Raw genomic sequence first — 143,414 nt, forward strand, 5'->3', positions numbered from 1 at the left:
CAGGAATCTGATGGTCATATTTTACTTGATCATCAGAGGTTTGTGGGTTTGTTCCAGCAGCATTTGCCTTCGTCTTCTGGGGCTGTGCCGCGTAATGAAGCCTCAAATGATCAACCTTCGGTGCCTCTTCTTCCTGGAGTTCCGTCGAGTGGTGTGACTTCAAACAGTCAACCTCCAACGTCTCTTTTTCCTAGAGCTCCGCCGAGTACTGAGACACCACCTGAGCAATGAAGACTCATTCCCGTTTGTTTGCACATTTGTAAATTTTTTTTTTTTTTTTTTGTATGTAGAATGCAATTTTATGTAATCTTTCCAGAGAAATAAATAAAATAGATTTTATTTCTCTCAATGTAATTTTTTTTTTTAATTTTTTTTTATATATAGAAATAAATAAAATGAACTTTATTTCTCTCAATGCAATTATTATATATATAATTTTTATACATATTACATTATATATATATGCACACACCGCACCATCATGACCCCTTTTTTTTTTTATTATATTTTCTTTTTTTTACTTTCGGTGTTAGCCACAACCACTTTCTTTTGCATGCACCATTCTATATCTTTTCATTATTTTTTCTTTCATGGTGCTGGCACCACCTTTGCTTTTCCCCTTTTTTTTATTTTTTTATTTTTTTTATATTTTTTCTTTGCTTTCGGTGCCTGGTGCACCATGTCTCTTATTTTCCTTCTTTTTTTTTTTATATTGTAATTTTTTATATGCACACATACATACATACATACATATACATATATATATATATATAGGATGCGGGATAGGATGGAGAGAAGGCAGGGAGGAGCCTGGTGGATGAAGATGGTGGCTTTGTGGCTGTGGAGGATTGCGTGGGCGGCCATGGAAGAGCGAGGCCCTGTCGGTGCAGCTCCGTGAAGAACGCCTAGCCCTAACACTCGATGCCACGCTTGCCGTGCACATGATGTTCCCTCTCATGCCGCCATCCCGCGGACGTTGACCGCCATGAGCTTGTCGTAGTTGGAGAGGGAGGTGGACGGAAGAGAATGGGAGAGGACAAAGATGAGAGGAGAGACGGCGGAGCACGCCGTCAGAACGGATTTGAACTTCTGGTGGCGAAAAGTCAAAGCCGCCGTGGTCAACAACCTCTTTGTTCTTCTTCACTTTCTTTCCCTTCCAATCGGCGGAGTTCTGATCTTCTCCGGCACCGAGACTTGCTGCAAGGCGGAGGTGGCGCAACCCAGGCCTTTGAAGCTGGAGAGGAGGAGTGGAGGATACAGGCTGGCGTGGAGGAAGGTGGCGATTGGAGCAATTGATGAACGAGATCGGTGTTTCCTGCCTCAATTTTTTCAACACTGCCTAGTATAACCCGGCACAAAATAGCATATTTTTCGCCATTATCATCCCGTTCCGACTGCCCACAACTCAGGAAAGGCGCCGATAAATGCGAAAGGTGAAGACCGACGCTATGCGACTGCGTCCTAGAAACCTTGCTGGGTGCGCCGAACCCATGTGTCAAAATGCCTCTCACATCGCTGCCCGAGACGCCGCACCAGGCGTATACAACATTGGCCTAGCCCCGAGCCGCCTTGGTGATCTCAATCTGCTTCTGAAACACCTCCAATCGAGCCTTATCCAACGGCCCGTCACGAACGCACTGATGAACTGCCGTCACAGCAGCCGAGAGATCGACCTTCCTCATCCCCGCGAGAAACAAATCGCTGCACACTGTGTAAACCCTCTCAACTCCTCCCAGCAACCTCACATTCGGCCACTCCAAACTTCACGGCCTTATCGACGATGTCACTTCGTCCTCATCCGCCGGCTCTTCCTCCGTCCGTTTCTTGCCCAAAACCCGACCTGATACATTGACCCGTTGGTTGATTTGGACCTTCGGACTATCCGACCGGTCCACCAAATCCTCGCTGACAAACGCCTTAGGGAAGAAGGGCATGCCGTTCACGTCAATCCAAGCGATAGATCTCTGACTCCCAGCCCCCAAATCAATTTGCAACATTCGCACAAAGTCAAACAACACCGTTGACCCCTCCATGTCAACGCTGACCACCGCCTTGCGCTCTGCGAAACCTACACGCAGAAATTCGACGATCGGGTTCGGCAAGTCGTCCCAGAACTCGTTCTGGAAGAACATAACCCGTGTCGGGGCGGCGCTCCGCTTGAAATTGGAGGGGTAGTGCATCCGATTAGACGTCCGATTGCAGAAGTTCTTAGAGCTCGCTGAGGAAGACCGAGTGCAGAGAAAAGGGTTTTCTGCAAAACTTGGAGGGAGTCGACCCAGGTGGCGAGGTCAAATTCGCTGGGAGCAGAGGAAGGCGGGCGACATGGAAGAGCCGAAAGATGGGTAGCTAGCTTGGAGTCTAGTGAGGATGGGCCACAGGAGATGGGCCCAACGTTTGGTGGATTCGTTTGGCAGAGAGTGAGCTTTCTGTAAGTCACTGGAGTCGACGTCTCTGAGACGCCTGGGTACTCACCTTTCTTCAAGTGTCTCTTTCTGATGTCGGTAGTCGAGGATGAAGTTGAGCGACAGAGAGAGGATTCCTCTCCATAAACTTTGGCACATTCTTTAGGCCGCCATAGGTATGAGGCCCAAAATCTTGATGGGCTTCAGTTCTGACCTCAACGGGCTGCATGCCTTTTCAAACTTTCAACAGATAAAAAAAATGGATAAAATGTAAGGTCCTAGTGGTAAAGAAGGTTAGTGGAAGACATGGCAGCTTGGCTGGGACGAGGAGTTTATATATATATATATATATATATATATATTTTTTTTTTTTCTTTTCTTTTGAAGAAACTGTAATTTTTTTTTTTTTGTACAAAACATTTATTTCTTTATTTTGATGTGACTGAACTTGAAATTGAATATTCAAGCTGCCTACGTACCCTTCCAAAGAAAGAGATCAAGTCAAAACGTAGTTCAAATACATACATATTTTTTTGGTATTTTTTTTTGTGCCGTTCGCAGTTTTAACTCATGCAGGCAAGGAGTGTTGGTGTCGTTTGCAGTTTTAACTCGTGCAGACAAGGAGCATTTGGTGCCGTGTTGCAGTTTCAGCTCGTGCAGGCAATGAGCGTTTTGGTGTTGCCTTTTATGCTCGTGCAGGCAAGGAGCGTTTTGGTGTTGCCTTTTATGCTCGTGCAGACCAGGAGTGTTGATGTCGCCTTTTATGCTCATGCGGGTCAAGAGCGTTGATGTCGCCTTTTATGCTCGTGCGGGTCAGGAGCGTTGATGTTGCCTTTTATGCTCGTGCAGACCAGGAGCTTTGTGTCATGCAGTTTAGACTCGTGCGGGCAAGGAGCTTTGGTTCGTGCAGTTTAGGCTCGTGCGAACAAGGAGCATTGGTTCGTGCAGTTTAGGCTCGTGCGAACAAGGAGCATTGGTGTTGCCTTTTATGCTCGTGCAGACTAGGAGCTTTGTGCCATGCAGTTTAGACTCGTGCGGGTAAGGAGAATTTGTGAATTTTGTCAAGCAATCCGGGAGAGGCGTTCCTCACAATTTTCATAGCAATGAACTTTGACCGCGTGATTGAAGAAGTCTTCGGGCAAGAAGTCGCGCATCGTGATGGGGACGGACGATCTTTGTGTCGAAGTTTCATCATCTTCAACATGTTCACGTTGTTTTGAAGGTTGACAAGAGCTGCTTTGCCCCCTTTCCGATTGGCGGACTTGTGGAGGAGACGTATGCTTCTTGTGCAATTTCTTAGGAGTGACTTGAGTCCATCCTTCAATTTTGCTTGTCTTGGAGGATGCCCCCAGCGGTTGAGGTGAAAACTTTGAGTCGGAAGAGCCAGAAGTGAATGTGGTATAGTTTAACTTCACCACATCGTTAAGATCTAGCTCGATGATTCCTTTCTGAGCCAGTTTCATGATGAGATCTTTCAGCACGAAACATTTTTCTATCGGATGACTGATGAAGCGGTGGAATTTACAGTACCTTGGACTGTCAGTGCGATTCATCTCTTCTGGCCGTTTGCACTCAGGCAAACTAATCACCTTCTTTTCCAGCAAGTCTTCTAACATGGCAACCACATCAGAGTCGGGGAATGGATAAGTCCTCTCCTCAAGCTCCTTCAAAGTGCGTCTACGCATCTCTTGATCACGAAAAGCTTCGGTTTGAATCGCCTTGCCTCGTGTGGAGATTTTGACGGGAGCTGTGTTGACCGCCATCGCTTCCTTGGTGGGTTTCCATGCAGCCTTTTCCACCTTTGTCCCAAGAACTTTGTTGTCCTTGTAGTCGGCGATCGGTTCTTTCTTCCCATGATGGGCGATGCTCAACTCCATGTCATGAGCGCGAGTGGCCAATTCCTCGAAGGTCCGTGGTTTAATGCCTTGAAGGATGTATTGCAAACCCCATTGCATGCCTTGGATGCATATCTCGATTGAAGAGGTTTTCGAGAGTCTCTCTTTACAGTCGAGGCTTAGAGTGCGCCATCTGTTGATGTAGTCAATGACTGGCTCGTCCTTCCACTGCTTTGTGCTCGTTAGCTCTAGCATGCTCACAGTGCGGCGGGTGCTGTAGAAGCGGTTGAGGAATTCCCGCTCTAATTGCTCCCAGTTGTTGATGGACTTGGGCTCTAGGTCCGTGTACCACTCAAAGGCATTTCCTTTCAGCGAGCGCACAAACTGCTTGGCGAGGTAGTCTCCCTCCGTCCCCGCGTTGTTGCAAGTTTCGACGAAATGTGCAACGTGCTGCTTTGGGTTTCCCTTTCCATCAAATTGCATGAACTTTGGTGGTTGATAACCCCTCGGCATCCTTAAGGCATCGATCTTCTTTGAATACGGCTTTGAGTACAACCCGGAGGTATTTGAGCTCCCTTCGTACTGTGCCTTGATGGTGTTGGTGATCATCTCCTGCAGCTGCTGGATAGAAAGAGATCTCATGAGTGCCGCTGCTTGGTCTGGCTCCGGCTTCACATCGTTTTTCTCCACCCGAGGCTCATCTTCTTCGTCATCTCTTCTCTTTAGTGGATCATTCTCTGGGTTGGGGTTCTCGCCGTCCTGTGGCTCCAGTCGGCTGACGAGTGCAGCAATTTGCAAGTCTTTTTCTTCCACAATCTGTGTTAGCCTTGCAATCGCTTCATTCATTTGAGCCAATTGTTCTTCAATGGAGGTAACGCCGATAGTCATGACTTGTGCGACCAATAAACGTGACTTTCCTTTAGACATCCAGGATGCTGACGAAGAACGTCGTTGGCTGCTTTGGGACGTCATCTTGTGTGCCTCAGCATCATGCTTCGGTGCCCCCAGCGAGGTCAGGTTGATGACATACTCACACCTTAGATGCTCCCTTTGCTCTTTTAGCGGCACCAATTTTGAAGTGGCATGTTGAGGAGCGGTTGTGGCGCCAATGGATTGTTCGTTTGCGGCAGAAGTGCTTAGGATCCTTCCCCCCGTGGTTGCAAGAACGGCTTATCCCTTGCTTGATGCCATTGACTTTGAAGTGTGCTTGGATTCCTTGAACGGAGAAAGAGATGAGAGGTAGAGATTGTCCCACTAGGCGTGCCAATTTGTTAACACGGAAAATTCCTGAAACGAAAGAGACAAGAACGACGCGCACAAACAAATATTTGTATTTGATGATTTTGGGTTACAATCTCTCTCAAATTTGATCCTCTGATTCGATCTCCGTAAGGTGTGTATTTGTGGATGTGTGATTGATCCAAAGGGCCGTTGGGCTTGATCTAAGGATGAACGTTCTTCAAGGGCCGTGGACTTGATCTTGAAGATAGATTTGAGCGGATCTTCAAAGGGGCTTTTGGGCTTGATCTTTGAAGAACAGTGATGAACGGATCTCCAAGGGCTTTTGGGCTTAATCTTGAAGAACAGTGATGAACGGATCTTCAAGGGCTTTTGGGTTTGATCTTGAAGAACGGTTGGACGTGTGGATTTGATGTTGTTGATCCAAGGGGCCGTTGGGGCTTGATCTTGGATGAACGGATGATGAACGATGGTGCTTTCTTCAAGGGCCGTCGGGGCTTGATCTTGAATTGGTGGATGGTTGATCCAAGGGCCGTCGGGGCTTGATCTTGGAAGAACGATGAACGAAGAACACTTTCTTCAAGGGCCGTCGGGGCTTGATCTTGAATTGGTGGATGATTGTTGATCCAAAGGGCCGTTGGGGCTTGATCTTTGAAGAACGAAGAACGAGGAACGAAGAACGCTTTCTTGATTCTTCGGGAACCTGGATGCTTGAGAGCATCGGAGTTTCAGAGCTTCAGAGCTTCAAGAATTTTGCCTAACGATTTTGGTTCCTTCAAATGAATGAAATGGGCTTGTATTTATAGAATTTTCCAATGCCTAATTTTGAATATAATATCCCAGATGAAATAAGTCGTTTCTGCCAGGTGTTGACACGTGTCCTATTTGATGACTTTTCCAACTCATTTCAATTTTCGTTGAGTCACACGCTACGTGTAAAATTTATGTAATACATGAGCGTTGACACTTTGATTTATCGGTCAACATTTATTTACCGAAATTTCGATGTCTACAGATACCTTATTAGACTAAAACACTACTGGAGCAAATTGCTCTCAAAAAATAGCTACCGCATTTCCCTTTCAAGAAATGACGTTATGGAGGACACTTGATGCTCTCTCAATTCCCAGCTCAAAAGTTATCACTGTGTTGTCGGTGTATTTGGGAAGCTAAAATGTCGTTGCCACTTAAATTTACGCTCTAATTACAAAAGGCTATTTTAGTAATTCAGTAGTAATTGTCCCACTTTATTTTTATGTTCTGGTTCATTAACACGGTTATGAAAATAGAAAGGTTCTAAAAGACGATAGGCGCTAGTCGGGTGGCGGGTTAGGCCCTAGCATCTAGACGGCTAGGCGAGTGTCTAAGCGGACTAAGCGGATTTAAGTAAATCTATTATATTTCGTGTAAATAAGTGTCTGTTTATACTTAAAATATATATAATTTTATCATAAATTATAAAATAAAATGACATATATGTTATAAAGTACTAGAACATAATGAAAACATGATGAACAATCATATAATGTGTGTTCATTTAAATATTCAATAAGTCTCTTACAATTTATTGAAAAAAATAAAATGCAAAATGAAAGTTATATGTTTTTTGTCTAAGCGAGTCGCAACCTACGGTGCCTAGGAAGGTCTGGGCGGGCTTTACTAGTGCCTAGATGGTCTAGGCGGGCACCTCAGCAGATCTAGATACCCTTAATTTTCAAACACCTAGGCATTAATCGAGGTAGTGGCCAGCTGCCTAGTGCCTAAACAGGGCTTAAGCGGCGCGATTTTTAGAATAGTGGAAAATGGTGGAGAAAACAATTAAAGAAGCTGATGGCTCTTTTACTCACATTGGACTTAATCCCACTGACTCCTCTCGTCCATTTCAGTTCCCGCTTTTCAATTTTTTTTTATTTTTTCAAAATTACAATGACAATTAAAACTCCTTTTCATTTTTATAGAGTAAAAGACCGTGTATGACGTTTTAACGAGACCACATTTACACATTTAAATAATTTATGCTACATCAACTAATATCATATCTTCATATAAATAAAATCAATCAAAATGTAAAATTATTTAAGAAATATTTTGTTGATTCAATATCGATGTAAATGCAGTTACTTATATCTTCACTTAAATAAAAGCAATTAAACTGTAAAAATATTTATGAATATCACGTTGACTTGATATCGATGTAAATGCTACAATAAGTCACAATTTATAATGTACCCATTCAAGTTCTTACTCAACATGTCTAGAATTTCAACCCACAAGAAAATCTCTTTGTGCCAAAAATGAACCAAGTTTTTCTTTTTTCTCCGTTTTTCACTTGTTTGTTGTTTTCACATAAAAATTGAAAAATTAAAAGGAAAAGAAAAAGGGTTGTATTTGGATGTGATATGCATGTATATCAAAGCCAAGCCAGTGAAACCAGCGAAGCCAAGCCGTTGAGCCGAGTACCGGTTAGGGTTGGTGGAAGACCGGCATTAGCCAGTAATACCTAATGCGCAAATACTAGATATTCTCACCAAACCCCGGATTAATCTTGTCCCTGGATTTGAACTCATCAAACGGCTGATTCATTTCGCAACCCTTCGATGCTTGATGACCGACGAAAACCATATCGAAATGGAGGCGTCCGGTAAACCGGTGAGGTAAATTAAATAGTATAAATAGGGCATACAAGGCATTTGGGAAATTCGTAGTCGTTTAAGCTTCCTCCGCTTACTCTGCATAAGCGGTCTGTTTCGAAAAGCACTGCCTCCTCCTTGTTCCCTCCAACTTCCTCCACTTCCAGATCCGCGCTTCAGAGGTACCATTTTAGCGCTTTTCTCTTTTGGGTTTTCGTTTTCCTTGTCCTAGCTTTTTTTGCGGTTTGAATAAAATGCATGCAGATCTGGTGGTTTGCTGTGTTTTTTTTGGGGGGATTGTATGAGTTTTGCTTTGGAATTATGAAAGATCTGGGGGACTTAAGTTGGTGGTTATTTTTGTTAGCATTTTCTCTTGTATTTTGTGTTCGACAAGTTAAATTGAAGTGTTGGATTTTATTTCAGTAGGAATTTGCAGATCTGATAATCTATAGATTTATGGGATTTTCATTTTTCACTGTGGCTGTAAATTTATGTATTCTGAAGATTCTTGTAAGTAGAACCCTGGTTAATGGTGAATATTTTACTAAACCCCTCTTTATTCTTGAAGATGAGCTTGATGTGGTAGTTGAGCTCACAAAGTTATTCTGGTATCAATCTTTTTGAAGTGCAGATTATGTTGGCTTTATATCTGAATTGATGTGATGCTTTTGTGATATGTGTGTTCTAACTTTGTTCCCTGCGTATAAGCTCTTCTGGGAATATTTACTTTTATTAAAGTTAAAAGTATGGTTGATTTGATGCTGTAGTCGGATTTACGGCAATTGCGAGTTTAGTGATATGCGTGTTTTTAATCTTTATTCTTTTGTCTTGTTAAAGCTATGAGTTCTTTTCGTTGCATAAACTATTGGGTTGACATTGATATGGATTTGTCTTGGTACGCTGTTGTGATGTGTAGAGAATGGAGACTTTCCTATTCACATCTGAATCCGTGAACGAGGGTCACCCCGACAAGCTGTGCGACCAGATCTCTGATGCAGTGCTAGATGCCTGCCTTGCCCAGGACCCTGACAGCAAGGTTGCCTGTGAGACATGCACCAAAACCAACATGGTCATGGTGTTCGGAGAGATCACTACCAAGGCCAATGTTGACTATGAGAAGATCGTCCGTGACACTTGCCGCGCCATTGGATTTGTTTCTGATGATGTGGGCCTTGATGCCGATAACTGCAAGGTCCTGGTTAATATTGAGCAGCAGAGCCCTGATATTGCCCAGGGTGTCCATGGTCACTTTACCAAGCGACCTGAGGAGATTGGTGCTGGTGACCAGGGTCACATGTTTGGTTATGCCACTGATGAAACCCCTGAATTGATGCCCCTTAGCCATGTGCTTTCCACCAAGCTTGGTGCTCGTCTCACCGAGGTTAGGAAGAATGGTACCTGCCCTTGGTTGAGACCCGACGGTAAGACCCAAGTCACCGTGGAGTACTACAACGAAAACGGAGCTATGGTTCCAGTCCGTGTCCACACTGTTCTCATCTCCACCCAGCATGATGAGACTGTCACAAACGATGAGATTGCCGCTGACCTCAAGGAGCATGTCATTAAGCCCGTTGTCCCTGAGAAGTACCTTGACGAGAAGACAATCTTCCACCTTAACCCCTCAGGCCGCTTTGTCATTGGTGGTCCTCATGGTGATGCAGGTCTTACTGGACGCAAGATTATTATTGACACTTATGGTGGATGGGGAGCCCATGGTGGAGGTGCTTTCTCTGGAAAGGACCCAACCAAGGTCGACAGGAGTGGCGCCTACATTGTGAGGCAGGCTGCCAAGAGCATTGTAGCAAATGGGCTTGCTCGCAGGGCCATTGTGCAGGTGTCTTATGCCATCGGTGTGCCGGAGCCCTTGTCAGTTTTCGTTGACACATATGGAACTGGAAAGATCCCTGACAGGGAAATCCTTAAAATTGTGAAGGAGACCTTCGACTTCAGGCCTGGCATGATCACTATCAACCTGGACCTCAAGAGGGGTGGTGGCGGAAGGTTCTTGAAGACAGCTGCCTATGGACACTTTGGAAGGGACGATCCAGATTTCACCTGGGAGGTTGTGAAGCCCCTCAAATGGGAGAAGCCTCAATCTTGAGAGATGGATCAAATACCTCCCTGCTGCTTGAAGCTTTGCATTAATTGGCACTGGCTGAATAATTAGCGTGTTTTTAATTGCTGCTGCCCTTCAACTTAAAAAGCAAATTTCTAATAATTTCATACTTTTTAATGTCGTTTTTTTCTATTATTTTTTTTATTTTTCGATTTCAATTTTGTGTAATATGATATCTTCTTCTTCATCACCAGTGTCTCTATAAAAAGAAAGATAATTTTGTCGAAATTAATGGCACTGGAACTATGAAGCTAGAGTAGTAACTAGTTCTATCAAGCTTGTGATTGCTTGTAGATCATATAATATTAGGAAAATTAATAAAAATGGTTGAAAATTTTGAGTTTTAAAGATAAAGACAATAAAATGTAAAGTGAATAGTACTAGAATTGACTTTTTAATGTAAAAATGTGTTTTTTCGTTAAAATGAACAGTACTGAGAGTTTTTCATTAAAATTTTCTATAATATTTGGTGTTCTTGTAAAGTTATTATTTTGTTCTAATTCCCCAATGTACATGACATTTTATTATGCAATTCTGAACATCGTAATAGAAATCATTTATTATTTTTATCATCATCAAAATATCATATTTGGAAGAAAATCATTTAATTTGGAGATCTTTTAGCTATTCATACATAAAATCAATTGACGGTTCATCATGAGGATGCTACTCATAAAAGAAAATGATAATTGGTTTGACACGTATGAATAACTAAACAATTACCCAATTGAATAATTTTTTGTAAACATTATCTTTAGATAATAATAACAATAAAGAAAATGAATGGTTCTACTTATGATATTCGAATGTTAAAAATTCATTAATTGAAAGAGAAAATCTACTAATAGTGACAATAAAGAGAATGAATGTTTTCGATTATGATGTTCAAACTTTACAAATTCATTAATCGAAAGTGGGGAGCAAGTCGATTCTTCCATGAAGGATACACAAGCATTATCCTTTAGCTGAAGACATACAAATTAAAACGCAATTAGATCACAAGAGAAGGAATGTTCATGATCAGCTAACATTGACATGCCCCAACCTTAATTTTCCCCGAATATCAGGATAGACACGTGTTGGCCGACACCCAAGGGTGACGAAAGCCATTAATTGATACAATAGCTAATAATAAGAAATAAATAAGGGTTATGAATTTAAATACAATGAATTAAATATTTAGGAACGTGTTCAGAACATACAACTAACTAGAGCTCTAAAAGAATTAATATAAAATTGAATAAATAAGAAGATGTGGGTCCTACACCGAGAGGACTCGAATATGCCAATGCGAAAGCGTTGACGTCAGGATCGTATACCTTGATTCTAAATCTTGAAAGGGGGCGCAAAACAAGGGTGAGTGGACCAGGTTTATACACACACACACACACACACATAATACGAAAACAGTTATGAACATATTAACCCCCAGGTTTATATATGATGAAAACTATTAGCATAAATAAGTGATAGGTTTTCTAAAACTCTAGCATGCCATAAAACATCTCTACAGGTATAACGCGGAAAAAAAACATCATATAAATCATCGCGTGTATCATCTCGTAGATCGTCTCGTAAGCACGGTGTACTGCTAGTAAGATCACTGAATTAAATATATACTCACGGCCCTATGCCAGCACCGTGGTCTCTGCGCCCGTAGCCAAAGATTACCAACTCCCGGCCAATGCCTGCTCCGTGTCCCTCAGCCCGTAGCTAGGGATTATTTCTCCCGGCCTATCTGCCAACACCAGATCCTCACCCCAGACGACATAATGTCCACTAGGTACACACAAATAGTTACGCCTCTCATAAATAATCACTTCATAGTATAAAGTCATCCATCGTCTATACTATAAAGAGAGGTTTCTAAAACATGTTCTAGCATCCTATCGTCATCCATCAGATAATCTACCAGTTCATGGTTTTTATAGAAAATACGATATATCAAACTATAACTCAATATTGGCTAATAATTAATTCCTCACCAAAAACACGAGACGAAAAATTAACATATTTAATAAACATGCTTAACATAAAGTCAAATCATAAACTCGTAAGGCATGCTATTCATTTATGAAATTGAACTATAAAATCATGTAATTTTAGAAGGGATCCACTCACAGATACTCCTTAGCAGCAGAATTTTGCGGAAAAAGGATTAAGGAAATCCCCACTAGCAACTTCACCTAAGCACAAAAATGTACAATTTATCAAACTACCCAACTATAGAATTTCAAGAAATGGAAATGGGTCTTGGGTTTGGATCCGGATTAGGGTTTAAGTTTAGATTAAATAAGGTTAGAATATATTGGGTTTTGGGTTTTGGTCCTAAGGTTTTTTTAAAAAAAAAACAATTTAAATGAAAGAAACTAAAAAGGAAATGGGTATTGGGTGGTTTAAGGGAATGGGTTTTTAGAGTTTAGATCTTAAAGCCCAAAGGTTTAGGGTTTTGCTACATGGGCCGAAGGCCCTAGTTCTCCCAAAGGCTGAAGGCCTGTTCTGAAAGGGTTTAGGATTTCAAGGGGTCAATGGGCTCAGCCCAAACCCACACAAACACACGCACTGCACACACGGACAAACTCACATACACCACACACGAACGACCCAACACACACCACACACACGCACGGCCATAAAAAAATGTACATACGGAAAATACCTTAATTTACCATCTAAAGATTTTGCTAAAACTAATAGAATGGCCGTTGTCGCCGTTAATCCTAATGGTGACTGTCGTCTACCGCCGCTTGTCGGCATAGGAAATCACCAGAATCTGCAGAAAAGCCCAGAACGATGTAGAACTCGATTTCAGTCCAAACTTAACTCCAAAATTTATAGGAAACACCCCTAAAGAATTTAGAAACTCACCTGTAACGATTTTAGGTTGATTGGAGGTGGAATCCACCTTGGAATCTACGGATTTTCTTTGAAGGTGCTCACCGGATTTTGGGAAAGCAAACAGAGTGTATGCATAAGTTAGAACACAAAACCTTAACTCAGAACTTCACCATTTCCTCCCTAAACTAAAACAGAATAAAACCCAGAAGAAGAACAACCCCAGGTGGCTTCAATTTCACCAGAGTTCGTCGCTGGAGCTGGGAATGCATGCACATATTATAATAGGGGTTTAAAACTGTCGAATTTAAGCTTGAAACCGACCACAATTCATCACATCTTGTTACCTGGTTTCACAATAGAGCTTGAGGTTCTCGACTTCAATGGATAAGCACCTCACGGTGCTTCGATGATGCATGCCAGACCATGGTTGTATTCCTCGAATTCCATAGGTTCAAAATATAGGAGTTTAAGGTTCGATTTGTTGTAAGATAATGGAAAAATGAAGGCTAAAGCCCTTGGTGCTAAAGAGAGTGTGAGAGTGTTAGAGCGAGGGAGTGTCTGCAGAGAGTAAGGAAGCAGTTGCAGATGCTAGGGGAGAGAGCGAGAGAGACGTCCGAGAGGGAGGGTTTGGCAAGAGAGAAAAGAGAAAAGAGTTAGAGAGCTGGCACTTGGCAGTTTAGGATAAATGAGGAATCTAGATCACTGGCTAGGATTAAATGAGATAAGGGATTAAATTGATAGATTTAAATATGTTTTAGGGATGAAATAGAAATAAAATTAAAATGTGGGGGTGGGTGTAACAAACATCAACCTCAATTAATTTGTAGCAAATGCATTACAATTGAATCTTGGAAGAAATTAGAGTGAATTTGCTACAACTTGAATGAAGGGGGCTTCAAGTTAAAAGAGATGTTGAAAGTACGACTCCACAAATATGAGGAGGATGAGAAAAATGTTAACTTATAGTGGTTTTCTAAAAATTGGCCAAACCATTCAAACCGACGGAACCAAATCAATTTATGTAACTGAAAATTTGTATAGACAACATGGTGGATTATTAGGACCTTCCATTAATAGGACTGAAGTTGGCTTTGCCAACAATTAGAGAAATGGGGCACTCCAAAATGGTAAGTAACGCCATGTGCACTCATTCAATTAAACTTTTGATGGAACTACTTTTGTCAATTGATTTTAATAAAGATAACACCAATGTTGACATTTTAAAGAAAGATAACAACATGCAAAATGAGTGGTAAAAAAAAAACTTTGGTGCTTATTTATAAGAATAAGGGTGACATACTAAATAACATGAATTATAAAGGTATTAAGTTCATGAGTCAAACAATGAAGCTTAGGGAGAGAGTAATTGAGCACAGACTGAGGCATGAAACACGGGTCTCAGACAATCAATTCAGGTTCATGCTAGGGTGCTCGGCCATGGAAGCAACTATCTCTTACGAAATTGATGGAACAATATAGAGATATGAAAAATGATTTGCACATGATTTTTATATATTTAGAAAAAGTGTATAATAGGATCCCAAGAGAAATTATTTGAAGGATTTTAGAGAATAAAGGAATATGAGTATCATATATCCAAGCAATAAAGGATATGTATGATGGAGCAAAGACTGCATAAAGAAATTAGGAATGACAAAACGAAAGCTTTCCCATAACCGTAGGGTTCACCAAGGCTCAACTTTAAATCCTTACCTTTTTGCATTGGTAATTGATGAGTTAACGAGACGTATTTAAAATGATGTTCTATGGTGTATGTTTTCTGCAAACAATTTAGTGTTGATAGATGCAACTCGGTTAGGATATAGTAAATGCGAAGATTAACCATTCAAGTGAAGTGTTGAAATCTAAAGATTTTCGCCTAAGTATGACAAAGATAGAGTATATGGAGTGCAAGCTTAGTGGGAACGAGGGTTCAAATGAGATAGGGGTAGGGATTGAAGATCCGAAAGTACTAAAGAGCGAATGATTTTGCTACCTTGGATCTATATTGCAGAAGAACTGAGAATTTAATGGAGATCTCAACTATAGAATACAATATGAAGTATGAAGTAGAAGAGTGCATTGAGAGTGTTGTGCGGCTGTTATATGCCATTAAAGTTGAAAGGAAATTTTATAGGATGACAATAAGCCCATTTATGTTTTATGGTACGGAATGTTATGCGGTCAAGCATCAATACATGAAACAAATGAATGTAGAGAAGATGAGAATGTTTCTTTGGATGTGTAGGCACACGAGAACAAAAACAAGGATATCCAAAGTAAAATAGAAGTGACCGCAATTGAAGATAAAATAAGGGAAAATCAATTAAGATGGTTTAGACACATGAACCAATGACCTATGACGCTCTGGTTAGAAGATGCGATTATAAAATAGAGGCTTATGACAAAAAGGGTAGAGGAAGACCTAAAAAGACTTGGAAGACTCTAATAAAAAACATGGAATACTTAGAACTAACGAAAGACGTGACACAAAACCGAGCACAATGACGTTCTATGATTCATACAGTTGATATCACTTAGTGGGATAAGGTATTATTATTGTTAATATTATCGATAAACTAATAAATTGTTCATTTATAAATATAATAATAACCTCTTTCAAGTAATAATTTTTCTTAGTCTCACTTTATCTTATACTAACATATGCCTACACACTCTGTATATCTGAACATTTTTTATTTTTGTTTTTAAAATGGGGATGAGAGGGGGACAGAAAGTGGGGAAAGAGGTTTTTGTTTTTTGTTTTTTATTTTTTAATATTAGATATATGCTAAAGTCACATGTAGATGATGTTTAAATAATAAACAAAATTTGATTTTATGAAATTAAATTACTACTTATAATTTTTTTTAGAAGACTAAATAATCTTTTAACCCTCTTTTGATTAACAAATTTTTTATTTATTAATATGTGATTTAGATTCTTAAGCTTTTTCCTAGAAAATATATTCTATGTAAGTTATTTTTTCCAGGCAGAAAGAGGAGTAAATTAACCGTTAAGAAAATAAAAAAAATTAATATTTGAATTTGCAAAAGATATGTTCCAGTTCCGTTGAATGCATAAGACCGAAAATGTAGCATTTGAAGGCGCTCAAGAAACAATGCACGGCCCCAGCTGTGTAATAGAAAGGAGAGATTTTTCAGTGTGATTGGTATACAGGATGATACATCATGTGTTATTATATAAATGAGTGTGATGTATGTGTTAAAAAGTTAATAACTTGAAAAATAAAAATTTTCACTATTTCTATAAATGAATGTGGTGTACCACTCATATTCCGGTCACAATGAAAAATTTATTATCGTTACAAAAAGGTACCAATATGAGAAAGGGAACTTTAACGAAAAGCACCCGGTACTATTCACTTTAACGAAAAACCATATTTTTACACTAAAAAGTCAATCATGGTACTATTCACTTTACCCTTTATTTTGTCCTTATCATTAAAACTCAAAGTTTTCAAGCTCTTTTCATTAGTTTTCCTTATGAGAAATTACAACAAATGAATATTGTCCAAGATCAGCCATCAAGTATATTACAATTAAATCTTGGAAGTACTTACACAACTAATGAAAAGAGAAATGAAACTAAAACTATATAAGAATTTGCAATGATTTTTGTACTACATACAAGTTGAATGAATTTAAAAGACAAACCGACTCCACAAATGAGAGGATAAATTAAGTAGGAGAGAACAATGAGAAAAAACATAACATATATAGGTGAAAAACTAAACTAGCATAATATTCAAACCAACCTAATCGGTTTTGTTCGATTTCAAGCGCATTTTGTTTTACGTGAATAAAATAAAAATCCACATCAACTAACGTAATAACTTGATTTTATTTATTTAAATAGTCTCGCATGCATAACTTGTATACTTTAATAGCAACGTAATGAGAAAATCACAGACGTAATTACGAGATTTCCATATGTGCTTGCGAGGGGATTGAGGAGACTTGAAGAAAGAATCTATTCATTTCGTCTTTATTGCAATGACAATGATGTACTCTGCATTCACAAGCAAGGCCGATATAGCAATTTTTATTTGTGTCACATTTACCAGGGAGAGGTATGATTATTTGTGCTTCGGCTCCAAATTGCCCACCTACCATCAATATTTGCTTGATTATTAACTAGAAATTATCACATATACTAACATGTTTTGTATGAGGAGAAGTTGCAAAGTAGGAAAATTAACCGTTATCTTTAAAAGAGAGTGGAGGTTATCCTTTTATAGAGATAAAGTTGGAGGAACTTCGTTTTGTTAGCTAATGGATATCAATATGTTTAATACGATGTTTCCGCGTCGTGATTGATTTCCAAATTGGAAAAAAACTCTCATTGATTATTAGGATAGCCAATAAGTGGTTGCCACGTGTTGTGGCCCCAATATTTTTTCTTTAGGTTATGATACATTCCGGTTGACTTGGACTTGGTAATTCCGATTCCGATCATATATGGTACTTACAAACAAAATTACTTGTTGGCCTAAACTAAATTTCTTATATAATAATAAAAAACTCTATGAATAACACATTTTCAGACTATAATTATCTATCATATGATATGAGAAATGATATGTATATGTTATGTCAATTAATGAGTTTAGAACTCAAAAGAACAGACAACACAAAAGTATAAATAAATATAATTAGCTCATATATAAAATTGTAACATAAATTAAGTGTTTGAATAATTATTTAGAGTAATTTACGTACGTACCATTTAAGGGGAAGAAGAAGAATTCTTGAATCCATGTCATGTGAGTTGAATTGTTCCGTGCGGATGGAAGCGATCGAACTCCAAGGAAGGAAGGAAGGAAGAAGGAAGGAAGGGGTCAATGGCTCAATGGTCCCATTCACCGTAACCAGTCAAGTCTGGCCAACACCAGCACCAAATTAAAACAAGAAAAATACACTTTGTAAAATTCTAAATACAAAACAAAATATGAAATATCTACTCACCCCTTTAATCCCAAAATAAATAATAAAATATTACAAAGACTTCACCCTCCCTCCCTCTCCTTCCCTCTGTCTGTCGCTGTGTCCTACTTATCCTGCGCACCGTCTTCCCGGTTATCCTGCGCCGCGCTTCCTCCGCCGGATTTGGTGCTCTCAGATCTCTCTCTACACAGAGCCACCCACCACAAGAGACAAGACTAGTCCCTTCCCTTGTAATTAGTTTACAATAAAGAGCAAGCAGCACCGACTTGTCCTTTTCCCCTAATTTTTCCTTCTTTCAGGTACCATCTCTCTCTTTTTCCCATTCACTACTCTAATTCTCAGCTGCTGATACCGATCTATGTTGTTTTACACAAACAAACAAAGTTGGAATTTTGTTTTTGTTTTTGGCGGCGATTTGTTTGATCTCCGTGTTCAGTGGCTGAACTGAATTTGATTACTGGTTACCTAATACGTACTGAAACTTGTATATTCACATTTTATATGGGCTTAAATTTCAATCTCGTTTATTCAATTTAACTCTTAAAGGCGTTTTATTTTATATTTTTAATTTTTAATTTTGTTTTTGCTTTTGTTTTTGTGTGGGTAAAGAATCATGAGCTGCTTTGGCTGTTGCGAAGACGATGATATGCATAAAGCGACCGACCATGGAGGTCAATACATGATGAAAAATCCAGCGGGTATTAATCCAATCCACTCTCTTACATCTGCGGCTTTGTGTTTGTATATTTTACTTCATTTCTTCTTGTATCTGTTTGTTCCGTCGCCAATTTTATCAATTTCCAACCGAGTTGAATTTCAACTCCACAGGAAACGAGGGAAGCCATCATGCCTCAGGAGCTGCACCCAGAGGTGCTCAACCCGTAAGGGTCCAGCCTATCGAAGTTCCTACCATACCATTTGACGAACTAAAGGAGATTACAGAAGGCTTTGGGACCAGTGCTTTGATCGGAGAGGGTTCATATGGAAGAGTATACTATGGGGTTCTTAAAAGTGGGCAGCATGCAGCAATCAAGAAGTTGGATGCCAGTAAACAACCTGATGAGGAATTTCTGGCCCAGGTTTAGACAAGAGAACCCGTTATTTACTTTTGTTATTGCCATGTTATTGAAACAAGTTTAAATTCATTTCTAAATTGACGAATGACGGATACAGGTTTCTATGGTATCAAGGCTGAAACATGACCACTTTGTTCAACTGCTTGGTTACTGTGTTGATGGGGTTTCACGTGTTCTTGCCTACGAGTTTGCATCTAATGGATCCCTTCATGACATTCTACACGGTATGTAAGAGTAAGATAAAAGTGAAGCCTTAAAGATGGGATTGAGTTTATTGTTTCTAATCTAGCTGCGCAATCTTGGTCGATGCATTGTTTGTGCAAGGAAATCAACTATTTTGCTTTTTATTGTCTAATCTTATTTCTCTCAAAAGAAGTTTCTTTCATTGAGTGAGACTAGACTACTTGAGAGCTGTTGTCTTAGCTGTTTCTGGAAACTATAGTATTTGACCAGATAATTTTGCTAATACAGGAAGGAAAGGTGTTAAAGGGGCGCAACCTGGTCCAGTTTTATCGTGGGCACAACGTGTTAAAATTGCGGTGGGTGCTGCAAAAGGCCTTGAATATTTGCACGAAAAGGCTGATCCCCACATTATTCATCGCGACATCAAGTCTAGCAATGTACTCATATTTGATGATGATGTTGCTAAGATTGCAGACTTTGATTTGTCCAATCAAGCTCCAGATAATGCAGCACGTCTTCACTCCACTCGTGTGCTAGGAACTTTTGGCTATCATGCCCCTGAGTAAGCTTTTAATAGGTCCTTCAAAGAATGCTTTAGCAACGATGTAGCGCATTTGCTCTATTCTAAGCTAAAAATCAAACAGCCCCCTTCTTGATTGCTGAGAATCCTTTACATTACCTACCTAAGTGTTAAAGGCTAGGCAATAACCTACCTAATTTACTAATAGTGCTCCCTAAAAGTTTGGTATTAGGGTGCATGCAATGATCCCCAAAATTCATTAATTTTATTTGTGGTTTGCAGATATGCAATGACAGGACAGTTGAATGCCAAGAGTGATGTTTACAGTTTTGGTGTTGTCCTGCTTGAGCTTTTGACTGGACGAAAACCTGTTGATCATACATTACCACGGGGACAGCAGAGTCTAGTAACATGGGTACTATACCTGTGCTCTGTACACATAGCACGTGCCATCTGTTTTTGAAATTGTAGACATAAGAATATGTTCTTGTTCTTATATTGTAATTTTTTTTAAGTCAACCAAACTGATTTTTGAAGTATTTGGGTTGTCTTAGGCTACACCAAAGCTTAGTGAAGACAAAGTTAGGCAGTGTATTGATTCAAGACTTGGAGGAGAGTACCCACCAAAGGCGGTTGCAAAGGTAGTCACTATATCATTCCATGCATATATGCACACAAGCATACACCCACAAATATGCACTTCTGGTAATTCCTTGTTTCTGTTGGCACGAGGGTGGTGTTGCTGAACATGCATCTATTCCGTTTTTCCCCATACATTTGCATGTGGACAGTGATTTTGCTTACCAAAACATCTAAAACTTAATGCTATATTCTGTCTTGAATCTTGATTATAGATGGCTGCAGTTGCTGCCTTGTGCGTGCAATATGAGGCTGATTTCCGCCCAAACATGAGCATTGTTGTTAAAGCCCTCCAACCCCTGTTAAATGCTCGTCATGGACCTGCCGGTGAATCACCAAACTTGTGAATCTCTCAATCTCCCTCTGTCTCTCCCTTTGCCTCTGAAGGTGTGGCATGTGTGCATGTATAAGTAATTCAGCATGCAATTATTGTAACAAAAGGGGATAGAGTTCTGAGGGTGGTCTGGTGGTATATTGTTTGCACAATGTTCTATATGCTTCGTTTTCTTCTTCTTTTTTTCCTCTTTTTGAAAGAGATGTACTATATTGCTTCATTATTTGCGGTGTATTTGATTTGTTCATAATGCAAGGTGGTATTTCATGTTTTTAAGAGCATCTCCAAAATATGCGATAGAATAACCAAAACTTTATTTTAAAGTGTCTGCGGTGGTGGGTCGGATAGTTTGAGAGTCATGTTTGACTCATCCTCTGATCACTTGAAGATGACGCATGTTGCTAGCTTTGAGAGCGTGCTACAATACCATCTTCTACAAATATATTGTTGAGGCTTCGGTCTCTTCTTTACCTGTCAAGACTTCGGTCTCCTCTTTGGTGCTTGGGGTGCTGGAAGCGAAGCATGCAGAAAGATTGAAGAAGTTGCTAGGTTTCCTTGTATTTTGCGTTTTCTGTTATGGGCTCCAATTTCTGTTTTGGGCCACTTGTACATGTCTTTTGTAATGATGGCTTCCCTGCCTTCCTTAGGTCTTTTCTTGGTTGTGTGAGGGGTGACGTTTTGTTAGCATCAGATGCGGCGTCAAGGTTTCTTGTATCCCCTTACACTACTTGGTGTTTTTTGCTTTAACTTGGTTGATTGCCTCCTTGTAGGCTTTCTTTGTATCCTATTGGCATCTTTGCCCTGATATTGAAGTATCAGTTCTCCAAACCAAAAAAAAAAAACCATTCAACAGATTCTATAAAAGAGTTTATGTTATAGCAAAATGAACTATCACCTTTTAAATTTAAAGAGCAATGTTTCATCAACTAATATTAAAAAAATTAATAAAATTTAGGGTGGAAGTTTGAGGCAGAAGAAAAGGAAGAGAGAACATTGACTTGAAAAATATGTGGGTTGAGTTTGAATTATTAATAATACATTGTTCAAAGATTGTTAAAATTGAGAGTGCTATTGGACATGAAAATTTATATTGAGTAGCTAAAGTAATATTTTAACATTGTTTACCTTTTAATTTAATGTTAATTTTTATGCTAATATTATAAAATAGGTGATAGAAATTTATAGAGAGTTTTACATTTGATAATCTCCTTAACATTTATATACAAAGAATGTTTCTATGTAGATATGTACGTCATAATTACACGTGTGCTCAGTTAGGTGAGGCCATTTAGTGAGGCCATTTGGTCAATGGCAATAATTCAAAGCTTGATTTATTAGTCAAATTGATTAGTATGAATGAGTATTAGCATTGAAAAAAATAAGTCTTAAAAAATATATTAAAAAAAGGAAAATAAACGTGTTGTTCTTTTTTTTTTGTTTACTTGTTGCCATGTTTGTGTGAAACCAATGGCTAAGGCCAAGAGTTGGTAGGTGAATTGCACATCAAAATCTAGTCACTTGTGCACAACTACATTTCCACTGTAATTTTTGACAATTGAATTCTGATGATCGTGGCCTTATCAACCATCAGAATTCAATTGTAGTTCAAGTTCAAGTTTGTCTTTGACAAAAATCGAATATAATCCCTCTCATATACAAGTAAAGAGGAATATTACTAGACCATAGTACTAAGTGATGATTTAGTATGATTTTGACCAAAGAAAAAAAAAAAAAATCAAATGCTTCAAAATCAAACCCAAACCGTTGGTTTTGGTTTTGAGCTTTTGTAAACTGCCCCAAATAAATTTATACCGACCATTTTACATCTTTGTTTTTATATTATATTATTTTTATATTTTTAATACTCTTAGGTGTTGTTTGTTAGAAAGATTAGTTTGGATATGACCACTCACTATATTAAAGACATTTTGAAGGAAGAAATAAATAATAACTTCTCTATTTTGTCTAAGTTGTAGGGTTGTTTACGAAAAAAAATTGTCCTTTTAATCCAAATATTTTGTGGGGATTTGTAGGGATTATTTTTTTAATAAACTTCAACTTGAGTTTTTTTATTTTTACTTAGAGAGGACATGGGGTGAGGTTTTAAAAGAACAACAAAATGTGGTTTGTGCCAAATTACATTATTACTCATGATTTTATTTTTTGATAAAAAATTAAATTGTCTTTTCACCTCTTTTTAGTTGATAAAAAAGATTTTATGAATATGTAGTTTAAATTAAATGTAAAAACCTATTTCAGTAATTGAACTTTTATAATAATAACTTGAAAAAAATAAATATGTCAAGTTTTGTCTAAGTTAATATCATCACTACAATCCGAAAAGAAAATATAAGCGGTAAAAGACAAAAGTATCCCTCCTCGACTCGCATACCATAATACCGTTAGGCCTGCTTGCATAAAGCAGGGGTAAATTAGGAAAATAAATAAAGAAAATTAATTTGAGGTTTAATAAAAAAGATAAAAAAGCGTTGTATGTGAATAATAGTATGAGTGATTTTTTAGAATAAAAATATCATTTTTTGTTAAAATAAACAGAGTAAACTGTCGATTTGCCCCCTGAACTATCACCCAACTTTCGATTTCCCCCCTGAACTTTTTAATTGGAAAATTAAGGACTTAAACTAATTTTTTTGGCCGATTTCCCCCCTACCGTTAGTTTTTCATAAATTTCATCCAAATTAACGTTAACTCTTATCATGTGCAAACCACGTAACTCTCATTTGTGGACAAAAGCGTCATTTCACTAGACCTTCAGACAGAAAAGCTATAGAATCACACATATTTGCATAGGTTTATATTTTAGAAATCTAAGGTTTTCAATTATTTTAAAGAATGAAGTGACCGAACTACCCACACATGTTGTGCATATGCTTCCATTTAACAGAAATTTGGATGGAATGAATGAAAAATTAACAGCAGGGGGCAAATCGGCCAAAAAAATTAGTTTAAGTCCTTAATTTTCCAATTAAAAAGTTCAGGGGGCAAATCGAAAGTTGGGTGATAGTTCAGGGGGCAAATCGACAGTTTACTCAAATAAACAGGACCGAAAGTGTTTCATTAAAACTTCTAAATGAATAACCCGTGCCCCGAAGGTGGTGGGAGAAAATTTTCATTGTCACAGGAACATTGGTGGTACACCACGTGTTTTTACATAAATGATGAAAAATTATATATTTTTTAAAATTATTAACATTTTAACACACGTATTTCACATCATTAGTGTAATAAGACGTGTATGAGTGACATTAAAAATTCTGTCGGGGGAGGCGAGGGATATTATTTGAGTAAGCGAGTGAAAAAGAATCAAAATAAAAGCAAAAGAAAAGAAAAGAATAAAGAAAGACGGAGGAACGGCTGGAGTCCAAACACTCCAACCCAGAAGTCTATCAACCAACAAAATTGACAAGGCAGGCTCCAGACAGATCAATCTGCAATTCCTAGAAAAGAATCACCCATACAACAAGAAGGAGAAGAAGAAGAAGTAGGAGTAGCGAATCAATCAGTCGGATTTCGATTCTAATTTGGTGTGTTGATGTTTTGAAGAACCGACCGTCTTCGTTCGTCAGTAATCGTTAGATCTCGAGCTTTTAGAGGGCGACAATGCGTGGGGATGTGAACGGAAGCACCACGGCGGCGGGGGCGCCCTCCATGGGTATGGCGGAGGCGCAGTACGTGAACGCCAAAACGTCGGTGTGGTGGGACATAGAGAACTGCCAGGTCCCTAAAGGCTGCGATGCCCACGCCATCGCCCAGAACATCAGTTCCGCCCTCGTGAACATGAATTATTGTGGGCCCGTCTCCATCTCCGCCTACGGCGACACCCACGGCATCCCTACTTCTGTTCAGCACTCCCTCTCCAGCACCGGCATCGGCCTTAACCACGTCCCCGCCGGTACTTTCTTGTTTAATTTTCTAAATAATTAAATTGAAGAACTCGCCTACAAGATGGTGGCTAACCGTTTCTGGTTGTTGTTTTGCTTGGCCTGCTGCTGTTTTTTAATTCTTCCGATACGATAATATCAAAATTTTCTTTTCCTTTCTTTTCTTGGGTTTATTTTTTGAATTTTTTATTTATTTGATGAGTGAAATTGTGTGTGAAGTGTAATTTGATGGTGGTATTAGTATAGTGACCTATTGGTTTGCTTTGTCAATGACCCATTTTTACCTCCCACGTTAATTTTCTGCCATTAATCTTCTTCAATCCATTCAAGCCGACGGCCGATATTTGATAGAGGTGTGTGAAAAGTAAAAATGGGCGAGTGGATAGCACTACCCATTCATAAATTGCTTCAGTTTAGCAATTAATTGTTTTGTTTATACCTTAAGTGCTCGAATTTATGTCACAACTATGTTTTTCATAGCAAATTGATCATTTCTCTTCTCGTATTCATTCTTGTTAATATGTTGTGATTATTGAACGTTTTGTTCTTATAATTGGTATTTTTCTATGGTATTTATCTTCAAAATATTTATTTTAGTTAAATTGTCATCAGCGTTATCATCTTCGTTGACCGCTCATTGTCTGAAACAGGTGTCAAAGATGCAAGCGATAAGAAGATTCTAGTCGATATGTTGTTCTGGGCAGTAGATAACTCTGCACCAGCAAACTACCTGCTTATTTCTGGAGACAGGGATTTCTCCAATGCTCTACACCAGTTGCGCATGAGAAGATACAACATTCTTCTGGCACAACCACAAAAAGCTTCTGCACCCCTCATCGCTGCAGCAAAGAGTGTATGGCTTTGGACAAGCCTCTCAGCTGGAGGGCCCCCACTTTCAAGCGGGGAATCATCTCAGCTTGCAAATGGTAACAATTCTTATAACCCTGAAATGTCGCAGCATTCGATGCCTGAAACATTCCATATAAATCCACCTCCAGTTTATTATGAACATCCTTTGGGAAATCAAAAGCCCTCTACCAACGGAAGGGTTGGTGATACTAAAAACAAGGGGAAATTCAATCGGAAAAACCCAAATCAACCCAACATATCAAAAGCCTCAAGTATGCCAGTTAGGAACCAAGATGACAAGAATACTGATTACTCTTACCAGTCAGAACATGCACAGGCAAAGCAGTTTAAGAAAGCTCCACACGAATTCTTTGGTTCTGGTGACACTCCAGTCTCCACTAGTAGGTCCACTCCCAATTTCTTCCATGGAAATTCTGATCCTTCAGGCAGTGATGGCAATAGTTTCCTAGGTCAACCAAACCAGTATCCTCCTCCTCCTCAGCGGCCGAACAACTTCCACATGCAACCGAATTTTGGACCAGATAGTATGCTCCCTCCTAATTCCCATAGTTATGGTTTACGACCTATTCCTCCCAGACCTGGTGGCCCTAGATTTTCTTCATCCCCACCTACAAATGTGCCTGATATGAGTAAGCTAAATATCTCTGAGTATAACAATTATGCTCAAAATCCACAAAGGTTCCCTCATCGAAATGGGGAAGAGTTTAGTAGGCCAAGGTCTAGCGATTCACTGAATTCAGCTAACTTAAATGTGCCTCATAAAGGCCATAATATGCAGAATGGCCAGGCGTTTCATCATGATTCTATGAACAACAGGTATCCTCGTGGTTCCGAGTATCGGCCTCCTCAAACCTCCCCTGCTGTTGGAAACAACATACCTAGCAATGGTACTTGGGGAGCTCAAGGCTGCACACCACCATCTGAATATGTTCAAGGCCTTATTGGTGTTATTTTACTAGCTTTGAACACCCTGAAAGTTGAAAAAATTATGCCGACTGAAGCAAACATTACCGATTGCATTCGTTATGGTGATCTGAAACACCGCAATACCGATGTAAGGAAGGCCTTGGATTACGCAATAGAGCAACATATGGTGGTCAAGCAGAGCCTGGGTGCAGTTCAGTTGTATGTTGGTAAGAAAGAGAAATTATGGAAGTGTGTGAACCCTATAGGGGGTAATCTTAATCAGTACTCTAAAGCAACATGGGAACGAATACAGAACTTTCTGAGTTCCTCAGATGGACGATCGGCAATAATGGCCTCTCAATGCAGGTAAACGTTTATGGTAGATTATTCAGCTACTTTTGTTTCCTTGAGTGTTGAGTTTTGACAATGAGCTTTGATCATCTTTTTTCCTCTACAGATATGAAGCAGCTATTATTTTGAGGAAAGCATGCTCTGAAGAGCTTGCTTTGGGCAATGTACTTCAGATCTTGAATATGATAGTCAGCATGAAGAAATGGATCATTCATCATCAATCTGGATGGCAACCGATTACTTTTACCCTTGAAGAGACTAAAGCTGAAACGGCTGCTGAAATTGGTACTTGATGTAGTCAACAACACTCTAAATGCAGAGGAGTGGCTTTAAGATGGCTACATCTGCAAAATATTATCAGTTTATCGGACTTTGATCAACTGGGTTTACTTTTGAAACAAAATACAGTTACTAGAAAACTAAGGGGGATGGAGACCTTTACATGTGATCCAAATAGGATTAGATGTCCTCCCCCCCTCCCCCCACCCCCTCCACCTCACCAACTCCTTTTTTTTATTTCTTTTTCTTTTCCTCCGTCTTCCATTTCTTTTTCTTATGTCCTCTCTGGCTCTGTGGTGCTTGAGTAGCTTCTAAGGAATAGGTAAAAATGCTGCTAGCGCAAGACCTATTATGCTATCAAAGTTCTTGCAAGCTCCCTTTTTTAGAAGTTGATTGTACCTGCATTATGAGGCTTTTTGTCCATTACAAATCAATGGATCGTTCTTCCCCAAGTGACGAAATACGTCAGGAACAGCATCTGGAAGGGGTAGTGGTAATATCATGTTTCAGCATATGTTTGCATATGCAAGATTATATAGCTGTGGACAAGTTTCAGCATGTTTTACACGGATCAGGGATTACATGATTATGTTGTTCTGGACATTATTATTCAACTGTCCGTGCGGATGAGCTCCATTGAAGACTATTTCATTATCAGGTATGTAAGACCAGTGAATGTGGTTCTATGTTGGTTCAATGTAAGGCTTGGTATTTTACTTGGTTGATGCGAAGAACGTTGGCAGAGGAAAAGATCGAAGCAACTTCAGACATTGGAACGGCAATTGAAAGTATGCACAGAAGGATGCCAAGGTCAGCCATACCGTACCTGCAATTGCATGCACGTAGGAGGGATGTGATTTCTGGAACCTGGTATGGCTATAATAGTATATGCTTGGATGTTGCAGAGAACACAAAATTTAGATCAAGCTTTTCGTATCCTATGCGACACTGTTTGTTTTCAGTATATCTGGGAGAATATGGTTGTATAATAACACTAGTTTTTTATTCATCCTTTATATTTGTTGTCTACTACTGGAGCTTTCATTCGTTGGGGTTCAGACTCAACCGTTCAATTTGGATTGCTCCTGGAACTCAACTGAGAAACGATGCTGTGTTAAATGTTTTCTGAGCTCCCCATACTCAACCGTTCAATTTGGATTGCTCCTGGAACTCAACTGAGAAATGATGCTGTGTTAAATGTTTTCTAAGCTCCCCATGACCGTTTATGTTCATACCCGCATAATCGTTTACCCGTTGGGTAGTTATATAAACGGTTATACTCATAACCATAACCGTTTATAAACGGTTATCCATATCCATAACCGTGTACTCATTTAATCATAACCATTTACCCATTTAATCATTATCATAACCATTTACCTATTTTTGAACCCGTTTATCCTATTTTTTTTTTACCCATTTGCCTCTTTTTTCACCTGTCTACATGTTTTTTTTAACAATTTGAAAATTACAAAAGAAAAATCTGTCATAATTTTCGTTTTTTGACAATTAGGCATCGTTATAGGAACATTTTATCATGCATTTTTATATTTTAATTATATAAGTCCTCATACAATTCCAATAATTGAAATAATAGTTTACGAGATCATATTCACAAAGTGATATATCATCATATCAACTATCAAGATGGCAAGTGGCATTTGTTCTATTGATAGCACATACAGACATGGTGACCAGATCAATTGGATGATTATGTGTATTTTAATTGATTAATTATATTGTGTAATTTGTATTAATATATATATTTGCACTTTGTAGGAAAGAGTTCATGGCCGAAGCCTACACCATGAACCTGTACTTAGAATTTTAGCATACCCAAAATCCCTGCAATAATTAAAATCCCTGCAGTGGAGCTGGGAAGGAGAGGGTCCGGACTAGAGGAGAGAGAGAGAGAGAGGAGAGAGAGAGCCTACTTCTAAAACCCCTCAAAATCCCTGCGATAATTTTTTTTAAAATTTTTACATATATTAAATTAAATAGGTAAAGAGATACCTATATAACCATGGACAATACTCATAACCGATGGATAGCCGTTATAATCATGGGTAATACTTATAACTGATGGATAGCCATTATAACCACGGGAAATACCCAGAACCGCCTATTTAAATTTCATGGATAAACGGTTATACCCATAACCGTTTGTTCGTCTAAACGGTTACCCATAACCGTAAATGTAAACTTTAAATGGACGGGTAACCGCGGTTACCCAACCCATGGGTATTTTGCCCATCTTAACAGAGATTGGTATGTGAAGTGAGAAGCTTGTGTATGTACTGACAGTGTTATGATGGGAATGTTGCTCTACTAAGGGCTGGTTTGGTATTGTTGTGCTTTGAAACAAAAATGTTTCTGCTATGCTGTGAGAATAAGCTCATTTTTGCTGCTTCACGTTATCAACTTTTTTTCACCCAAAACTGTGAAAATAAGTTGTTTTTAAGTGTTTACCAAACATCTTTTTGAGTTCAATTTTTTTTTATACCCATGTTTTTATAAAAGCATCTCAATACTAAACCAGTACTAAGCTGATCACAATTGTTTTTTCTTTAATATCGCGCTAAAGCTAGGGCGTCACCCGTAAGTGGCGCGCTGTGTGGCCCGAGCACAGTGATAAGTGAGCAAGGGTCGCTGTATCTTCATCGGCACCCGGATGCAGTGTTAAATGAGCAAGGGGGCCATAGAAACTTCTTTTCGAACGACTCCACTCAAAGTTGTTTGGGAGCATATGCTCCTATCAACTTTACCCGGGACACACAAAAGAAGTACTTTGATCCTATTAGACGGGGGAGGGTGAAGAAGCTAGGACAGAAGGGTAGAGTTCAAGAGAGCAAAATGCGTTTAGGAACGTGGAATATAGGAACCTTAACGGGAAAATCTATGGAAGTAGTGGAAGTTATGGTGAGGAGAAGGATAAATATTATGTGCCTCCAAGAAACTAAGTGGGTTGGTAGTAAGGCAAATGATCTAGAAAACTCAGGGTTTAAACTTTGGTATTCGGGCACAAATAGAACGAGAAACGGTGTTGACATCATCGTGGACAAGACATTGGTACAAGATGTTGTAGATGTCAAGAGGGTAGGAGATAGAATCATGGCAATCAAGATTGTAATAGGACAAAAACTTATCAATGTGATTAGTGCGTACGCACCTCAAGTAGGGTTGGATACGAGTTCGAAGGAGAAATTTTAGGAAGATCTTGGAGACTTGGTGCAAGGAATTGCTCAGACGGAGAAGTTATTTATAGGAGGAGATTTAAATGGACACGTGGGCAGGGAGACAGGCAACTATGGAGGTTTTCATGGTGGCCATGGTTTTGGGGAGAGAAACGAGGATGGGGAAGCTATCTTGGATTTTGCAATGGCATATGATCTCTTCTTAGCCAACACCTTCTTTAAGAAGAGAGAAGAACATGTGATCACCTACAAGAGTGGGTCGTCAAAAACACAAATAGATTTTCTTCTAATGAGGAAAGGGGATCGTATAACTTGTAAGGATTGCAAAGTTATACCAGGAGAGAGCGTGGCTAATCAACATCGCTTGTTGGTGATGGATGTACATATCAAAAGAGTAAGACAAAAGAACAAGACTTGGAAGTGCCCAAGGATTAGATGGTGGAATCTAAAAGAAGAAAAACAAGTCATTTTCAAAGAGAAGGTAATCACCCAATGTGTGTGGGATAGAGAGGGGGAAGCTAGCCAAATGTGGGATTCCATGGCTAGTTGTATCCGAAAAGTAGCAAAAGAGGTATTAGGAGAGTCCAAGGGCTTTGCCCCACACCAAAAGGAATCTTGGTGGTGGAATGAGGAGGTACAAACAAAGGTGAAGGCTAAGAAGGAATGTTGTAAAGCCTTATACAAGGAGAGGACCGATGAAAATGGTGAAAGGTATAGAAAAGCGAAGCAAGAGGCGAAGAAAGCTGTCAAAGAAGCTAAGTTAGCGGCTTACGACGATATGTATAAACGACTAGATACCAAAGAAGGAGAGTTGGATATCTATAAACTATCTAGAGCAAGGGAAAAGAAGACAAGGGACCTAAACCAAGTGAGGTGCATCAAGGATGAGGATGGAAAGGTTCTTGCTACAGAGAACGCGGTTAAAGACAGATGGAGAGGTTATTTTCATAATCTTTTCAATGAAGGACATGAAATGAGTGCTTCTTTAGGGGAGTTGAGTAACTCAGAAGAGTGTAGAAACTACTCTTTTTATCGTCGAATCCGGAAGGAAGAAGTGGTTGTAGCTTTGAAGAAGATGAAGCATAAAAAAGCAATAGGCCCAGACAATATACCAATCGAAGTGTGGAAACTTTTGGGAGAGACAGGTATAACATGGCTCACTGACCTTTTCAATAGGATTTTGAAAACGAAGAAGATGCCAAATGAGTGGCGAACGAGCACTTTGGTGCCTATCTACAAGAATAAAGGCGACGTACAAAATTGCATGAACTATAGGGGTATTAAGCTAATGAGTCATACAATGAAGCTCTGGGAGAGAGTCATTGAGCATAGATTGAGGCAAGAGACATGAGTTTCGGACAACCAATTCGGGTTCATGCCAGGGCGCTCAACCATGGAGGCAATCTATCTCTTACGAAGATTGATGGAAAGATATAGAGATGGTGATCGGATCATATTTATATATATTTTTACTTCGAATTCACTCGTCTTTTTTTAGTTAGTTCCTTATATTTTTGAGCTATTTACGTTATTTTTGTGTTTATAGGATTTGTTATGCAAAGAAAATAAAAATAGAATAAGTGAAATTTTATTCGTGAAAAGCAAATTTAAATTACAATATTGCTAACCCATTGTGACGCTAAATGATAAACCAATATTTAAACTTTATATTTCATCATTTTATATTTCTTTTCTTGTCTAATTTATTTGGAAGCTTTAAGTATTTATGATACTTTTGATATATTGTGTTTGTAGGAGTAACATGATCCAAAGAACTTATTTTTCTGCTATGTGGGGCTGCTAGAAACTAAATGAAAATAAAAGGAGAGCATCGGGAGGAGAATATAGAGGAAAGCAAGCTGCCTTTGCAGCTGGAGGAAAGCAGAAAACGTGAAAGGGATCCAAGAGAGAGAGCTGCTTTGCAGCTGGACGCGGAGAAGGAATCCAAGGAGTCAAAAGCAGAGAACAAGAGGAAAGAAAAGAATAAAAAAAAACTAAAGCTTTGCAGCTGGAAAGAAAGATGGAATAAAAAAATAAAGATAGAGAGCAGGACAGGAACAGAAGCAGCTGAGCTGCGTGGAGATAGAGACACGGGGGGGCGAAAAAAAAAAATGGAGGGCTGCCTTTGGGCAGCGTGAGCAAGGCGAGAGGACCGAAAAGAGGAAAAAGAAACGAGAGGGCACGGATTGGAAGGAGGTGAGAGCCTTGCAGCGCATGTCAGAAGGCAGGGAGCTGCTTGGGCAGCGTGAAGAGGGGAGGTCACAAGCTGCCTTTGGCAGCGTGACTGGCAGAGCACAGAGGGCAGAAGCACAGAAACGCAGCAGATCTTATTCTTTCGGTTTAATTTTTCCAAACTTCTCTTTTATTTCTGTTTTTAATAATGTGTAATTAAATTTATGTTGGCTAGAGGTTAATTCAAAACCATGAATATATTTGTAATATGAATTGATTACCTTCGGTTGTGATTTCATAAGTTGTGATTTCAATTTACTTATCCGTTCGTATAAAAACTGATTTGTGTATGTTGGTTGAGAGTGCACGCTTAATTTACATGCATGAATTTGATGCTAGAATATAAGTGAATTTCACCTAATCGTTATGAACTTATTTTCACAAGTAGTAAAGGTTGCTAGTCACAATCACGTTAAGTAAATTCTTGGCAAGAGTATCATGCTTTTCATAGTTACGAATGCCTCGTCAATGCTTATAGTTTTCACAAAGTTTAATGATCTTTGATTTTATCTCTATTGTGCTTTTCACGTAGGGGACTTTTGAAGAATGTTTTGAATTGTTGTATGCGTTTTCCCGTCCAATTCAATAACTTAAGGAAAACTTGAAGATTAAAAAAGTGCTATTCACGGTTAATCTGGAGTATTGAAATTCACAATTTATTGAAAGAACAACTGAAAATCAATTTAGATTGCATATGTGTCATGTGTGGAGAAGAACCCTCTAGCTAGTCCGTCATTTATCATTTCACCTTAATTTCATGTTTTTGTCAATTCTGTAATTTAATTAAGTTTAATTTACTTTTCATCAAAACCAAACACCCATCCATTATTAAATTATATTATTTAGTTAGTTTTCTTTATTGTTAGTCTTTTAATTTAATTTCCGTCCATTTCAGTTCCTAGTGTTTAATTTAATTGTTTTCATTATTTTGAGTCATTTTAAGTGTGTTTCGAGTTATTAGAGTTTTTAGCCTAATTTTGTGTCATTGAGTCTTATTTAATATTTTTAAATTAATTTAGAATAGATTAGCAATCCCTCCTAATCCCCGGCCTAGAACGATACCCTACTTACATCTATACTACAATTGTCAAAAAGAGGGTTTAATTTGTGTGTCAAGTAATTTTCGCATCAAATTTTGGCGCCGTTGCCGGGGATTAGTAACTTTGCTAATCCCTTTATTTTTGTTTTTGTTTATGTTTATATTGGTGTTTGTGTATTTTACTTTTGATATTTGATTTATTTTTCTTTCTTTGATTTTAGGTTCAAATGGAGCCGAGGGAAATTTAAAGGAAAGATGCGTCCGGCTAAAGACGTTAAATCAAGCGCTTCTTGGGAGGCAACCCAAGCATTCAACGAAGGGAGACTTTGGAATTGCTAACCCAATCAGCTTTGCATTCTTCCACCCTTATCTTTACTGTTTTCATTTTGTTTTGTTTAGTTAGTTGTGTTATTTAGTTTAAGTGTGGGGGAAGGTTAACCAAAGTCTCTTTACATTAATTTACATATAAAAAAAAAAAAAAGGATAAAATTTAAAATTAATGAAAAAAAAAAAAAAATACATAAAAAAAAAAAAAAAAAAAATACATAAAAAAAAAATTACATAAAAAAAAAAAAAATGCAAATATTTTACAATAATGTAAACTAATAGTATTCATTGGTCGGGTGGTGCTTCAGTAGTAGGCGGGGCTTCAGCAGTCGGCGGGGCCACAGAAGGAGGAGGCGGCAGAGGTTGATCAGTTGGAGCTTCACTACGCGGTGCCGCTCCAGAAGACGAAGGCAGATGCGGTTGGAACAAACCCACAAACCTCCGATGATCAAGTAAAATTTGACCATCGGTGTCCTGCATCTGGTCAATCTTTCTCTTCATGCTGGTGGCATAATTGTGTGCAAGCTTGTGCAATTGTTTATTTTCATGCTTGAGTCCTCTAATCTCCTCTTTGAGACTCTGTATTTCAGCCACCAACGATTCAACGTGACGGGTTCGAGCAAATAGGCGTTGGGCCATGTTGGATACAGAACCCGCACACTGCACGCTAAGAGCCAGAGACTCCTTAACCGCCAATTCATCAGACCGCCTAGCGAGCAGTCTGTTATCTCTGGGGGTGACAAGGTTCCGGGCCACCACCGCAGCAGTCATGTCATTTTTCATCACCGAATCCCCCACGGTAAGGGGACCGGTGGGGGATATGAAGGATGGGCGCCATATATTGTCTGGTGAAGGCGGAGCTACCTCTTCACGAATGTTCAAGTCAAAACGTCGATCAGAAGGGCCTGCCATTTTCTGAAGGTGGTGAAGAAAGAAGAGAGTCGGAATGATCAAGATTAAACAAGTGCAAGAAGGGAGTGTTTACAGGAGGGTGCTCAAGTGTGTTGTGGAACAAAATTAGCGCCTCTATAAAAAGAAGAAATCGGAGACGCGCTCCTCAGAAATTGAAGAGGCGTCCTCTCGCAAATCGAAGAGTCGGGGCTCCGTTCTCAAAACGCCTGATTCTTTTCTCAAAAGAGGAGTTTCCTTTCTCAAAAGCCGGATTCTTTTCTCAAAAGAGGCGTTTCATTTCTTAAAGGCTGGGCTTGCTCAGAAACCACGAGCCGAACCTCGGATTTCAAAAGATCAATTTGTCCAGACGTGTCGTCACTTGTCACACGCAAATTGCTTTGCGAAATTCTCGGGCAGTTTGTCGAAGCACCAATTCAGAAATCGAAGAGGGAAATTCAATAGTCAAAGACACGCTAGCTTTCTCAAAAGCTGGGCTTCAACCCACGGGCAAATCTTCTTTTCCAGATTTATCCGCACGTGTCACATGCTACCTCTACAATCGACGATGCTCAGAGCTCGAAGCGCCGATTCCAGATATCAATGAGGAATCTGCTTTGCGGAAATTACGGGCAGCTTTGTCAGAAAGCGCGTAATTTGTACTATTCATCCATCCACCGGCTGCCGACAATGAGTGAGAGAATAGTTCCGGTTGTGAAGAAAAGTCCTATAAGTATTTACCTTCGCCTTCCACAGCAAAGGCACACCCTCTCAGCACTTCTTCATCTCCGAAAATGCATTCCCAAAGAATCCTCCTAAGTTACTCTGTGTTCCTCATTCCTTGGGATACTTCTGCGAACAACCCATTCAAAGCAAAAGTATTTCATATCATGAAGGTTGAAAGCAAGAGTATCTCATATCATGCTTTCTCCCTGTCCTTTCTCCAGCCAGCACCTGCTCTCGAGTACTCATCATCTTATGTTTCCGCTTCGTCTCTCACGTATAAGGGAAGTGAAGATGATACCTCGAAGCATGTGGAGACAACGTGCTGATTCATCCTCAGCTAGGGACAAGGAGAAAGAGAGCAAGAGGTGGGCACTTGGAAAGATTGAAGAAAGAAACAGACCAATACCTCTACCTCGTGCCTGCCCGCCATGCAGAGGAAACAAGCAGAGAAGAATGCAGCTTGCGCAATCATCCCAGCGGAAGGAGTCTGAGATGAAGAACAAGAGAAGCTGTCACATCTGCTTGGAGAACAATTAAGGAACTGCAACATTCCCAAAGAGCAAAGCTTCGCCGTACAATAGCATAAAATCATCACTTGCAAGTAAAAAGCTAAGTGTCACCCCGTTCAAGAGGAAAGCTGTGGAAAGTCAACAAGCACGACCAATGATTACTTATTAGTTTTATTCATTATCTTTTATCGTAATTTTCAATTTTTCGTTTGCAATTTTTTTTTAATTAATTTTCTTGCGTACTTAACTGAATTTTTCCTTTTCTTTGCAGGAACTTTTGGTTATTTCCACCCTTGAAGTTGATTGCAGAATTTTAGCTTGGGGGTCATCGCTTGATTTTACTGCAAATTAGGGAAGTTTTCAGTCCAATTGTTTTATTTTGTTTCTTATTATTTATTTATTTTATTTTTATTTGCATTATAGTGTTTTCTGACATTGGGGACAATGTCAAGTTTAAGTGTGGGGGTAGAAATCTCCAGAATTTCATTTGTCTCTGTGTTGTTGTTTTTTTTGCTCTTAATTAGTTTTGTTTTCTTTTAAAAAAAAAATTTAAATTAAAAAAATTTCGGAAAATTTAAAAATCCAAAAATATTGTCTTGTTTCCCTTATTGTTTTGAATTAGATTTTTGTTAGTTTCCCGACCCAATGATATAATTAGATCAAATTTGAATCACGATTATCAAGAACTTAGTTAACATGTGTTTTATGAAATTCCTAATTCTCTTGTTAGTTTTGTACATGTTTGACCATCTTTGAAAAACCAAATGCACATAGCCTTGTTAATGTGAAACTAAAGTATGACTTAAAGCTTCATATGTGAATTTAGTGACCATATACATCCTATGTGAGTTTTTGAGCCGATTGAAAGTGTGTGCATTTTTCATACACTCCTATTCTTTCATGTGTGATGAACTTATGTGAGATACATCTCTAGAACTTGCGTAACGATCTTTCGAAATGTTTGTCATTGATTGCATGAACTTGGAAATGATAGAGGCATTAGGTTTACCACTATGGCCCAAATAACCATGTTTCCCAAAGAAAAATGATATCATTAGTTTGCCAATTTGAGCCGTGTTTGTTGAGCCTTTTATTTCTTATCACCAGATATGTCTACCCTTATACCTGAAACATTTTTCCTTACCCTTTCCAAGCGAGCAATGCGAGATTGTCTTATGAGAAACGTTTGTGAAGTACTGTGAAGATGTTTGGCAAAAGAATAAGTGTGGGGGTATTTCATGTTTGTGATTAAAAAAAAAAAAAAAAAAAAAAAAAAAAAAAAAAAAAAGAAAAAAGAAAGATTGTATACAAAGAAAATAAAAAGTTTTTAAAGTTTCAGTTTAAGGGTGTGGTTGGAGGTGCTAGAAGAATTGCTGGAGAGCTTGAGTTCTTATAAATCTAAAGAAAAGAATTGCTTGCAATGTAGCTTGGAACTTGTGTTTTCCTATTCTTTCATTTCAATAACCCTCTCCCTAAACCTCATTACATCCAATAAAAGTCCTCTTGATTTAAGTTTTGCAATTATGATTGTGGAGATGAGATCTTTATGCAAGCTTATGGTAGAAATTTCACATTTGATTCTTTGAGCGAAACACATTAAAACTAAACACATGTGTGATTGAGTGCATATCCCGTGAGAAGGTCGCTAGTTTGCATATGATGATTTTAAAAATAAAAACTTGAAATTGCATTAGCATGGCTATCTCACACACTACACTTCAAGGATGATTCAAAGATTACTGCTAATATTTGAATAAGAAAGATGAACTTGGATTAGTTCCTTGATGCTAGCTATGGTTCTTGATGATTTGTTTTCTTGAATGAAATTCTATGAGGGTCACATAGAGGGAAGCTAAAGTTTTTCATGTTATTACTTTTTCATAATTTCTTTGTTTTGCTCGAGGACTAGCAAAAGTTAAGTGTGGGGGTATTTGATCGGATCATATTTATATATATTTTTACTTCGAATTCACTCGTCTTTTTTTAGTTAGTTCCTTATATTTTTGAGCTATTTACGTTATTTTTGTGTTTATAGGATTTGTTATGCAAAGAAAATAAAAATAGAATAAGTGAAATTTTATTCGTGAAAAGCAAATTTAAATTACAATATTGCTAACCCATTGTGACGCTAAATGATAAACCAATATTTAAACTTTATATTTCATCATTTTATATTTCTTTTCTTGTCTAATTTATTTGGAAGCTTTAAGTATTTATGATACTTTTGATATATTGTGTTTGTAGGAGTAACATGATCCAAAGAACTTATTTTTCTGCTATGTGGGGCTGCTAGAAACTAAATGAAAATAAAAGGAGAGCATCGGGAGGAGAATATAGAGGAAAGCAAGCTGCCTTTGCAGCTGGAGGAAAGCAGAAAACGTGAAAGGGATCCAAGAGAGAGAGCTGCTTTGCAGCTGGACGCGGAGAAGGAATCCAAGGAGTCAAAAGCAGAGAACAAGAGGAAAGAAAAGAATAAAAAAAAACTAAAGCTTTGCAGCTGGAAAGAAAGATGGAATAAAAAAATAAAGATAGAGAGCAGGACAGGAACAGAAGCAGCTGAGCTGCGTGGAGATAGAGACACGGGGGGGCGAAAAAAAAAAATGGAGGGCTGCCTTTGGGCAGCGTGAGCAAGGCGAGAGGACCGAAAAGAGGAAAAAGAAACGAGAGGGCACGGATTGGAAGGAGGTGAGAGCCTTGCAGCGCATGTCAGAAGGCAGGGAGCTGCTTGGGCAGCGTGAAGAGGGGAGGTCACAAGCTGCCTTTGGCAGCGTGACTGGCAGAGCACAGAGGGCAGAAGCACAGAAACGCAGCAGATCTTATTCTTTCGGTTTAATTTTTCCAAACTTCTCTTTTATTTCTGTTTTTAATAATGTGTAATTAAATTTATGTTGGCTAGAGGTTAATTCAAAACCATGAATATATTTGTAATATGAATTGATTACCTTCGGTTGTGATTTCATAAGTTGTGATTTCAATTTACTTATCCGTTCGTATAAAAACTGATTTGTGTATGTTGGTTGAGAGTGCACGCTTAATTTACATGCATGAATTTGATGCTAGAATATAAGTGAATTTCACCTAATCGTTATGAACTTATTTTCACAAGTAGTAAAGGTTGCTAGTCACAATCACGTTAAGTAAATTCTTGGCAAGAGTATCATGCTTTTCATAGTTACGAATGCCTCGTCAATGCTTATAGTTTTCACAAAGTTTAATGATCTTTGATTTTATCTCTATTGTGCTTTTCACGTAGGGGACTTTTGAAGAATGTTTTGAATTGTTGTATGCGTTTTCCCGTCCAATTCAATAACTTAAGGAAAACTTGAAGATTAAAAAAGTGCTATTCACGGTTAATCTGGAGTATTGAAATTCACAATTTATTGAAAGAACAACTGAAAATCAATTTAGATTGCATATGTGTCATGTGTGGAGAAGAACCCTCTAGCTAGTCCGTCATTTATCATTTCACCTTAATTTCATGTTTTTGTCAATTCTGTAATTTAATTAAGTTTAATTTACTTTTCATCAAAACCAAACACCCATCCATTATTAAATTATATTATTTAGTTAGTTTTCTTTATTGTTAGTCTTTTAATTTAATTTCCGTCCATTTCAGTTCCTAGTGTTTAATTTAATTGTTTTCATTATTTTGAGTCATTTTAAGTGTGTTTCGAGTTATTAGAGTTTTTAGCCTAATTTTGTGTCCTTGAGTCTTATTTAATATTTTTAAATTAATTTAGAATAGATTAGCAATCCCTCCTAATCCCCGGCCTAGAACGATACCCTACTTACATCTATACTACAATTGTCAAAAAGAGGGTTTAATTTGTGTGTCAAGTAATTCTCACATCAGATGGGAAAAAGGATTTACACATGGTCTTTATAGATTTGGAAAAAAACGTATGATAGGGTCCCAAGAGACATTCTTTGGAGGATTTTAGAGAAGAAAGGAGTACGAGTAGCATATATCCAAGCTATAAAGGATATGTATGAAGGCGCAAAGACTGCCGTAAGAACTCATGAAGAACAAACCGAAAGCTTTCCCATAACTGTAGGATTACATCAAGGCTCATCCTTAAGTCCTTACCTTTTTGCGTTGGTAATGGATGAGTTAACAGGACATATTCAAGATGATATTCCTTGGTGTATGCTTTTCGCAGACGATATAGTGTTGATAGATGAAACTCAGGAAGGGGTAAATGCAAAGCTTAACCTTTGGAGAGAAGTGTTGGAATCTAAAGGTCTTCGTCTAAGCCGATCAAAGACAGAATATATGGAGTGCAAGTTCAGTGCAAATGGAGGCCAAAACGAGTTAGGGGTGAGGATCGGAGATCAAGAAATACCAAAGAGCGACCGTTTTCGTTACCTAGGATCTATCTTGCAAAAGAACGGAGAATTAGATGGAGATCTCAACCATAGAATACAAGCTGGATGGATGAAGTGGAAGAGTGTATCCGGCGTGTTGTGTGACCGCCGTATGCCACTGAAGCTCAAGGGAAAATTTTATAGGACGGCAATAAGGCCGGCGATGCTGTATGGCACAGAATGTTGGGCGGTGAAACATTAACACGTACACAAAATGAGTGTAGCGGAGATGAGGATGCTTCGTTGGATGTGTGGGCACACGAGAAAGGATAAGATTAGGAATGAGGATATCCGGAGTAAAGTAGGAGTAGCCGAAATTGAAGGAAAGATGAGAGAAAATCGGTTACGGTGGTTTGGACATGTGCAAAGAAGGCCTACTGACGCTCCGATTAGAAGATGCGACTATGGGACAGAGGTTCAGGGCCGAAGGGGTAGAGGAAGACCTAGGAAAATTTTGGAAGAGACTCTAAGAAAAGACTTAGAGTACTTGGATCTAACGAAGGACATGACACAGGATCGAGCACAATGGCGTTCTAACATTCATATAGCCGATCCCACTCAGTGACTTGGATTTTCCAAGTCTCCAACCGAGAAGTTTTCCTCACTTGGGAAATTAAGGGAACACTACCCCAACCAACATGCTCCACTCAGAAAGCTTCAACATACAAGCTTCAACAAAAGAAAATTCAAAGAACTTAGCGAAGAAGGCTTTGGTGTATTTAACACAATACGTTGAAATGAAGGAAAGCTTATTTATTGATATCTCCGATAAGCTACAAATATGTACATATACATGAGTCAAAATAAACACACAAGAGGGAGCCTTCACAAAGGTTGCTTAGGAGAAGTCTCAGCAGTCGGTAGAGCCCCAGAAAGAGAAGGCATCGGAGGGGGATCATTTGGAGCCTCAGTACTGGACAGAACCCTAGAAGGAGGAGGCATCAGAGGTTGATCATTCAGAGCTTCGTTACGCGGTACAGCCCCAGAAGACGAAGGCAATAAATGCCTTTGGAACAAACCCACAAATCTCTGATGATCAAGTAAAACCTGACCATCAGTTTCCTTCATCTGGTCAAGCTTCCTCTTCATGTTTGTAGCATAGTCATGTGCGAGCCGGTGCAACTGTTTATTCTCATGCTTGAGCCCTCTAATCTCCTGTTTGAGACTCATCACTTCAGCCGCCAATGATTCAACTTGGCGGGTTCGAGCAAATAGGCGTTGGGCCATATTAGACACAGAACCTGCACACTGAACACTGAGAGCCAGCGAATCCTTAACAGCTAATTCATCAGACCGTTTGGAAAGTAGTCTGTTATCTTTGGGAGTGAGAAGGTTCCTGGCCACCACCGCAGCGGTCATATCATTCTTCATCACGGAATCCCCAACGTTAAGAGGACCAGTAGGGGAGACGAAGGATGGGCGCCATATGTTGTCTGGAGAAGGCGGGGCTGCCTCTTCAACAAGGTTCAAGTCAAAACGACGGTCGGAGGGCCCAGACATTTTCAAAGGTGTTGAAGAGAGAAGAGGTCGGACAAATCAAGATCTTAGAAGTGCAAGAATGAAGCTTCTACTGGTGGAGATTCAAGTGTGCTTTGGAACTTAATGCCAGCCCCTATAAAAATTTGCACTCGACGGAGCTTCAGAAATCGAAGAGGCGCCGGCTCAGAAATCGAAGAGGCGTTTGCTTTCTCAAAAGCTGGGCTGCTTAGAGATCACGAGGGTTGATCTCAGAAATCGAAGAGGCGTTTGCTTTCTCAAAAGTTGGGCTGCTCAAAGACCACGAAGGCCGATCTCAGAAATCGAAGAGGCGCTCGCTTTCTCAAAAGCTGGGCTCCCCAGAGACCACGAGGGCCGATCTCAGAAATCGAAGAGGCACCTACTTTTCCAGCCTTGTCAGCACCTGTCACACGCACACTCAGCTTTGCGGAAATTATGGGCATTCTGTCGAAGACTTCTGGGGAAGTAGAAAACACATGAATCTTACTGTTCAATCACCCACTTCCCACACGCAACAATAGCTCATGGGTACCACAGATAACTTTGCCAAAGTTCTCTGCCAAAGTTGAGCACGTGAAGCTTGCAGCTCCCACTACATCGCTTTAACCAAGAAGGGTAAAAGAATAGCAAAGAAACAGCACTAATAAAGTTTAGACCCATAAATTTTGAAGGTCTAGCTACCATATTATTACCCACAAGGGTAAAGGAACAGTACCACTGCTGGATAATTGGAAAGTCCCTGTGTGTCAACCTCTGTGCTTCGTGGCAAGGTAGACTAGCAAACATGCCCAACCTTTACTCACATTCGAGAAAACACTCCCAACAAGATTGCTTGCTCCAAAATCGAAGAGGCACCGTCCTCCGAATCTCGAGAGCCAGACTCCCAACATGACTATTTTCTTAAAAATCGAAGAGAGGGTAAAGGAATAGTACCATTGCTGGATAATTGGAAAGTCCATGTGTGTCAACCTCTGTGCTTCGTGGCAAGGTAGACTAGCAAACATGCCCAACCTTTACTCACATTCGAGAAAACACTCCCAACAAGATTGCTTGCTCCAAAATCGAAGAGGCACCGCCCTCCGAATCTCGAGAGCAAGACTCCCAACATGATTACTTTCTCAAAAATCGAAGAGACTGCTCCCCGAATCTTCGAGAGCCAGACCCCCAGCATGATTGCTTTCTCAAAAATCGATGAGGCATCGTTCTCCGAATCAATTGAAGAGGCGCTCGCTTTCTCAAAAGCTGGGCTGCTCAGAGACCACGAGGGCCGATCTCAGAAATCGAAGAGGCACCTACTTTTCTAGCCTTGTCAGCACCTGTCACACGCACACTCAGCTTTGCAGAAATTATGGGCATTCTGTCGAAGACTTCTGGTGAAGTAGAAAGCACATGAATCTTACTGTTCAATCACCCACTTCCCACACGCAACAATAGCTCATGGGTACCACAGATAACTTTGCCAAAGTTCTTTGCCAAAGTTGAGCACGTGAAGCTTGCAGCTCCCACTACATCGCTCTGACCAAGAAAGGTAAAAGAATAGCAAAGAAACAGCACTAACAAAGTTTAGACACATAAATTTTGAAGGTCTAGTTACCATATTATTACTCACAAGGGTAAAGGAACAGTACCACTGCTGGATAATTGGAAAGTCCCTGTGTGTCAACCTCTGTGCTTCGTGGCAAGGTAGACTAGCAAACATGCCCAACCTTTACTCACATTCGAGAAAACACTCCCAACAAGATTGCTTGCTCCAAAATCGAAGAGGCACCGTCCACCGAATCTCGAGAGCCAGACTCCCAACATGACTACTTTCTCAAAAGCGAATAGAGGGTAAAGGAACAGTACCATTGCTGGATAATTGGAAAGTCCCTGTGTGTCAACATTTGAGCTTCGTGGCAAGGTAAACTAGCAAACATGCCCAACCTTTACTCACATTCGAGACAACACTCCCAACAGGATTGCTTGCTCCAAAATCGAAGAGGCACCGCTCTCCGAATCTCGAGAGCCAGACTCCCAACATGATTACTTCCTCAAAAATCGAAGAGACACTGCTCTCCGAATCTCGAGAGCCAGACCCCCGCATGATTGCTTTCTCAAAAATCGAAGAGGCATCGTTCTCCGAATCTCGAGAGCCAGATACCACAGACCACTTTTTCAAAGTGCTCTGACAGAGTTAAAACATGTGAAACTGGCAGCTCCCACTACCGTGCTATGACCAAGCAGGGTAAAGGAATAGCATTACTACTTGTTGTTAGGGAGACTCCTATATATGTCGACCTCCATCCCCAACGGACAGGCAGACCTGCAAAAATGCTCAACCCTTCATCATATCTGAGAGGGCACTCCCAACGAAGCCTTTTGAAATATTCAGCTTTCTTTCCCCCCGATAATACCTCTGCAAACAAGCTATACTAGAGCAAGAATATCTCATATCATCAGGGTTAAAAGCAAGAGTATCCCATATCATGCTTTTTCCCTGTCTTTTCCTTTGGCCTTGTTTTTACCTGCAAGACAAGGAGAAAGAGAGCAATCAGTCAGCACTTGGAATCAAGCTTCCAGCCAGGAACTGACTGCCTGGAACCCCTTACCTGATTACTTACCTGGCATTGCTCTCGAGTACTCATCTTCAACATCTTATGTTTCCAGAGAAGATTCCGCATCTGCTTGAGGAACAGATAGGGCAAGTGCGAAGGATACAAGGAAGCATGTGGAGACAAGCGTAACAGCACACGTGCCGATACATCCATTACTCTGTCAAAAGCAAAAGTATCCCATATCAGCAGGGTGGAACGTACTCTAGATTTGATGGACTTGTTTTGACCCTCAAATTCTTCAGTCGGCCTTATACTCTGGAGGAAACCAGAAAACCCTCAAGCTCAGTTCAAGAATAAGCCTGTGGAAAGTTACTTCTTCAAAAGCAAAAGTATCTCATATCATCTATTCTCACTTTTCTTCTCTTTATCCTTCATGCTGCTGCAAGATGGGGAGAAGGTGAACAATCAGTCGGAGCTCTGATTGCTTACCTTGTCTGTCACCTCTTTCAGCAGATCCCCTAGCTCGGCGACTTGGGGGACTCCTACTACATGGTTTGTATCGCGCTTGACCAAGCCTGAAACTACAAGTAAGCTTCAAGTGAAATTGATACATTACCTTGTGCATCTCCACCAGTTAAAGATACCACCCCTGGATGGAGGAAGAGTACTTCCAGAGAAGATGCCACATCTACCTATGAGACAGATAAGGCAAGTCAAGACGACACCACACTCCGATACTTAGAAGTTTCGTGATTACGAGATCATTCTCCCACAATATTTCCTAATGTCATTTGTACTAAATCATTCACTTGTACTCACTAAAGGAGAGCTTGAACCTATGTACTTGTGTAAACCCTTCACAATTAATGAGAACTCTTCTATTCCGTGGACGTAGCCAATCTGGGTGAACCACGTACATCTTGTGTTTGCTTTCCTATCTCTATCCATTTATATACTTATCCACACTAATGACCGGAGCAATCTAGCGAAGATCACAAAAAGCGACCGTTTTCGCTACCTATGATCTATCTTGCAAGAGAACGGAGAATTAGATGGAGATCTCAACCATAGAATACGAGCTGGATGGATGAAGTGTAAGAGTGCATCCGGCGTGTTGTGTGACCGTCGTAGGCCACTGAAGCTCAAGGGAAAATTTTATAGGACGGCAATAAGACCAGCGATGTTGTATGGCACAGAATGTTGGGCGGTGAAGCATCAACACGTACACAAAATGGGTGTAGCGGAGATGAGGATGCTTCGTGGGATGTGTGGGCACACGAGAAAGGATAAGATTGGGAATGAGGATATCCGAGGTAAAGTAAGAGTAGCCGAAATTGTAGGAAAGATGAGAGAAAATCGGCTCCGGTGATTTGGACATGTGCAAAGAAGGCCGACTGACGCTCCGGTTCGAAGATGTGACTACGGGACAGAGGTTCAGGGCCGAAGGGGTAGAGGAAGACCTAGGAAAACTTTGGAAGAGACTCTAAGAAAAGACTTAGAGTACTTGGATCTAACGGAGGACATGACACAAAACCGAGCGCAATGGCGTTCTAGGATTCATATAGCCGACCCCACTTAGTGGGAAAAGACTTTGTTGTTGTTGTATCCTTGAAATAGTGTCATCCCTTTCAATTTAATTAGGAAAACTAATGAAAAAGGTTTGAAAACTTTGAGTTTTAATGATAAGAACAAAATAAAGGGTAAAATGAATAGTACCAGGATTGACTTTTTAGTGTAAAAATATGATTTTTCGTTAAAGTGAACAGTACCGAGAGTTTTTCGTTAAAGTTACCTTTAATCTTTTACACCGAACGAGTCCATTAACATAACTATATAAAATACTTTTGACCATAGCAGCCATGTGAGAGAGCATTCGTTTCGGCTCCACCATTTTTAATTCAAATCATTTAAAAAAACAATAAAACCCGAAATAACTTTCGAATAAACAAAGTACCACTCCAGATTTCCAATTTTCTCATAGACCATCCCAATTTCACTCCCCACCCCACCCAACCATCGAAGGCCACCACCAATTCCAGTTTTCTTTTGACCATCACCAATTCCAGTTTTCTATTGACTATTTTTTTTGTAATGACAATGAAATTATCGTGACATATTTTTAGAGTATGAAACCTTATTGTGGACAAATTTAGTCTTTGAAGCTTGTAATGTTATTTATACAAAGGTTATGAATGATTTTTTTCCAATTTTTTTTGGAACTTTTATTTTGGGACCATCCAATGTTAAAATCCTAGATCCACCATTGGTACACGTAATAATACAAGTCTAGAGTTTCTGTTTTCCTACACTTGTATTATGACATGTAATGGATTGAGCTCATCTATATTAGAAAATGTTAATTTTGTGTGTCTAAATAGCATAATTGTTTACTAATTTATTATGCACCTAACCCTTTTTCACGGAAGACTCTTTCTTGCAACTAAATAGCGTCACTCATCAATAAACGCAAGAGTAAATTAGTTGTTCTAGCAATGCAACTTTGTGTATTTCACTTGTCTTGATAGAAAATATTTGGTTAAGCAATTTGATAAGTGATTTGTGTGATCTTTGTTGGACTTTTCAGAACATGAATAGTAACTTAGAGTTTGCAAGGAATAATGGAGTAAATAAGAGAAACTTGTTAACGCTCCAAATTGGTAATCTTCCAAGTCAAGTCCAGACGTTTGGTTATTGGCAATTGAGTTGAAAGAAATAAATATTAAAAACTGACCTTTCGCGAGTTGGTCTGATAAGTCGCCCCCCTAATTATCATTCATTATCTTCTCGATCTCCCCATCCAACTCCAAGCCAACAAACAAACAAGTGGATTTCGTTAATACGTTATCTCTTAACCTAAACAAAAACAAAGATAAAACCACCACCATTGATGCGTCTCTCTCTCTCTAACCAATTAAACGCGAAGACCCTCAACTTGAGACAAAGACGCTCTTTTTTGAGAAATTTTTCAATGTGCTGAGAACATAGCTCAGTACACTAAATGTCATAATACAAGTTGGTTAAATATTTTTTTTTCAAGTATCCAACCACTTGTATAATGACACTTGATGTACCAAATCATGTCCCGGCACACTGAAATATCTCTTCTCCCTTTGCAGTTCAAATATGTACTAGATAATCTAGTTTTCTCCGCTATAATATACACAAGTTATAAATTATGAGATTTAAATCAAGTACTTAATTTAACAAAGTGGTGACTGGATGCCAAATCACCACTGGTGTCTTTGACAACAATTTAAATTTTAGGATATGTTTTATGGGTATTTGTTTTTGTCTTTTGACTTTCACTTTTTGTGTTTGAAATGTGAGGAAAGTATACAAGGGAAAGAATGATGATGAGAGAAAGAAGGAAAAAAATTAAAAAGAATGAATGAAAACAAAATCTTAAAAATAACATAACATATATATATATTGTCTTTCCCTTCATCCATTTGCCATCCTTCATTTCTCCCACGTACTTGTTTCCTATAACTAACACAAAAAGGTAAAAGTCAAAAACAAAAGAACAAAATAGTTATCAAACGAACCTTTAAGAACAAAAAGCTAACCTTTACCGCAATTAACAAGAACCTCCATATTCAATCCCGAGATTAAATTTGATTAATAAAGGAAATTGAGGGGGAATTTTGAGTGTTTGATTCATCTCTCTTAACCTTAACTGGCTGCTTAATTAGTCAGTCGTTTTACCCATTGAAAAGTCTATGAAAGTGATGCACATGTAGAAAGATGAGGCATTGTTTTGTTTCATGATCCCAACCACACAAGTCTCTTTCTTTTCTTGCAAGCTGCTAGCGTAGCCATTTAAAATACAACCTTTTTTTCCCATTAATTATTGGGTTAATTAATTCAATTAAGATTAAATAGTCATCCCGAGGTTTTTTTTTTTCAAACGATAGATTTTGTTATATTAGATGTTAGATTAGTCATCGACGGGGCTTGAACCCACAATGTTATGCAAGGGCTCAACACCTTTCCACCACTATGATAAAGGGCCACTTGCAATAGTAGGTTGAGTAAACTCTAAAATTATGTGTTGCCGTAGTGCAGGATCAAACACAATTGGAATCCAATGCCAGAATTGGAAACCCACAAAAAGTTAAAACAAAATTTTGATTGGAATTCTTGGTTTGCAAGAAATGGTTTATTACTTATTTTTTGTCTGTTTTTTATCATTGGTTTTCCAGTTTTGACCAAAACAGATTAAAATATTTGTTCCTATGATGTCTTATTAAGTTCTATTTCGGAACCATTGGATCCTTGTTTAGATTTGAGTCAAGGAGGACCCAAATGTATTCCCTCACACAAACTCCCTCCTATAAATTAGGGACTGGAATTATTTTTTGCAAGATAAACAGATACTCCAGACACACACACCACAGCCATCAGAAGAGAGAGGGAGGTGGTCAGAAAAGAATCTAACCCTATTTATTCTTCTTCACTGGATGAAAGCATGTAGCAACAATAAGTGAATGAATTGTTTTGTTGGGTCACCCCTGTTTTCTCCCTTTTTTTATAAAAAAATCTGGTTCTGCTGCTGACATGGACGTGAATGTTTTTCCAACGCTTGTGTGTGGGTGGACTTGGGAGGAGAACAAGTTGTTCGAGCTGGCTTTGGCGGTGGTTGACGAAGAAGATCCGCAGCGCTGGGACGTAGTTGCATCCTTGTTCGGAGGGAAAAAGAGTGCAGAGGATGTCCAGAAACATTATGTCATTCTTTTGGAGGATTTGCAGGTCATAGAATCTGGTAAATTGGATCACAAACTCGGACAGCAGCCGCAGCAGAATTATGTTCAAGTGGATCATTGTACTCAATCCGTATGCTGGACTGACGAAACTAACAAGTATGTGAAATCTTTGTGGATTAAAGTCCTTGATTGCTGGAAAAAATGCTTTTATTTGCTTTTCATTCATTGGTTTTCACATGTAAATTGGACAGCTACTAGAACTTGTTCCTACCTTCCTGTTAGATAGCTAGTTTAGTAATGATCTTGTTTATTCAGTTCAATGGGATATTTGAGTTTTTTTTCTGATGATTAGAAAATGTCGTGCAACAGTTTGCTGGTTCGGTTGGACTTGAATTAAATCTTTCCGGCAAATTGCTATCTGTTGAAGCTTTCTCGTTCAAGCGTGTACCCAAAATAGGATGAAGTGAAGCTGCTGATCATGCAAAGTGTATCAGTTTGAAAGCTCTGTCAGCAGCTTGTAAAATATTCACCCTTCACTTCTTGTAAAACACAAGTTCAGTGAAATGCAAGTCAGATAGATCGACACTCCAAACCCTGCATAGGCTACTCTTTTCTGATTCATCTCATATAATTTATAATCACTCACTTAGTTTCCAGCTACTGATAAATACATTTAAAAATGATCTGCATCTTTACCTAGTGATCAATCCATCGACTTCGTCTTTGATGAGATTTCTGCTATGGAAAGAAGTCTGGGAACACAGCTCATTGTAGGAAATTGTATATGACATTTATTTATTTATTTGTTTGCTTTTGTTTTGCGATGTGTTCTGTTTAAGATACATTTTCCTTTGTGAACAAGATTGCACCATAAATGACAACAACATTACTAAAAGAAACTATATTTGAATATTGGGACGACGGAAACAGAATTTACAATCAACTGAAAGATAGAGACAGTCATTTTATTCAGAAACCATAATTTTCTATGAACGCATTCTCAACCTCCAAACTTGTGCCGAGCAGAAAAGGTAACGAAGCCTGCAAACAGTCACTTGCATAGAGGCATTTATGGCATTGATTCACATAGCAATCAATTCAAAGTATATGAGTGGCTGATGACAAACAAGCAGTGAGCATCTGCCGATGAATGGCATATACCTAACAACGCAGTTACTGAGAGGGCCCTAAAGATTGTATAGGGTAATGATCCATTTTCAGACACGTAATATGTTATGTTGTCAGATAGTGAATCTACATTTAACCTCAATGATAAGGAATAAGTTAAAGAGGATGAGAAAAAGGAAGGAGAGGGAGGCAAAGCCAGGGAAGAGGCAGTGCATGAGTAGAGTCACAAGAGCTCTATTTTGCTCTTGAGAACTCCATCCATGCTCTACCTCTTCCCTGTCTTATTAACTCTCTTTCCGCATTACTCAAATACTTGAGAGTAAATTTCTAGTCTAACCAACATGTAATAATATATATACTTTTACCTCTTGGTTGGCATTTGAGACTGATATTTGCCTCATCTCCATCTGCTTCTTTCCAACTTGTGTGTGGGTATAATATTTGTCCCTTGCAGGTTTTTGTATATAAACCACATAGATATATAGTACACAAGACACATGTACTACCAAAACCCAGTTCAATCACCAGCATTACCTACCATGTACTACTAAGTATATGTACTAGTTGTAGCATTACAGTAGTACGTGCCTCTTTCTTCTGTCCTATCCTTTGTACTTCTACGTACTAACTAACTGGATTAATTGGAGGAGAAAGAAACAATGTCAAAGAGCTTTTCAAAAGATGAACGAATGAGGTACAAGTGACAACATGTACTACACTCCCTCCTTCTTGTACTCACAACCCCATCATCACTAATACCACTCTTAATAAATTATTACAAAAAAGAGACAAAATTAGTAAAATCACATTTAGAGTAGTTCGTTATTCACTTTGTTAATTTCTTTTGGGGTTTTTTTTTAACTGATACCATTTTGTTTTTTGTTTTTGTTTCACTTTTTTAAAAAATTGAAAAACTAAAATATATGGAAAGGGCCCACAACAATTGACAAATATGGTTGCATTGCATGTGACGATTGAGCTACCTTCATCACCAAACTCATCTAAACCCCACCACCACACCAGATTGATGTTTGCCTTGCCTGTTTATCTGCAGAAGCCTCTTGTTTTTTCACTCTTTGTTTTTAACTAAAATTGTCGAGTTTATTTTTTGGGTAATGCAAGATTTTGTTGCCTACAGATCAAACTCCAAGAGATAAACATTACGTAACCGATTGACATTTTGGCAAAACTTCCATAAAAGGTTAGGAATAGCTTCTTTAACATCTCAATAAACATCATGAGTGTGTAAAAGTAAAACTTCGTTACAAAAAGATAACCAGACACTTGAGCCAATTTCTGAATTTCTTCCCCTTCACCAGACCCTTGTCTAAGATGTCTAACGACACGAACAAACAATGTAAACCAACTCCCTGATTCCTCCAAACCCAAGACGAATTCTAGAACCTCTACAAAACAAACTCAATAAACCAAAAACTCTTACACATCATTCAGAATCAGAATCTGGATCCACAATATCAGGAAATGAATCCACATCTGAATCAGTGCCCAGTTCATATGCGATTCCCTTGCCCTTCTCAGGATTTGAAGCAGACGCCGAATTACTCTCTCTGCCAAGAAACCCATCACCCTTAGCCACCACCACATCATGGCTTGTAACCGTAGTGCTACCTGCTTGATCTGATGGACCATTTCCCAGAAAAACCCTCCCAAAGACTTCCTCAACAACTGTAGTTCGAGACACTGAGGCACCTTTTGAAGACAGATCATTCTCAAGTTGCATTGCGGATTCTTGAAATTGGCAGGATTCAACCATATTTTCAGCCCCATTGACTCTCATCTCCACATCCTTAATGGGTACTTCAAGCTCCCGTGCACTTCCTCCTAGAGTCTCTTTACCAAATGAACCATCTACAGAAAGTTTTTTATCCCGATGAATTGTTAGAGCTTTGGATGGCTCTCCAGCCTGCATAGTCTTGTCTAGGTCACTCCTCGGTGCTTCCATTTCTTTACCAGTTGCAAGCCAGCTATTATATAGGTCGTCACAATCTGAATCAGAAGCATCATACACCATTCCCTGTAAGTCACTTGAAAACGGTGTTCGGTGCTTTACACTACTAGGGTACATGTTTTCTGGGAGCTTGTGGCTAACTCCATCAGAGAAACTTGATAGTGGGAGTGCCCTGGGATGTATAAGGACCTCCAAAGTCAAAAGAGCATGAGCACAAAATCCAGCAACTTTGGTTCCAGTTGCTTGCTTGCCTGCAGAAAACCACTTTCATGTGTTTACAATAATTGAGGAAATACACACAAGAAATACAAAATTCATCTATAGTCGTTTCACTCATGCATATTGCATAAAAGTATATTATTCTAATTAAAGTAAAATTATTGAGATGGTTATTATCATTTCATTACGTGTCTGTTTCTTTTTCGGAAAGATGTATCATGCTTGTCATTGAGTTTTTAATTTGTAGATTCAGACCATAGTCACAGTCTCTTACTCCGTCAGGAGTTTTCCCTAACAAGGAATTAAATGTTATTAAAGAGGTGCAATTCCTTCCTGGACATCAGTAATTAGTTGTAATACATGTCTATTTGTTGTTGATACATCCATGAGATAATCAAAATGAAAAACGAGATTTCACTTATTTTTTAAGGAATTACCTCTACGGAAAAGATCAAGACCCTCAGCTAAATAAGGGGGGCGGACACAAGAAGAAAGTAATGATGCCAAAAGTGCTCGTAGAGCAGCAAGCTGAAAATCACCCCAAATATCAACAGGTTCATTCGGCTGGTAAATGTTTTTGTTATTACCAGCCTGTCCCCCTTTCATAGAATTTGTAGCTATGTTCATCAGAAGAAAATCAACATCAGATCGCCATCCTTCAGATTTCAATACACCACCCTGAGCAAAAGAAATAGAACCTCTTACTCATTAGTAGACCTTTGAGATCAGAAAGAATGATCCACAAGCATTTTAAGTTTTACATACACAAGTAGATGGGAACACATGAATACCAAAAAAAAAAATGAACTCAACAAAATCAGCAAGGTGGGGGGATGATTACATAGTTGCTAAAATTAAGATTTGAAGACTCCATTTTGAAATCTAGGATCCAACAGTCAAGCATCACTAGTCTTCTACTTGTGCAAGAGGGACTTTACTATTTTATGTTTACATTAACTATTTACCGACCTGATCCAAGACCTTGGGTTGACATAAATATCATACACAAAGATGCAACATTCTATTGAAGGACATACGGAGTACACTCTCTCCACAAAAGGGAAAAGGAAGGAAAAAAAGGCATGGACTACACATACCACAGTGACAAGAGCTTCTAAGGCCTCAAGTGCAGCGATTCTCACAGGAATAGGAGATAACGTATGGTTCTTGGGGTTCCCCTCTTCCAAACTACCAGTCTTACGCCACTCAAGAGATCTGCTTGAAGCTCCATGCTTCCTCTTTCTATGGCTAGATTGCGGTGTTTGAAGCAATGCTTCAGTAGAAGGCTTTGATGAGATTCCACTAGAAGGTGCACCACCACTTTCATTCACAATGGGATTCAGATCAATCAATGCGTTGTTAGCAACTTCCCGTGCCAGGCTTACTGTCATCCCTGATAAGCATAAAGTTCCCAATTAACAAAACCAAAAAATGATTTCCAGAAGAAAGGCACTAAATGGCAACGAAAATAAAGGGTATTGGGAGAAAGCTTTATGCAGATTTCCTAAACACCAGCTATCTTAAACAAATGAGGATCATGGACTGAAGCATCACAAGACCATGGCAATATATCAGAAGTATAGAACACAGTTGAAGGGTGGTTACTTACTGAATTTGACTTTTCAATGCAAATTCAGGATGGAAGTAGCCATCTCTCGCACAAGATAGCAAGATCAATGCATAAACTTTATTTCTAGATTTTCTCAAAGGAATGGCTTTGTTTAGTAATAAGGCTACACGGATTAGTTCCCTTCTAGAGGGATTAGGCTTTCTGTAGTGGTCAACATATCTTGCTCCATCCCTATGTAATGTGACTGTATTTAACAGGCATGTTTCTATTCAGCAGGACAAAATCTAGAATAAATATATTTTCTGAAATTACTGCATACCAACACCCATGGATATCAGCAACATTCTTGTGATTAAGTAAACCTTTATCCTCAATTCTGGCAATGCACATCTCTTTAAATACACTGAAAGCAGATGCACTAAATAAGCAGCATGTGGTAAAAGTTGACTGCAAGGAAGACAACAAGATTATCAGAAAGTTAGCATTCTAACTACTCAAGAACTAGGAAACAAACTAAAGAAGGAAATATCTCTAAGACGTATAATAGCTGAGAGAAATAGAGCCTAAAAGAAGCATCTCTAGCATTCCTAAGTTCAGAAGGACTTGGCATATTGAACTCACATTGTAATTGGGATATCAAGTAAGCATCCCCCCATATATCACAAGTTCAAGAATCAAGGTTTCACCTATTACCCAAACGTTCTACGGAACAAAACTTTATGTTGTTCTAAGATATTCATTGACGAATGCCACTAGAGAGAATTTATTATATTTCAAGCTTTTACATCAATAAATTGTCAGCTCAAAGGAAAAACCATTTGTTCTCTCATTGTTTTGGGGGGGGGGGGGGGTTGGGGTGGGTGGGTTATGCAATTAGACAGAAAATGAGAGTTAGATTATCCACATGCACAATATCGGGCAAAAGCCAACAATAGCAGGTCCCTGTTAACAAAATTTCCAGGTAAGTATTCAACTATGTCGAAGTTAAAACCCATACCAAAAAATAACAATTAAATGGGCAACCTTCAAATTATATCAGTAAGACACATCTGGTAAATAATGGAGGAAGACGTTCTAGATTACCTGCGCACACCCTCTATAATAGCAGTGAGGAATTCTAAACCATACAGGTGCAGAAGTGGTAGTTCCGAACAAATGAACTCTTGCTGTGTGGCAGTCATAAAGGGAAGCAGAGATTGTGGCAGGGAACCATCCATAATCAGCACTCTCTCAATAAGGGCAAATAAGGACCGAATAGGAACAGTCACCTATTAGTACAAATACATTAGATACTTGTGGACTATCAAATTCATTTACATTGTGCATAAGACATGGAAAGATAAGTGGAACCTATGGAAAATATTATAGTGACATTCAGTTATCTGTTTTTCTTTTTTCCTCTTTTTCATAGAAACCCACCTGAACAGGGTACGAAGTTGTTATCATTGTAGAGCAGCAAACCATCAGTGCAGAGATACTGGACATTGTCAAACGCTGAGAACTCTTTCTTCCCTTTGTTGAATCTTTTCCTGACACTCTACTTCCTCCCAACTGAGGAGGGGGTTCTTTCCCTGGGGGAACCAAAAATCTAATAATTGCATGGCGTTTTGTTTCTACAATACAAATTAATACGAATATCAGTTATTTAGCTAAACGCCAACACCAACACCAACATAAAAATTATCAATAATAGTATCATAACTGTACCTTCCTCAAACCCATGAAAAACATCATTCAGGTGACCATTAATCAACAATAAAATCTTTTGAATCATTAAGGACCAGCTATCCTCATCCCCTCTTGACTTTGGTAGTAATGCCAGACAGTAAGCAAGTTTCTGAACGTTGAAACCAGACAGAAGTTATTGCAGATGCCATAATTTGGTTCATTACTAATCACTATTGTGCCAGAATATTAACACTACATTTTCCTACATAATTTGGTCCAAGCAAACAGGACTTTACCTTCAGCATATTATCACTTCCTTTTCCTGACAAAATTGTTGAAGCAATAACATCTTCAACCTGCATGAACGTACATTTAGAATTCTTTAGCAAGCAAGGTCTAGTGTTTAGGCGAGAAAGTCATTTCTGGTGTTTGTCCAATTAACATGGGGTCCTGAGAGGAGGGATTTAATGTTCTTGAGCATTCTTTTGAACAACAAGAAAATCTTCTAGGTTTTTCATGTAAAGCGGATCAAATAAGGTTTACCTCTATGGTATCATTAACCAGGCTTAACATACTTATGGTATTATGAATATGCCTCTAGAACAATTCATGAGGACATATGTCTAGCCAACCATTATTAGGTTTCTATGCATTACCTACAATGAGATAGTATGACCCTCTAGGGCCTCTACAATGAGGTACTAAAGCAGTATTAATATCATTTTTCAGCTTCTAGCAGGCCACATCTCACAAAGAGAAGTTGTGTCTTTATCGCAAGGTGTAGTTGATAATTTTGTAACTTAACGTTGACAACTTAGAACTGATTATGCCCACACAATAAGAAATTAGATAGTTGTCTGATCCAATTTGGTATTTTCGGCATTTGATTGCTTTAATAAAAGGCAAACAAGTCTCAATAACTGGAATAATACAAATAAACTGCCATCCACCAAAAAGAAACTTATTTGATAATATTTACTGTACTTCGCTGTATACAAACCCAGTAATGGAAATTCTGCAATGGAGGACAAGGAACTTACACTGTCATAATGACGATTGATGCTCAATGGAAAGAAAGATATAATTGTGCATAACAATTGAACTGCTCCTTCCTGCATGTAACATGAAAACCATATCATACATAACTAACATCAATTTAATTAAAAAGAATAATATTATCTTACTGTATTATATATTCTACTTTAGACAAATGTAATACATTCACAAGGCTATACTAGGAAAGATAAGTCTGCAAAAACCGTGATAAGCCTACTTCTTAAAGTAATTTTCCAAAATCAATCTTTGACACCTGTAAATGAAACTTATTGGATTCATGATGCTATTTTAGCAACGAATACTGACTATACACCAGTGTTTTAAAACAGGCACGCCTAGGCGGCTTTGGAGGTGGGACGATGATGAAAACACCTCTGCCCAGTAAAAGTAAGCTTAAACTCACCTAGACGTGGTCGAGGCGCGCTTGAGGAGTTCCACTGGTTTTTTTTTTTAATAAAAAAAAAACTACCCAAACCCAAAATTGCGTCATTTGAGCAGGGTTTTTTTAATCAAAACCAAATGACTGTGAGTTAAACTTGTTTGTGGCTTCTGCAATTTTGAATGACAATGGATATTTGTTTTACAAAGTAGTAAATATTAATAATTAGGTCCCGTGAGGCTCTCGCCTCAAGCATCAAGGCTTTCGCCTAGGCAGGGCTATCCATGAAACGCCTTAGCTTTGCCTTCGCCTTTTGAATCATTGCTATACACCAGTAAAACTAATAATATCGAAACATTGCATGACTACAGCTTTGGCCAGCTTGGCCTCCACTTCTGGTTTTTAATTAAGAACATCCAAATTTGCAAATACATGACTAAGGACGTTGCCTTACAACTGCCTTCAATGATGGTCTCTATTTATTCAAAAATTCATTGAAGAAAAAATTGGCCAGAAAGAAAACGCTTCTTTCACAGTTATATAACATTAGTAATATATTGTTAAACACAAGATTAAGTAGCTTACCCAAACAACCTCCGAATGATCATCATCTAACAACTTCAAAAGTGGTTGAATAACTTGTTGAACAAGTTTCCCGGCATGTGCAGTTCCATCCCTTTTTGCATTTAGAGATCCACCCAACCTAAAAAAAAAAAAAAAAAAAAAAGGAAAATAGCTTCACACTTGAGGACTTGCAGAGTACTAATTTATATAGCCTTCAAATACAATGGATAAGGAATATAAATTCCAGGACAGAATTGCTGATGTCATTTATCAACATTAAATCTTAACTTGGTATTATAGCAAGATGACAGATATGAGTAGCAATGAAAATTCGAGGAATTGCTTCAGATATAATATACAACCTTGTGATGAGATCTGACATCGAGGCACAAGAGACCACCTTCACAAATTGAGAAGTTGTAGACTGCTAAATGAAACACAGAATAAGATTTAAGTTAAAGATGCTTAAGAGGGTGAAAGAGGAATAGTTCATTTATTATTCAGTTTACTCGCAACAAAACCAAAAGTTCAAAGGACAGAATCCACGACAGAATCTAAACCTATATAAATGCAGTCTGAGCTATATCAAAACTCCAAAAACAAATCACAACAGAGGATCATGTGATCCGAAAGGACAGAGTGCAAAGAATGAAATGCTTAGGCAGCCACCCAAAAATATCTAAGAAACATATAATATAATCCCAAACCTTAGTATTTTATAGATCGTTAGGATATTAGGATTAATGTAATTTATGTCTGGCATCTCTTTGTCTTTATAATTAATTAAGATCTATAATTCAAAAATGAGCCAAAATTGTGAGCGTGGTCTTGCTACATCAGCAGTCCTGTGAATTCTTAGATATTGATTGATGAACATGAGAATAATTTGTTTAGTAAGGGCATGGAAGCCAAGTGGAGCGCAATTGGGCACCAGGGCCACGTTTATCATTGCAACCTTACCATCAATATAAGTGCACCATAGTTTTCCTTAAAGTAGCCGGAGGTCTCATGTGTTAATCAATAATATTAATATTCATAGGAAGACTAACAAACCTAATATTGTGTTTGTTCAGGTGAATCAAAACCACAGTTGGCAATGCATTTGACTTGTTATTGTAAAAGCAATGTTTTCTCCAATGAAAACAAGTATAACTACCACATAATGAATGTTTAATTTAAATAAGCATTCATCTCGGTACCTGAATATGTGATAGGAATATCTGGAACCAACCGGAGTATGATTCCATGAACCGCTCAGAGCTGCATTCCCGACAAGTCACCCCCATCAAACAAATTCCTTCCCAACATTTATCTGGCTACAACAGAAAGTGATCAAAAGAATTCACAAGGAAGACAAAGAAAACTCTCGGTAGAATGAAAACAGATAGTTCTTTCTTTGCCTCGTCGTAACATGGTGTAAAACTGTTACTTATGCCTCTAGTTGCAACTACTAATATAAAAGATGACTCATCCCACGACAATTTTACCGGTTTGGCTTCCTCCATAAAGTGGAACTCAGGGTGCATTTTGCTAGCCTACCATTGACAGCTAAAACTGAAAGTTTGACATTCAAAATGAACATAATGGACTTTCCTATAGTACTAAACCCAATTGTTTCAGTAGACTAAAGAAAATCAAATTTATAGTTTTCAAAAATAATAAACAAACAAGTCAGTTCAGATAAACTGAACTGTAAAAAGCTCGTTTGTACATACCATATCACTAGAAACAAGCTGCGCCAAGCGACGGACCCAGGAATCAGTAGCGGATTTCCAAGTAGTGATTAGCTTTTGGTCAGTCATATCTTGTGCAGACTCACAAAGGAGGTTGTGGGTTTTGATCGCGTAGACTACCTTCGACAGCTCCAACGGACTCCCAGACGGGTGTTTATCATCAGGGAGGTCTCTTACGAGCGTTTGCAACAGACGAGGTCTTAGAGCAACATCGTACATGTCCTTGACATGGTCAAAGGCCGCCATTGGAGCCCAAGCTTAAGCTCTGAAATAGAAAGGGAAAAACAGAGGGCCTTAGGGTTTATGAATTTGGTAGTTAAACCCTAATGGGAGGAGCTTTAGGCTATGTTACAGTTCAAAACTCTACCCAAGTCAATAGCTTTCAGTGTTAGGAAATTTCCTACATTGCTTCCCTTCCCAAAAGTCCTAAATAGTTCTCTGCAACTCTTTCTTCCTCCTCCTCCAGTCCAGAGAATGCCATAAATGGTTAACTCTCAAAGAAATACCCAAATTTACACTCTGCAGAATAGGAAGGGAAAAAAGGGAAATCCAGAAGAAACTTACCAAATAGCCGAGCAGGGTTCTTGGAGAAGGAGAGGGAGGTCTGCAACAATGACTGTTAAGACTGATCGAGGAAAATGTTTGGGAGAAAGACGGAGAGCTGCGTATGCAACGACACGTGAAGAACAAGAGTGTTGGGGGAGCCGCAAGTTTGGGGGCGCCAAGCCAACTATGGGATAAACTTGCGTTCGGATGGGCTTTAGATCCTTTTGGACAACAGCCCAGTCAGCCCCAGTTTGGGGTTGAGGTGATTTTAAAAAAAGCTCGTATGAAAAAAAGCTGAGAGTGTTTTTGGTGTTTGGTAAACTTAAAAAAAAAGGCTTATTTTGGAAGCTGCTGTGAGAATAAGCTGAAATCAAAGGAAAAAGCTGAAGCTGCAATTTGTAGCTTTGGAAAACTGGCTTTTTTTCAAAGCACACAGAACTACAGTGCTCCTTTAATGAAAAGACCCACTATCAGACTGTTTTTTTTTTCAAAAGCACTTTTACAAAAAAGTTTACCAAACACTCTGCTGATTTATTTCACAGCCGCTTATTCTCACAACACAGCCGCTTATTCTCACATCAGTTTTTTTTCAAAGCAGAGCAATACCAAACTAATTAGCCCAATAATGGCAAATGTGGAGGAAATACCTAAAACATCCACATCATCCTTCTTTTAAACAAAGTAATCATCATCGTTGCAAGTAGTAACTATGATTTTGTTGAACAAATGTAGTCGCATCCTAAATTTTCTTTTCAAATAATCTTTCAAGTACAAAGTATTTGGAATAAAATAATCTTCCAATATATTCTCACATCGATTTCCCCTGCATCGATTAAGGTTTAGTGCACTGCCAACTCTTGAACCACTTGCTTTTTGGTTGTGTTGATCGATTGCTTCTATCGCTTGCACCACCTGATGGGTTGATGTTTCTCTATGCCTTCAATGTTGAGCACGTCTTATACTTCGTTCCTCATCTTCTCGCTCATTTTCTTGCTCTTGACTCCCTTGCAACCTCCTCAAAGTTAGACATTGTTGAAAGAACTTTTCTATTCTGAAACTCTATGGATTGAGATGAGTATGAGGATAGAAGAGGGTATGTGTGAGGAGATGTGGTGATTTAAGGGTTTTTAAGGAGAAATATGAGAAAATCAGAAGATTGGATAAGGACATGTGACACTACGTAAATGGTTTAGAATTAAAAAAAAAATTGAGCAGATATTATTAATGGATGATGAGACATGGATGGTTGGGGAAGCAAAGCCACGCTTGTTGATCCTATAACACATTTCACTTCTTTCAATCGGTCTAAACCCTACAACACCCAGGGCCGGCTTCGATAATTTGGGGTCTCTAGTCAAGCTTTCAAAGTGGGGCAATTCTCTGACTTCTGACCCTTTGTACATTGATATGTATAAAAAAAATTCACTAAATACATGAAAAAAAAATCTATTTCTACATTAAATATCATTAAAAAATAATGTTCAAAGAAGAAAGGTATACAAACATTACTTAATTATTACAAGTCTAGCGTTTTTAGACAGAAATGTACTAATTAAGTTTACATAATCTAATTTTTAACTAATTATTTTTCAGTTGATAAAAATGGTTACCCCAATCAATCTTTCTTGTGACATAATTGATCGAAGATAAGATTTGAACTTTAATTTTGAAAAACCTCTAACTAGTATGGTCAACAAATTTCTATAAGCAAGACCCGAGCACTCTAAAGACACAAAATTTGTATATTAATTTGTATATATACATATATATATATGTGTGTGTGTTGGAGTGAGATTTCCTACGAGAAGAAATACCTCCACAGATTTGTTGACCGCAATCCTCATGTTCGCCGAATCCTTATTCGAGATGTCCCAAAATAATCTTCCTCCACAACTTGCCCGGGCGAGCACCTGCAAAAGATACTCCGACGCTCAAGTTAGTTTATTGGTTTCTATTCTTTGGATTCTCTCGGGTTCTCCTCACGTACCTTGTTCTTTGGCTCCACTCCATCTTCATAGGATTGCATGCCTGGAGAACAAGTACCACGATCTCTCTTTCTTTCCCACTTCCTTAGTGGTCCTCCGTAATATGACTGCATGTTTTGGGAACAAGCACCACATCATATTTTCCTTTCACTTCCTTAGTGATCCTCCGTAATGGAGGCGGTTACCTGGACACGTGCGCCTGCCTGTTCCTCGTGGGCTCTCCTTATGGTTTACCTTGCATAACACCATCCCTAGGTGACTTAGACTGGCCCATGAGTCGAAACCGGATTTTAATCTCCCACACGCCCCCTTTTTCCCTTTTTTACGTATGTAAAATAGGGGAAAACTAAGTTTTTTGATCACATGTGGCCTTGAAACTATGCTTTTTGAACCTAGCAAAACTTTTAGCATTTCTTACTAAGACCAAATTTGTGGGAGTTTCTTTTTCTACGGGTAAATTTACTGAAGGTAAATTTACCAAAGTTATTGTTTCGTGTACCTAACTCGCGAAAGCCAGATAGGCTGCTTCGCTTACTTTACGAAATTCACCTCACAGCTTCACATAAAATATAGGCTGACACCTTCCACGAAAGCAAACTGACATTTACAAACGAGGATTTACGAACAAAGATTTATGAACGAGGATTTACGAGGACATTACGAAGGTGGACTGACATGATGAACAAGGATTGACATTACGAAAATGGACTGACATTACGAAAGTGGACTGACATAACGGAAGATGACTAACATTACGAAAGTGGACTGACATGACGAAAGATGACTGACATTACGAAAGTGAACTCATATTACGAAAGTGGACTGACATAACAGAAGAGGACTGACATTACGAAAGTGGACTGACATTACGGAAGATGACTGACATTACGAAAGAGGACTGACGAAATTTAACTGTGTAGTCTGACAGATTACACGTATGCGTATCTATTATATAACTCACTGTCCCGTCTTGTCGAACTGACGAAAACAGCAACTATAGCTGCAGCGCAGAAGTCTAAAACACGTTCACACACTCGTGTGCATATATATAGACACCAATACCGACACTTACCTTTATACATACATACATACATACATACATACATACATACATACAAACATACATACATATATATATATATATATATATATGGGTGAGTATACATATAGGAAAGCATGCAAAAGTCTGGCAAGAAATACTTTTGAGGCCATCACGTTCTTGCCAGACTTTTGCATACTTTCCTATATGTATACTCACCCATATATATATATATATAAGTGTACTTTTGTGGACCAGATTTTTTCATGCTTTCCTATATGTATACTCACCCATATATATATATATATATATATATGTACTTTATATATATACATATATATGTCTGGATTCATAGGCATATATAGGCAGACCTACGAGCAACTTACGTGTGCATATCTCTGCATACTAACTTGCGGATCTCTGCACGTATTGTTCATATATTCGTGTACATCTTATGCACACATGTATATATGTGTGTGTGTGTGTGTGTGTGTGTGTGTGTGTGTGTGTGTGTGTGTGTGTGTGTGTGTTTGTGTGTGTGTCATTACCTTGTGTTTCTCTATCTCTGCCTTTCTTCACTTCCTTTGCTTAGTTTCTTCTCCAAGCCTATGATTTCTTGCTTCAGAGACCTCTTAGTTTACAAGTAATTTTCATTTCAAACTCCTTTTGCGAGAATATTTCAAACATTCCACTTACGTTTATGAGCAAAAATTCCTCTTCTGTCTTATCTAACCAAATTTTGGCTGGTAAGTCTCTCACTCATTTATCATGTCGAGACGTACACCTTGGTCTAAATATGGTGGTACTCCACCACCCTTCAAAATTGTCAAGGCTCGTGACCTAGGTCATGTTCCAGATGACATACACCTTAGCCCACTTCCTGCCAGAGCCGACATGTATTCGAGCCTTGGTATCCCAACCGGGTCTACCGTTTTGTCTCCGGACCATTTAGGGGTCATTAGTTTCCCGCTCCACCCCATGATTCATCTCATCTTATTCTTTACTAATACTCACCCTATGCAACTGAACCCAAACTCTTACTTGATTATGTCGACCTTTCTAGCATTGGGTCTGAAGCTAGGTGTATCCTTAGGTTTTAGGGATTTTCTCTATCTCTTCGACTTGACGGTTATTAAGGGTCAAACTAGCTTCTTTAATTTTAAACCTAGATATCGTTAGAAATTTTTGTCATTGGGCCCTTCGAGAGCTAGAGACTGGAAGAACCACCCTCTTTTGATTTCGGGGAACTGGAAGGCTCCCGAGCTGTCACAACTATCTATTCCTTCTGTTTTCAGTCCTAAACTTGGTATATAAATTTACCTTTATTATTCGTTTTTCATAAATGTGCGGACTTTACTTATCGTGAATTTCTTCCGTAGCTTTATCAGATGGTCCTAAACAGATCATTTCTAAAGACCAAAAATGTTGGCTAAAGAAGTTTGTGACGAGGAAGATATGGAGCTCTAAAGAAGTTGCCGAGACCCTCACTCAAATCACCTCTCTTCGCAACTCCATCATTTACTTCCCGTACTGTTTGGTCGACCGGTCGTTGCCTCCAGACCCCCTACTTAAATCTATCTTTGCTTTCGATCTTGACCTTCAATTCAACGCAGAGTGTTCCTTACTTGTGATCGACTCTCGAACGGAGGGCTCAGAAGAAGAAGATAAAGGAGGAGAAGACGAGGAGTCAGGGCAATCAGACACGGATTCTGACTCGAATTATTCTACTGTGATGGCTTCACCACCTTTTGACATTCCACCGTCCCGCTACGTTATGTCACCTCTACGTGATCTTCCTGTTCCCAGAATTGCAGGAAGGTCGGATAAACGTCATCTGACAAATAGGCCCAAAAAGTCTAGGCGTGGTTCACTGACTATCTTCGACACAGCCCCAAGATCCATGCTATGGTAACCGGCTTCTCCCACTTTCAGCTCGGCTAGTGGTGATGGTTCCAGCAATTCATCTCAAACTTGGAGGCCTGAGTTCACAAAAAGAGATGGGAGTCACGTCACCTTTGGCGACGATCTATGAGGCAATGCAAGTGCTGCTACTGCTGCGGCAAAGGGCTCAGTTCATCCTAGTGACGTCGATCGTTTCGAGGTAATGCTCGATGACGATGTTGACTCTTATGAATCTCATTGCCTTATGAAGGTATGCCTTCATTCTCTCATGTTTTCGTCATTTCTGTAAGCTTTAACCCTAACGTTGTTTCTAGATGGTTCTCCTTCAAAAGGAAAAATCAGACGACTGGCTGCCAGGTTGGAATCTTTCAACCTTACTCCGCAACAGATTAGAGAGTACCGGGCTAAACTTCACGGATATGAGGAAAAGATCACAAGTTTGCAAGGAGCTCGAGATGCTGCGACGTCTGAAGTATGCCGCATGAATGAAGAGTTGGCCAAGGTCAAGTAAGCGAGGACCACTGAGCGCGAGATGAATATGCAGCAAATACATAAGGAGATGGCTTCTAGCTTCAGGTTTGGTTGGGTGCAAAGCTAACAATGCCCGGAACATCAATTTGTAGATGATCCTAACGTGTATGATCGCCATATGGTGATTGAACCGGGTGGATACGAGTGGTATGAAAGGATGGATCCTAAAGACCGGAGACCTTCAGACCAACCTGCTTCTTTTGATCCTATCCCAAGCAGCGGGTTTGTTACTACTTTTGGACCCATCTCGTGTTTAGGCTTTGAGGGCTTTTAATCCGGCCCTTGTTTCAGTGCTCAGTAGCTCTCGCAATCGCGTGGTCTATTCTTTTGGGCTAAACCCCCATTTGTGTTGGTGATCCGTTCTCATGGGCTAAAACCCTATCTATGTTTGTAATCTATATTTTTCTTACTATCTTAGTTGTATCTTCGCGTGATTGTCGTTCACAAATTGGGTCTTTGCCCTTCCACTGCCTAACTCTTCATATCAGTTCCTTTTAATTTTCAATTTTAACTGAATGTGATCAATATCCTTTATCCTTAAATTTGAGTTTTCAAACCAAAAAGATTAACTTATCTTAATAAGATACAATCACCTTAGATTTTGAATTTTCATTTCTATCAACTTCGAATTTTCTCTATATAAAGAGGTGTTTGATAGCCATTAGGTAGTACTTGAATCTTCATGGCTAACAATCGAAAAGTGAAGCTCCACTTCCGGCTCTACGCTGATGTTCCCAAAAAAAAAAGCTCTCGGAGAGGTTCTAGGGGTTCTAGGAATGTAATCGAGCTATGTTCTAACTCCTCTTCTCGTTCGCTAGAGAGGGCTTCTTATTCTTCTGAAGTCCCTAACACTTTTCGTGAATCTTTATACCAGTCTCGAACAAGATCGGGTGGAGAACAAGCTCTAGACTCCATTGTCGACGGAATGATCTCTCCGAGGCTAAATCATACCACTCGGGCTCTTAATCCGGTTACTGATAGAATGGTCTCTCCGGGAAGGAGTTACGCAACTCGAGCTCCTGACTCTATCGCTCGTTCTCCCAACCCTTATGCAGGGGATGAAGCGGGTCCTTCTTGCGCACCTTCCCGTCACCACCCACGCCGTCCCCAGTGCTTCGACTACTTCCTACTATTGAAAGAGCGTGAAACTCTGAAGGGACACTTACAACGTGCTGAACACCACGTGGATCGTCTCAGGGGGGAATTAATGGCTACCGATCGTGCCGTGTCTGCTGCTCACTTAGATGGCATACATGATGGTTTTAAGCAAGGCGTCCAATATTTCCGCTCCTAGGCAAAAACGGCCTTTCCTTCCGTAAACTGGGATAGTCTCTCTACCCCATTAGACTAGGTGTCATTTTGCTTGTAATAAGTTAGGCCCTTAGGTTTAACCACTACTGGGATATCTAGTAGTGATGTTGTCCTTGTGTTTCCCTTTTTGATAGTAGGTTTACTTCTCATTCTTGTCTTTTATCGTACTATGTGTCCAACGTCCAAGAGGTTTTCCTCTTTTAAATAAAACATATTCTCTTGTACGGTAGGAGAACAACATCTCACTGCCTAAGCTTTTTACCTTTGTACATGTCATGCCTCATTTTCCTCTGCAAACATGCGACGTGTTCGAGGAGGCAAATCAGATTAAATTCACCCTTTCGTTATCGATCTCAGAAATGATTCAACCTTGAATCAATTTTTACCTATTCAATCTTGGATGGGTCTTTGCCCATTGGCCTTCCTTTCCTGCTCGATCTTAGATTTTCGATCTTGGTTGGGTTTTTGCCCATTCGATCTTGGGTTTCTTTTCCCACTCGATCTTAGATTTGCGATCTTAATTGGGTCTCTGCCCATCCGATCTTGGGTTTTCTTTTCCCACTCGATCTTTGATTTCCTATCTTGATTGGGTCTCTGCCCATTCGATCTTAGGTTTTCTTTTCCCACTTGATCTTATGTTTTCGATCTCGATTCGATCCTCATCCCTTAGTTTATACTCTTCAGCTTTAGACTTTATTTTAAGATTCGGATGAAATGCAACTTTATTTATCAAACAATAAGGAGATGTCAACAGACATCTAGGGATACACCCTTCAATATACAAGGAAAATAGAAAGGGATTTACCCTTCAACATTACTGGAAACATAAATTTAAATATGGGAAACATAAACACGAAAAGTTAAATGTGGTACTTTCTCAAATGAATTGCGTTCCACTGGCGCAGTACATACTGACCTGTTTCAACGTGCTTGAGTTTATAAGCTCCATTTCTGAAGGCTTCGGTCACCTCATATGGTCTTTCCCATATGCGTCCAAGCTTCCCTGCATTCAAATCTTTTGTGTTTTCCATGACCTTTCTCAACACCCATTCTCCTACCTTGAATCTTTTTTACTTAACCTGCTTGTTGAAGTAAGCGGCGGCAACTTGGTTATGGTAGTTCACAAGTCGTAGTGCGGCGACCTCTCTTTGTTCCTCGACTAAGTCGAGGTTATGGGCTAGCTGCAGGTCGTTCTTACCGTTTTCCACAACTAATGTTCTGACCGTAGGTAGACCGACCTCTGTGGGGACAACCGCTTCAGTACCATAAGCAAGAGAGAATGGGCTTTCACCCGTTGGCTTCCGTTTTATGGTGCGATAAGCCCATAGTACATTAGGAAGTTCCTCATGCCACTTTCCTTTACATTGTTCCAACTTTTTCTTTAAACAATAAAAAATCGTTCGATTCGTCTTCTCTGTTTGGCCATTGCCCTGGGGATAACTCCTAGAAGAGAATTGTAATGTGATCCATTTCTCGGTGCAATAGCTTCTAAACTTCCGATTGTCGAACTGTGTTCCATTATCCGTCACAATCGCCCCTGGTACGCCAAACCGGCATATAATGTTCCGCCATACGAATCTTACAACGTCATCTTGCATGATAGAAACATACGCTTCTGCTTCTACCCACTTAGTGAAGTAGTCTGTGGCGAGAAGGACGAACTTGTTACTTCTGGGCGCCCTCGGCAACAGGCCTACGATATCCATGCCCCATTTTACGAATGGCCAGGGTCCTACGACTGGATTAAGTTATTCGACAGGTTGTCTAACAACTAGGGCATATTTCTGGCACTTGTCGCACTTTATTACATACTGTTCCACGTCTCGAGCCATGTACGACTAGAAGTAACCTTGAGTTAATGCTCGATGTGCTAAGCTTCTTCCTCTTGAGTGATTCCCACACATTCCTTCATGTAATTCTCTCAGAACCCATTTGGAATGCCTTGGATTTAAGCACCTGAGGTAAGGTCCTAAGAATGACCTCCTATAGAGCGTGTCGCTAAGGATTGCATATCTTACTGCTTTCATTTGGAGTTTTCTCGCTTCCACAAGATCTTCCGATTGGATCTCTTTTGTCAGGTAGTTTACGATTGGAGTCATCCAACAGTCTTTATCTTCAACTTGAGCTTGCTTTGGCAACGGGTTGTCAAATCTCGACATTTGCCCGTCGATTTGCATCACGTCTGATTGCATTACTCCAATACTCGGGGAGTACATATATTCTACTTCGGCTACCCGCAGGTTCTCTTGTGCGGTTAACACCCGCACGCTAGCTGATCCGCTCTTTTGTTCATCTCTCTAGGTATTTACTTCAGCTCGAAATACTTAAATCCATTCGCCAGCCCTTTAACAAGTTGCTGATATGCCTCTATCCTCACATTTTTAGTCGTATACTCTTTAGTTGCTTGGCCGACGATGAGTTGTGAATCACTATGCACGGTAAGACAGCTTATCTTCAATTGTTTTGCAAGTTCAAGGCCTAGTACCAAGGCTTCGTATTCTGCCACGTTGTTTGATGCAGGAAAATCCAACCGAATCGAACACTCTAAGTCTATACCTTCAGGAGAAATTAAAATGATCCCTGCCCCAGCTCTTGCTTGACTGGATGACCCATCCACATAAAGCTCCCATTTGATCTCATTATGGTCGACTTTTGCAATTTCTTCGCATTCACCCTACAAACTTTCACGAGGATAACATTCTACAAGAAAGTCAGCAATTACCTGTCATTTGGCTGCGTTCGAGGCCGATACTTTATGTCAAAGGAACTAAGTTCGATGGCCCACTTCGTAATTCTTCCTGATAAGTCTAGTTTAGGTAAGATAGCCCTCATCGGTTGATTAGTTAACATCACAATGGTGTGTGCCTCGAAGTACTAACAGAGCTTCTTCTTTGCGGTTACTAAGGCCAACACCATCTTCTCAGTGGGCGAATACCTCTTTTCTGCATCGATTAAACTTTTGCTCACGTAAAATATGGGTTGTTGGACCGAGCCTTCTTCTCTGAATAACGCAGCGCTTACTGCCTATTCGCTTACTGCTAAGTACATGTATAACAACTCCCCTTGCTTGGGAATGGTTAACAACAATGGGCTTGTGAGTTATTTCTTCAGTTGTTCAAAAGCTTCCCTTTGCTCCTACCTCCACACATCTCCTTTCCGGTTTTGTATGTCCTGAAAAAAAGGTTTGCATCGATCGAATGATCGTGAGATAAAATGACTAAGGGCAGCGATTCGCCCGGTTAACACTTAAATGTCTTTGGGTGTTACCGGATCCGGCATGTTACACAAGGCTTCAACTTTTGCTAGGTTCAGTTCGATACCTCATTTGTTCACTATGTGCCCTAAGAACTGCCCAGATGATACACCGAATGCGTATTTTGCCGAGTTTAGCCGCATGTGATATCTTTTCAATACGTCAAAAGTGTTACGTAGGTGATCAATGTGTTGGCACCTTTCTCGGCTTTTGACGACCATATCGTCAATGTTAACTTCCATTGTATTTTCGATTTGATTTTTAAACATCTTGTTCACTAACCTTTGATAAGTCGAGCCGGCATTCTTGAGTCCGAAAGGCATAACGGTGTAACAATACAATCCACGCTCAGTGATAAAAGCACCTTTCTCTTTATCTTCAACAACCATAGGAATTTGGTTATAACCAGAATAAGCATCTAAGAAAGGCAATAGTGCGTACCCAGCCGTAGCATCCACCGTCTGGTCAATATTTGAAATTGGAAAACAATCTTTCCGGCATGCTCTGTTCAGGTTGGTATAATCCACATACACGCACCATTTTCCTTTTTCTTTCTTGCCCACCACCACGACATTCTAAACCCAAGTTGGGCACCAGACATCGCGAATGAATCCAACTTCAAGAAGCCTATTGACTTCTGCACTGATAATCTGATTTTGTTCTGGCGCAAATCTCCTCTGCTTTTGTCTGTGTGGAGGACAACTCGGATCAACATTTAACTGATGGCATGCCACTTCCGGGTTAATTCTTGGCATGTCCCTATGAGACCATGCAAAAACATCAGCGTTGCTCCTTAGAAATTTCAGCAACTCTTCAACTTCCGCATCAGATAGGAGGGAGCCCACCCATATTCGTTTCTCAAGATCGGTTGGATCCAAAACCTCTTCCCTCAGTGGTTCTATAGTTGGGGGTTCTTGATCGCCGTTTTCCTAATCCTGTTGTGGTGGGTCTTCCGCTAATTGTTATAATGGTTTATTCTCATGAAGGTCCGTGCTCTGTTGCACTTCCCTGATTGTCTTGATGTCTGTTGCCATGCTGTAGCATTTTCTGGCCTCCAGTTGATCCCTTTTGATGTCGATGGTCGTTTGACCATCCGTCGACAAACACCTCATTACTTGACATTTGGTTGACGCTTCCCCATCCATTCGATGGATCCAATCCCTTCGCATAATGGCATTATATGCACTCGGTGCATCGATGATGACAAAAGTGACGAAAAGAGTCTTACTTGCTGCCGTGACAGGAAGGGTCACGTATCTAATGGGCTGGGCCTTAGTTCCTTCAAATGCATAGATAGAAGTTGGATTTGGCCTTATCTCTTTCTCGTCTAATTTTATTATTCTAAATATGCTCCAAAATAAAATGTCTATGCTGCTTCTCCCATCTATCATTATCCTTGAGCTCTTGAATTGGCAACGCGTAGCGTCAAGACCAATGCGTCATTGTGAGGGAATTGAATTCCTTCGAGGTCTTTTTGGCTAAAGGAGATGACTTTGAGATTATCTAATGCTTTAGACGCTTCAGGGGCTGATGTTATGTTGTGTACGCGTCTGGACTTCTCGACTTCCTGTCTTTGCGACTGATAACATGCTTCACATCCCTTAGGGGGTTGGGGCCCACCATGTATGACTTTGATATCCAACAACCTCTCATTTGCTCCAATCTTTCCTGTTACTGCTTGAAGTCCTCCGTCGTTCTTGCATTCGTTTCTCGATTCTACGCGGTATTGTGACAACATCCCCTTCTTCAGCATAGCTTCCACTTGGTTCCTTAGGCTTCGACAATCATTAGTGGCATAACCAAAGTCGTTGTTATGAGCGCACATCTTGTTCCTATCTAGCTTCTCTAACGGCGTTCGAATTGGGGCCGGTGCACGAAAGATTCCTTTTCCCTTGTTTTCGTGAAAAATTTTACCCAGGCTCACTGTCAACTTAGTGTTTGGGCGATCAAGTCTAGATCTTTCATTAAACCCATCATTCAGATCACGTGAGAATCTTCTTTCTTGACTCGGCTAAGTCGTGGGTTTCAAGGTAAGCACGGTAATGTCCGCTGGAGATGCAGCAATAGTCACGGTGGCCCGCTTTGATTGGATAAATTCCTCTTCCTCTAATCTGATGATTCCATCAGCTCGGGCCATCACTTTCCTCATGTCCAGTAGTGGTGTCTCGATTAACGACCTACGCATCTTCGATCCAGGCAACACCCCTTCTCGGAATGCCAAAGCGGCATTGTGAAAGTCACATTCTTCTAGGGTAGACATCTCTTCTGTGAACCTAGTAATGTAGCTCTTGAGGCTCTCGCCAACATTTTGTTTGGTGCTGAACAAGATCGTAACATCTTTTCTTGGCCTCCGATTACAGACATATTGAGATATGAACACTTCATAGAGATCTGTGAAACTTCCGATAGACCTCGGTTTCAGTTGTTTGAACCACGTTAAAGATGATCCCGAAAGACTTGAGGGGAACAACTTGCACATGAGGGCCTCATCGTCTCCTTCAAGCGCCATCTGCTGTTGAAAGTGGTAAATGTGTTCGATAGGATCAGTCGTACCTTCAAATAGCCTAAACTTTGGTTGGGTGAACTTGGCAGGTTTTTTAGCTTTCAGGATATCCTATGTGAACGACGATTAGCAAATTCCTCTGACCGCTTCTAAGGCAAGCTCCGCTGGGGTTTGTGGCTTGTATCCCTTCACAGTCATCTCAATTTGTTCTCGCAAATCAACATCTTTTACCTTTTTCGATCCTTTTCCCCTGTAGCCCCATTCGCCCTGATTTTTCGTCACTTCAACACAATTACTGGATGGCGTGCTACTAGAGCTACCTTCATTATCCTCCTCTTATGCACGTTGTCTTTTGGTGCCTGTTACATCTTCTACGACATTTCTCGCTTCAGCCTTCTTCAACGCCTCATCTGCTGTCTTTTTTGTTTCACGCAATTCCCTCATTAACCTTCTAAATTGTTCCATGGCAAGACTGGGTTCACTATTTTGAGATTGAGACCTAGCATGTACCGATTGAGTCTCTACGTCTTCAGAGGGATTCAGAACTTCTTGTGTGGATCCAGTCATGTTTGTAGTTTGATTTTGTTTCCAATAGATGGCTCCAACTGTTGGAGTGAGATTTCCTACAAGAAGAAATACCTCCACAGATTTGTTGACCGCAATCCTCACATTCGTTGAATCCTTCTTCGAGACGTCCCAAAATAATCTTCCTCTGCAGTTTTCCCAGGCGGATACCTGCAAAAGATACTTCGATGCTCAAGTCAGTCGATTGGTTTATATTCTCTGGATCTCGAGTTCTCCTCACGTACCTTGTTCTTTGGTTACACTCCATCTTTATAGGATTGCATGCCTGGAGAACAAGTACCACGATCTCTTTTTCTTTCCCAATTCCTTAGTGGTCATCCGTAATATGACTGCATGCTTCGGGAACAAGCACCACATCATATTTTCCTTTCCCACTTCCTCAATGATCTTCCATAATATGACCGCATGCTTCGGGAACAAGCACTACGCCATATTTTCCTTTCCCACTTCCTCAATGATCCTCCGTAATGGAGGCGGTTACCTGGACACGTGCACCTGCCTGTTCCTCGTGGGCTCTCCTTATGGTTTACCTTGCATAACACCATCCTTAGGTGACTTGGACTGGCCCATGAGTCGAAACCGGATTTTATCCTCCAACAATATGTGCGTGTGTGTGATAAAATAAAATTGGGAGCCCCTCGGGAGTGAGCCCTAGGCAGCCCAGCCTTGACAACACCTAGCTCTAAATATATTCGGTAAAACAATTGGAAAGATGAAAAGGTTTGAAGAAAATGCTGGCATGGATGTGGAGTTATGAATTATATTTGGCGGGGTCTATAAATAATGTCGAAGTCGCTTAGAGTCAGCTCTAGGTTTGCTGTCTCCTTTTGTGTGTCTCATGTGTGTCTCTACTTCTTAATATTTTGACACATGTTTTCCACTTAACTGATAAATAACTCTGTTAAGTTTTTTATTTAGGCCTAATCGGATAAATGATCCTCGTGGTCATAAGGTATTCAGATGATAGTCCTTGTGGTAAAAAAAATCAGATTTAAACCCCCATGGTCACAGTCTGTTAGGATTTAAACCCTTGTGGTCTAAGTCTGTTAGAATTTATGCCCTTCTGTCATTCCTCCATTAGGTTTAGGTTGGCAAAATCGGATAAATGATCCCCGTGGTCCTAAGGTATTCGGAAGATAGTCCATGTGGTAAAAAAAATTCGGATTTAAACCCATGTGGTCTAAGTTTGTTAGGATTTATGCCTGAAACTAGAGGTTCTGTCATTTCTCCGCTAAGCTTACAGGTGGAGCAGAGTTTCTCTGAGGAGACTCGACAGAACGAGGTGGAAGTAATAAATCACATAATTCATTAAAATTCAAGATCTAATAAATCAAATAATTCAAAATGCCTTTATAAAATTAACGAGTTTTTGACTCCCGAATATCCAACTGATTAATTAATTCTTTATAACAAATTCTATTTTTCTTTGACAAATAAAACAGTAATCGTTGGCGTTTTCTCATAATTTTACGTAAACCTCTCTGAGATAAATAGTTTTTTTTGTGTAATTGTAAATGTGAAGTAAGTCTTCGTATTCTATTGATGAAACTAACTATTTGAAATTCAACAGATCCTTTGTTTTCGTCTTTTTCTTCTTGTGAAATAACTGAGATGAATGAATTTTTTTACCATCAACTAAAATCTCCCCCCCCTCTTTTTATTGTAAGATATTTTTTATTGATAGATACTCAGAGAAACTCTGCTCCACATGTAAGCTTAACAAAGGAATGACAGAACCTCTAATTTCAGGCATAAATCCTAATAGACTTAGACCACAGGGGTTTAAATCCGAATTTTTTCTACCACATGGGCTATCTTCCGAATTCCTTATGACCACGGGGACCATTTATCTGATTTAGCCAACCTAAACCTAATGGAGGAATGACAGAATGGCATAAATCCTAACAGACTTAGACCACATGTTTAAATCCTAACAGACTGTGACCACAATGGTTTAAATCTAAATTTTTTTATTACAAGGGCTATCATCCGAATACCTTATGACCACGGGAACCATTTATCCAATTAGACCTTTTATTTAACATTTGGAAGTTAAAAAGAAAAATATTTAAAACAGAAACCGAAAGGTCTTAAGCCCTCTTCGACGCCCATGGTTTGCTTCTCTCACCCTCCTTTGTCTTTTCTCCAACCCATCACCACCATGAATCGATGGCAGCACAACCCAATCTAGAGAAATACAATATAATACTTAAAATAAAAATGAAAACTGAGAGACATTAAGTAGGCCAGTGAGTGAATCTGGAAAACCGAGAGGGACCTGAATCGGAGCAACCAGTTCTATTCTGGCACCATCGGCAACCCAGAAAAATTAAGAGGGATTTCATGAATCTGGAAAAGGTTGACGGAAAGAAGAAGAAACAAAATTCCCCAGTCCCCACCCACCCTTACCCCCTACCTTACTCATGAATCTAGAAGTGGCAATGGGAAACCGCCATCGTCGGATTTGCCATCGTCGCCGTGATGCATCTCCTTCTGCAAACGCCTTAAGGTTTTTTGTCAGATGATGATTGGGGTACATTGCTTTGTGTTTTGCAGGATCTGGAGGACTCTATGCCTTAGGGATTTTTTACTTTTTAATATTTATTTATTTTAATTATTAAAAAATAACAATGTTAAGTTAGAGTTAAGTGGTATGACAAAGTATCAAAAAAATGAATAAGGAGACATAATAGAGACACTATTTTCGGGACAGCAAACCTAGAACCCTGAGGGTGCGTTTGTTGAACCGGACTATCTCGGACTGAACTAGCTTCAAAGACTAAGCTGGACTAGCTTATATTAGACTAAGTTGGACTAACTTAGTGAAACGTTTGGTGCAATGTCGGACTAAGAAACAAAATAATTAACAAATTTTAATGTTATATTATTTAATTCATATATATTAATATTTTATTATTCATTCTCTCTTTTTTATTTTTTCTTAAAACTCTTCTCCTTTCTCTGAAACAATTTCACAATTTGAGATATTATCAAAACCAACTCCCAATTCCATTAATTGTATATCAGATCAAACCAAAAGATATTCTAGAAATCTCTTCATCTTTCTGAAAGTCACAATTGCAGATCTCCAATTCCAAACGCAGATCAAATCAAAGCCAATTCCACAAATCTCTTCCCCTCTCTCTCGAAAGGCAACCTCTTCATCTGAGTGCAGCTAATGATCTTGTTTTCATCGCCGACGTCCCACTGCCTCAGCTGGCATTCTCGGCCTCCATATTCCTTACTCACCCACCATTGGGTTCACAAAGATCTTGTCTTTTGGAGATTTGGGTTTCAACGACGGTGATGCAGGTTCGTCGTCAATCGTGTGAAGCAGACGAATCGAGGTCGAAGTGAAGGAGATGAGTCGAGGTCAAAGCGAAGCAGACGAATCCCAAGTCGAAGCAAAGCACGGTCTTAGCTAGTCCGATGCTTTTCGGGAGCTCCCGCTAAGACCTTCTAGCGAAGGTTTTAGTCAAGGCGAGTCCTCTTTAGTCCCACTAAACTTATTCCTTCGGCGCAACAAACACAAGACTATTTTAACAAGTAGTCCAGTCTAGAAGTTAGTGAGGGTAAACAAACACACCCTTAGAGTCCACTCTGCAACTTCATCCTTGTCACTAACAAAAATTTCTGTACCCACATCAATTGATCCCCATATCCTTCTTGCAGAAGTGGTGCCGGGATCCTACAAAACCACAAACAGAAAATGTAAATCAATCACATGAAGTTATAAATGGTTTAAACTGAACACAAAATAGTTACCAAACACGACATTTTAATTTAATTAATTACCTGGTAGTAGTGGAGTTTACTGGATAGGCCTCCAACATCAAGCTCCCAAGTTCTAGCATCCCCAATCCAACCCTGCCCTTGTTTGGTTGGATAGCTGTACTCGGCCCAGATGGGGTGAGGAGGCAACTGAACTATCTCTTGTGCCTGGGATTACTGTAAGCATCACATACGCTTACAGGTTTCTCTAAATATTGAGCACTTCCCGGAGCACAGTAGAAGTGATAAGCCCCATATGGGAAGTTGGCGGTGTCGGTTCTATAAATTTTTCTGTTATCCGGAGTGATATGGTATGGCGGGCAATTGACTAAATTTGTGGGGCTGCACCAAGCCGCAGTTTCCGGGTTTGCCATCCCCGTGTATCTGGTCACGTCCGTGAGCACATCCCCGTCACAGGGTTTGCCATTGTTCTTCCAACAGCCACCAACGTCAATGAGGTAAAACTGGCTCTTGGGTCCTCCTCCTTTTTTGATGTCCAAAGTCAGCCTTACTTTAAAATTAGGTGATTCTGGAGGCTGAAAATTGACTTTCAATTGTAAGTTATGTGATAAAATGGACTAACATAATCCTTTTCTTCTCAAATAATCTAGAAGCAAAGTATATTAGAAAACACAGGCAAATCCAACTTCAAAGAAAGATGATTTTACATATAATTTGACACAAGTTAGTCTTCTCTACTTAATTAAATTAGATGCATAGCCTGGTGTCATGGAACTTGCGAGTTGCGGCTTTAGGCAAAAATTCAGCCTGACTTAGACCGCTTGATTAAGCGGCCTTGTGACCTTCACTGGAAGAACATCTCCAGGGTTGGCCTAATAGTACCATTAACAGTTAAAAAAACTTAAGAACTTGAAGTTTATAACACCGTTGACCATGGTTTGGTATGAAATGCTATCTAACAGTAACATAATTGAATAATTAATCTATTTATGCAAAAAGGACCGAGACAGATACAAGATTCATTATTCATGAAAATCCTCAGCTGAATAAATTAACACCAGAAAATCCAATTAGCTTAACAGATTCTCAGCCGTCCATTTGTGTCCTTGTTTTGTTAATTGGTAGTTTGTTATTTGTCATAAGATACAAGGAAAGTATATTTCCTGTATGCCAGTCACTACATTACATATTTTCTTAATCACCAAGACAAGCAATAAGACTAAACTTTGTGTATGCAATTACAAGTGTAAGTAACGTAATTAGATTCGAGTGCTCAAAATCATATTCGGATGAATCGATTATTCTACTTACTGTTTTGAGCATTCCTCTTGTATCTTAGTGATAGCCACCAGAATATCCTTGGGTTGCATCAGCTCTGAGGTAGAGCATCAGCCATGGATAATTCTTTGAAGTCTTGAGTATGTGTCTGAACTGCCAGCTTCCAGCATCACGTTTCTTCTCCGATTACTAGGGTTGGATCCCAGATCATAAGTCCCACTAAAAGCTCCTCTCAATGTAGTATTACCATCCAACAGCTGAGTCTTCTGGTGGACCACAGTGGGTTGATTCATACAGCCCTTACCAAAGCAAGGGAACCTTCCGGGATCGCTAAAAGGCGGTGTCTTTTTCCCATTGGAAGGGCACAGCCCAGCCATTGTGTCAAAGTTTCCATTTTTTAGCATAATCATCCAGAACTGCCATGGTTTTGGAGAGTCTGGGACTTGACACAGAGAACCCAGATACAGCTCCTTCTCGACTGCATAGAGGTCTACGTTGCACAAAGCTCTCTGGCTGATCCCTGGGAATGGTGTCCCCACCCCAAGCAAGTTATCTTTTTCGCTCACTCTGTGTTTTAAGGAAGTACCTAAGTTTAACAGATAAATTAATCAGAATTAATTAAGAATTATGTAGTGACCAACATTGTCAAGATATTGGAACATTTATCAAACAAATGGTGAGCAAGTAAATAAATGATTGAAGTGAATTTTCCTCAGTTTCTTTGTTGGTTGATGGTGATTGGGCTTACTTGTGAGATTAAAGCAATCAGCAGCTCTGGGGCTGCCCATATCAGGTGCTTCTGCTCCAACTTCATTGCAGAAGTTCCAAGCATCCCTTCTCATTCCTGAGTCTCCAACTGTTTGAGACATAATCACTTTCCCCAGAAACAAAAGCACCATCAAGGACAGTAATAATACAGAGCAGCGGAAGAATCAGACGTTACAAGAACAATGACACGTGCATCATCATCTGTTTCTAAAACTTTGACATCTTCATCTTCATGTTTTCCATATCATTACTTTTGTATTGAATTTGATGGTGTGACACCAACTGGAAGCAACTATGGATCGAAGTGCTGGAAGTGGAAGAGGGTCTGTAGTTGGTTACAAGTCGAGTGGGACCTTTTATGGTCAACGAGACGCGCTAAATTAGATTTTTCGTTTGTCTGGATGAACAACCCCGGAATAACAACCAAAACTGCAATATGTCATTATCATAGGAAATGTGTGATGGTGTAAATCCTAGTTAGCTTGAGTTTTAGATTGCTCATTATTCTAGTGATTATTTATTGTTACACTTTGTATATAGTTAAAGTACAAGTTACTCTTTTCTCATGGTCACATGTACAGGGATAATTACATCATCCCTAAACATTCTACAATTTCTCTGTACTCTCTCTTCTCGCATCTGTTTTTATATATTTTAGTTAGGTTTCATATTGTACGTTCTGCAAATGAATTTGTGTCTGTATATTAGTTTTTTGTTAAAAGATATTAGGTAGATTTATTCAAATATTAATTTATCTTTGACCTTTTTAAAAAATATAATATAAAATATAAAAGTGAAGAAAAGATAATATTGGGATTAATCCTCTTCACTTATAAGTAAGAGATCTTATGTTCGATTTTCGTCAAATGCAAATTTGAAATATATTATTGCTAGTCTATTATGAGGCTAAACTCATCCATTTCTTCGTGTAGATAATATCTTTTGTTCAAAAGAAAGAAAAAAATAATAATCATGTTGTTTTTCAGGCACAGAACTAAGGTACCGTTTGGTACGTGGAAATGTTAGTACCTAAATGTGTGTATTGAAATATATGCACTGAAATGTTAGTACCAAAATGTATCTACCGAAATGTATTATATTGAATTAATGGACCTAAATGTTTGTATCAAAATGTATGTAAAAAAATGTGTGTACCTAAATGTATGCATCGAAATATATCATAATGAATTCAATGTACCTAAAGGAAGAAGACAAAGTACATTGAAATATGTTGTATAACAAAAATTAGTTTATCTAAATGTTTACAACAAAATATATTACAATTAATGAAATGAAAATGAGAATTATAATGAAATAAAATTAATACATCAAAATTAAGAAGAAAAAGAGAAATAATTAAAACATCAAAATATAATTAATAAATAAGATGATTAATGTACCTAAATGTGTGTACTGAAATATATGCACTGAAATGTTAGTACCAAAATGTATCTTGTGACGACCCGTCCCAAATCTTATTATTTTATCAATTTTAAAATGTGAAATTTACGATAATGCCCTTAGAGGCGAGGGTATTGACTTTTGTGGATCAGCATACAGTGACGTGTATGGATTAATCCTTTAGCGTTTTCCTGAAGTACTCAAGAAGTATTTTTTGTTTAAGTCACTATCCATACATTTTCATATATTTTTATAATGTTTATAATTATTTTTCATATTTAATTATTTGAAAAGAGGAAGAAGAGGAAAGGAAGAGGGCCACTGCCCAACCAGAAAGAAGAGAGAGAGGGGGTGGACCAATGGGAAGGAGAGCAGGAGGAACAAGGAGGGAAGGGGACGAATCAGAAGAGGAGAAAGGAAGAAGAGAAAATGAGGGGAAGGGAGCTGGGTTACCTCAACCCGTGCAACCCGACCAACCATTCAAAACCTCAACGCCGATTCCAGCGTCCTTCTGGTGAACTGGGCATTGCCACCACCACCAAAAGAATTCACGTCGTCCTAGCTTCCATTTCCACCCAAGCTTGACGACGGTGGGTCATCATTTCACGGCGAATCAACGTCGTCTTCTCCGGCGAGTCCGAGGGCACCCACGACATTTTCTGCTGTTTCTAAAGTCAAATCCGACCACCACCACTATCAATGGACTCCTTGTGAACCTATGAACATGTCCTAAGCTTTGGTTGGGACGTTGGAGCTTAGAAATTGTCAAATCGAAAAGAAACCATTGCGAGGGTTTCCAGTGATCCTTGCCAGATTTGAGGTGTTTCCAGGCCGAATTGGACTTCGGCCCATGTATGAAAATTTATCCCCTTGTTGAGATCTTAATTTCGGTAATTGTTGAGAATTTTTAGAAATAGTTGAATTTTCCAACGAGCCGAGGCGGCTGACCGTCACCCGCGGCGACTAGTGCGGCAGTGCATGGCCAAGGGACCATCAATGTCATTTTTAGGCTAAATTAGATGCCTTAAGTTCATTTTTGATAGTTGGAAAACGTAGGTTGATCGTTGGAATCTAAATTCTCTGTGCTACGTTAATAAGTATTTATGTGAATTAACGATCTAACCATTGGATCGTCACCAAACTTTAATACATTAAAGTACATAATATTTAAGGACCATAGGAATTTATGGATCAGGAATCCGAAGTACCGATCTTCCCGAATTGGATTTGTAAGTTTGTAAAAAAAATGTTAACCGCCAATTGATTTTGGGCAATTAGCAGAGATCCGACCGTTGGATCGTAATGCAAATTTAGTGTGTTATTCTAGAAGTATAATGTGGATCCTTAGAGATTGCAGATTGGAAATTTGATGTGCGAATCTTCCGGATCGAGTTATACAGAATTGTAAACCCTACTGTCGATCTTTGATCGATAATTGACTTGTGGTCAATAGGTCTCAAACTATTTTAGAATGTCTTTGAGGATGTGCTTTATGTAAGTTACGTATTTTATTGATAAGAGTTCTGAGATGTGATTTGATAATTGTTCCAGGCGCCAATCGTTCGGGACGCCTCGATGTGCGTGCTAGTGAATCATAGCGTGGACTCCAGGTAAGTGGATCTTTTCCTTCTTATCATATGTATATACTTGATAGTTCCACAAACGTTACTAAATTGATTTATGCATATCACATTCAAATAATTATTGTGAATTACGAATGGCTTGATCCCTGCTTAGGGTACATAGGCAGTCTAACGAGACGTTAAATGCAGCCATATAATAAATGAGAATGAATAATCGAGACAATAGTCTAATTTGGGAAATTGAGCAGTTTGAGGGACATTGGTGGAAAGATTATAAGATTTGACCTTATGTTTTAGTGGTTAAATGTCGATCATAAACCATTGCGTGAATTCAAGAAATTGAAGTAAGGAAAAGGAATTAATTGATAGTTAATTTAGCTAGTGTCTAATTAGGCTTATCATCGATGATTACTCTTGAAAGTAAATAGTTTGGAAATGGGGCATTACAGTTTATGCATTCTAGACCATTCGTTTATATGTTTATATACCAGAATGTAAGTTTGAACTTCAACCGTGTATATTCCTTGCACATAATTATTGTGAATGCTCTGATATGCAAAGGTGAATGCAAGACACCAAGTAAGTTCAGATAAGTATACGATATTATTTGAATTGATGGGGTTATGGTATGACTACATTTATGTTTTAAGCAACTCCGACACTATCGTACAAGTTGCAATAGTAGGCAACTCTGGCATTGTCGTACAGGTTGCTTATGAGTCGTACATGTTGTATTAGATGCATTTAAAGTTCATAAACCTGCACTCCGGTGTTAGTGCTTCTGCCCGTGACCAGGGCACAGTCCTTCACGTAATCTCTAGCACCATACGCTCACTTTGAATTCAAGGTAGGTGCACATGCCTGTCGTACAGACCACTATAGGTGGTTCCGACTCGTAGGTGACTCTTCACGTGATCGTAGCACTTGATCGTATTCATTTACACCCAGTCATGTCATACAGACCACTATAGTGGTTCTGACTCGTGTGCATGCGTAGTGCTGTACAGGTCACTAAAGGTGACTCCGGCTTATGTGCTAGCAATGATTGATGAGCTATGATTTCAGTCGTACAGCTCACTATAAGTGACTCCGACTTATATGCTAGCTATGATTGATGATGTATGATGAGATGCTAGCATACATTTATGATGAGATATGTGATGAGATGCTAGCATATATGTGATGATAAGTGATGAGATGCTAGCATATATGTGAGGATATATGTAATGAGATGCTAGCATATATGTGATGATATGTGATGAGATGCTAGCATATATGTGATGATATACGTAATGAGATGCTAGCATATATGTGAGGATATATGTAATGAGATGCTAGCATATATGTGATGATATGTGATGAGATGCTAGCATATATGTGATGATATATGTAATGAGATACTAGCATATATTTATGATGCGATATGTGATGAGATGTTAGCATATATGTGATGATATACATAATGAGATACTAGCATATATTTATGATGAGATATGTGATGAGATGCTAGCATATATGTGATGATATATGATAAGATGCTAGTATATATTTATGATGAGATATGTGATGTGATGCTAGTATATACGGGATGAGATATTGATTCAACCGTACATTATGTGTAGATCCGGCTAACATGCCATTCCCTATTGGTTTATTTCACCTGGGTTACTAATTTCTATTAAGATATTTGACGTAGCATAACCGCAAGACTATCATTTTGGTTATGGTCTTGATTTATAGTCATGCCTATTATTTTTTGGGAAATTAAACAGCTATTACAGCGAGGGGCTACTATCTTTGGTAGTTGGAATTGGTTTGAAGAGTTTTGTTTCGCTCACTTATATTTTCTATTTTTGTACCCTCCATGTTCTAGCAGCAGAGTTCCGTATCGATGAGGATTTGTGGCACTTTTCAGCACAAATGTCTTTTATGATGGTATAATTATTATCTCATCTTACTATACTATACCTATGCTTTGTATCGCGTGTGAAGTGGGTTTCTTCCCACTCACCAGTGCACTCTGGTATTTAGGCACTCTTAGGTTTAAATTTATTCACATTTTTCCACATCATCACACTTTATGACTTTGTCACCTTCTAGGTGTCGGCCAGCGCATCTCGATTCAGAGTCCTTGTGGACATTCTGTGTCGGGGTGTGTCATATCTAGCGAAATGTATTATATTGAATTAATCTTTGACCTTTTAAAAAAATATAATATAAAATATAAAAGTGAAGAAAAGATAATGTTGGGCTTAATCTATTAATCATGTTGTCACTTATAATTACGGTCTAGTGGGATTCCTCTTCACTTAGAAGTGAAAGGTCTTATGTTCGATTTTCGCCATATGCAAATTTAAACTACATTATTGCTAGTCTATTATGAGGCTAAACTCATCCCTTTCTTTGTGTAGATAATATCTTTTGTTTAAAAGAAAGAAAAAAAATAATCATGTTGTTTTTCGGGTACAGAACTAAGGTACCGTTTGGTATGTGGGATGGGACGGAACGGAACACAGTGGGACCGGACGCACTTGTACCACGTTCGGTGCGCCATTTTGCCTAGGACGTCTTGTCCTGTGGAACGGATTTTAGTCAATTTTTCATGCCACCCTCCTCCTGGAACGACTTGTTCCAGCCCATGGAACACAAAATTTTAACCTTTTGGACAACAATACCCATTCTCTTTTCATTAATTTCACTTCAAAAATTAAACAAAATTAATCAAAATTCCAGATATCTCTCCATTTCTACACAATAGGCATAAAATACTTATTAAAAATCAAAATTTGCCTCAACAAATCAACTCAAAAACTGAGTTTTCTTGTTTATTCGGAAAATCAAGCTTCTTTGATCGCACTTTAAATTTTCCGGGAAACCGAGTGACAAAAACCCAACAAAAAGCAATTTTCTTTGTGTTTGATTTCTATATTCAAAGAAAAAAAAACAAAAAAACGAAGAAAACCCACATCGGATAAAAGGTTCTTGAGAAAGCCAAAGAGAGAAAATTTTCTAAGAAAACAAACAGGAAGAACATAAGGGTATCGGGGAAAGCCGGTGAAAGGACATGGCTGACATTGTCGCTCGAGGGATGGGACGGCGAAGATTAGGCGGAAGATGTGAGGGATGATGTTGAACTCATCGGCGGTGGCTCATGTAAGGTCTAACTCGTCGAAGTGGATGGGTACAATTGTCATTTAATCTTTCGTTCTATTCCGGCTTGAGCGTACACCAAACGTAGCATAGAACCTCTGTTCCGTTCTATCCTGTTCCGTCTTGTCTGCATCCCACACGGTACCTAAATGCCCCAAAAAAACCCTTAGTCGACCTTCCATAGAGAAAAGCAAAAGACTTACCTTTGACAAGACGTGATATTTGTTGAGTTTGCGTCGGAAAGTCTGAATTAAAACATGAAAATTGAGATAAAGTCGGTTTTTTAAATTACGATAAATCGAATATTTTGAAATTGAAACAAAAAATTGATTTAGACACCGTTTTTTTAGTAGACATTCGAATCACCCCTTACAATATCAACTGATAAAATATAATAAAGATTGTTTAGACCATCTGCAAATGATGTCAAATTCTAAGTAGAATGACATGTAATTAAAATTAAAAATAAAAAGAAGCTCCAACCAATAAGTTAATTCTACCTGATGGATTGACATGAGTCTTTTGGTGTCAAATTTGATAGAAAATAATCATCGCCGGATCCTTTTGCTGGGGATCCGGGGATCTCGTAATCGTATATGTTCATCGTACATCGTGCGGTCGGTTTTCGTTAGGTACTATTTATATTTAATTTTAAAATTTAAATGATTTCTAACCGTACAATGTACGATAAACGAACACGATTACAAGATCCCCCGGATCCCTAGGAAAAGGATCCGGCGAGGATCCTTTTCCAAATTTGACATATGAAAAATGTGTTGTCAATTAATTCTTGAATTATTTTATTGTGTGGATCCCATTAATGAACCATTTGTAAATCTTAAAAATTTATTTTAATTGATTTCTTTTTAAAAATGAATCATACAAATATCATTTATAACAAAAAAAAAAAAAAAACCATATGGATTGGAAGGAAAAGAAAAGGCTAATTATATTAACACCCCACAAATTGTTAAATAAACCACACAAACTTAATACACCCCACATTTGCTTTTTCACTTAAAAATTATCTTAATACACCCGACTTACTTTTCCATAATACCCCCACACCCCACATTCTCAATATACATCTTATATTTTGTACATACACCCCACATTGTCTTTACATCCCACATTTCTCAAATCTTATAACTCATTTTTAATTTTCAGGAATTGAATCTAACCATATGAACACTCAAAGATGAATATGAATATAGACGTTTAAATAATGCAGCAAACGCAAGATTAAATAATTATCGATGTCATCGAAATCACTAAAACAATGAAAACTATGAAGTCTTACCTCATGTGAAGCTCCTGAAACATCGATTTTGTGTTCCATTCGTCAAAAACAATTTTTCTTAATCAACATGTTTAATAGTTGAGAAGATAAATAATACGCTAAAAGTAATTTGGGGTGTATTTATAAATCCTTATTTTTTTTTAAAACCTAATAAGGTCAAAATTGTCATTACATAGTAGAGTAAATAAGTAATTTAATATTAAATTTTAATGTGGGGTGCATTCAACATTTTGTGGGGTGTTAATATTAAAACTTAATACACCCCACATTTGTTTTTTCACTTAAAAATTATCTTAATACACCCCACTTACTTTCCCATAATACCCCCACACCCCACATTCTCAATATACATCTTATATTTTGTACATACACCCCACATTTTCTTTACATCCCACATTTCTCAAATCTTATAACTCATTTTTAATTTTCAGGAATTGAATCTAACCATATGAACACTCAAAGATGAATATGAATATAGACGTTTAAATAATGCAGCAAACGCAAGATTAAATAATTATCGATGTCATCGAAATCACTAAAACAATGAAAACTATGAAGTCTTACCTCATGTGAAGCTCCTGAAACATCGATTTCGTGTTCCATTCGTCAAAAATAATTTTTCTTAATCAACATGTTTGATAGTTGAGAAGATAAATAATATGCTAAAAGTGATTTGGAGTGTATTTATAAATCTTTATTTTTTTTAAAACCTAATAAGATCAAAATTGTCATTACATAGTAGGGTAAATAAGTAATTTAATATTAAATTTTAATGTGGGGTGCATTCAACATTTTGTGGGGTGTTAATATTAAAACTTAATACACCCCACATTTGCTTTTTCACTTAAAAATTATCTTAATACACCTCACTTACTTTCCCATAATACCCCACACCCCACATTCTCAATATACATCTTATATTTTGTACATACACCCCACATTTTCTTTACACCCCACATTTCTCAAATCTTATAACACTCATTTTTAATTTTCAGGAATTGAATCTAACCATATGAACACTCAAAGATGAATATGAATATAGAAGCTTAAATAATGCAGCAAACGCAAGATTAAATAATTATCGATGTCATCGAAATCATTAAAACAATAAAAACTATGAAGTCTTACCTCATGTGAAGCTCCTGAAACATCGATTTCGTGTTCCATTCGTCAAAAACAATTTTTCTTAATCAACATGTTTGATAGTTGAGAAGATAAATAATACGCTAAAAGTGATTTAGGGTGTATTTATAAATCTTTATTTTTTTTAAAACCTAATAAGGTCAAATTGTCATTACATAGTAGAGTAAATAAGTCATTTAATATTAAATTTTAATGTGGGATGCATTCAACATTTTGTAGGGTGTTAATATAAAAACTCAAAGAAAATTTGACATTGTCACAACAGCCATTAAATTAATATTTGACATTTATCTTTGACATTTCCCTTGGAAATACTCTTATAGGTAGAAAGTCAAGAGTGGTAATCCTAATGATTATTATTATTTTGACATAAGTACAAGATTAATGGGTATATTATGTATAGGGGTTTTTTAACTTTAATTTTTCAAGAAGATTGAAATTTAAAATAAACCTGTTGTTAGGTTAGGGAACTATTATTGGCACTCCAAAAATCGTTTTTAGCACTCCTTACAAGTGTATTTTTCTTTCTAAATATAGAAAGTTTGAAGTGCTAAACGAGAATTTTGGAGTGCTAATAACAATTCCCTTAGATTACATATTGATTATAGTCTCTTGATGTGTTCTTAATTCAAAATAATTCATGTGTATTTTATTTAATGTCTCCCATTAAATATTTAAATTTATTAATATACAAATTTTAATTTATTTTTTGAAAAAAAAAGTTTTTTTAATTTATTAATTTTATTTAACATTCTTGAAATTTGAAAAACTCAATTAATGTATCTAAATGTAAGTACCAAAATATTAGTACTGAAATGTATTATATTAAATTAAAGTATCTAAATGTGTGTACCGAAATATATACACCAAAATGTTAGTACCAAAATGTATCTACCGAAATATATTATATTGAATTAATGTACCTAAATATTTGTACCAAAATGGATGTACAAAAATATGCGTACCTAAATGTATACACCGAATGTATTATAATGAATTTAATGTACCTCAAGGAAGAAAACAAAGTACATCAAAATATATTGTATAAAAAAAATTAGTAAATCTAAATGTTTACAACAAAATATATTACGATTAATGAAATGAAAATGAAAATTATAATAAAATAAAATTAATACATCAAAATTAAGAAGAAAAAGAGAAATAATTAAAACAGCAAAATATAATTAATAAATAAGATGATTAATGTATCAAGAGACTAAAATTAGATTTTGATCTTACTCATGGTTTTAATCTAAAAGTCATATTTGACAATGATTAGAATAAAGTTTTCTATTATTTATTTCTGGATTACGGGAGCCGACATTTGGATTAGTGAGATGTTTTAATTTAAGACAAGAGTGACCAGACATAATTATGTGGTATAAATACTTAATCCTCAGAACAAGAACATGCCTGCCTGCCTTGTGCCTGCTGCAATCGGATCGAGCTTCAATATGTATATGTCGTCAATTTCGCACACACCAGTGAAAGTGAAACCAATCACCAGAACGAAAACTAATATATATATATATATATGAATTATATCAGCAATTAAGGAACATGTGATGTCAGTTAGGTAGTGGATACAAATTTGATCAAATCATATGTATGGTTTAGACTTGGATTTGTTAGTAATTTTAGAATCTAAAAACCTTCAAATGCGGTAAGTTTTGCTTAAGTCGGCCTACACTAAAACACAAGGCTGTTAAGTGCAACACAGGTATGAACCAGGAAACTATATCAGCTTCAATTCAGCAAACAAAAAAATAGGATTATGGTATCAAAACAAGAAATGGGGCATGAATAAGGAAAGAAAGTATATCAGACTACTCAATGAATTCAGGAGAGTATATGTATCTCCGATTACAAGATGCAAGAACGGGGAACCCGTGTGCGTGCCAATGTCATTACATGGCCTTCCTTTTTTCTCGATTCCTTTTTGTTTCAATTACAGTATCATAAGGGAAAATAGAAATAAAAGGAAGAGATTCTAACTTTACTTTGGACAAATTGTCTATGCACTTCACGTTCTTCTATAATCCTCGTACAGCAGCTCGGTGTAGAATAATGTCTATCCACTTCATCTTTTGCAAGGCAAAGCTTATATGCAATGCATAAATCTTCAAAGAATAGTTTGTTAGGATATACAACGCAAAGGCCTTTGTCTTCAACATTCCCCATGCTTTCACCAGAATGAGAAAAGGAGTCTGTTTCTTCGAACGAAAAGAGCAGAATCCAGACTTAACCTTACCAAAACTACAAGCGATGCGCCAACAGGTCAGGCAGCGTTATCTTCCCAGAGTGGTTCTGGTCAAGCTTACTGAACTGATCGCAGATTTGCAGTATATCTTTCTCCCCTATCTTTCCCATCTCTTTAAGCTTGTAAATAACATACTCTGACTTGCTGAAATGAGCAAGCGAATAACATATACGTGAAACTAATATGCATAGCGAATAACTTTCAGAATTACTCCTGTTGATCAATACAAAGACTAAAAGGAGGATCCATATAAATTAGTGTTATTACTCACATTTCTGTACCAGGATTCTGGTGTCCACTACAATAGCTAAGCATCTTCATTACATCGATGCAGCTAGACGTTACATATTCGACTAATTTCATACCAAAATTAGAAGATTGAATCTTCAATTGCCAACTCAATTCACTCCAAACAATTTTGTCTTTTGGAGGCTCTAATTTGAATTTAGTACATTTGGTAAGTTCACAGTACATGCTCGCAATGTTACATGGCGAGGCTTACACTTAATTTGCAGGATATCATTATCATTCCATCATCATACTAACGATCCTCCAGACCAACGGTGAATACAATACTTATGCTAAACCGTCACTGTTATTCGTATCAGAATTGTTAGAGTTTGCTAGATTTGTTAGGTGAGCTGGCAGCTAATAGTTAACCGTGATGAGAAAACCATTCATCAACTCTTGTCATTCTTTACTAAATAAGCAATGATATTGTAGGTTACTTCATCAGTAAATCACTGAAAACTTCTAAAACAGATGACAATTAAAAAGTAGATGAAGATAGGATGGATGGAATGGAAACTCACCTGATGAAACCATGGTTATTGATGTCAGCAGCAAGCAGATCCTGGACAGTGATATCCCTATGCAAAACCCAATTCATAATCCTCCTGTGCCTCTTGTCGACCCTAGCCTCCGCTAAATACATAAACGCCCGGGCCACCGCCAATGTCGAAAACAGAAGCCACACGGCGGCAAAGAGCCTTCCTTGGAGAGTCTTGAAGGCCCTGTCTCCATAACCAACCGTTGTAACCGACATAACAGACAAGTAAACAGAATCAATCCAGTCCAAATTCTCCACAAAACACAAGACCAAAGCCCCAATGCCGATGCACAAAACCACCGCTCCAAGCGCCAGGCCAACCTTGAGTCGGATCCTCATCCTGCCCTTTGCCACATCGACGATATAGTTCCTGGCGGAGAAACGACGATTCCGGGAAGTCTGACCCATTTGAATTCCGGTCAGGATCATATTTTCTTGCAAGTCGAGGACAAAATTGACAACCCCACTCAGCAAAATGTCGATGAAACCGAACCCGAAGAGCACAAAGACGCAGGCGAAAATCTTGGTGAGGGGAGTGGTGGGAGCAATGTCACCGTACCCGATGGTGCACATGGTGACTATACAGAAGTAGAGAGCGTCGACGACCGGGTGGGTTTCGACACCGGAGAATTTGTCCCTGTTGAAGGAGTAAATTACAACGCCGAGGGAGAGGTAGACGAGGAGCAAGAAGACGGCTTGCCTGATGATGGAGGTGGAGTCGGATTGTGGTTTGGGGACCTGGGTTGTTGGGTGTGGATTGAGGTCTCGCATGACGGCCATGGCGGGGGCCGTCCTGCAGCGGTGGAGAGTGCCGGGTCTCTTCTGATGGCTGGCATTCGGGGCTCCTGACGAGGAGGGCTGCGGGTCTGGTTGGTGGACATGGTGATGGTGGGGTTGTTGGAGGTGGCGGAGATTAGGCTCGCTGTGGGAGGGAGAGATTTTGAAAGAGAAATCATCAGAGTCAGGGATTTGAACAGTGGGGGTGGGGGTGGGTTGGAGGAGTTGGTGTTGGGGCCCTGTTTGGGAGCCGAGAAAAGGCTCCCTTTCCATCGGGAAAAATAAGGGAATAGATTCTCTCTGTTTGGACCTTGGAATTTGGAGTTTGGAGTTTGGACGGTGGAGGGAGAGTGGCAGTAAGTAGATAAGACGGTGATTAAAACTCATAAACTTTGCTTCAAACGTATGCTTAGTTTTTGCCTATTTCGATCAAAGTTTGGGACTTTGAGCATTGGCTTAGAGGAGCCCCCTCTTCCATTAAAGGGCCAAGGGACTCGTTCTACTGTTGAAAAATGAATTTCAAATCATAAATATGAATGAGTAAATTATAATTCATAATGATTTTACTATTAATTGCATTGACGTATTTTATAATGAAATCCAACATGCGTACCGTGCATGAATCTTGAAAACTGAAACAAAAACAAAAAAGAAAAGATTAAGTATCATTAAGGACCTTTGTGGGAATCACTTTAAATTTTAATAGTTCGAATTGTCTACTTTTAATTCGATAGTTCAAATATGTTTTTTGAAAAAAGAGTACGATATTCATTGAATGGAGAATAATATAAACAAAAATAAGGATAATGTGCATACAATAACCTCGATAAAAAACTTGTCGAAATTTCAATATGGTTGAAGGAAAAAGAGTGTGCACAAACAACTTACAGAGTTAGCTATCGTCAGAGATACAATAAATTACACACTTTAAAAATCTTTAGGATCTCAAATTGTAGTGAATAAAATATGCGAACATTGTATTCCAAGAAAACAAACAACTATATTACAAATCCATTTAGTTGAGTGGTTAAATAATTTTGGGTTTGATTTGAGGGAAGACCAAAAAAGTGGTTCGGATAATTGAAACACAATTGTAGTAATCCCTGCAAGAGTGTTGTTATTTGAAGAATCCCAATGCCATACAAACATTGTAAGGCCTCATGCAATAAAATTTGCAGTTTTTTTTGTTGCAATTTTTTATTGGGTGATTTGTTATACAATCAATAAAAATTCTAATATTAACAATATATCAACAATATTTATATTAATTACAAATAAGTCAATCATGTATTGCAATATTTACTTAAAATTATAATTTATGTCACTACAACTGACACCCACTTCAATTGACACAAATTTCTTAGAGTTTTTATATTTTGAAATAAGTTAATACAGCTCAGACATTATGTTGCAATGTCTATGTCACATCCCGGCCCGGGTCCACCACATCTCAGGCCCGCTCTACCACCGTAGCACGATATTGTTCGCTTTGGGCTTACCATTCCCTCACGGTTTTGTTTTGGGAACTCACGAGCAACTTCCCAGTGGGTCACCCATCACGAGCAACTACCCATAGCCAGTGAGCTCCCAAAAGGCCTCGTGCTAGGTAGGGATGAGAATATATATTTAAGGATCACTCCCCTGGGCGATGTGGGATGTTACAGTCTATTTCTTGATTCTGTTTTTTATATTTGGATTCAGACACTGCAACTCAATATCCATTTACTGGTTTCGTTTTTTCCATCATTCACATGCCTCCTACACATACTTTTTTATATTTGGATTCAGACAATGCAATGCAATGTTTGTTTCCAAGTTTTTTTTTTTTTTTTGATTCAGACGTTGCGCTACATTGTCTGTTTTCTGGTTCTTTTTTTTTTTTCATTACTCAAACGCCTCCTACGCTTTTCACATCACACGACTCTTGATTTTTACATTTGGATTGAGACACTATAATAGAGTGTCTGTTTTTTTTTTTTTTTTTTTTTTTTTTTTTTTTGTGTCAAAAGATAGAAACTTAGTGAATTTAAATACGAATGATTACATTTGCATCTTCTGCTAAAATATTAAAAAGAAACTTCGGACCTAACTCATCCCAGCCAAATCTCCCGCCATGCTTAACTACGTGTGCCGCCACCAAGTGAGCTGTAATAAAGTGTCTGTTTATTGGCTTTGTTTTTTACATTTAGATTCAGACACTATAATGCAATGTTCGTTTCCTGGTCTGTTGCCTTAAGTTGAGCAGACTCTTCCATGTTAATGAAGGGCAAGAGAGAGAGGATGGTAGAATATTCATGTTCTAACTATTTATAATAGCTTTTGTTAATTTTTTATTTATAATAGCTTAAAGCCTATGTGGCATTAATCATTGATGTCATATCCCGGCCCGGGATGTGATGGAGGTCCAGGTCCCGGGCTCGACTCCACCGTAGTACGATATTGTTCGTTTTGGGCCTCGACCACGCCCTCACGATTTTGTTTCTAGGAACTCACACGAGAACTTCCTAGTGGATCACCCATTATGGGATTGCTCTCGCACGAACTCGCTTAACTTCGGAGTTCCGATGGAATTCGAAGCTAGTGAGCTCCCAAAAGACCTTGTGCTAGATAGAGATGAGAATATACATATAGGGCTTACATGATCCTCACCCCTAGGCGATGTGGGATCTTACAATCCACCCCCCCTTAGGGGCCTGACGTCCTCATCGGCACACTTCCGGCTAGTGCCCTCGCCACATCCTTGGCTCGACTCAACCGTAACATGATATTGTCTGCTTTGGGCCCCGACCACGCCCTCACGGTTTTGTTTATGGGAATTGACACAAGAACTTTCCAGTGGGTTACCTAGCATGGGATTACTTTCATGCGAACTTGCTTAACTTCGGAGTTTCGATGGAACCCGAAGCCAATGAGGGATGTGACAATTTGGTATCAGAGCCAATCTCTGGCCTGAAGTGTGCCGAGGAGAATGTCGGGCTCTTAAAGGGGGTGGATTGTAACATCCCACTTCACCCAAAGGTGAGGATCCTAGGAACCTTATATGTACATTCTCATCTTTACATAGCAAGAGGCTTTTTGGGAGCTCACTGGCTTCGGGTTCCATCGGAACTCTGAAGTTAAGCGAGTTTGCGCGAGAGCAATCCCATGATGGGTGACCCACTGGGAAGTTCTTATGTGAGTTCCCAGAAACAAAACCGTGAGGGCGTGGTTGGGGCCCAAAGCGAACAATATTGTGCTACGGCGGAGTCGAGCCCGGAATGCGGTAGGGGCCCCGGCCGAGATGTGACAATTGACCTATGCTTAATTAAGTAATAAAAATGTGTCATTGATTGAGTCCCAAACAAAAATATGCCCCTAATAAATGGCTAAATAGTAAGTTTTTATTAATTTTTAGCTAAATTACCTTATTTTATTCAACAATATTGTACAAAAAAGAGTAAGTGTTTAATAGTTAAAGATATGTAATAATTTGGATAAATGGCTAGTAGTGTGTTAGCACAGCGGCGTACCTTGATTGATAAAAGTATATGCAAGGCATTTGCAGCTTCAAGATTGTAGATGCAAATTTCCGCCTGTTTCTTCTTGGACAAAATTGCACCTACAAAACAATTAACACCTTAGGGTCAAGGCCAAGAGCCTCACGTGCCCACGATGAATGGGGGGGGGCATTGGCCGAAGAACATCCGATGCCAAAGTTAGAATTTCAAGAGAAAAGTGTTTGGAGAGTATTGAGAATTTTGCAAGTGTGCTGGAATGATCTTTTGGTGAAAATGGGAGCCTATTTATAGGGATAGGGTGTAACTTATGGTTTAATGTGTGATTTAATGGATTAATTAGGCAATTAATTCATTAATTGGTTAATCAACACATTTTTGGAATAAATATTTTGGGGGTTATGTAATTTATATGGGATGTTTTGAAGGTTATGAAATAATTACCTTGTGGAAAATATAAGATGAGGATGGATGAAATAACTTTGAATTTGTTACCTATTTTGGGCACTTTTGATTTGGTTGAAGGATGATTGCCCATTGCTCGCGCATAGGAATCGCGTTGTACCTCAAGGGTATTTTTGTCCTCTTTTGTCCAAAAATCCACGTGTCGCCTTGTGATTATTTTTGGCTCCATAAATGCCCCCACACCTGTTGGGCTGCTCGTAGGAAAGAGCAGCAGGTGTAGAGATCATCTTGCTTTAGGAAACATAGGACTACTTCCTATTTTGATGTAGATTCTCTCTTTAATAGGAAATCAGGTCCTTCGAGGAAAGGGAAATAAATTTCTCTCAAAGCCTATTTAAGTCCACCTTAAGTGGGTTATTAAATCAACTCTGGAGAGCGATTTATTCTACCCTACAAGAGAGAAAGAGCTTAAATGATTTTTGTTCCCCCTCCTCTAGCAATCTTCTATATCTTGCCCGTGCAAAGGACCGTCTTTCGTTGATTTCTTCGTCTTCTCCGTGCCGTATTGATGTAAGAAAAATTTAATTTTTTATTGTCTTCTTCTTGGATAGTGCTATTGCGGGGCAGCCGTCAGGGTGGTGCGGCACGTCAGCTGGCAGGGGCCAGGAGTCGGCTCGGCATGAGCCAAGGAGGTAGTGTGGCAAGGGCTATTGCTTGTGTTGCTCGGCTTGATTAAAGCCAAGGATTAGCTCGGCATGGGCTGAGGAAGTGGCGTGGCATGGGCAACGGTTTAGGTTGCCATGTCTGGCCTGCTTGCCAAAAATGAGGAAATTGCTTGAGTTTGATTTCTCAGCTGCCGTAGATGGAGCAGTCAAAGATAAAGCTGCGAAGATTGGAGCTGCTGAAGATATAGTGTTGGATGAGTGAACTGTTAAGTGCAAAAGTGGCTGTTGCCTTTGACCATTTGCTGCCTAGTTGATTTTCAATCATTTGATCTTTTAAGCTATGTGGCCTTTTCGCACTGGAGAGCTTACCCAGATGGGTGTCGGGGAATTAGTTTACCCTCTCGCACTGGAGAACAATTAGTTTACCCTCTCACACTGGAGAGCAATTAGTTTATCCTCTCGTACTGGAAAGCAAACCCATATGTGTGTTGGGGAATTGGTTTACCCTCTCACACTGGAGAGCAATTAGTTTATCCTCTCGCACTGGAGAGCATGGAAGTCGTTGTCGTGAGTGCAGCTGAGGAAATCTGGATTGCTAGACAATTGAAATAATCCTCATGTTGCGAGGTCTTGTTTGGCGAACTGCTTGAGACTTCAAACTATTTGTGGAACCCACGTAAGGGTGTAAACGCAGTGAGCTGCTCCCTAAATTATTGCGCCACCATTAGGTGCTTCATCTTGTGCCCTTTTGAGGCTTGGTTGGCGTGAGAAATTACATAATCGCTTGGTCAGGAGCCTTTCTACTTCTTCTTGAATTTTCCTTTGTTGGGGTGGCAGAGCTCTCGACTGCCCCCGATCGTGATGTGCTGATCTAAGCTGTTCTTCCATATGTTCGGCTTGTCTATACCGCGGTTGCAGTGGGTGTGGTATGTTCTTAGCAGACGAGTGTGTAACTCACAAGTTGCTGGTTAAACTTGAGCCGGATTGAGTGAATGTTTCTTTCCGTCTGTTGTGCTGCCTGTTTCGATGTGATGTGAATGATACTCCTTGCGAGCCTAGCCGCGAATGAATACTTTGCTTGGAAGGCTGCTCATGTTGATTATCGGAGTGCGTCTTCAACCGTGAGTGTATGATCGTCCGTGGGCCTAGTCGATAGTGCACGCTCCTCCGTGCGCTAAGACGAGAGTATATGCTATCTCGGGGGCCTAATCGGGAGTGTACTCTGCCCAAACGCTCGGTTCATGGATGGTTGAATGGCTGCTTGTCAGGATGCTGTTGGAGAGGTTCTTCATCTGCCCTTGTCCTACTTTGGGACACCTCGTTTGGGGCACGTTGCATCTTGGTGCGCTGCAAAAGCTGGTTCACCAAGGTCATCTGCTGTGCTAGGGCGCTTGTCAACTCTATGACTTGTCGAGACAAGTGTTGTTCGCCATTTGGATTGGAAGAGCTTGGAAGGAATGTGCCTCCTTAAGCAATGGAAGGGTGGTAGACCGGGCGCGAGATTTGAGTTAGGAAATGTCAAATCCGTGGAGAAATGTGGTGAAAATGCCCCCGACTCAATGGTAGGTCCGGATGGTTAAGATAGTTTTAGGTCGACTTAAGCTGCTTGGAAGGCCACGAGAGTAGGCTGGGCCGCGAGAGCAGGCTGGGCCACGAGAGCAGGCTATGCCGCAAGAGTGGCCTGCTCTGCGGGAGCAGGCTAGGCCACGAGAGTGGGCTGCTCGGCGTGTGATGCACGCGGGTGCGAGGCTTGAGCTTTACTTGGCAACACGTTGGGCTTGGAAATGCATTGGGCTTGGAGTGACATGGCTTGGGTCATGGTCTTGGTGCCGTAGGCCTTGGATGACAAGGCTTGGGCTTGCTTTGGTGGCACGGCTCGGGCCGTGGTAGTAGTGCCATGGACCTCGCCGCGAGTGGCCACCATAGTGACCATCGCGGTAGTTCCCGTGGTTGAACCTCGTGGTGGTGGTGCCGCTCCCCTTAGGATCACATTAAGTCTCGTGGATCGCTGCGGTCCCATTTCTTGAATATTGGAATTTTCACTCATGGAGTTTTCTAAATTTCTAGCCATTGTATTTCTTTTTTGCATTTTATAAAAAAATCTTTGCAAATAAAAAATTCTAATAATAAGAACGTACGAAAAATACAAGTAGACTAGAAAATAGAGAAAAAAACTTTTTATGCGAGAGTCTTCTACGAGTGTTAATTTCAACTCTCAATGAAATCACCAATTTATGGATGCAAATTTCCGTCTTCTTCTTCTTGGACAAAATTACACCTACAAAACAATTAACACCTTAGGGTCAAGGCCAAGAGCCTCACGCGCCCACGATGAATGGGGGGGCTTTGGCCGAAGAACCTTTGATGCTAGAATGATCTTTTGGTGAAAATGGGAACCTATTTATAGGGATAGGGTGTAACTTATGGTTTAATGTGTGATTTAATGAATTAATTGGTTAATCAACACATTTTTGGAATAAATATTTTGGGGGTTATGTAATTTATATGGGATGTTTTGAAGGTTATGACATAATTACCTTGTGGAAAATATAGGATGAGGATGGATGAAATAACTTTGAATTTGTTACCTATTTTAGACACTTTTGATTTGGTTGAAGGATGATTGCTCGCTGCTCGCATGTAGGAATCTTGTTGTACCTCAAGGGTATTTTTATCCTCTTTTGTCCAAAAATCCACGTGTCGCATTGTGATTATTTTTGGCTCCACAAAGATCACATCAACGTATGCATTTTCACTAACACGATTCATACTATTCAATATCGGGAAATTAAAGAAAGAGAGGGAAATGCAATGAAGGCTGCAGCGGATCACGCGGTGCACATGAGATTCAGCTAATTAACTGAAATTGACTTTAATAATTTGCTTTTTTTTTTTCACGGCAATATGATGATATTATAGTTGGGCTTTTACTTTTTCAGTAACTTGAACAAGAAACTCACCTTATAAATTTGGATAATTAGCAGGAATAATCATTCTTTGACACTTGATTGCAAAAATAATTAAGTGTCGTTATAGTATTGTTGTGTAATTGTTATGTCATTATTGTATCATCGATATATAATCAATATGTCCTCGTTATTAAAAAAACATTTCTACAACTAAATGTTAAAAAGTAATCATTCATACTAATTATCCTATAAATTTTGACGAATGAATTGTAACAACTAACAAGAGTGACGCAAGCAATAAGATAGATGATGTTATATATAAGTCCTCGTTGTGTTGTATTTGGGAGGATGATGGAGTTTCAGCCCCAAACGTGGAAAATCCTTACCCACATAATTCCAAGCCTCCAAGCCCAACACAAAATATAAACTTCAAAACAGTTAGCAACCCATGCATACATCATGCATGTATGTATGTATGCATATGGATGGCCAAAATGCGTGTGTGTGTTTTTTTTTTTTTGTCAGTATAGCAACTAGTCGTCAAAGTCGGTTTAGTGTTTCATATCATCAATAAAGAGCTAGCCAGGAATGAGAAATCGCTTTCGAAGCATTTCGCTGGAGAGCAGGGAAAGTTGAGGACGAGTCGGATATCTTGTTTGCAGCATATATGTTGACTAGAAGATGATTCGCTAATACTCAATAAGCTAGGTCATAGCTTTCACTACCTACCCTCTACCATTGTGATTGTTACCTGGTTTACACTTACACTAGTAATTAATGCACGATTCTTCTTGCTTTCTTGAGGATGAATTGCGCTCAATTTCACCCCCTTCAGCTTCGGAAGCACTAAAATGATCACGAGACAAGATCTGAAAAGATTTTGGAGGAGATTCGACAGCCAAATACGTGGGGACGGGCATCTTCGATGGAATAAGGGGCAGTGGAACCTCAAACGCCAACACCTGGATCGCCTGTTGAATTGAAGGCCTCATATTGTAATCTGGATGAGCACACCATAATCCAACAATCATCAAGCACTCCATTTGCTTCTTGTCAAAATTTCCACACAATCTTGGGTCAGCTGCTTCAATCACTTTCTCTTTCTCCACTCCACCACGTTCACTTCATTATTACTACTTGTTTTCAAAGCTGACAAGTCTGATTCCTTACTAGCCTTTCTTGTGATAACATATTCGGGAGCCATGTACCCCATTGTTCCTGCTAGAGCTGTTGTTTTCGGCTCTTTTCCATGGTCCACAAGTCGTGCTAGCCCGAAATCCCCCAATTTTGCATTGAAATTTGAATCCAACATAAGATTGCTGGATTTGATATCCCTGTGAAGCACACATTGCTCCCATTCTTGGTGGAGATAAAGCAACCCGGATGCTAAGCCTTGAGCAATTTTGTACCTCACCTCCCAACTCAACATGTTTTTTTCTTTGAACAAATGACAATCTAAGTTGCTTTTGGGCATCTACTCATAAACAAGTAGGAGTTTTTTTTCATGGCACCAACCAATGAGTTGCACCAGATTCCGATGCTTAAGTCAACTAATGATCCTTACTTCCGCTGCATATTCCTTCAATCCTTGTTTAGACCGTCTCGATATCCTCTTAACGGCAACAAATAAGTTCAAGTCTTTTATGAAGCCTCTCTAAACACCACCAAACCCTCCCTCTCCAAGCTTTTCTTCTTCCAAAAAATCACTTGTGGCACGAGCCAACTCACCATAGGAAAACTTCCTCGGGCGAGTCCCATTTCCAAATTCATCATCAATCAAGTTGCAAACCATAGCATCTTCTTCATCACTATTTTCCCGAGTTCCTCTTCTTGCACAAGATGAACCAAATCACAACAATCCCACCGACCAAGAATAAAGGAGGGTATTCAATTGAAATTTTGAGGGATTTTAATTCTTTTAATGAATTTATGGGTATTCAATTAGAAATGATTTTAAGTGATTTCAATGTGTATTCAATCAGATTTTAGGATAGTTTATTAAAATCTTTAGAAATCTGGGTGTATTCAATTAGAATTTTAAAGAAGTTTATAACATTCCAGGTATATTCAATTATTATTAGAATTTAGAGAATTTGGAAAAGTTGAGGAATTAGAGGGAATTGGAGAGATTTTGTAATATATTTTAAGCATCTACAAATCAGTTAAACTTCGTAAAAATTCATGGATTTATAAATCTATCAAAATCTCTCAAATTCTCAATTGAATAGATCCTCCTAAAAATCCCCCAACACCTATCCCTACAGCGATTCCTATATTTTTGCCCCTTCCTGACTTATGTAGAGGAGAAAATGATCCGGTGCAGGGCAGCATATTATCGCCGGTTGCAGCGGAGAAGCCAGCAATGACCCTATCCCGCAAGTAGTCATTCACATTAACACTGTAATCAAGATACCTCATCACTTGAATTCCATTAACACTGTAATCAAGATACCTCATCACTTGAATTCCATTCACATAACTAGTGAAAGCCACGCTGAGATTTTTTGCCGTGGAATCATAATTAACCCTAGCACTGTTGATTTTTCCATCCACAATGCTACCATTCCATGGCATGGTAATTTTAGACATGACAGAGTTGATGTCGATACCTACATGTTCGCCCACGGGATCGTTAATGTCTGACTGATTATTCTGGTAGATGTCGAACTCAACCTCCACGTATGGTGGGTAGGGGAGGTCCATCCTAACACGGCTTGTCCTTGCATCAGGACGAAACTAGAAATTTAACTAAGAAGGAGCATCTTCAAAAATTTGAGCTTATTTTTTGGACAAATAAAGCTATTTCTTTTACAAATGCTGAAAAAATTAATTACAATGCTTAATTTTATTACTCTATTGTCTAATTTTGTCTTTAATTGTTGACAATCTAATGCTCATTTGTACTAATTAATTAAGTACATGCAACTCAACAGGGTTTAGACATTAGTGCGTGAGAAAAACATACAAGACGGAAGGATATTTAAAAACTAAAAGAGGATTTTTATTATTTTAATATGATTAATTGAATAATCCGTAAAGCATGATTTTAATTGAATAATTTGTTATGAAACAAAAGGGATGAGAGGGGGCATGTGCCCCAACCAGGCCTTACCTCCCTCCGTCCATGCCTTGCATTCGGTTGTAGGTGAATGGAGCTAGGAAGAAAGTGAGCCCATTGGCGTGTTTGTGCTTGCCTTGTGAATCAATGACAAACGTGAAGTTAGTTGTGAAATCGGCCAGCTTTCCGGTGGCTCTTTGGCGGAGGAGAAAGGGCTTGTAGTAGGGCTCGGCCGAGGTTTCTACTCTTGCTATCGTCCGCAGCTCCGCTACTGGTGAGTTGGATGAATTGGTCTCTGATAAAAGCTTGCTCGTCTAGAGATATGTTGCTGATACCGTTGGGAAAGCTGGGGAAATTGAAATTCAGTGGAGTTGCAGGATGGGTTGACAAAAACAAGAGCCCAGCAAGGAATTGAAGTTGCATTTTATTTTCTTTTTGGAGAGAAAGATGGATACAGAGAGTCGTTGACTGAGAAATTGTTTTATAAACTTGTAAGTCCCATATGAATGGATGAGGAGAGGATCCTCACATCACATCATGATCATTCATTGTACATCGTGTGGTAAGTTTTCGTCAAATATTATTTGTATTTAATTTTAAATAAAAAAATTCAAAATGATTTATGACCACATGATATACGACCAATAATTAAAATGTGAGAATTCCTAAGATCCCCACAATTTGGATATCCAAATCCCATATGAATGACATCACCAAGTGGCAACTTCGACAAAAAGAAGATTGTTGACCCTCTCAAGTCTCACGTTGGAAAAACTGCCAATGCGGGAGTGGGACATTCAATTCAAATGCATTGGTCTCCTAGAAGGGTACGTACATAGAAACTCTCATGTAACGATTTCTAACACATGAGATCTGCTAATTGGACAATTGGTTCACATTCTTGACATTTGTCATTGTTTATTAACCAACTGGCCACTAAAGAGAGCATTAGTTGCGAAATATTTTTTTCCCGTCTATGAGACAAATATTGGCTTTCGCAATAATGTAATTTGTGAGAGTGGTAAAAGCTTGAATAATTATTATCACAACAATCAACATGTCTGGTGGTTCCATATCTATAAGTCAGTGGACTACAATGAGGAGGAAAGGTTTGTCCGAGCATGGAAAATGCCGGAAAATTGATGGCTAAGAAAATATCTCTCTTTATTTTCTGGTCAAGGGTTAAGAAAAGATGGAGATTAATCGGGGATTCATGTCATGTACACAGTTTCACGGGCCTCATCAACGTTAAAAGTGAGGAAGTGAGAAAAATGATTTATTTCTTGTTAAATATTCAATATGCAGCATGTGCGAGCGTGCAGGTGACTGGTGTGTATATATACATTTACAAGAACATTCTGAGGAAATTGGTTAGGAACTTAAGCTTAGTGTTATGTGGCTTAAATTTTCATAATTGTGTAGAGGGAAGTCTTCCATATGACCTGTGTATGTGGAGCTGCATATTGTAAGAATAATCTGACCTTTTTGAACCCGAAAATGAAATCATTGGCGACTTCAATATATAGTAAGTTTTTGCTCTATTGCAAAAATAATATGCTCAATTTACAACAGGTCTAAGTTCAATAATGAACATCATTTTCTGTGACAGTAGGGACCAGTATTTATAGAGGCAAATACGATTCTCCTATTAGAACTCACGTAGAACACCAATAATCTCATTATCAAACTATAAGTGGTAAAAAACCAGTTTACATACTAAGTCTCATTCCATGTAAATTAGGACAAAGTAATCTTCTTCTCATAAGACTTCTCTGCACCAATTTGGATAAAATGGCTATAACAATCACTTTCTTACTCATATTCGTACATTCTCCCACTTGAGTATGAACCATGCTTCTAGCACAACTTTCAAATTATAATATAAGTGATAATTTTTACCACCTGCAAAAGTATGGTTAAAAACACCTAAAAGTACTTGTAAGAGAACAAGGTAATTGTAGTATAAGCTGTGGATGCAAATTTCTTCCTCCTTGATCTTGGACAATTTTTCACCTACAAAACAATTAACACCTTAGGTTAAGGCCAAGAGCCTCACGCGCCCACGATGAATGGGGGGGCTTTGGCCGAAGAACCTCCGATGCCAAAGTTAAAATTTAGAGAGAAAGAGTGTTTAGAGAATTTTGGGATTTTTGCCAAAGTGTTGGAATTGGCTTTTTGGTGAGAATGAGAGTATATTTATAGGGATAGGAGGTGGCTAGGGTTTTTTGGGTTTAATTTAGGTTTAATTAGGAGTTACCAAATAATTAGCCAATAACTCCCTAATTAACTTGGCTAATTATTTGTCATACAAAGGAAAAAAGGTAGAAGGAAGGGCTGACTTCTTTTGGGGATGAAAGCTAACTGGCCTTTTTGTGGGAGTTAGGGTAAAGTGAATGGTCTAAATGCTAATTAAGGGAATAATTAGCTAATTAACCCATTAATTAGCTATTTATCATTATTTTAGAAGGAATGTTTTAGGAATTATGGAATAAGTATAGTATTTAGCTAATTGATTAGCTAAATAATGAAATAGGAAATATATAAATAAATTAGGTTTTAAGTTGATACCTATTTTGGGCACTTTTGACTTGGTTGAGGGATAATTACCCGCTGATTGCGCGTAGGAATCCCGATATGCCCCAAGGGTAGTTTTGTCTTCTTTTGTAAAAAAGCCACGTGTCGCCTTGTGAATATTTTTGGCTCCACAAATTCCCCCACACATGTTGGGCTGCTCGCAAAAAAGGGCAGCAGGTGTAGAGATCTTCTTGCTTTAGGAAACTTAGGACTGCTTCCTATTTTGATGTAGATTCTCTCTTTAATAGGAAATTAGATTCTTCTAGGAAAGGGAAATAAATTTCTCTCAAAGCCTATTTAAGTCCACCTTAAGTGGGTTATTAAATCAACTTTGGAGAGCGATTTATTCTACCTTACAAGAGAGAGATAGCTTAGAGGATATTTGTTCCCCCTCCTCTAGCAATTTTCTACATCTTGCCCGTGCAAATGACCGTCTTTCGTTGCTTTCTTCGTCTTCTTCGTGCCGCACTGAGGTAAGAAAAAATTAATTTTCCTTGTCTTCTTCTTGGATGGTGCTACCTCAGGGCAGCCGTCGAGGTGGTGCGGCACGTCGGCTGACATGGGCCAGGAGTCGGCTCGGCATGGGCCGAGGAGGTATTGTGGCAGGGACCACTGCTTTAAGCTGCTCGACTTGGCTAGAACCAATGGCAGCTTGTATGGCTGGGGCCACGGATTGTGGCGTTGTGGCGCAGTGTTAGGCGAGTCATATGGCTCATGTCTTTTTGGGCTTTTGGACATGACGCAAGCTAGGCAGGTGATTGAGAGAAATAAAGAGGTTACGGGCCTCATGAGCTGCTGGAATGTTGGGTTGAACTCCTCTGCTGGGTACCACTTATGGCGTTGGCTACTTTAACTATCTTCGTCAGGAGAAACGTGGGCTGCTCCCAAAATAAGAGGTGAATAGGATCAAGGCGGATGCATTGGCTTGTCCAATCACCGTTGTGGATCCTACTGCAAGTGAAGGTGGGAAAAGGGATCTTCCCTGCCTGCTTAAGAGATGCCGACTGAGAAAAAACCAAAGACTTATTTCGCTGCTTATGCAAAGGATGAAAAGTTGATTGCTGCTTATAATCAAGTGATCCACTTCAAGAGAATCGTCGATAGGATTGAACCCCAAGTGTTGGAACTTCAAGGTATACTGAAGATTAACGAAAGTTTGAAGAAAGAAGTGGATGAGCTGCAGCGCGTCCATGTTGGTATTGGTGAAGTAGTTGGAGAAGTTGGTGCCCAGGTTAGAGCAGTCGGGGGTGATGCCGTTGCTAAGAGCTTCGCGGCTGCTGAAGGTATGGCGACCGAATAGTCGTAGGATGTCCAGGCTGCTAAAGTGTAGTCATTTAGGTAGCCTTTAAGATTTTCTTTGTTTTTCCTTGTAGCTCTTGTTTTGCTTGAACTCCTTCGGCCTTTGCTAGTCGTTTATAAACATGTTTTCCTTAGCTTTTCTTCATTTTTGCTTCTTTTGTTCATGCCCTAACCTTTAGACTTGATAGACCAGTGGCAAGCATGCTACTTTTTATAAGCAGACAAGCTCGCGTAGCCTATGCAGCCGTAGGTGTTGGTGTAGAACTTTGCAAAGTTGTTAGCCATTGGGTTGGCAGCCGGATGCCTTACTTACAGAAGCAGACAAGTCTGCGTAACCACTAGGCTGCTAACCTTGACTTTCTCCAATTCCGTAGGTTGCGTAGCAAGTATCACAAGTCTGAGTTAGAAATAGGCTTAAAGCAAGTATCACTTGTCTGAACCTCCTGTAATAGGCTTAGAGGGAGTATTTCTAACTCTCATTGAAGAATTAGAGGAGAGTGTGAGGTTTTGGAAAGGGAAAAGTAGGAAATCGAAAGAGGGAAGCTGAGAGGGTGTTGGTGTATTCTTCAATTTGTACAAAAGGTTTGTTTGAATTTGTTAATTTTCTATTTTTCTTACCACCGCAACCTTGTTTTCTAGAAACCAGCAGTTTCATGAGCCTCACTTTGGCTCTTATTTCCTTTCAATCCATTTCATCGTTTTAAGAGTCTTCTTATATATTTGAAATTAGACATGACAAGGTTCAAAGCCCAATTTATTTCATCGATTTTGGATGAGATCTTCTATGGAAAAATATGATTTGAAAATGTGAAAAAATCTGGAAATCTGCAGATTTTCTGCAGAAAAAACTGGTTGTGAACTCAACTTTGGGGCCTGATTATATCCTTCTCTTAAATCCGTTTTGAGAAACTCATAGTAGATTAGAAACTAGGTTTGTTTATCTTTAAAATCCAAGTAATTTCATCCTTTTCCATGGAGTTTTGAGGGATGAAAATAGGGTCACAATATGGGGACTTAAGCTTGGTTTTCACGGGGTTGTGATGGGTATATTCGGGTAAATCTTTGTTAAGCTGAAATAGAATTTTTCATTCCAGTTTTATGCTAACTTTTACTTTTATTTATGTGATGTTAGGCCTGGGAGCGACTCCGGACACTTCGGAGGCTTAGAGAGGTATTATAGTTAGCTGGACAAGAGGTAGGGGCTCTATTTCCCGATGATAGATCTATATCATGGTTAATCTTTGTGATATTAGTAATTATATCTAATACAGTAGTAATGAAATGCTTGGGTGATTTTGAATCAATTGATTGTCATGGTTGTGTTTAGGGTTAATGGCTTCTTTTTCGATGTACTATATATATTGACTTTGTTAAATGTTGTTATGTTTTGATGAATGGTTGAGTTATGTAAAATTGTTGGACTGACTACGTTGAGAGTTACAATTATGTTTGTTAAATTGAAATGCTTTTGTTGCATTACATGTTACAGAGTTAAGTGTTGGGTTGTGTAAACTTGGTTAAGCAAAGTGTTGAAAACTTATATATGTTCAAGCGTAGGGTGAAGGGCTTGAACGTATAGTTGGGCGTCGGGGGAAGGGACCATGTTAATGAAACTGAAATTGCTAATAAAATTAGGGGTTAAGTGAGAAATGGGAGTTAATTTATATTTTATGGTATTCGGAACCAAGGGGTATAAGCATGGTATGGGACGTGCAGGTTTGGATGCCATAAATATAAGTTAGCGGGATTAGAAGGGAGTGAGTTCATGTGTTTTTCTTTGTCTTATTATTTGTATTTTTTACCGTATTGTTTGAGGCTTGATTCTTTGATTAATTGTGGTAAATGAACTTGAAGGACATATGGTTCCTACTGAGCATGAAATGCTCACACCCTATTAGCTATTGCAGGTACCGGTATGGCGAAACAAGATGATGACCTGTCTCTATATGAATAAACATATCCTATGTGTGCTGGTTTCCTAGTTGTACTTTAAATTAAGTGTTCTAGTATCTCAAGAGTGTGTTGTAAGAGTTGAACTCTTTAAACTCATGATGTATTAATTAAACAGGTCTAAGTGAACTTTTAGTTGGCTTTGGTTCCATCATACTCTCGTTGTAATATTTTAATTTATTTTAAATTCTATTCACACTCTAATTCGATTATCATTCTTATTTTCGAATTTGGGGTGTGACAAGTTGGTATCAGAGCCCTAGGTTCGAAGAGGAATAGAATTAATTAAGTGTCTTAGAAGGGGTAGATGGAACTTAGGGTAAGACTTACTAGACATCCTAAGTTGTTTATGTTAAGTTTAATCAAGTAAATTATCTCTTGAAGTCATGTATACTTCTTGATTTAATTGGACACTAATCTAACCCAATTTTTACAGCAAGTAGATGGATCCTGTTCAAGGAGAGGATATGTGTGGAGCCTTCCAGGTGACTCCACAGGGGGTGGTAATTCCTAATAATATAGTAGCCTACCATGATCAGATCAATCGACAAGCAGATTTCTTTCTGTGTCAGGATATCAAGAGTACGATTTTGGCTACCCCACACCTGACCTCGCAACAGATTAAGGGAATAATCAAGGGAGGCAGATTGTCTACCCTCATAGTTTGGTGCTCTTCCATGCCCTTCTATTTTGTGCGGTCACGGTTAAGCCACGTCAACATTTTATATTAATTTTTTAATGAGATAATAAGACAAAAAACAATAAAAATATAAAATATTAACTTGACTTAATCGTGATCGCACAAAATAAGAGGGCATGGAAGAGCACCACAACTAGGAGGGCAGACAATCTTTGTACATAATCAAGTATAGGATGAAGTCTTATGAGAAAACTGTTACAGCTAGTCGTCAATTAGCTATGTTCGAGGTGATTCTCGACCATAAGTACCAGGTTGTCTATAATGAACTTGTCCAGGAGCAGGCAACTATTGGTCAAGCGCTAGCTATACCACCAGACTTCATACCGGTTGGTGAGATACCACCAGAGATGGCTATTGAAGTTACTTACCAGGAACCTCAGACCCCTCCACCAGCAGCTCAGGAGTCGGACCCCGAGGAATAGACTTAGTCTCTCATGCTAAGTTAAATAGAAGTATGATATAAGTCAGGGAATTAATTGTTAGAAATACCCATTTTTGGCAGTATATGGGTATTTGACTTATAGCGAAAGAGTATTTTGACTATGAGTAAGATGGTCTTCGACTAATGTTAGAAAAGTTCTGAAGGTGATGTAAAGTAAGAAATAAATTGTCAGAACAGTAGGAACTTTGAGGTGCTTGTATAATTATGACCTTATGTGAAAATGTGAAATATGTGCTTGTTTCATTTTATTGTGAGATTTGGAATTTTGCATTGGTTATGAATTTTTTTTTTATGTTCTGCATATCTCTGTAGAGTGTTTTAGAATTAGATTAATTTATCAATCCAAAAGGAAAAAAAAAAAAAAAAAAAACTGATCCACTTTAAGTGTTACAATTTTTGTCAAGATGGCGGGAACAAGTGAAGTTCCAAATCATAACAATGGAAACGCGGAGGTGGTGGCAGCTATTCTGGATATGGCAAATGCAATCAGGGAAAGCAATCGAGGATTCAATGTCGAAAGTGAGGCGGAACGAGTGATGAAAATTCATGGAGAGTTTCGCAAGTCCCGACCCCCAGTATTTAAAGGAGTATCTGATCCGATGGTGGCAGAAGAATGGATAAGGCAGATCAAACGGAGCATGACCAACCAGAGAATTCCTGAAGAATTAAGGGTGTCCATTGCTTCTACTTATTTGGAGGGGCAAGCGTATCACTGGTGGGAATCGGTTCAGGGTATGCGGAATACCGAGGTGATGACTTGGGAGGAATTCGAGGAAATCTTTATGGAGAAACATTTCCCTGAAGTACTGCGGGAAGCCAAAGCCAAAGAATTCATATATCTTCAGCAACGAGACATGACTGTCGCACAATATCAAGCAAAGTTTGAAGAACTTTCCCGTTTTGCACCTTATATAATACCTGATGATGCCAAAAGAGCAAAAAGGTTTGAGGACGGTCTCCGAATTGAATTAAGGGACAAACTTTCAGTCTTTAAAATAAGATGCTATGCAGAGCTTGTTGATCGAGCATATATTGCTGCAAGAACTGCTCCGGAGTCTAGAAAAATATTGAATTCTAGGAATATGGGCGGAGGACAATCTAGTAAGCGTCAGAAGTTTAGACCCCCTCAATATACTCCTCAGTCATCAAGGACAAATGCAATGACTCGAGCACCATTGACTTGTCATTATTGTCATCAGCCTGGCCATTTGCGGCGGAATTGCCCTCAACTACAAACTTATCAAGTCACACAAATGCCTCAACCACCATACCGTGCTCCGTATCAACCTCAACAAAATCAGCGGGGACCAACCATGAATCAGCAGCCACAACGTCCACAGGGACCATTCACTCAGGGAAAGCCTATGTCTGATGCTGGTGTGAAACGTTCTGCACAAGTTACTACAGGACGTGTATATGCTATAAATAAAGTGGAGGAACCGATCGAAACTGAGATGGTGGAAGGTATCTTTCCAGTATTTAACTCTTGGGCAAAAATTTTATTTGATTGTGGTGCTTCTCATTCATTTATGTCTAAATCATTTGCATCCATTCTTGGAATCAACCTTGAGTTCGCAAACAGAATCCTAAGAATTGGATCGCCATTGGGTTGTGGTAGGGAAATTGATAAAATATGTCGATCTTGCCCTATAGAGTTAGCTGACCGAAAAATATGTTGTGACTTAATGATAATGTCTATGTCTGAATATGATATCATTCTTGGGATGGATTGGCTCATTCCGCATCAAGCTCTTATTGATTGTGCAAGGAAAATGGTGACCATAATTTCCTCTGAGGGAGAGAGACTTAAGGTCTATGGAAACGTAGACAATCACTATCCCAGATTAACTTTAAAAACAAGAGACAAAGACTACTCTAGCTGGATTGCTAACTTGGTAGCTGAGAAGATTGAGAAGCCAATAGTTGACATCCCAGTAATAGTAACGGAATATCAAGATGTATTTCCCGAAGATCTTCCTGGTTTACCTCCACAAAGAGAAATTGATTTCACTATTGAGGTATATCCAGGCACTTCACCTATTTCCATAGCTCCATATCGCATGGCACCGGCGGAATTAAAGGAACTAAAGGCTCAACTTCAGGATCTATTGAAGAGAGGTTTTATACGTCCAAGCACATCTCCTTGGGGAGCACCAGTGCTGTTTGTAAAAAAGAAAGATTGCACCCTTCGACTGTGTGTTGACTATCGTAAGTTGAACCAGGTGACAATTAAGAACAAATATCCGTTACCCAGAATTGATGATTTATTTGATCAACTTAGAGGATCATGTATTTTCTCTATGATAGACTTCGATCTGGGTACCATCAACTTCGAATTAAGCTGGAGGATATCCCCAGGACTGCATTCAGAACTCGATATGGACATTTTGAGTTTTTAGTCATGCCTTTCAGTTTAACAAACGCCCCAGCAGCCTTCATGGATCTAATGAATCGAGTTTTTCAACCTTATTTGGATCAATTTGTTATCGTATTCATTGATGATATTCTGATTTACTCCACTTCTCAAGAGGAACATGAGCAACATTTGCGCCTCGTTTTGCAGACATTAAGAGAACATAAATTGTATGCAAAGTTCAGCAAATGTGAGTTTTGGCTTACCAAAGTAAAATTTTTGGGGCATACAATCTCTAAGGAAGGTATAGCTGTTGATTCTTCTAAAGTGGAGGCAATATTGAATTGGCGGCAACCCAAGACTGTCACAGAGATACGTAGTTTTCTGGGATTGGCCGGTTATTACAGGAGGTTCATCAAGGATTTCTCACGTTTGGCAGCACCGATGACAAAGCTAACCCGAAAAGGGGTGAAGTTTGAGTGGACATATGAATGTGAAGAATCTTTCCAAGAATTGAAAACTCGATTGACCACGGCTCCAGTACTTATCATTCCTGAAAGAGGTGTGGGTTATGTGGTGTACACTGATGCTTCATTGCAAGGTTTGGGAGGAGTTCTTATGCAACTCGATAAGGTTGTAGCTTACACCTCAAGACAACTGAAGACTCATGAAAAGAACTATTCCACTCATGACTTGGAATTGGCTGCAATTATTCATGCTCTGAAAGTTTGGCGACACTATTTGTATGGTGAAAGGTTCGAATTATATTCTGATCACAAAAGTCTAAAATATCTTTTCACTCAAAAGGAACTTAATATGAGGCAAGGGAGATGGATGGAGTATCTCGAAGATTATGACTTTGGATTGCATTATCATCCAGGAAAGGCAAATGTTGTGGCAGATGCTTTAAGCAGAAAATCTCAAGGGATGGTGGCTAGTCTAAAACTTCAGAAGTGGAAGATGATGGAATCCATTAATGATTACAACTTATATGTTGAAGAGTGGGATAAGGGAGTTCACTTATATAACTTGAATGTACAACCCACTTTAATAGAGAAAGTCATCAAAGCACAAGAAAATGACCCACGGTTAATCTCAATCCGAAATAAGGTGACAGTTGGTAGTGTATTCGAGAAGTGGACAATTGACCCAAACAAGGGTGTAAGGTATTCGGGTAGACTCTATGTACCTGCAATTCCGGAATTACGGAATGAGATTCTTCATGAAGCCCATTATTCTGCTTATACAATTCATCCGGGTAGTACCATGATGTATCATGATCTTCGTCGTCAATATTGGTGGAAGGGTATGAAGAACGATATAGCGATCTTTGTCTCAAAGTGTCTTACATGCCAACAAGTGAAGGCGGAACATAAGAAACCACCTGGGATGCTTCAACCACTACCTGTGGCGGAATGGAAATGGGACCATATCACTATGGATTTCGTGACAGATTTACCACGTTCTCCAAAAGGACATGATTCGAAAATGTGAAAAAATCTGGAAATCTGCAGATTTTCTGCAGAAAAAACTGGTTGTGAACTCAACTTTGGGGCCTGATTATATCCTTCTCTTAAATCCGTTTTGAGAAACTCATAGTAGATTAGAAACTAGGTTTGTTTAGCTTTAAAATCCAAGTAATTTCATCCTTTTCCATGGAGTTTTGAGGGATGAAAATAGGGTCACAATATGGGGACTTAAGCTTGGTTTTCACGGGGTTGTGATGGGTATATTCGGCTAAATCTTTGTTAGGCTGAAAGAGAATTTTTCATTCCAGTTTTATGCTAACTTTTACTTTTATTTATGAGATGTTAGGCCTGGGAGCGACTCCGGACACTTCGGAGGCTTAGAGAGGTATTATAGTTAGCTGGACAAGAGGTAGGGGCTCTATTTCCCGATGATAGATCTATATCATGGTTAATCTTTGTGATATTAGTAATTATATCTAATACAGTAGTAATGAAATGCTTGGGTGATTTTGAATCAATTGATTGTCATGGTTGTGTTTAGGGTTAATGGCTTCTTTTTCGATGTACTATATATATTGACTTTGTTAAATGTTGTTATGTTTTGATGAATGGTTGAGTTATGTAAAATTGTTGGACTGACTACGTTGAGAGTTACAATTATGTTTGTTAAATTGAAATGCTTTTGTTGCATTACATGTTACAGAGTTAAGTGTTGGGTTGTGTAAACTTGGTTAAGCAAAGTGTTGAAAACTTATATATGTTCAAGCATAGGGTGAAGGGCTTGAACGTATAGTTGGGCGTCGGGGGAATGGCCCATGGTAATGAAACTGAAATTGCTAATAAAATTAGGGGTTAAGGGAGAAATGGGAGTTAATTTATATTTTATTGTATTCGGAACCAAGGGGTATAAGCATGATATGGGACGTGCAGGTTTGGATGCCATAAATATAAGTTAGCGGGATTAGAAGGGAGTGAGTTCATGTGTTTTTCTTTGTCTTATTATTTGTATTTTTTACCGTATTGTTTGAGGCTTGATACTTTGATTAATTGTGGTAAATGAACTTGAAGGACATATGGTTCCTACTGAGCATGAAATGCTCACACCCTATTAGCTATTGCAGGTACCGGTATGGCAGAACAAGATGATGACCTGTCTCTATATGAATAAACATATCCTATGTGTGTTGGTTTCCTAGTTGTACTTTAAATTAAGTGTTCTAGTATCTCAAGAGTGTGTTGTAAGAGTTGAACTCTTTAAACTCATGATATATTAATTAAACAGGTCTAAGTGAACTTTTAGTTGGCTTTGGTTCCATCATACTCTCGTTGTAATATTTTAATTTATTTTAAATTCTATTCACATCCTAATTCGATTATCATTCTTATTTTCGAATTTGGGGTGTGACATTGGGATACCTCGTCCGGGGCACGTTGGATCCCGATGCGTTGCAAAAGTTGATTCACCAAGGTTGTCTATTGTGCAAAGGCGCTCGTCAACTCTATGACTTGTCGAGACAAGTGTTGTTCGCCATTTGGATTGGAAGAGCTTGGAAGGAATGTGCCTCCTTGGGCAGTGGAAGGGTGGTAGACTCCGGGTGCGAGATTTGAGTTGGGAAATGTCAAATCCACGAAAAAATGTGGTGAGAATGCCCCCGGCTCGATGGTAGGTCCGAATGGTTGAAATAGTCTTGGGCTGACTTGGGCTGCTTGGAAAGCCACGAGAGCAGGCTGGGCCGTGAGAGTGGGCTGCTCGATTGGAGCTGGCTGGGCCACGGGAGTGGGCTGCTCGTCGAGAACAGGCTGGGTCACGAGAGCAGGTTGGATCACGAGAGCAGGCTGCTCGGCAGGAACATGTTGGGTCGTAAGAGTGGGCTGCTCGACGGGAGCAGGCTGGGCCACGGGAGTGGGTTACTCGTCGGGAGTAGGCTGGGCCGCGAGAGCAAGTTGCTTGGCGGGAGCAGGCTGGGCCACGAGAGCAGGTTGCTTGGGGGGAGCAGGCTGCTTAGTATGTGATGCAAGCGAATGCGGGGCTTGGGCCCGGGCCCGTGCAAACTTGGATGGCACGACTTAGGCCGTGGCCTTGGTGCCGTGAGCCTTGGATGGCACGGCTCGAGCCGTGATGAAGGCACCATGGACCTCGCCACGGGTGGCTACCAAGGTAGCCACCGTGGTGGTTCCCATGGTGGAAACTCGTGGTGGTGGTGCTGCTCCACTTATTGTCGCATTTAGCCTCACGAATCTCCGCAATCCCATTTCTTGAACATTAGAATTTTCACTTGTGGAATTTTCTAAATTTCTAGCCATTATATTTTGCTTATACGTTTTATCAAAGAACCTTTGCAAGTAAAAAATTCTAATAATAAGAACGTATGAAAAATATTCAAATGGACTAGAAAATAAAGAACAAAACCTTTTTGTGCGAGAGTCTTCTACGAGTATGGATTTCAACTCTCAATGAAGGCACCAATTTGTGGATGCAAATTTCTTCCTCCTTGATCTTGGACAATTTTGCACCTACAAAACAATTAACACCTTAGGTTAAGACCAAGAGCCTCACGCGCCCACGATGAATGGGGGCTTTGGCCGAAGAACCTCTGATGCCAAAGTTAAAATTTAGAGAGAAAGAGTGTTTAGAGAATTTTGGGATTTTTGCCAAAGTGTTGGAATTGGCTTTTTGGTGAGAATGAGAGTATATTTATAGGGATAGGAGGTGGCTAGGGTTTTTTGGGTTTAATTTAGGTTTAATTAGGAGTTACCAAATAATTAGCCAATAACTCCCTAATTAACTTGGCTAATTATTTGTCATACAAAGGAAAAAAGGTAGAAGGAAAGGCTGACTTCTTTTGGGGATGAAAGCTAACCGGCCTTTTTGTGGGAGTTAGGGTAAAGTGAATGGTCTAAATGCTAATTAAGGGAATAATTAGCTAATTAACCCATTAATTAGCTATTTATCATTATTTTAGAAGGAATGTTTTAGGAATTATGGAATAAGTATAGTATTTAGCTAATTGATTAGCTAAATAATGAAATAGGAAATATATGAATAAATTAGGTTTTAAGTTGATACCTATTTTGGTCACTTTTGACTTGGTTGAGGGATAATTGCCCATTGCTTGTGCGTAGGAATCATGGTATGCCCCAAGGGTAGTTTTGTCTTCTTTTGTCAAAAATCCACGTATCGCCTTGTGAATATTTTTGGCTCCACATAAGCGACTCAAGTAAGGTCGTTATCCACCACGATTGAAATAAAATAACAAAAAGTACAATAATTGAAATTGCGTTTTGTGAAACTAGGCAGCAAAGAGAAAACAAACTAATTTTAGAAAAACAAATGTAAAAGGCATTAGTATTCAGCCCTCGCCATTAACGATCCTATGCAATTCTACCAATCACTTATGAATTACACATATATGCTTTGAAGGTTAAATTTTTCTAATGCATATTCTCCTCGTGATATTCAAGTATGAGCGTATATCTAATATACAATTTTATGTGATATTCATATTAAATATAAACATGCAAGACTCATTAGGTTTTGTGAAAACCTTTTGAAAAATCATGCAACCCTTAAGAAAGTAATATTCGCATTAAGTGAAACTACAATTATCAATCACAAAAACGTAATAATCATGACCACTATTTCTTTTTCGGAACACAAAATTCATCTTCCTGTAGAAACTTGTTCTCGTAAACAAATCATATATCCATAAGTTGTCTCATCTTCTCTACCATATTTAGTTTAAGAAATAGTCAGTTGTGTTCAATTTCAGAAATGTTGTCTGTGCTCAGTTTCAGAGATAGTGTAGTACTCGTGTTCAATTTCAAAAATAATGTAGTACTCGTATTTAGTTTCAGAAATAATTAGTTTTCGGTTTTCAAAAATGTTGTTCAGTTTCAAAAATAGTGTAATACCTTTAGTTTCAAAATAGTGTAGTACCATTCAGTTTCAAAAAATAGTGTAGTATAGTTCAATTTCAAAAATAATGTGTGTGATTAACGTGCGGGGTCGTGCGCATTAATTTTTTATTTATTTTTATTATATTAAAGTTTTGTCATTTTTCTTTAAACTTTAAGTCATTTTCATTAAAGTTTAAGCCTTGAGGAATTTTGGACTAGGAATGATAGCTGTTTTGGGGTGATAAATGAGGCTTGGGATACACCTGTCTTCAGCATTCCTATGTTCCAGGTTGCACAAAAAATTAAAACTACACGGATAACTCTGATAAAATGGCAGTACGTGGAGTTCAAGTCCGGCAAGGTGGAGATCTCTTAGACTCGAGCCAAACTGGGTGCAATCCTTGGCCTCCCTCTAACTAGTTCGTATTTGGCGGATCGTGATTTGCTCGGGCAGAGGCTAGAAACCCTGCAAGGAAAGGAAGAATGTTACTGGCATCAACGCTTTCGAGTGTTGTGGATGAAGGATGGAGACCAGAACACCAGTTTTTTTCTACCAGAGGACAAATAGTCGACGATCAAATAACTGCATCTTGAGAATTAAGTACTCTTGGGGGCATTGGCAAGATACGGATGTGGGTGTTAAGGGGTGGTTTTGGACTATTTTTTAGTTATAAAGCAAATCAACTTTACTCGGGTTTGCCTTATCCTGAAAGTGAAAGTATCGACTGAGATGGCCTAACTACGACCAATAAGCTTGTATAATGTTATCTTTAAGATTATGTCCAAGGTTATGGCAAACTGCCTTAAACTTATTCTTCCTAGCATTATCTCGCCTCAGCAATCGACTTTTGTACCGAGACTTAACATATCAGATAACTCAATCATTGCATCAGAAGTGGCCAACTTACTTTTGGAACGTAGGCGGGGGAAAAAGGGATTGCTCTCGCTCAAATTAGACATGAGTAAGGCCTATGACTGTATTGAATAGTCGTATTTGAAGCGGGTACTGACTAAATTGGGCTTTCTTATTGTCTGGACCAATCTGGTGATGACTCTGGTTTCCATTGTATCGTTCTCTTTTCTGGTCAATGGGCATCCCAAGGGTTATATTTTGCCATCTTGGGGCATAAGGCAGATCGACCCGTTGTGACCCTACCTATTCCTTCTATGTGCTGAAGGATTCTCAACCACTATTACGGCTAAGGAATGGACAGGTCTTATCAGAGGAATATCAATTGGCAATAGGGCCCCGAAGGTGAACCACCTCTTTTTTTTCCGACGATAATTTCATCTTCACACGTGCCTCTATGACTGATTGTAACCAGATTTCTAATATCCTATCTACCTATGAACGGGCCTCGAGACAGAAAGTCAACCTCCACAAAAAGTGAGGTGTGTTTTAATCAGAATGTCTGCAGCACTAATAGGGCGCGCCTGGCTTCTACCCTTGGTGTGAAAGCTATGATCTTCCATGAAAAGTACTTGGGGCAGCTTACATTGGTTGGTCGAAACCGAGGACTTTATTTTGGTTATATTAAAGATCACTTATGGAAATGCCTCCCAGGCTAGAAGGGCCGTTTGTTGAGTGTAGTAGGCAAGGATTTGCTGGTAAAATCGGTGGCCCAGTCTATTCCCCTATATCTCATGAGCACCTTTCTATTGCCTAAATAATTTTGTGACTAACTGAACAACTTAATCGCGGCTTTCTGGTGGAATAGGTCAGGTGGAGAGAAAAAAATCCACTGGCTTTCCTGGGACAAACTTTGCCAACCCAAGTCCGAAAGTGGTTTGGGATTTCGTAATTTTCGTGCTTTTAACTTAGCGCTTCTCACTAAGCAAGTTTGGCGCCTAATTTTCGAGGCGGATTCTTTAGTGGCTAAAATCCTCAAGGAAAACTACTACCCCTACATGTACGATTTTGGAGGCTGAGCTTAAGCCAAATTGTTCATTTGTTTAGCGTAGTATCTATGCCGCGAGAGGTGTTATTAACCGCGGGGCAAAATGGCTTGTCGGCTCCGGATTAAAGGTGCGAATTTAGGACAATCCATGGATCCTTCTACCTCACTCATACAGGCCATTTTCCCCGAAGTTGATGGGGATCACTCTGTCTTTAGTGTCGAACTTGATTATCCCGGCTTCGTGGAATTGGGATCACGACCTGCTTGTTGCCACTTTCTCGACCACTAAGGTGAATGTAATCAAGTCTATCTTCATGAGCATTTACAACGGTGAAGACTGTCTTTCATGGCACTTTGACTCTGAGGGAAGATTTTCTGTTAAATTGGCTTACCATGTGGCTTGGGAATGACTCATATCCTCTGTACAACGTCAACATGGATCTTCTCGGGGTCTACCTCTTCTCCTCTTAGGACTACTTTGTGGAAGGTCAATGTTCCCCCAAAGGTCCGAATGATGTTCTGGAGATTGTGTAGAGATATCGTTCCTACCAAATCCAACCTATCTTCAAAACGAATCCCGAACAATATGTTGTGTACTCTCTGCAATGCCTTTGGTGAGACCACATCCCACATTATCTGAGATTGCCATTTTGCTCGTTGTGCATGGCTTTCCTCGGTTCTTGCTCCCCTCCATCGTGGACGTCACTCCCTTTCCTTTTATAACTGGGCTTCGGATTTGGCTACCTCTCTCCCACATGACAAGTTTGAATTATTCATGGTCATCTGCTGAGCAATTTAGAATTGCATAAATATGAAGCTATGGGAACGCAGGTGCAACTCACCGGAAGTGGCGATCTCTCGTTCAACAACATGGTGGCAGGACTTTGTTCGAGTGAATGTGAATCATCCCTCCCTCGATGCTGCAAGTTCATCCCCCTCCTAATAGATCACCCATCCCCGGTCAGGACGCCTGAAACTCAACTTTGATGGGGCTTGGAATTGGGACAGCTTGATTTGAGGTATTGGGATCATTGTTCGTGATAAGAATGGCAACTTTGTGGTTGCTCTCAGTAAGAACTACCCCAACGTTTTATCCTCCCTGCAAACAGAGGCTATTGCAGTTAGAAAGTGCATGGTCTGGGCGACGAACAGGGGTTTACGTAATTTATTAATTGAAGGTGATTCTCTTCAGATTATTGGAGTGTTGCGTAATCCCTCGACTGATCTGTCACCTCTAGGGTAGATTATCGAGGACACTAAGACTTTGCTCCCTTCAATCACTGAAGATCTTTGTACCCACATCCGTCATCAGGCCAACAGTGTGTCACATCAACTAGCTCCCTACAGTTTGTCTTTAGGTAGCGTGTTGGAATGGCTATCATCTCCCTCTCCCTTTATACTGGATCTTCTTGTAGAGGAAAGTTTGTAAAGGGGTGTATGTGATGTTTTGTCCCTATTTAATGTCTTGATGTACTCTGTATTTCTAGGTTTGAGGTTCTTCTTTGAAACCTCTGCCAGCTATCTAATACACTATCGATTTCCATAAATAAAAATAAATAAAAAGCCTTTTCATTATATAAAGTCATAAGATGGTTTTTGGCTAAAATAAACTTAGCCCAATCCCTTTTTATTAAAACTCCCATTTTTAATGGGTTTTTGAACACCTTGCAAAAGATTAGAATTGAAAAAAAAATAAAAAAAAACTGGTACTAGATTACATATTCAATTTAATCCCTCAAGTGTACTTTTATTAAAATTTATATTTTATTTTTGTTATTTAATGTCTCCACATTAAAATTTTAATTTTATTAATATGCACATATTAGTTCTTTCAATTATAAATGAACATAAATGAGAAAATATTAAAAGAAATTAGAGACACATAAATATGTAAATACATAAGTGTACCGAAATGTTTGTATCAACATATTTTATTATGAACCTAAATATATGTATCGAAATGTATTATATTGAATTAATGTATTTAAATGTCAATACCGAAATATTTGTACCAAAATGTATTATATTGAATTAATGTACCGAAAAGTGTTATATTGAATTAATGTACCTATATATTTGTATCAATTGATATACTGAAATATATCAAATGAATTAATGTACCTAATTGAAGATTATACAAATTGTATATTCCTATATTATATATATAAAAAAATTAGTTTACCCAAATGCAGACATCAAAAAATATTATGATGAATGAAATGAATTTGAAAATGAAATGTAATTAATACATTAAAAATAGGAAGAAATAAAGAAATAAAACATCAAAATATAATAAATAAGATGATTAAATGTATCAGGGACTAAGCTTACACAATGTTATAGTCTAAAACTCAATTTTATTGCTCTTTATTATTTAAGACCAACTCCAATCCTTGGAGTAAATCCTAAATTTTCCATTCTATTCCCCTCCCATTTCTCTCCAACCCTTGTTCTAAAATTGGGTTAAGTGTTAAAACCTTAAAAACTCCCCCGAAGATTTAGCCTAAAATTAGTGGTAAAGCCCACATGTGAGAGTGGAACAAGGGAAGTGGACTAGACTCGTCCAGTCCAGACGTGTGCACGGCCCGCACTCGCTAGGCTGCTCAGCTTTCTTGGCCCACCCACATGGGCTTGTCTTTTGGTTGTCTGATGGAAGTGATGAGCCTAATGGCTCTTTATGTGATCATGTGGCCATAATCAAATAGGCCATTGGTTGATCCAACGGTCCACATTCAAACCTTTTTTTTTTAGTTTTATATTTATATATTTATTAAATCCAACGACTAAGGTCGAATATAATCAAATCTAACGGTAAAAAAAATAAAATCCAACGGCTAAAATAATTTAAAAAAAAATTATTTAACTCAAATTCACCCAAATTTAAATCCCACATTCAAACTCTTCCATAGTGTTTCATGAGTTTCATGTGTCGATTTAGTGATTTTTCAATATTTCTCGGAATTTAAATATTTTTAGGTTAAAATGTTGATAAAATTAATTTAGGACAGTCTACATAATTTTTTTTAAAAAGTTAATTAAAAAAAATTAGCCTAAATACATTCTTTAATAATCTGGGGCTAAAATTTTAAGCCAAAAAGGTTGGAGTTGAAAAGCTGTTTCTAGGTTTAAACCTAAATTTTCTGGGCTAAAAAGTTTAGGTTTTACTCCAAGGGTTGGAGATGGTCTAATAATATTACAAAGATAGGGGACATGGAGGTCGTTCTATCGGGGAGTTAACCATTTATAGTCACTTTGAGTGAGAAGAAAGTAGTCTACTTTGTTGTTGATGACTAAACTCAGGGCCTTGGTTCTTTTTTACCTTCGAGTTTAGAAAGTATGATATTAAACTGATGATCTGATGATCAAGCCTTATGTGTAACTCGACTTACCTAATCCTTTATCTTCATTTTTCTTTTTTCTTTTTTTTATATAAAAAAAATCCCAGTTTTCATATATTGGAACAAAACCAAAATTAATTAAACCAACACAGCATACCTCTCAGTCTACGATTTCAATCAAAACAAAATAGCGGAAGCAAATATAATAATTGAAATCACAAATATATAAAAAAAGAAACAAAAGCACGAATCTTTGAAAAAAAAAAAACAGCATAAAGTAAATTTAATTCTTTCAAAACTCCAACTATCATATTCACGCGATATTAACAAAAATTGAATAAACTCACAAAACCGAATTCACAAGTCAGGATGTTGAACTCCATGATTTCCGCAATATAATAAAGCGGATCATAAACAATAATAGGTCAACTAATCTGTCAATTACATGACAAGTCCATTATCATCCGTTAAAAACATATGTAGAAGCCAACAAAACATCCACGTTTGCCCAAAAAATATTAATTTGCACATGCCTTTAAAATATTTAGAGTGAACTGTCAATTTAATTCCTAAATTATCATCTGATTGAAATTTAAGCTCCTAAACTATTTTTTCAAAAAAATCAATCAATGAATTATAAAAATTTATCAATTACATCCATAATATTAGACTACCATATTCAATTTTCCGTCAATTTACGTCATATTACTTGCATATGATACACATTAAAGGATAGATTGATAATTTTTCATAAAGAAATAGTGTATGGAGTTAACTTTGGAGGGTTAATTAAATGTTAAATTCACAACCTATATGAAAAGTCAAGGGTTTGTAGACGAGAAAATGATGGTATTACACTCTAAAGTAAGTCAAGTGACTTAAGTTGACGAAAAATTAGATAAAATAGCTTTGAATATAATAGTAGGGATGAAATTAGCAATTTTTAATGAATTTAAAGACTTATTTTACCAGAAAAAATAATATAGAGACCTAATTTTTATTAAGATGATAATTCAGAGACTATATCGGCACTTCACCCAAATATTTAATTTGTTCATAATTAGTATTACCGTATTTGACATATGCAACGATTCCAACCGAAATTAATTTCATATATATTCACAAGGCAAAAGCCAAAATGACATCATGTATGTGGAAAAATTTAGGGTAAATCTCAGTTTACTACCCTCAAGTTTTGTGGTTTTCAACATTTGGTACATGAAATTTTTTTCGTCCCAGAGTCATACCTAAAATGTTAATTTTATGACAGTCTCGTACATCTGTTAGTTTGGCTGTTAAGTCTCCCGTTAACTAATGACGCGGCATACATGTAAACAATGACTGGGCGCCATGTGTCAATATGGCCTACATGGATATTTTTTTTTAAAATTAAAACTTAAACATTAAACATTACAAATTTTCAAAACCAAAAACTAGGGGTGAGTTCAAAAAACCGAAAACTGAACCGAAGCTGAAAAAAATTGAATCGAACCAAATCTAGTTTGGTTCGGTTTGGTTTCTAGGGTTTGGAAACCAAACAAAATCGAACCGAACCGAAGTTTTATAATTAATTATAAATTAATATTTTTATTAGTAAAACGATGTCGTTCTCCTTTTAGCCTGAAAGGTAACCCTTACCCTTCCCTATGTACTCTGTAGTCTAACCCTTATCCTTCCCAAGTTCCTAGTTCCCATTTTAGAAAGCATCAATCTTATTTGTTTAACTTAAGGCTTCAACACCATTACAATTAACATGTACATGAATGTATAAGCACTTTTGCTACTGCAATGTAAATTTATGAGGCAAGAATAAATCCGTGCACAAGAGAAGGGAATCAGGTTTGTCTCTCAAGTTGAACAAGAAAACTCTTATACAGGAATGTCTAAGGTGCCAAATTAAGGTCCTGGTCCGTAAGCATTCTTAAAAAAGAAATAAATCAACAACTCTTATACAAGAACAAGTTTCTCAACCGTTTGATGTTATGTTTATTTTAGGAGTGGAAGACTTGAAGTGTGATTGTGTTGGAGATGTTAAAATTTTAAATTTCAATTTTTTGAAAAAAAAAAGAAGAAAAAAACTGAACCATTTTGAACCAAACCGAACCCTACCTAAGACCTAAAAAAGAACCCCAACATCGTCCTCTGTGATGAGGATGGTGAAGCACCCAACATCATCCAGCTCTAAAAAGGTTATGGTGAGCAAGTTCAAGATCTATTTCGCAATAGATTTGGTCCGCGACAGCGAGCTGTTTCCAACAGCTCATCTCTGCCATCGATACCGAGATCTGAAGACGTCGCCAAGGTTATGGACCCCTCCTGGTTCAAAGAATTGGTTCCTAATTGTATGGACGAAGAGAAGATTTGAAGTCGTCGATTTGTCCCAATCCGGTTGGGGTACTCGATCGCAGACAACCCACTCACTGCTGCAACTAGATCCGCGCAGTTGATCACTATTGTGGCCATATTCAACATGCCGTGGAATCTTCCAGAAGGTCTTCGGATTTGGATCGCCGTAATCAACGACAATGGCAACGAGAGAGGTTGTGGGTTTGGTGAAGGAGATGACTATGGTAGTGAGAGAGTTGAAGGATGAGATGGAGGCGGTGAGGAAAGTGGAGGATTTGGGTTCTGGGTGTGTGAAAAATGGTGGCTTGGGAAGCTTGGGAATGGGTTGTTGGAGGAGACATAGGGGTGGCTGGAAAAGGTGTAGGTGATAAAGACTTCGAGAAGATGGAGGTTATAATATAATTTTTTTTATTTTTTGTTTATTCGGTCTCCTTACTGGAGAAAGGGCTAGGCAAACAATATTATTTAATTTTAATTGTTTTATAGGTCTATGTGGGGCCCACAGTGCCACATTTTGCATTGTCATTGCCCAATCAAGTGCCACATCACGTTTTAACAAAGTCCTTAACAGAAAAACTAACGGAAGTACGAGATTGTCTCAAAATTAAGACTTAAGGTATGACTTTGGGATGAAAAAAACTTAATGTACCAAATGTTGAAAACCACGAAACATTAGGGTAGTAAACTAATATTAACCCAAAAATTTAAATCACGCAAACCATGCTGAGATAGAATGTGAACAAGCATGTTAGGACGACTAAATTTGTAGACAAAATTTTAAAAACTAAATAATATAAAAGTTGATGGCTAGATTAAGTATTAATTAATGTATTATTTCTTATTAATAACATATTATTTAATTTACAAATTTAACCTATAAGTTCAGTCTATTTAACATTACTATCATTCGTATAAATGGCCACTATTTTTAACTCCTCATTCCCGACGCAAGATCTTATGCGTAGTGGAAGTGGCAAACAAATTTTTAACTTGTGTCAAGTGTCAACCGACATTTTTCAATAAGAATGTCTAACATCACCGAGTTATCCATATATATAATTTTAGAAAAAGGTGAAGTGTAATCCATGTTGAACCATGGTGCCAGAACTATACAAAATGATGCCTTCGCTTGTCCATGTCCACTCAAAAGCAATCGCTAATTTAACCCCACGTTGGACATTCACAATAACTTGACAAATATATGACCCTAGCCTTCATGCATGAACATTTTTTAAATCATGGCGTGCTACACGCGACTTACACGTTTTAAATGTATTTATATGCATGAATTGACAAAAGGAAAGTCAAATATTTGAAGTAAATGAATAATCTTAGATCAAGCTAGAAAAAACCTCTCACAAACCAATCAAAGCAGCTGAATTCACATAATAAAATAAGTCTCTCAATTTCCATCTACATTCTATTGAATTTACATTAAGAATTTCGAAAATAATATTTAATAAACAATTGATTGAATCACATTATAACTAACCCATTGTTAGGCTAAGCTCATTCCCTCCCCCTTAGTGTCGATAATATCGTTTGTTAAAAAATAAAAAATAAACAATCATTTGACAACTAATTTAATCACATTATTATATGCGTACGAAAGCTTTTTTTTATAACCAGCATTACACGCCTCTTAAGATGTTTTGAATGTGTTTAAAAATAGAGAAAATAATATTTAATGAACAACTGATTAAATCATATTATTACTAGCCTATTGTGCGGTACTAAATAAAAAAACTGTACAAAAAGAATTAATTATTAAAAAAATACTATTAAAATAACGAAAATACCTCTGCATTATTTTGGGTTGCTTTTGAAATTTTTTGTATTGGGGGCATTTTTGTCCAAAACTTTTTGGTGAAACTTGTGACCCCAAAAAGGGTTGTTGGCTTTATATACAAAGATACAATCGAACCAAAATCATATATACATATTGATAAATTCAATCCCATCAACTCAATAAGCATAACCATACACACAAGTCGGCATGCACATAATATATATGATGGCTTATAACCATTAGTGAAGCCCGAAATTATCGAGGGAGTGATAAAATTTAAAAGAGTGCAAGGTATGGTTGCTCACACCGAAGAGTGCAAGGTTTTGACAATATTCATAGCAAAAAATGATCTCTCCACCAAAGCAATTGCAACCGGTAAGTCAATGTAAGAAATTTATTTTAGCTACGAATTGAAAAATTTGTTGCTCTAATTTTTTTTTGTTAATTTGATATGAGTACACTATTCATTGTTGTTATTTATGTAAAGTTTAATTACGACAAGTTCATCGCTGGTGCTTTCAGCGTACCAAGCAGAAACATCCATGAACATCTTCCCCCGGTTTTGCATGTATCACATTTCTAAATTGTTTACAAGATTGACAAAAGTAGATTTGTCAAAGAAATTTTACCATAGCTAAAAGAAAATTGATTTTCAATCAGTTTTGCTCACCACTTGGAACTTCATTTGCATCGTGTTTATTTATTATTTATTTTTATTTTAAAGATACGATAATAGATTTCATTTCATCAACACAGTCATAGTACATTAGTTTCCAACTATTTCCTAGAGACCGGAATGTGATTCCTCAACCAGTAGATCGACAATGATACTTGGAGGGGAATCCAACCATTCACTACAATGACCTAGAGCTAGACCATTTCTGGCGAGACAGTGAGCGGCAACATTTGCATGGCGACGAGTGTGGGAAATAGTGGCTTTAGTGATTGTGGCAAGAAGCTCTGTACAATCCTCCACAATTTGTCCAATAATGTACAGATTGAGGTGTAAATCCATAAGTGCCTCCACAATCTTAAAAGAGTCAGTTTCAACCAAAAGAGAAGAGAATCCCCTATCAACTGCCCAAAGCAAACCCGCCCTTACCACCATGGCCTCCGATTGGAGTGGAGAGAAAACATCCTCAAAGCTTCCGCAATGTGCTGCCACGAACACCCTGTCACTGCCATGGATAACGGCTCCAAAACCCATAACTTTTCGTTCAGCATTCCAAGATCTGTCAAGGTTCATTTTGAGGCATCCCGAGGGAGATGTAACCCACCTGGGTATGGTGACATGGCCATGGCTGCCAGGATTGCATTATCAATTCGAGTTTTGTTGAAATGAGTTGTATCTCAGTTTCGATTATAGACATAATCATCTCAAATCCAATGACTGTTTAAATGAGCTTGAGTGGAAGGTTCTTTATGGGTTTAATGTTTACTTCTTGATACCATAGTAAGGTGGTATTTTGGCTATCGCGATCAGAATCCTTTATAGATGCAAAGTTTGGGAGGTAATGTTTCTCTGAATCAACGTTACCAGGGGTTTATTAAAACTCTGTCCCTGGCCCATAAACTTATTCGCATTAAGCTCCGTTGCTTATTTTATTCCTTAAAGTTCATTTACTTTGGAAACATTTATCGGATTAGAAATTCTTCATGAAAATGATACACAAGACATGAAAATCCTTACACAAACACATGTTTATCATCATAGTCACAAAGGAGATCAAATTAGTACAACAGTTTGGAGGAGAAAAGCCCTCGCCTCTAGTGGAGAAAAGTTCCTAAAGACTGCACAACACACTTGACCATAGTTGTTAGCTATGATGGAGGTTCTGTTACCAGACCAAGGATATGCTACACCCACCTTATTGCATTCCGAGCACGACACTACATTCAAGGCGAGTATTTTGATTGAGATCCGCCACTATCGTAGTCCAAAAGTAGAGGAAATGAAAAGAAACAGAGACGGAAAATCCACAAAAGCATCCCATCACCTCGAAGGAATGAAATCCGGTGCAAATTCTGCACTAGATGTTCGACAAGGAGAATGGTTAGTGATGGGGCACTCCACTGCGACTTCAACACTCAAGCCACATGAGTGCCACATTGGAGAATGTTTAAATGAAGAGCTGTCACCATCACTGTCAATGAGCATCAAATTAGGAAGATGATGGTGACGAATAACCCTCCAACAAATCTTTGCACCTCGCGTAGATCTTATTCTTCCACGAAGACTGCATAGAGAGTGCTACGAGAGGATGAATGTTATAGAATGAGTTGCAAAAAGCAAAGGGACATTCCTGAGAACATGATGGAAATTACTATATACGGCATAACTTTCTGGGATTGGAATTTTCTTCAACGACAAACCAAGAGGAAAACTAGGATTGGAGAGGCAGGTTAAGGTGAAAACAAGGTTCATGGCACAAATGAGAGAATAATGAAGGAACCTGTGACCTAAGGGGGTTATTTAAAGACGAATCATGAAAAAGTCTCACCGTTAAAAATGAAGAGTCATCAGCTTAGAGATCGATGCGGGCGAGAATCAGGGCTAATCAATAAGACGTGTGGTTGTTTCTTTAAGAAGTATGTGTGCAAAATAGAGGCATTCATCATCATGATGGTTGAATTCAGATGGACACATGATGGAAACTAAGAATGACTCAATTACCTCCCTTTATTGAAGCGGACTAGCTCGCAAGAAGTTGAAAACTAAACAGTACGTATTCCAGCTTACTTTGAAACACATGGTCTTTGGATAACAATCCATCATCAAGGTGAACGGGTTGCCTCTCAGATGGATAGTTAAGACAATTGTGGGACCATGATTTTTCCAAGCCGAAGTAAGGTTGATTTGAATACAATTACCTTAGAAGTTCGACCATAGACTCTCCAACTCCGAGCGGAGCTGTATCAGACGGAGTAACGGTGCCACCATACTTGTTCCGCAAGTTGTGCGATCTGATCCAGAATTGGACTCAATTAGATCCTGTAAGTTTTGGAGTTCCTACAATTTAGGAATTGGTGTGCGTCGTAAGTAATCACAACTTCTAAGAAGATGCAATATCGACTTTTAGATATCCTCTAGGATTCTCTCGGATTAGATCAAGGATTATATCTTAAAAAGGTTTCTCTCCCCACGGTATAAATACACCCATCTAGGGTTCACTTGTGTAACACAATCTAAATACTTCAATTCTCTTGCCCAATGCTTGAGTCTAAAATAATTCATTAATTTGACTATCGGAAAACCTTTGGTTGACACGCCTCTCCCAGTCTCAGGTTTGCTCACTGTGGTTTACTATTTTGCAGGTTGCTCGAGTTTATGCTTAATCACCACTCATGACGATACGCAAATTTGGTTCAAACAATGATCACCTATCGCAGATATACCAAGCATGATCACTCCTAGAATAGGTCATTGCAAATATACCAAGAAAAACCATAAGCATAGTCTAATTGTGTAGGCAGTGATCACCCATCGCGGATATACCAAACATGATCACCTGTAAAATACATAAGGTTCCCACCACGAACATACCAAGCAGGACCATCCATGTACAACTGCTATCAGATCAACGCATAACCTATTCCTACCTCAACACCTATGATTTACAGCATAAGCGCATACACTATCAATTCCTCATGACAACTAAATATCTTGTCAAACAGGCATACAAGTTCTATTGAATGCTTCCACTAGGGTTCCAGACTCACATTTTCATACTAGTAATCATACATATTATTTCTTATCTAGAAGTTAAATAAGCATGGATATCACAATATGGTGCCATTTGCACATAAACTGAGGGGCACATTCCTAAGATGGCTTGCTGACTGGAGTAAGCTCACTAAACCCTAGGTCTCTAGTAATACTAATTTAGTAGTTAGGAACAATTCGGAACAGTTTGACCAAAAGTAACCCTCGGTCGATATGGTCAACGATACGATCAACAATCCTAGTCATCCAATCTAGAAGATTCGCTCACCGGATTTTTGACCCGTAACTTCCTAAGAGTCTCAATATGTTTCTAAACATCATACTAAAATTTCATGACGATCTGACGGTCAGATCTTCGCCAATTGCCCAATTTAAGTAGCAGTCAACGGTTGGTTTTACGAACTTAGAAATTTAATTCGGAAGATCCGTATGTCGGATTACCGATCCGTAAGTTTCTAAAGTCCTCAAATGATACGTACTATAATATATATGGTAATGATCCAACGATCAGATCATCGTCTAGTACAAAGGTTAACAATTTAAAATTTCTTTCAATTCGGAATATTCGTACATCAAAATTTCGATCCATAAGTTCCTAAAGTCCTTAAATAACAACCACAACAATATATTAAAGTTTCACATCAGTCCAACGATTGGATTGACGTCAATTACGAAAATCGAACAGCGTTACCATTTTCAATAAATCGAATATATCGAATCGTCGTAAAGTGTTTCAACAAAGGGACCTTAGAATCGGACCCAAGACATGGAGGGCATTCACTGTACAAAAATCCAATTTGCCAGAGTCCCTCAAGGGCTACCACCCGCGACGGTTTTGGAGAACAGAAACCTACGTTTCCAACTATCTTCGACTGTCTCCAAATTTCACACACTAGCAGTACAAGACATAAGGATGAGTTTTCATTCCAGAGTCGGGGTCCAATTTGCCAGGAAATGGCCTGAAAACGCCACAATCCGTCGAAACCCTAAAATGGGTATACTTTGATTTGATGCCAAAACGAACTTCGACACCCCCAATCTTGCTTAGGTCTTGATCCTAAGGTTTTGAGGAGTTGAATGATGGTGGTGATTGGCGGTGGTCCGTTCAGAAACAAATTGCCACAAAATAACCCATGGAGTCGCTGACTTCATTTTTCACGAAACGAGAGTCAAAACTCGTCGGGTTTGGGTGGAAATTAAAGAGGAAGTGGCGGGGTGATGGTTGCAGGTGATGGATGGTTCTCGCCAGAAAAATCGATGGAAAACTGTCGGAACAGTCGTGGAAGTCCAGGTTAGAACAGGGTCACAATGGGAAACAGGTTGAAGGATGGAGGATATGGTGCTGGGTTCTCTCTTCCTGACTGGTCAGCCCTCTCTCTCTCCTTCTCTGATTGGTCCTCCATTCTCTAGAAACTGTGGGGGTTTTCCTAAATAGAAACCCCATGTTACTATTTATATCGAACTTCTAATGTCCGTACCTCTTCGTTAACGCTCTGATTTATGAACGGCTTTCACCTATGCGTTCGTGGGATTGAGCTCTATTAAAAAACAGTAAGAGTGACCTTGTAACATATGAAACCAGTCTAGATTACAATATCTGGGCCTTTCAGAAATTCACTTTTGGGGCCAATTCCTTCTTTCCTTGGAAACCTAACAAAGTTGACCTATTTTAATCTCCTCCAATAAGCTCTCAGGCACCATTCCTGCAGTTATTCAAGGTTACGGCTCCTATGCATTTATAAATGTTAGGTTGATATAATAGGTATATTTTGTATCTCTTTTACCTATTAATTTAGTCATGGTTTGATATAAAACAGTTGGATTTGATGTATTTTGTGTGAATTTTATAGAAGTTATTTTTTCGGAGAAAACTGGATTTTGTTAGAAGAATTACAAGGAAAGCATGAAAGAATAACGAAGTGGACTGATGCTATGTGAGAGTGGTGCTGGAATTTGGGCTTTATCAAATTAAGTCCAATTTGGGCTTCATAAAAACTGGCGTTGGACTATTCCAAGGAGGGGAAGGTTTTTAATCCCCTTATCAAGAAGGTTGCAGCAGAAATAAAATAGGAGGGGGATTTTAAAGGAAAGACAAAAGGCACATTAAAAGTGGGGAAGAATCCTGCAGCCGCAGGAGGGGAGAAGGTGGCAGTTTTGGGGTTTATCGCATACGATTCCAGAATTGGGGTTTTGGGTTTCTTTATGTCATCAAATTCATCCATGTTTGTCATTAGTTTAATCATGAACTAAGTCCTTTTGCTAGGATTAGGGTGTACTCTTATCATGAACATCTAATTCTAATTATTTCATATTGATCTCGGTTGTTTTCCATGTTGAGTAAATGTTATTGTGCTTTATCGTTATCAAATAACTGGCCATTATTTGTGTGAAGAACTAAATTGGGACTAACAGGTTGAGTTTAGTAGATTGCTTCTCATAACGATTACCATGAATTACATAATTGAGTAGACATACTAATTATGATTTGTGTAGTATTGTGAAATTATCCATTTAGCGTAAAGGGCTTCGATTATCTACTTTTGTGGCTAGACATAGCATGGGTAGATAGTTAGAAACACAGTTAGTATATTCTGAAAGGAAATATTGACGAATCAAGGGATAATTGCTAGCAACATGGGAATAATTTGAGTTTAATATGAATAATGGGATTAGATGGGATTGAGAATGAGGAACCTGATGTCCTAGTGCTTCAATATATTAATTTTTCATAATTCATTCACTTTTACTTCGTGTTTATTGAATTGATACTTTCAATTTCGTTTGGGGTTTTGCATATTTGAATTTGTCATCGTTATCCATCTTTTATTTAAGTTTAGTTTGAAGTCAATCTCAATAGTAAATTTAGGTTAATCCGATCCTTGTTTGAACGACACTCTACTTATCACTATATTACTTGGACGATATTGTACACTTGCAATTATCAACAACAAGTTTTTGGAGCCGCTGCCTCGGATCGAATTTAATTCTATTTTACTTTTGTGATTTTGCTTAGTTTATTTAAATTTTATTTTCGTTTTTTTTATTTTGATTATTTTTTTTTTCTCGGAGTATTCTCACCTTGTCTCATTGTTTCTTGAAGGTGAATGCTTGGTACTCGTTCGTCGGATTGTGTACTACTTGAGTTTGAACCAGAAATTGAGAAAATACTCCGTGAAATCCGAAGAGAACAAAGAGAAGTCAGTGAGAAAGAAAAGTAGCAAGAGAGCAAGATGGCGTTAGTTCAAAATGAAACGATGGGAGATCTTGATATGCCAACCATTCCGGAATCACCGTCGAGCATAGCTCTTCCTGCAGCTGCAAGGAATTATGAATTGAAGACTATCCACTTTAATATGATGCCTTCTTTTCATGGCATGAGCACTGAAGATCCATTGGCACATATTAGAGATATCTTCAATATGGTGTCCAACATGGCAATGGTAGAAGGAGTCACCGAGGAACATCTCAGGATGAAGGTCTTTCCATACACTATGAAAGACAAAGCGAAGACTTGGTTGAATTCTTTGAGGCCTAGAACCTTGACGAGTTGGAACGATATTCAGAATAAATTTTTGGAGAAATTCTTTTCGACCCAGAAGACCGATACCCTTAGAGATAATATCATGCAGTTCACTCAACAGGCAGATGAGACGTTTTCTGAGGCATGGGAGAGATTTAATAATTTGTTGATTCAGTGTCCGCACCATGGTTTGCCTACTCTAGTTCTCATGCGGATATTTTATAAAGGATTAACAATTTCAAGCAAAGCTGCAGTGAACAACTATGCAGGGGGATCAATTAAGAACAAGACGCCAGCCAAATGTCAAGCACTTTTTGATACTCTAGCACTCGAAACACAACATTCTGAAGCAAGAGGAAGACGAGCAGGAGTTTTTGAGATTAATAATTCTACCGAATTTGCTTCAAAGGCACAAGTCGATGCGATTGCTAGTAAACTTGACACTTTGCTTTCTATGAATGGGAGAGCATCAGTTCAAGAGGTTTGTTCCATATGTGCAGTTCCTGGTCATGCCACAGTTGGTTGTCCGTATAGTGTTGATTTTCCAGAATTTGTTCAAGAGCAAGCAAACATGGTGAATGCTTACAGACATCCTGGTAACGATCCATACTCCAATACTTATAATCAAGGATGGAGAAACCATCCAAATCTCTCATGGGTCAATAATCAGAATGTACAAAAGCCACCATCTGGTTTCCAACCTCAAGAGAAGAAGAATAATTTGGAAGATGTTATTGCACAGCTTGCTGGTAACGTGAATACTCTTTCTGTCAATACAAATCAATTCATGAGCAAAACTGAGACAACTCTTCAGAACAAGGTTGCCTCAATAAAAAATTTGGAGATTTAAATGGGGCAGTTAGCTCATTCTTTGGCAGTTAGAGAAAAAGGTTCTTTTCCAAGCCAAACTGAAGTTAATCCGAGAAACCATGAGCAAGCTAAAGCAATAACTTTTCGAAGAGGGAAACAAGTGAAAACAGCAGCTGATTTTGAGAAAAACAATGAGGAAGAAAAGGTAGAAACCATTTCACAAGAGGAGCAGCCACTGTCCGATGTTGTACAGCCACTAGCTATACTGGGAACCACTTCAAAAGCTTCACCACAATCAGTCATTGCAGCCACACCACTCCCTAAGCCTGTTGTCCAACCCGTGAAGCCATATGTGCCCTCTATTCCTTTTCCTCAACGGCTCAAGAAGAATATGTTAGATGAGAAGTATTTCAAATTCTTAGAGATGTTTAAGAAATTGGAGATTAATATTCCATTTGCCGATGCTTTGGAGCAGATGCCGAATTATGCTAAATTCATGAAGGATATCATCTCAAAGAAAAGAAAATTTGGCGATCATGAGAAGATTCAGTTGACAGAAGAATGCAGTGCAATCTTTCAAAGAAAGCTTCCGCTCAAGCAAAAAGATAGAGGGAGTTTCAAAATTCCATGCATTATTGGCACTAATTTATTTGAAAAAGCATTGTGTGATTTGGGGTCTAGTATTAATTTATTACCCTTATCTGTTGCTAAGAACATTGGAATAGGTGAAATTAAACCCACTACTGTTTCTTTGCAGATGGCGGATAGATCAATTGCATATCCAGAGGGAATTATCGAAGATGTGTTAGTGAAGGTTGACAAGCTGATTTTTCCAGCTGATTTCTTGGTGTTGGATATGGAAGAAGATTATGAGACTCAGTTGATTTTGGGTCGGCCATTTCTTATCACAGCTAGGACTTTAATTGATGTGGAACAATGGGTTTTGACATTGAGAATTGGGGAAGAGAAAGCAACATTCAAAGTGTTCGAGGCTGGAAAATTTCCAAGAGAAACGAAAGATTGTTTTCGCATTGATTTAGTAGAGACCGCGATTTCTGAAAAATTCAGAGTTGAGAAGCCCAGTGATCCTATGGAAGCTGCACTAGTTCATGCTGCTACTTCAGAAGATGAAAATCAACTGTTAGCGGAATGTGCTCTTTATTTGGATGCTTTCAAATCAGTTACAAAGAGTGGACGATTGGAGTTCGAAGACCTTGGATCTGTACCTTCAAAATCGCTGCCAAGTATCATAGCCGCACCTACCTTAAATTTGAAGCCATTGCCATCACATTTAAAGTATGCTTTCTTGGGAGCTGCTGAGACTTTACCTGTTATAATTTCTGCATATTTGAGTGAAGTTGAAGAAGAAAAACTATTGAGAGTGTTAAGAAGGCATAGAATGGCAATTGGGTGGAGTATTGCTGACATCAAAGGAATTAGTCTGTCCATTTGTATGCATCGGATCTTGTTGGAAGACAATTACAAGCCCCCAGTTGAGCATCAACGCAGATTAAATCCAAATATGAAGGAGGTGGTACGAGCTGAGATTTTGAAGTTATTAGACGCTGGAATAATATATCCAATTTTGGATAGTAAATGGGTGAGTGCTTTGCATTTGGTACAGAAAAAGGGTAGAGTTACAGTGGTTAAGAATGACAAGAATGAGTTAATTCCAACGAGGACTACAACAGGATGGAGAGTATGCACTGACTATAGGAAATTGAACAATGAGACTCGAAAAGATCATTTTCCTTTTCCATTCATTGATTTGATGTTGGATAGACTTGCTGGATATGCTTACTATTGTTTTTTAGATGGGTACTCTGGTTATAATCAGATTCCGATTGCACCAGAAGACCAAGAAAATACGACATTCACATGCCCTTTCGGTACTTTTGCGTATAGGCGTATGCCTTTTGGGTTATGTAACGCGCCTGCTACTTTTCAAAGGTGCATGATGAGTATTTTTTTTGACTTGGTAGAGCGTTGTATTGAGGTATTCATGGATGACTTCTCAGTTTTTGGCTCATCGTTTGATTCTTGTCTGGATAATTTGTCCTCGGTGTTGCAAAGATGTGAAGAAACCAATTTAGTTCTAAATTGGGAAAAATGTCACTTTATGGTGCAAGAAGGGATTGTTTTGGGTCATAAAGTTTCAGTCAACGGCATTGAGGTAGACAAGGCAAAAATTGAGACAATTTCAAAGTTACCGCCACCCACTTCCATCAAAGGAGTTCGAAGTTTCCTAGGTCATACTGGTTTTTATCGACGTTTTATTAAGGATTTCTCTCAGATTACAAAACCGTTGTGTAACTTGCTCCTAAAAGAAGCGGAGTTTGTATTCAATTCATCATGTTTTGAGGCATTCAATGTGTTGAAAATGAAGCTCACGACAACTCCTGTGATAGTTGCACCGGATTGGGAATTACCTTTTGAGATTATGTGTGATGCAAGTGACTATGCTATTGGAGCAATTTTGGGTCAGCGGAGAGATAAGCTACTACATGTGATTTATTATGCTAGTCGAACTCTCAATGACGCACAATTGAATTATGCCACTACCGAGAAAGAGCTTCTAGCCGTTGTCTTTGCTTTAGACAAATTCCGTTCTTATCTCATTGGTTCAAAGGTAATTGTCTACACCAATCACTCAGCTTTGAAGTATTTATTATCCAAGAAAGATGCAAAGCCTCGGTTGATTCGATGGGTGTTGTTACTACAAGAGTTTGATTTAGAGATACGGGATAAGAAGGGGTCTGAAAATGTGGTGGCGGATCATCTTTCTCGAATTATGCATCATGAAGGTGATAATGACTTAGTTCCTATCTCTGAAACATTCCCTGACGAGCAGCTCTTTACCATCAAATCTTCAGTCACTCCTTGGTATGCAGATTATGTCAATTATTTAGTTAGTGATATCATGCCTCTTGATTTGACTTGGCAACAGAAGAAAAGATTCATTTCGTTAGTCAGACATTACTATTGGGATGAGCCGTACTTGTGGAAGCATTGTCCGGATCAATGTATAAGACGATGTGTTCCTAATGACGAGATGGAGGAAATATTGCCACATTGCCATTCTCTAGCATGTGGTGGTCATTTTGGTGCCACAAAGACTGCTGCCAAGGTATTACAATCTGGTTTTTGGTGGCCTACATTGTTCAAGGATGCTTATACTTTTGTTTCTACATGTGATCGCTGCCAACGTATTGGAAATATCTCAAGTAGACATCAAATGCCGTTGAATAATATTCTAGAAGTCGAACTTTTTGATGTTTGGGGTATTGACTTCATGGGACCATTTCCATCATCTTATGGCAAGCAATACATCTTGGTAGCGGTGGATTATGTTTCAAAATGGGTTGAAGCAATTGCTTTACCTACTAATGATGCTAAGGTTGTTGTTCATTTTCTCCGGAAGCATATTTTCACTCGCTTTGGCACCCCGCGCGCCATTATTAGTGATGGAGGCAAGCACTTTTGTAATCGTCACTTCAATGCTCTTTTGGCGAAATATGGAATCACACATAAGGTTGCTACACCTTATCATCCACAAACTAGTGGGCAAGTTGAGATTTCCAATCGAGAGATCAAGAATATTTTAGAGAAGACTGTGGGATTTTCACGCAAAGATTGGGCTGCAAAGTTGGATGATGCGCTATGGGCATATCGGACTGCATTCAAGACTCCAATTGGCATGTCTCTATATCGATTGGTGTTTGGAAAAGCATGTCATCTACCTGTGGAACTGGAACATAAAGCATTTTGGGCAGTGAAGAAGCTTAATTTTGAGATGGATGCAGCGGGAGAAAAGAGAGCTTTTCAATTGAACGAGATGGAAGAATTTCAGAATGATGCATATGAAAATGCTAAAATCTACAAGGAACGTACCAAAAAGTGGCATGATCAACATATTCTTCGTCGTGAGTTTTATATTGGCCAGCAAGTTCTTTTGTTTAATTCTCGGCTGAAACTTTTCCCTGGGAAGTTGCGAACACGATGGTCTGGTCCTTTTACAGTTGTTCAAGTGTTTCCATATGGAACGATTGAAATTCGTGATCATACAACGGATGCTACATTCAAAGTTAATGGACAGCGATTGAAGCCATATCTTGCTGCCAGTTTTGAGCGAAACACGAATGTTGTGACCCTTGCTTCTCCCGATTGATTGCAATGCCAAGTCGGGCTGAGGACTTTAAACTAAGCGCTTGTTGGGAGGCAACCCAACCAGGTTCATTCGTTCCTTTCCTTGTTTATTAGTTTTGCATTTTCTTCCTTTCTGTTCCATACTACTCATTGTGCATCTTTTTGTTGTGATTTTGCATTGAGGACAATGTTTAGTTTAGGTTTGGGGGGAGAGCCTAGTTTTTTTTTGTTAGTTTGGTTGATTCATTTGCATTTTTGTTTTTAAGGTCAAAAGTTAAGGTTTTTATGTTCCAAGTTTAATAATATTGATTTCTTCACCCACATGATGATTTGAACATGTTTAGTTTGTCATTTCAAATGTGTTTGGAGTGGTTTTGTTGTTATGTGCCAAAGAAATTGCAAAATTGCACTTTGAGTTCATCTTTTGGTCATAATCAACTTAGCTACCTAAATTAATTTTGGATGTTTTTCAAGTTAATTTGATGATGCCAACATGTTTAGAATGTTTAATATGATGTGTTGGAATAGGGTTTGGACAGAAATTCGACCTACATTGTGAATTGGGACGTTTAGAAGCTCAAAAAGTGAAAATAAGCTTGTAAATTTGCTGCATAATTTCTGCAGATTTTCTGTCATAAATGAGCTTTAGTGACGATCTTCAAAGATTTTCTCTGTCACAAAAGATTTTTATCCTATGTTGAAGGCAATAATTTTTGCTCGGAATTCATTACTTTTAGAGCTATTCCCTCGTCCATGATGCCCAAAAATAAGTGTATTCTTTTCCTTTATCTCATTTTCTTTCATGCTTTTATTTATACATCTTTATGTGATGAATTGTGTTGCTAACATTTAAAGGATGAGGTAGGAATTAAAATTTTGGGATTAAGTGTTAGAATTTGTTGGAAACGATAAGAACTTGGAAGCATAAGTTGTTAAGGTTATCACTTTATTCTATTAATGGCGATGTATATGTCTTGCTAAGAATTCTTCCTTTGCTAAAGGGTTGCCTAGAAGGTTTTTGCATCACATTCGTTTTACCATTCATTTTGCCATGTCTCAAGTACTTTGGTGGACAAACTGTCCATGTTTGGATGATGTGGAGAAATAGTGGAGACTACCCATGTGAGTTGTTGTGCCTAAGCTTTTCTTGAGAGGGTTAATTTGTTTCTACTCTTAAACACTTTCCAATTTCTTTCTTTAATTTTCATGATCTCATTAAAATTAATTTGCATTGGGTACAAAAGAACTTTAATATATGTTGGGTATTCTTGCCATTGGGTTAGACGGAACTATAGAAACGATGTTAGGCTATGCATGTTGTCCACTGCTAAAAGGCCTATTCCCTACCCTTTTGTGTGCTCCATTAACCCCATTGAAGCCAAACACTTAGCCTTTTCTTTCATTACCCACATAAATTCTTATCCACTCTACCCTATATTAGCCATACCATATAGCTTGAGAGATACCAAGGTGATATCAAAAGAAATCAAGGTTGAGTTCTACATCAAAGTAGTGGCGTGTACCGAGGTACCATGGTTCTTATTATTATTTCTTGTAGTTATTTCAAGAGTAAAAAAATAAAAAAAAATAAAAAAAAAGAGTCAAGAAAAAGAAAAAGAAAAAAAAAAGAGAAATTGTACCATTCATTATAACATGAGGCCTGGACGCCACAAATCATATATCAAGTTTCAAAGGGGTGCCAACCTAACTACATACGAAATGTCTTGGTGTTTCTCAAGTTTTTGTTTTTTTTCCTTATCGTTTCTTTCTTAGCCCAAATACCTAGCCTTACATTACAACCGTTTCAAAGACCTAACGGATTTATAGGGAAGTCTAGCTTATTTGGTGAAGGTTGATACCTATGTTCTTAGTATTCGATTCCTTTCATGAGATCTATTTTCAGAAATTGCTGTTTTTCAATGTTGATCATATGTGATAATATATTGATTCCTTTTGCATAAACTCATCACATATGCTTGTTAAGAGAGAAAGCCTAGGTTCTATGAGAAAATTGAGTGATATCTTGTGAGGCTTAGAGTCGAGGCGAATTTGTACACACGCCAAGTGTGGTTGTTTTTAAGCCTGAGTGCTTGGGATGTTGGCTTCATACTTTCCATTGTGATGCATTGATTTATAAGGGCATAACTTTAGTTTTGGAAGTATGATTGGCATGCATTGGTTTTCATTAATTGATGGAAGTGATAACTGTAACACCTTTGCTTTTCAGTAAAGCGTTTGTGGGTAGCGTAACTAGTAAACCCTCAGGAGACACAACTCCTCCGACTAGGGACACCTAGGGGTTTAAAGGCTTGTTGCACATGCTCAGTGCAATCGTTTCGTCAGCGAAAGTGGGCTTAATTAGGTTTTTGTTTTTAGTTAATGTTATTTGTTTTTCATTTTATGTTTTGCTCGAGGACTAGCAAAAGATAGGTTTGGGGGTATTTGTTAGGTTGATATAATAGGTATATTTTGTATCTCTTTTACCTATTAATTTAGTCATGGTTTGATATAAAACAGTTGGATTTGATGTATTTTGTGTGAATTTTATAGAAGTTATTTTTTCGGAGAAAACTGGATTTTTTTAGAAGAATTACAAGGAAAGCACGAAAGAATAACGAAGTGGACTGATGCTATGTGAGAGTGGTGCTGGAATTTAGGCTTTATCAAATTAAGTCCAATTTGGGCTTCATAAAAACTGGCGTTGGACTATTCCAAGGAGGGGAAGGTTTTTAATCCCCTTATCAAGAAGGTTGCAGCAGAAATAAAATAGGAGGGGGATTTTAAAGGAAAGACAAAAGGCACATTAAAAGTGGGGAAGAATCCTGCAGCCGCAGGAGGGGAGAAGGTGGCAGTTTTGGGGTTTATCGCATACGGTTCCAGAATTGGGGTTTTGGGTTTCTTTATGTCATCGAATTCATCCATGTTTGTCATTAGTTTAATCATGAACTAAGTCCTTTTGCTAGGATTAGGGTGTACTCTTATCATGAACATCTAATTCTTATTATTTCATATTGATCTCGGTTGTTTTCCATGTTGAGTAAATGTTATTGTGCTTTATCGTTATCAAATAACTAGCCATTATTTGTGTGAAGAACTAAATTGGGACTGACAGGTTGAGTTTAGTAGATTGTTTCTCATAACGATTACCATGAATTACATAATTGAGTAGACATACTGGTTATGATTTGTGTAGTATTGTGAAATTATCCATTTAGTGTAAAGGGCTTCGATTATCTACTTTTGTGGCTAGACATAGCATGGGTAGATAGTTAGAAACACAGTTAGTATATTCTGAAAGGAAATATTGACGAATCAAGGGATAATTGCTAGCAACATGGGAATAATTTGAGTTTAATATGAATAACGGGATTAGATGGGATTGAGAATGAGGAACCTGATGTCCTAGTGCTTCAATATATTAATTTTTCATAATTCATTCACTTTTACTTCGTGTTTGTTGAATTGATACTTTCAATTTCGTTTGGGTTTTTGCATATTTGAATTTGTCATCGTTATCCATCTTTTATTTAAGTTTAGTTTGAAGTCAATCTCAATAGTAAATTTAGGTTAATCCGATCCTTGTTTGAACGACACTCTACTTATCACTATATTACTTGGACGATATTGTACACTTGCAATTATCAACAACAATAAACAACCCCTTCCTCTGTGGTACTCCTTTGGACAAAAACTGGGGGTCCGACACAAAAGCATTGCTTGAGAAAGAATGTCTAATAGGTGGCGGATCAATTGGTATAGTCTACAAAACGAATTTTGAAGGTGGCGTCTCAATTGCAGTGAAGAAGCTCGTGACTCTGGGAAGAAGAAAAAACCAAGATGAATTTAAGCAAGTAATTGGACGACTGGGCAACAACATAAGGTTAATTTTTCCATTTTAAAATTATTTTATGCTGATGTCAGCATAAAGCATAACGAAACACTAACCGAAGGGGTTTTGAAAATAATTTTAAAATGTCAGGGGGCTGTTTATGATATGTGGAAAAATGAAGGGGTTTTGAGAAAACACAAGAAACATCAAGGGTGTACGTGTAGGTATATGATGCCATGTAGTCGATATTAAATTACAGAAAAGACAAACAACCAACATTAACATTTCCCTACCTAAGACTGGACCCCAACAAAAAATAAAAAATGCTTTCTTCCTGGAAGTTATCTATGTATATATAAAATTTAATTTTCTTGGAAAGCGATGTTAGAGTTGATTAGATGCATAATATAAGTAAACTCGAAAATGGCCACCAAGATTTCGTTGACAAAGCTAAAGTTTGGATGCACAGCTTTTGGCATCCATGGCCAGATCACAGTGACTTTATCCCCCTCTCGCCATAAGATAGAGGTGGAACTGCAAGAGAAGGAAAGGGACGACTTTTGTCATGAATAATATTAATTATAATAATAATAATAATGATTACAATGCTTGCACAATAAGCAATACCAAACAGCTCAAACACAGAGTGTGCCTATTAATATGAAATTAGTCAAAGCAAACACCCCGCAAATCCCAGAAAGCTGTTGAGTGCCGGCGACTTCTTCAAGCTCAAGATACCCTTTTGGTAAGTATCTCATTTCTTGCTCTGTGTTTCTGTGTTTTAGCATGTCATATGGGTTCTCTTCTGTTCTGTACTGCTTAACTACTTTCTTTTACTGCTACAAATGTTTTGGTGTTGTATTGGGTTTCTCGAGTTGCAGAGATTTGTTTCTGATTCCGTCACTCACTCACTAAAGTTGCAGTCTTCTTTGGGGACCCAATCATACCTCAAGAAACATCTTCACAGATCAATTTCCTAGTTTTTCCAGTAAAACGAAAACGAACAAATACCCTTTTTTTTTCTTCTGTGGGATCGTTTTGTTTACTTGTGGTTGCATTTTTTCTTCTTTTTTTATCAAAAGAAAGAGAAAAATAAAGTACTTAATTACCAGGAGGGGTGTTTGCTTGCAAAAGTAGTGAATTTTGTAGTCTATGGAAACAAATGGTTAGATTCTCTGAATGTATACTTGTCTGCTTGCGATCGACATTCCAGTAAATTAACATAAAACTTTTCATCTTGGAATACAAGACAAGTATGTAGTGTTGAATTTTTTCCAGATTTAGTTTTTGTTTCGTTTACTTTGTGAAGTGAATAGTTGACGAAAGAGATGTGCTGACTCAATTCCCCTATTGTAATTTTTTAATCTAAGGCCTGCTTTCAGATTTGGAAGTAGTCGTGCCCTGCTTACAGATATTTAGCTGGTCCTTTCTGCACTGCCAGCACAAATTCGCTGGCTTGGCTTTTAAGTTTACTATAACAGGACTGTGCTTATGCAGGTGCAGATTGAGGTATAACAAATCAGGTGTCAAGCATCT

The 143,414-nt window shown here is 38.6% G+C and overlaps 9 protein-coding genes, 7 long non-coding RNA genes, 2 other non-coding genes and 2 pseudogenes across 23 annotated transcripts in view; 10 read left to right on the top strand and 10 right to left on the bottom strand.

The window, feature by feature from the left end:
* Positions 1 to 8,023: 8,023 nt before the first annotated feature.
* Positions 8,024 to 10,450, top strand: LOC114827086 (S-adenosylmethionine synthase 1). Its single transcript, XM_029108706.2, has 2 exons — positions 8,024 to 8,288; positions 9,023 to 10,450. The coding sequence occupies exon 2, from the start codon at positions 9,026 to 9,028 to the stop codon at positions 10,205 to 10,207; it is 1,182 nt and encodes a 393-aa protein (XP_028964539.1). The 5' UTR covers positions 8,024 to 8,288; positions 9,023 to 9,025; the 3' UTR covers positions 10,208 to 10,450.
* A 924-nt stretch (positions 10,451 to 11,374) lies between these two features.
* Positions 11,375 to 13,703, bottom strand: LOC114827085 (uncharacterized). The gene is made up of 5 exons (XR_011571519.1): positions 13,405 to 13,703; positions 13,091 to 13,317; positions 12,882 to 12,995; positions 12,344 to 12,408; positions 11,375 to 12,001 (listed from the first exon to the last, which is right to left on the bottom strand). It is a non-coding gene; the product is annotated as an uncharacterized lncRNA (long non-coding RNA).
* Positions 13,704 to 17,844: 4,141 nt separating this feature from the next.
* Positions 17,845 to 21,055, top strand: LOC103405957 (pto-interacting protein 1). 2 transcript variants are annotated; one of them, XM_029108705.2, is made up of 8 exons: positions 17,845 to 18,326; positions 18,637 to 18,725; positions 18,856 to 19,106; positions 19,201 to 19,327; positions 19,575 to 19,848; positions 20,089 to 20,221; positions 20,361 to 20,447; positions 20,661 to 21,055. In XM_029108705.2, exons 2-8 carry the CDS (start codon positions 18,641 to 18,643, stop codon positions 20,790 to 20,792), a joined length of 1,089 nt encoding a protein of 362 aa, XP_028964538.1. In that variant the 5' UTR covers positions 17,845 to 18,326; positions 18,637 to 18,640; the 3' UTR covers positions 20,793 to 21,055. The 2 variants fall into 2 exon arrangements, with proteins under 2 accessions (XP_028964538.1, XP_070661378.1); XM_070805277.1 differs by lacking the exon at positions 17,845 to 18,326 and adding an exon at positions 18,349 to 18,499.
* A 3,004-nt stretch (positions 21,056 to 24,059) lies between these two features.
* On the top strand, positions 24,060 to 28,116 carry LOC114827084 (uncharacterized). Its single transcript, XM_029108704.2, has 3 exons — positions 24,060 to 24,692; positions 25,332 to 26,823; positions 26,915 to 28,116. Exons 1-3 carry the CDS (start codon positions 24,401 to 24,403, stop codon positions 27,099 to 27,101), a joined length of 1,971 nt encoding a protein of 656 aa, XP_028964537.2. The 5' UTR covers positions 24,060 to 24,400; the 3' UTR covers positions 27,102 to 28,116.
* Positions 28,117 to 48,659: 20,543 nt separating this feature from the next.
* Positions 48,660 to 49,925, top strand: LOC103405959 (uncharacterized). Its single transcript, XR_011571355.1, has 2 exons — positions 48,660 to 49,257; positions 49,471 to 49,925. It is a non-coding gene; the product is annotated as an uncharacterized lncRNA (long non-coding RNA).
* Positions 49,926 to 49,987: 62 nt separating this feature from the next.
* On the bottom strand, positions 49,988 to 50,687 carry LOC103405958 (uncharacterized). The gene is made up of 2 exons (XR_524539.4): positions 50,595 to 50,687; positions 49,988 to 50,288 (listed from the first exon to the last, which is right to left on the bottom strand). It is a non-coding gene; the product is annotated as an uncharacterized lncRNA (long non-coding RNA).
* On the bottom strand, positions 50,405 to 50,527 carry MIR408A (microRNA MIR408a). The gene has a single exon (NR_120968.1). It is a non-coding gene; the product is annotated as a microRNA MIR408a (primary transcript).
* A 714-nt stretch (positions 50,688 to 51,401) lies between the features above and the next one.
* On the bottom strand, positions 51,402 to 60,121 carry LOC114827074 (uncharacterized). 5 transcript variants are annotated; one of them, XM_070805279.1, is made up of 15 exons: positions 59,952 to 60,073; positions 59,755 to 59,847; positions 59,370 to 59,652; positions 58,854 to 58,970; positions 58,017 to 58,081; positions 57,676 to 57,793; positions 56,696 to 56,767; positions 55,952 to 56,011; positions 55,695 to 55,824; positions 55,407 to 55,600; positions 55,071 to 55,255; positions 54,307 to 54,434; positions 53,515 to 53,810; positions 52,855 to 53,095; positions 51,402 to 52,449 (listed from the first exon to the last, which is right to left on the bottom strand). In XM_070805279.1, the coding sequence occupies exons 3-15, from the start codon at positions 59,631 to 59,633 to the stop codon at positions 51,674 to 51,676; spliced, it is 2,646 nt and encodes an 881-aa protein (XP_070661380.1). In that variant the 5' UTR covers positions 59,634 to 59,652; positions 59,755 to 59,847; positions 59,952 to 60,073; the 3' UTR covers positions 51,402 to 51,673. The 5 variants fall into 5 exon arrangements, with proteins under 5 accessions (XP_070661380.1, XP_070661381.1, XP_070661379.1 ...); XM_070805280.1 differs by lacking the exon at positions 59,755 to 59,847 and having other exon boundaries at positions 58,017 to 58,078; positions 59,952 to 60,121; XM_070805278.1 differs by lacking the exon at positions 59,755 to 59,847 and having other exon boundaries at positions 59,952 to 60,121.
* Positions 60,122 to 71,965: 11,844 nt separating this feature from the next.
* Positions 71,966 to 73,024, bottom strand: LOC114827174 (uncharacterized). The gene is made up of 3 exons (XM_029108869.2): positions 72,824 to 73,024; positions 72,602 to 72,724; positions 71,966 to 72,466 (listed from the first exon to the last, which is right to left on the bottom strand). The coding sequence occupies exons 1-3, from the start codon at positions 73,022 to 73,024 to the stop codon at positions 71,966 to 71,968; spliced, it is 825 nt and encodes a 274-aa protein (XP_028964702.2).
* A 2,974-nt stretch (positions 73,025 to 75,998) lies between these two features.
* On the bottom strand, positions 75,999 to 78,951 carry LOC114827075 (uncharacterized; annotated as a pseudogene).
* Positions 77,129 to 79,386, top strand: LOC139198502 (uncharacterized). The gene is made up of 2 exons (XR_011584034.1): positions 77,129 to 77,271; positions 78,114 to 79,386. It is a non-coding gene; the product is annotated as an uncharacterized lncRNA (long non-coding RNA).
* Positions 79,387 to 89,201: 9,815 nt separating this feature from the next.
* On the bottom strand, positions 89,202 to 91,715 carry LOC114827076 (two-pore potassium channel 5-like). Its single transcript, XM_070805000.1, has 2 exons — positions 90,470 to 91,715; positions 89,202 to 89,801 (listed from the first exon to the last, which is right to left on the bottom strand). Exons 1-2 carry the CDS (start codon positions 91,648 to 91,650, stop codon positions 89,654 to 89,656), a joined length of 1,329 nt encoding a protein of 442 aa, XP_070661101.1. The 5' UTR covers positions 91,651 to 91,715; the 3' UTR covers positions 89,202 to 89,653.
* Positions 91,716 to 99,270: 7,555 nt separating this feature from the next.
* Positions 99,271 to 100,662, bottom strand: LOC114827077 (L-type lectin-domain containing receptor kinase IX.1-like; annotated as a pseudogene).
* A 238-nt stretch (positions 100,663 to 100,900) lies between these two features.
* LOC114827078 (uncharacterized) lies at positions 100,901 to 102,253 on the bottom strand. The gene is made up of 2 exons (XR_011571154.1): positions 101,189 to 102,253; positions 100,901 to 101,149 (listed from the first exon to the last, which is right to left on the bottom strand). It is a non-coding gene; the product is annotated as an uncharacterized lncRNA (long non-coding RNA).
* Positions 102,254 to 106,115: 3,862 nt separating this feature from the next.
* Positions 106,116 to 107,756, top strand: LOC103444748 (uncharacterized). The gene is made up of 3 exons (XR_011584094.1): positions 106,116 to 106,249; positions 106,800 to 106,862; positions 107,575 to 107,756. It is a non-coding gene; the product is annotated as an uncharacterized lncRNA (long non-coding RNA).
* A 1,407-nt stretch (positions 107,757 to 109,163) lies between these two features.
* On the top strand, positions 109,164 to 111,158 carry LOC139187931 (uncharacterized). Its single transcript, XM_070804557.1, has one exon. The coding sequence runs from the start codon at positions 109,164 to 109,166 to the stop codon at positions 111,156 to 111,158; it is 1,995 nt and encodes a 664-aa protein (XP_070660658.1).
* A 1,752-nt stretch (positions 111,159 to 112,910) lies between these two features.
* On the top strand, positions 112,911 to 113,899 carry LOC139198537 (uncharacterized). Its single transcript, XR_011584095.1, has 2 exons — positions 112,911 to 112,990; positions 113,703 to 113,899. It is a non-coding gene; the product is annotated as an uncharacterized lncRNA (long non-coding RNA).
* An 18,928-nt stretch (positions 113,900 to 132,827) lies between these two features.
* LOC139187932 (uncharacterized) lies at positions 132,828 to 133,943 on the top strand. Its single transcript, XM_070804558.1, has one exon. The coding sequence runs from the start codon at positions 132,828 to 132,830 to the stop codon at positions 133,941 to 133,943; it is 1,116 nt and encodes a 371-aa protein (XP_070660659.1).
* On the bottom strand, positions 133,179 to 133,285 carry LOC114827188 (small nucleolar RNA R71). Its single transcript, XR_003776409.1, has one exon. It is a non-coding gene; the product is annotated as a small nucleolar RNA R71 (small nucleolar RNA).
* Positions 133,944 to 142,318: 8,375 nt separating the features above from the next.
* Positions 142,319 to 143,414, top strand: part of LOC114827079 (ABC transporter B family member 11-like) — a 6,856-nt gene continuing 5,760 nt past the window's right edge. The window contains exons 1-2 of the mRNA XM_029108696.2: positions 142,319 to 142,623; positions 143,376 to 143,414. The exon at positions 143,376 to 143,414 is cut by the window's right edge and continues 357 nt beyond it. The gene's annotated coding sequence lies outside the window, so the exon portion shown is untranslated. The remainder of the gene's footprint in view (positions 142,624 to 143,375) is intronic.

Source organism: Malus domestica, chromosome 09 (assembly GCF_042453785.1).
Source record: "Malus domestica chromosome 09, GDT2T_hap1".
Classification (NCBI taxonomy): Eukaryota; Viridiplantae; Streptophyta; class Magnoliopsida; order Rosales; family Rosaceae; genus Malus; species Malus domestica.

Bases quoted from the DNA above. Each gene is read 5' to 3' on its own strand.
- LOC114827086 (XM_029108706.2), top strand. From the start codon at position 9,026: ATGGAGACTTTCCTATTCACATCTGAATCCGTGAACGAGGGTCACCCC.
- LOC103405957 (XM_029108705.2), top strand. From the start codon at position 18,641: ATGAGCTGCTTTGGCTGTTGCGAAGACGATGATATGCATAAAGCGACC. The intron at 19,107-19,200 runs GTTTAGACAAGA...TGACGGATACAG, and splicing joins ATGAGGAATTTCTGGCCCAG to GTTTCTATGGTATCAAGGCT. The intron at 20,222-20,360 runs GTACTATACCTG...GGGTTGTCTTAG, and splicing joins AGCAGAGTCTAGTAACATGG to GCTACACCAAAGCTTAGTGA.
- LOC114827084 (XM_029108704.2), top strand. From the start codon at position 24,401: ATGCGTGGGGATGTGAACGGAAGCACCACGGCGGCGGGGGCGCCCTCC. The intron at 24,693-25,331 runs GTACTTTCTTGT...TGTCTGAAACAG, and splicing joins CCTTAACCACGTCCCCGCCG to GTGTCAAAGATGCAAGCGAT. The intron at 26,824-26,914 runs GTAAACGTTTAT...TTTCCTCTACAG, and splicing joins ATAATGGCCTCTCAATGCAG to ATATGAAGCAGCTATTATTT.
- LOC114827074 (XM_070805278.1), bottom strand. From the start codon at position 59,633: ATGGCGGCCTTTGACCATGTCAAGGACATGTACGATGTTGCTCTAAGA. The intron at 56,768-57,675 runs GTAAGCTACTTA...TGTTACATGCAG, and splicing joins ATCATTCGGAGGTTGTTTGG to GAAGGAGCAGTTCAATTGTT. The intron at 53,811-54,306 runs GTATGCAGTAAT...TATGCTTATCAG, and splicing joins GCTGATATCCATGGGTGTTG to GGATGACAGTAAGCCTGGCA.
- LOC114827174 (XM_029108869.2), bottom strand. From the start codon at position 73,024: ATGACTGGATCCACACAAGAAGTTCTGAATCCCTCTGAAGACGTAGAG. The intron at 72,725-72,823 runs GTAACAGGCACC...ACGAAAAATCAG, and splicing joins CGAGAAATGTCGTAGAAGAT to GGCGAATGGGGCTACAGGGG. The intron at 72,467-72,601 runs GTCAGAGGAATT...CACTTTCAACAG, and splicing joins CGGAGCTTGCCTTAGAAGCG to CAGATGGCGCTTGAAGGAGA.
- LOC114827076 (XM_070805000.1), bottom strand. From the start codon at position 91,650: ATGAGTTTTAATCACCGTCTTATCTACTTACTGCCACTCTCCCTCCAC. The intron at 89,802-90,469 runs GTGAGTTTCCAT...TGCTCATTTCAG, and splicing joins AATAACCATGGTTTCATCAG to CAAGTCAGAGTATGTTATTT.
- LOC139187931 (XM_070804557.1), top strand. From the start codon at position 109,164: ATGGCGGGAACAAGTGAAGTTCCAAATCATAACAATGGAAACGCGGAG.
- LOC139187932 (XM_070804558.1), top strand. From the start codon at position 132,828: ATGGGAGATCTTGATATGCCAACCATTCCGGAATCACCGTCGAGCATA.